The following is a 144,179-nucleotide window of genomic DNA, read 5'->3' on the forward strand; positions in this document are numbered from 1 at the left end:
TTCGGATTTTTTTAATAAATAAAATAGGTGGTGAGAGCAGTAAGACACCAATATTTAACAATATCAATTTTGGTAATAGCAATAAAAAAACGTGGAATCAAATTTTGGAATTTCATAATATTTTCGTGTCTAGTAACTCCAGTTTGATTGCCCATTTTTTATGAATCACCCTGAATACGGTACTGTCCATTACGAGAGGCTTATAACAGAAAATTGAACTTGTCAGAAAATTTTCCAGAAATTCTGAGAAAAAATTAACTAAAACCTATAATTCATTCAACGTGCGATCTTAGATGCGTTTCTTTATCAACAACAAAATTTTTCATTCTCTGCGACATTATAGACGTCGATCATTATTTCTTGAAACCTTTTTATAATTAAAAGGCGAATTTCTGGGTAGCTATAGATTTTCACTCGGCTCGGAAACGTTTATCCTCCTCATCTTTCTCCGCGACCATTGAACAATTCATGTGCAGGCAGGGTCTTCAAACTCTCCACGATCGATTAGTATTCGGTGGCGATCGCCGCCTTTGCTGCTCTTTTATTTCGTGATGAAGTTGTCCGCTGCATAACCAATTCGTTCTTTCCCAATTTTATCGACCGCCGCCCCGCGGACACCGCCGCGCAAGCTCATCGTCGACGTTTTATTATAGTAGTATAATAGTATATAGTAGTATATCTTCAGAAGCTATTAGAAAACAAACATTATATAAAAGTTATGGCTTGCTCTCACAAACATATTCAGTTAAATCATTTTCATCAACTATTCCGGAGCTAAATGAAGGGTATAAACACCGTCTCGGATGACTGATTCCCATATTGGTGGCAGGTAGAGACCTGAGACGCGGTTAAGATTGTTAGGTTGATTACATGCCAGAATTTTAGTTTTATCTAATAAAATTTTTAAGTCCGGTTTCGTCATTGTGTTTGGCAACTATTGATGAGTTTATTTGTTTTAGTCTTAGTGCTCTTTCATGTTCCTTGAGCCTAGATGATATTTTTCGCCCAGTCTCTCTGTATTCTTTGCCGCATATGCATAGTCTGTTGGGAGATTTTTGTGGTAAATCTGGTTTTGACGTTATATATCTTTAGAACTTTTGATATGTGGTCAGTAATGCTTTGAATATAAGGAAGCATAACAGTGGCAAGTGTGGGAACGCTTAATATCTTTAATGTGGAAGAAGAAAGCTCTCGACACCTTCCATCTAAAACCAAAATTATGGAAACGCTACATGTTCATGAATCCCTAGTAGATTTTATTAGATATTTAAACTCTATACATACGGTTTACCATTGAAATAGAAACTAATAACAACCTCCCATTCTTAGATATTCTTATAAATAGGAAATCAGACCTAACATTGGGTCATTGTGTTTACAGAAAACCTACGCACACAGACCGATACCTTAATGCATTGTCACATCACCATCCGGCCCAAAAATTATCGGTTATCAACTCTCTTGTTTACAGAACCATAAAACTATCTCAGCCCGAGTCATTGAACCCAGAAATAAAACACCTTACCTCTGCTCTTCTCTCTAATAATCGTCACATTAAAAATATTAAGCCTTGCATCTCAAAATACACTAAACCATAACCTTCCAATAGCAATGAAACCGAAAGCAATCCCACACTAGCCACTGTTATCCTTCCTTATATTCAAATCATCACTGACCACAAATCAAAAGTTCTAAAGAAGTATAACGTCAAAACCAGATTTACTACTTGTCCAAAAATTCCATTTGAGATGCCAAGAGTTTACAGCATTCCATTCATGCAAAGAATACATTGGAGAGACCGGACGAAAAATATCCACTAGGCTCAAAGAACATGCCTTAAGACTAAGACACATAAACTCATCAGCAGTTATCGAAAACAACCACGAAATTGGACATAAAATTTTAGTCGATAAAACTAAAATTCTTGCAAGTAATCAATTCTTCTACCAACGAAAAATCCGAGAGTCTATAGAAATCTATAAGCAACCTAACAATCTTAACCGCGACTCAGGTCTCTCTACCTATCACCAATTTGTAAATCAGTCATCCTAGACGGTATTTATGACCCTCATTTAGCTCCAGCCCCCTCAAACAATATATAAGCAGGTACAGAGTAAAATACGAGCCAGTTTCAGTCAAGCTCCGAAGAAGCCAACAGGATGATTGGCGAAACGTTAGCTAGTTCGACTCAACAAGGACCGACGCAAGAGGAATCCAGAAGTTTTATAAAAAGTGTTCAGTAGCTTTTTTGAAAAATCATAAATTAATAGTGTTACGTTCGTGTAACTCTTTACAATTAAAAATTATATAAACAGATGGGATATTTTTGATTCCCCAGTATCCAACAGGAGCGTCCTTATGACAAGTTGTCTAAAATCATTTTTCTTTTACCCTGATCAAAATGTTATATTGTGGTATGCCTATGTATAATCCAAATCTATTTCTTTCTTACTGTTATCGAACATCCGATCGTATTAAAACGATTAAATGTCACGCGTATATGTCGGGACGCGATGCTTAGGGGTTTGGAACGAGGCGCGGGGGAACGCGAGGGTGAATCCTTCTAAGTAACGGAAACCCGGCAGATACGGTGGACCTAACATCCTATTATCTACATCCTGGCTCATCCTCTTACCGTGTACGCCGATCTGAACAGCTTTAGAGGTCGCAGAGCTGCCAACTGCATAATACGGCCTTATTTGCCTATTATTTAGCTACAGAAAAAAGATCTGTAACACTGACGGCGAAATATTAGCAAGACGTGTTTAACTCCTTTCCCCTAATATATCCGATTGCTGACAAATATACAAGCATATACGGGGTGTTTGACAGATGATGGTACCTTAGACGTTGATGGTGAACATTGGATTGTTCTGAAAATTGGGTTTGATCCATAAGCGACGATGCTCTATCGATGTAAAATATTGCTAAAACTGGGACGTTGCGGCCTCTTCGAAAAAATAGCATCAATATTGAAATTTTAAATGGGAGACCATGTATATTACTGCATCTTCCGATCCGCTAATTCTTTATGATTTCTTTGAATAATCCGAGAAATTTTTAGATTTAGCTTAGGGAAGCTTCGAACAGAATTCTTTTGTATCGAAATTAATTGTACATTATACAGACTTATCTTATATTATCAAATATTATTAGAGCAAATAATGATAATCATTTCACAAGAACACTCTGTGTATTATGACATAATCTAAGAGAAAATGTAATTCCATTTAGATGATCTATCATAACTATATACCTAAATGGTTTTGTTAGATTTAAATAAATCGAGATTGTTTTAAAGACGACTTTTCCGATCTTGGCGTCAATGTCGAGCGGTGCATGCCAGAGCAGGGCATCCAACTGATGCCCGTCGCCACCCTCTGCGGCGTCCCGGCTCACGCGCGCGAATAGACCCGAAGATTTCCCGACGCGTCCGAAATCGATAGATCGCGCCAATATTTAAATATTCGAACGTAATCTAACACGGCCAAACTGACAACATTCCGCTCTCGGAATGCATGACTCATTTGAAGTGTCACAGACATGAACACACAGAAAAAAAACAAAGTTTTATTTCTTTACAGCAACGTTAAAATATATAGATGTGTACATCGGTAAAAATTCGTAAACCTTTCATTCTGCAGATTTATCATCAGCCGTCCCAGAGTTCCCTGTAATGAACAAAAAACGAGAATTCATCAATCAAATGAATTTCACAAACAATTGGGACTAGATTTACGTAATAACTCACAAGCTGACAGACACGATGGAAATTCTGTAGTAAGCACGCATTTACAAATACAGAGTTGACTTGAGTAGCACGATGGAAATACTGCAATAAGCACGTATTTGCGATGGGCTCTCAAACAACAAAATCAAAACACAGAGTTGACTTGAGCAGCACGATGGAAATACTGCAATAAGCACGTATTTGCGATGGGCTCTCAAACAACAAAATCAAAACACAGAGTTGACTTGAGCAGCGCGATGGAAATACTGCAATAAGCACGTATTTGCGATGGGCTCTCAAACAACAAAATCAAAACACAGAGTTGACTTGAGCAGCGCGATGGAAATACTGCAATAAGCACGTATTTGCGATGGGCTCTCAAACAACAAAATCAAAACACAGAGTTGACTTGAGCAGCGCGATGGAAATACTGCAATAAGCACGTATTTGCGATGGGCTCTCAAACAACAAAATCAAAACACAGAGTTGACTTGAGCAGCGCGATGGAAATACTGCAATAAGCACGTATTTGCGATGGGCTCTCAAACAACAAAATCAAAACACAAAATACTCCAAAGACTATTTAAATTAGTTTTATATACACAACTCAAATCAATCTAACACGGCACAACAAGTCAAATTATGTACTTACAATTGTCTAGTTGTAATAATCTTTGGAAATCGTCAGGCGTCCAATCAGTAGGCCAATGCCGCAACTGATCCTTAGAACATTTAAAAGTTTTCGGAGTACCTAATTTCTTAATCAAATACCGATTATTGGTAAGTGATCTCTTGATTATGTAAGGACCAACAAATTCACAAGAAAACTTTTCAGGTCTTTGACCTCGGCTTAACAAAACAGTATCACCTACTTTATACAGCTGATTGTCTCTTCGCTTCTTATTTAGATAATTCAACTGCCTTTCTGAATTTTGCCGTAGTTTCTTTATAACTGCGGAATAATCCACTGGAGATTTAGTTTCATCAGGGATTGGCAAATCGGTTAAGACTGTACGAATTTGAGGCGTTTGACCCTCTCGACCAAATACTAACTTAAAAGGTGAGCAACCAGTCGTCTTTTGTTTCGTAGTATTGATTACTAACTGGATCTTCCATACTTTGTTCGGCCAATCTGTTACTTTATTGGATTCAACTCTTAACAAATTGGTAATAGTTCGCATATAGCGTTCTATTTGTCCGTTGGAGCGATGAACACCGGGGGTTGTCACGTGTAATTCGATGCCAAAATATTCGGTAAATGATTTAAATATTTTTGCTATGAAATTAGTTCCAGCGTCGTGAATTAGTTTGGAGGGCGTGCCAAATATGCTGAGGAATTTAGCAAAATTTGTGTTGTTTCTTCTGTAGTAACGGTGGATTGAGGATATAGGAGACAGAATTTGGAGAAGGCGTCAATTATAACAAGGATATATTTATAGTTTTTTGGATTACCTGGTAAGGGGCCCAGACAGTCGACATGAACTGTATGGAATGGTTCATCGGGCTTTGGGATAGAAGTAAGGAAGCCTTGTTTAGGACCCGTCTGATTTTTTCGTACTGCACATATCAAACAGTGTTCAACATACTTTTTAACATACCTGGTCATATGGGGAAACCAAAAGTAAAGTCTGATTGAGGCAAGAGTTTTTTCCCAACCTATGTGACTTTGATCATCGTGAAATATTTTCAAAAGACTATAACGGTTATTAGATGGTACAAAAAGTAAAGACTGAGACGATTTGTTATTTTTATTGGTTGTAATACGAAATAAGGTCTCTTTTTCTAATTTATATTTTCGTTTGACATCATCTTTAGCATCGTTCAAAGATTGAATGATTTGTTTACATTCCTCATCTTGACTTTGTGATACGGTAAGCCAATTTTTATGAAAATTGGGTTGTGAATCGATATGAGCTACAGTTTCAATTGGGTTCCTGCTAAGGAAGTCAACATGAGATATTTCAGAGCCTTTACGATAAACAATTTCGAAGTCGAAATCCTGCATATAAGCCCACCAGCGGGCGGTCCGCGGCTTAAGTTCTTTTTTGCTTGCAGATAATTTTAAGGAATTGCAATCAGTTACTAAAGTGAATCTTAATCCAAGCAAATATACACGAAAATTTTTTAAAGCTTTCACAACGGCCAGAGTCTCTAGTTCAAACGAATGATACATAGCTTCATCTGGATTGGTTTTTTGACTGAAATATTCAACTGGACGAAAGGTATCACTGTGTTTCTGCAATAAAATAGCACCGAAACCAATACTGCTCGCATCAGTATGCAATTGAGTCTCTAAATTTGAATCGAAAATTGACAATAGCGGTTTTTGAGTAAGGACATCAATAACATACTGCCTCGCTTTTTCACATTCAGTCGTCCAAACAAAGGGAACATCATTACGAGTCAAGTGAGTTATACAAGCTACTTTGGAAGAAAAAGCGGGAATAAATTTACGGAAGTAGCTCGCCAAACCGATGAATTGGCGCACTTGTTTCACGTTAGTGGGTGACAGACTTTCCTTGACTGCTTTAACTTTATTCGGATCAGGTCGGATACCATCAGCCGATATTTGACGACCTAAATAGGTGATGTTTTGCATAAAAAATCGACATTTACGAAGGTTAATTGAAAATCCGGCTTTAGACAAAGCATCAAGAACTAATTTTAGTTTACAAAATCCATCCTCAAGTGTGATGGAGGGTATTACTATGTCATCCATGTAAACAACCGCGGTGTCATATTTTAGGTTACCTAAAGCCATATTAATTGCTCTCTGAAAGACCGCAGGACCATTGGCCAGTCCAAAAGGCATTTTTAAATACTCATACTGACCATCCGGTGTCACGAAAGCGGTTTTTGGAATCGACTCGGGATTAATCGGGATTTGGTGAAAGCCCGAAGCCATATCAAGTGACGTGAAAAATTTATTTTTGCCTAAACGATCGAGCTGATCGTCAATACGTGGCAATGGATACCGATCTCTTAAAGTTATTTTATTCAAATGACGATAATCGACACACAATCGAAATGTCCCATCTTTTTTCTTAACGAGTATAATCGGGCTCCCAAATGGAGAATTGCTCTCCCGGACGATTTCGTTTTTAATTAGATCAGCAACGATGCCACGTACTTTCTGACGCTCAAACTCCGACATACGGTAGGGATGGTGATAAACAGTTTTGTTTTCTGTCAATGTGATGGTTAATTCCCCGGTATTGACAGGTTTAATGGTAAAATCAGTAGCAGTTGACAAATTCTGATAATTCCCCAGCAGTTTGATTAGTTCAGCCATTTCTGCATGCTCCAGATCACTTGTTATTTCCGAGTTATGAATGGTTCGAGTAGAATTTGTAAGCGCAAGCATGGGCATAATTTTTTGAACGTTTTTATTTTTTATTAAAACTACATTATTTTCGTAAACATTTTCACCAACGATAACGTCATATTTGGAATGACTATGCGGCACAATAACAAGATCAAGCGTTATTTTTATTTCGGGAAACTCTACCAATGCTTTGGTAAAAGAAAAAGAATTATGTATGGTACCGTCGAACCATCGTAAAGGAGTAACACGCGGAATTTTCTTTAGATTTAATTTGTCTACCAACGTTTCTTTTATTAGCGAACACGTGGAGCCGGTATCAATTAAACAATTTGTAGTGTAACCCGAAATAACGATAGGCACAGTTTTTAACTTGTTTTCATTAAAATTATGTGAATTGAGCAAAACGTGATGAGATTTAAATTTCTTTACGGTTGGGTCCTGTCCGGACTCTGAAACTTCACTTCCTCGACTTTGTTTATTTTGCCGACGAAAACAATTTTCAATGCCGTGACCAGGTCTTTTACAATATCGGCAAACATCAAACCCTTTATTATCCGAGTTATTGGTATTCTTAGTTTTAGATTTACAATCGCGAGAAAAGTGTCCCGATTGACCGCAAGAATAACAATTTGCCTGCGTCGTTTTTTTGTGTGAAAATACATTATTTTTCTTATTCAATTCGGATGCCGATTTTTCGACTAGAGGAATTTTTATGTAATTAGAGAGAAATGCAATTAAATCACTAACAGAGGCGGCACTACAATTATAGGCCGCAGTTCTGACCGCAAGATCGTCTATTGAATGAGCAATTATTTCGATCAAATCCGAATCAGACCAACTTGCCCGCGTGCGCTTTAATTTTTCTAATTTAATTCTCGCGTATTCAACATAACTGCGCGCATCGGAACTACGATAATTTACAGCATCGCTTAACAGTTTACCCAAATTCTTTTGTTTGGGAAAAGATACAGAAAAGTCAAATTTAAAATTTTCCCACGTTTCTTCCGTGGGTTGCCATGCCGAAAACCATCTTAGTGCAGATTTTTGCAAAAATGGACCAATTCTACTCACGGTTTCCCGATCTGACCAAGCAAATTCGTTCTTATACCCTTCAATTTTTTGTAACCAAATACCACTATCCATATTGTCGGGGTCAAAACTCGGCAAGGCCAACGAAATGGGAGTGGTTTGGGTGGCTGGCGATGTGGTTGATGTCGGCGACGGCTCCTTTGTACCGACACGCTGTTGCAAATTCTCAAGGATCGACGCTATGGCGCCCAAAGATCGATTCAGTTCTTCTTCGGCCATTATAGCACACTCCAAATTACGTTAAACGATTACACGTGTACCCCACACCTGATGTTAGATTTAAATAAATCGAGATTGTTTTAAAGACGACTTTTCCGATCTTGGCGTCAATGTCGAGCGGTGCATGCCAGAGCAGGGCATCCAACTGATGCCCGTCGCCACCCTCTGCGGCGTCCCGGCTCACGCGCGCGAATAGACCCGAAGATTTCCCGACGCGTCCGAAATCGATAGATCGCGCCAATATTTAAATATTCGAACGTAATCTAACAGTTTGGTTTGCGAAATAAAAGCAAGTTTCTCTGAACACTGTTTTATTTATAACACAACACACATTTATAACACAGAAATCACTGGGATACATTAAAAAGACAATATTAAAACGTAGTTTGACAAAAGACAAGAATTTGGGGGCAGGTTTATGAATAATAGCAAATTCAGTCCACAGTCGTTTACTTTTTTTTTATTTAAGATCTTTTGGAAACATAATAAATTTCATTTCCTATTTTTTTAATCAAAATTATTCGACTCGGCTTCACTTAGTCCAAAAATTGACATTAAAAAATTAATAAATCATAAGTTTAACTTAAAAATGCATAGTGGCTAAAAGTTTTTATTCATAATAAAATAGTAGTCTTCTACTCGCCACTTCAGTGTACGAATTCTGAAAATACATTGAAGAATTTGCAAAATATCGAAGAAACAAGTACACAATTTTTATTTGCAATTTATACACCCCGTATCTGTTTTATTTCCGGCTTTTGAATTAAACTGTATATAATTCCGCTCGCTCCGTACTCTGTGGCGAGAAACAAATGGAAACCGCATTCGTCGAACTATATTTACGACTTAAATTAATATGCAGCCGATCTCCCTGACGTCGCCATAATCGTTTCCAGAGTGTCAGATGACGCGACGAAGTTCACCATATAGGCACGTAGACGCAAACAATGAACAAAAACCGCCAGTAACTGGCCGATAGGAATCCTATTGTGTGCGATTAAAACGTGAGTCGTCGAAGATGCTTTAAGGCTATGCAGTAAATTAAAATGGCCGCGTTAAAATTAAACGGCTGTTTTATTATTTACAGGTTGCAAATTTTAAACGTTTCGAATAATACCAGTTCAAACAAAACTTAGTATTTATGTACGAACGTCTTATTATAAATAGTAATCTAAATGCAGCTCCAAACAGCACTGGGGCTTACATCATGATTTTCAATGACAACTAAAAGGCTTCGGACAGAATGATGCCACTTCAAGTTCGAATGTGATCTGAGGATGTGAATGTGAGGTTAGAGTAGGATGCTTTATTATTATTATTTTATATAAAAATTATTTTAATTTATGTACTGATGATTTACGGAAATATTTTGAGGGTGTTTTGCCACCACATATATTAGATAATATAATGACCCTACTACGGTCGCAACCGGCATTGATATTTTCGTAGAAAAGCGGCATTTTATTGCTAAAGAGTGATTTTCACATACTTAGCTCGTTGCCGCATCATTGTCGGTCTGTCAGCGGCCATGTTGGTTGTTGAATGACGCATGGTCATTGGTCAAAAAAGAGACTTTAAATCTCACTCATGCATGAATAGACCTCAAAAAATTTTCTTCACTTCACACTCCCTGCACTATCTGAACTATGAACTATTCTTATGGCTTCTCGTATTTAATCGGATCATCGTAATAACATTTTTTTTCACCACACCATCATCAAGAACAACATATTATATCGTTATATATTTTTTTATTTTTTTCGATACTTTTTTCAAATTAGTCTCTGTACTATGAAAAACAAAGATTAACAACAATTCCGCTCAAAAGTGTCAATGGTGTATGAAAAATGCTATATTATTACTAGCCTTTGTTGATATATTTATTTTAATCTATCAATGTTAAAATGAATGAAAATGTTATGATAATAAGGTACGAGTAATATACACGTTGGGGCAATATGGCTCAAGCGACAATATTAGCCACCACTTCCAATCGCATTTCCGTAAAACCTTTATTCCAAAACTCAAAACATCTAAACAGAGACTGACTTTAAAGCAAAAAAATATTAGTCCTACGAAAAAAGCTCACAAGCAATGTTTACATAAAAATGGCTATTTTTTTCTACGTGTGAAGTAACCCCACCACTCCCTTCATGCGTATATTTTTTTCATGGCTATTTGTGCTACACTCTTATCTTTGAATATAAATTATCTTTTAGAACATGGACTAGGCTGTGTAACGTCGACAAATTATGAATCACAACAGCGTCGCCGGCGAGTGTTAAATACGGACTCGCGAGGCAACGTGCCATGAAATCTTCTCGTGACTCATTTCGATATTCTCTCTTCATACTTACGGTTAGGATCATTGTGTTATTGTTTGTTGATTCGAAGTGACAACACGCCGCCCGACTATCGAAATAAAAATGGTAATTCGCTTAATTGATTGCTGGATCGCCATGCCGGGGTAATACCCATACCAACTCGTTGTTCCCCTTGGATTTCACGAAATCACGTCGTTAATTCAAATTAGATTTGGCAAAATTGGAAAAAACAGTAGACGAAATGTTTGTGGTGCACGTCAGCGAAAACTTCTACCAAAAGTCGTTGTATTGCACTATTGCACTCATTCGTCTAACTTTGTTTGATAACATCCGATAGTGACAAACTGAGGGTTTGATTCATGAAAAAATAACGTTTGTGGAAATTTAGTCTACAAATCACTTGAAAATTATGGAAGTCGATATCTGCTAAATTTTTCATCAAAGTTTAGATAAAAATTTATAGGAAGTTATTGTTTCGCAAACTCATGGCTGAAAATCTAAAACCTTAACAGGTTTTAATGTTATGAAATATGGTTCCCCCATTGGTTTCGTTTCGATAAACGATAAAGATAATACTCCATTACGTGAAGATTGAGTACGATGACTTCCTGCAATGTAAAAACTTGTCCTGTATCAGCCAATTTGGCACATTGTTCCGTCACAATTTAGTCATATATGTAAATAGATGTAAGTAAATGTCAAATATATTAGTGCTGGAAGACCTGTTTTTGTACTTTTTTTATACCTACCGGTTATTTGTATCTCATACTTATAAGTAGATATAATAATATAAGTATAGTGATGTAGTAAATATAAAGATTTGATATGTATTAAATAATTATATTGCATTACTAGGGTTAATAATTTTGTATTGGAAAAAAAATGTTTTGCAAAGTTGGAAAACCTTTCTTTTAAATAATATAACATTAAAACCCGAAAGACTAATAAAACCTAAAATTTTTATTCAACACCAGGAGTCATATAAGATTGGATAATAAATAATATTTCAAAAAAGATTCAATCATTCAGCTTAATTTTTTTTTAAATGAAAAGAGCCACCATATCTCCCGCTACTTCATATCATTTTTTTCGCAGTATTTTGCCGCACAAGTCACATATTTTGGAATATCCTATTACTGGTTTATTATCGATAACTCATATAACAATCATTTCTTCTGTTCTTTTTCCTTCTTTCTTATCTTAAGTCTATCCCTAAAAATCTGGGACCCGCTTAATATCGCGACAGATCAGTCCAATTATGAAACTTTTGGTACTTCAGAGTATTCTCAAAAAAACGTAAAATAACGATTAGCACTAATTGGGCGACGACCAAAAATTTGAGTGGTGAATCAGAAGACATAAATATTTTTCATGCTCCTAAAATAATATTTTGAATATAATTTACTCAGAAATGCACAAAATCATTGAAAAAATTCTCAGATACTAGAACTACTAGTACCTTTTCTTTCAAATATGACAATGTCTAGTTAAGTCTTGAAGTTAATTCTTGAAGTCCAGAATTCTAAAAATTTTAAGCTTGCACTGAATTCACACAAAATAATCAATAGAATTACTAAATTATTAGTCTTAACTGAGTATGCACTGATATTAAGTCATGTACTTAATAAAAAAATATATTTCAATATTTGTCAAAGAAACTTCCATAGGCCACTGTAATACTATCGAAACTGTAGAGTCTAGTCATAGTGAGAGCAAGAGAAGCAACATATTCTTTGAGTCGCAGTGACACCAGGTGAAATGCAAATTTTCCATTGAATACGTAGTCAGTTCCAAAACATCTACAAAAATAATAGCTTTAAAGACTTTATTTAGTAATTTAAGTATATTGAAATAATACTATTTACAAAACTTCTGGATTCCTCGTCGATTGTTGTTGAGTCGGACTTGCTAACTTTTCTCCAATCATCCTGTTGGCACGTTTCCATTGGCAGCAGATAAAAACACACTCTTGACAGGCCTGCAATAGCCTTACCATTATTCTATCTGGCCTTGATTTCTCTCTTAGCAGTTCTACTGAAAATTATGCAGATGGAATACCTGTAACCTCAGTTGTTGCCCCTTTGAAACCAAAGCAACGAAAATGATAAATTACACAACTAGCTAAATTCAAAAACTACACATTCTATAGATTCTAAAAATACGATTTCGAAGCAATAGTATGGGCCTCGTCAATATTTTCATATTTTTCTCCATTAATTTTTTCAAACTTTTTCTAACTAATTGGATATCGGAACTTCGGTTGAAGCAATCCTGTGAAGAGATTGAACACTTGCAGAGGAATCATGACACCCTGGACCTCCACAAGAAACTAAAATCTAAGACAGGTATTTAAAAACCCAGACACGTTGAAACTAACATCTAAGACAGATATTTACACACCCCAACATGAAAAGATTCTAAAAACACCGAAGATCGCATGAATGAATGGGAAAACTACATCTTAAAGCTCTTCAAAGATGACACACAACTCCAAATTCTTAGATCAGAATTTGAAAGGATGATAAAACTGACGAAATAAAATAAGGACCAATGGACCTGACCAAATTCATCAATAATAATTCATCTAACGAAATTCTTGTACCAGATATATGATACAGGTAATATACCGGATGATTGAATTGAATTCGTCTTTATTTTAGAATATTTGAATTTTATTCTCATTATAATAAGACGCCACACTCTCAGCACACGATAAATGGTCATAACTTGCTTGGCCTATCATAAACCTTACCCTGAATAAACTAAAATATGTACAAAGCCGTTGATAGAAGAATTGATTGATTACATGCAAAAAATTTAGTTTTATCGAATAAAATTTGATGTCGGATTTCGTAGTCTAAATGCTCCTTCATGTTCTTAGAGCGTAGTTGATTTTTTTCACCCGGTCTATGTATTCTTTGCCACATATGCATGGATTTTTGTCTTTATGGGATTGAAGATATTGAGATATTTTTGGACAAGTGTTAAACCTGGGTTTCACGTTATATTTCTTAAGAACTTTTGACACGTGCTCAGTGACAAGTGAAAGTGCAAATTAACAATTCTTATTACCGCATGTGGCCTCTGAAAGATTAATAAGACTTTATGCAGACGAAATCAGAGAGTTAGAAGATCACCGACTGAAACTGGTAAGATTACTCTGTACACTGACTTTTTTGGGTCAATAAATTAAGCCGGTCCTGGGTAGCAGTAAGGAAATTGAAAGATAAAATATATGAATATATTCTGTTGCATTGCAAACTGTGTAATTGTAATTATAAAAAAAAATACATTTAAAATAAAATTAATCGTTAAAATAGTTTGAATATGTGCTATTTTATAATTATTTTCTCTCCAAACTGTTGCTCTCTGGTATTAATGTACACTGCGTCTTAATTACCTTAATTACATGGGTAGACATTTCTGGGTTTGTATTATTGCGTTTAGCTTTGTTTTTTAATTCGGCCCAAATTATTTGCATGGGTGGATAAAGTAGTGATCTCAGCGGTATATTACCGGATTTTTTAGGACCTCGCCTACGAAATAAGTTTTGTCATACGATTTGGTTCTTAAAACTTCAACCAGCTGTTTTTTATATAAAATAAAGGTCATGCTAACTATGATCAACGCATGACTTTGTCTCGCAAAGCACTGAGATCTTTTTCAAATTTAAACAACAGAAATCTCTCTATACAGCTTCTCAGAACTCAAATGGTATGTGCGGTTGGTGTTGCTTCTTGGTATAGTGAAACCTGGACCTCCTGAAGCTTGAAATATAAACAACTTAGATGCATCCGAATTATGGTGTTATTGCCGAATATTGGGTTACTAATACTTACAACGCGGACATGATAGTGACAATATACTTCAGGCATATTATCTTGAGATCTAAAACCATCCACTTCGCCTTATCATCCAAAGCAAAGTAGACGGCGTAGGATTGGAATTAAAAAACTGTGATGGTTGCAAAATTTGCAATATTGGACCGGAAAAATTAAAAACTTACAGATAAAAATCACAGTTAAATAGTCTAAGATACTTACTTATTTCGCATCCTCATAATGATAAAAAATTGCAAATTGCGAACGCGTAAGTAAAATCGACCAGTGGAATAATCAACCTGGGCCACACGAACGTGCTCACAGCGCTCTTTCGAATAGCGCAGCACACTTCAACCCTCGCGATGATCTCCAGCAGTTAGCCCAGCGCAGTGTGAAAAAGGGTTAATGGTGTAGAATTCTCTCTCGGTTTTGTGAGTTACTGTGGCGTGTTGAAGGAAAAAGCAATAATAATAGAATTAATGTGCTTCTGTTTTAGTGTATTTCTGACAATTTATATTTACTGTGAACTGTGGAAGTAGCCTTCAATTGAATTAATGTGCAGAGGTTTTATAAATATTCATGTCGATAAAAATCAGAATTAAAAGCAAAAGGTTACCAGATTACGACTGAATAGCCTGTGGAAGTAGAGAAAAAAGTTATACCTACATGGCAATTTAATAAAAAAATTAATTATTAATTAAATTAAAATTAAATAAAAAAAAGAATGGATTGGTGGATGTAACAAAAAAAATGCTCTATATGGATTTTTCTGCTTACTTTTTGATTTGTTGAGATTTATAAAGACTCATAAATTGAATTATTTGAGAATGGTCGTTTAACATTTTTTCCATTTAAGTGTTGCTGTTATGACTTTTTTGATTTATTGGTACTTCTGAATAATATAAGCCACACGCACTTTTTAGGACCGTTTGTAGGTAATTAGTTAACAACTCTCTCTTTATTTTGCTGTATTATATTTTTCACTAATTTTATTATTTATTATTTCGATATTTAAGAGCTCTTCCAAACAAATTCAGAATGATCTGTTAGAGTGCATGCTTGAAGTTTGCCATGTTTCTGGTTAAGGTCAATTTTTTTACAAGAATTGCAGAACACCTTAAAATTTTTCCCCCGAGCCGCCACTGACCTAAACCATTTTAAGAAATCGGAGACATTTCTGAAAAAAACTAAATAAATAAACTCAAAAATTGAAATTCCTTTTTTTTTTAAATAATTGCGCGATTGAGCAATTAATTCATCGACCGTGCTAGATAGCTTTCCGTATGCTGCCGACACCGTCATAGTATATGTGTCGGGGAATGTGGTTGCTGCATCTTATACAACTCTGATTGGCACATACTCGCGCCCAAGAGAACCGCCGCGACGAGGCCAGACTTCTTTACGTGACCCTTATGCGCCGTCTCTCTTTCTGCAACTGCTTAATCAATATGCACGGGCTCGAGGCGCAGATCGAGCAACCGCTTGCTCGACGTACGTGCCGGCATTTTGACCGTCGCCGCCGCTGCCGCAAGCCGAATTTACCGCCGAAACAATTCGATCAGATCACAATACGTTCATATAATTACATATAACGTTACATCAATACTATCAATAGGCATATTCTCTCTGAGGATTTGGACACAGTGGTCCATGCATACTTTTAAGGTGACACATTTTTTTTTTAATACGCGTCGAAGTTTGCGAATTTCTATGCGTGAGCTCCTATCATGACATCGTTGCGTTCGTTCCACTCATTTCCAAAAACACTACGATACGTGTTGCTGCAGCGCATAGACACCGAAAATATAGAATAAACTATTAAATATTTATTTGAAACTTTGAACAAAATTTGTTTCAATAAACTAATTCTTGCTTGTATCAAATAATTATTTATTTAATCCAAATAAAAGGATTTGCCTAGTTCATTATATCAAACAATGGCTTCTTTGAAATGAGTTTAAATACAAATAACTCAATCATTTATAGAGCAAGGACACCACACCAACGTGGCTTGCTTAACCCAATCATTGTGATTTTGTTTGCGGTTAGTGACTGCGGAGTCCTAAGATTTTTTAGGTGTTTGGAGGCAAACCCGTTACAATTATTATGAAAATGGAAATATTTTTAATCAAATGTAGCATGGATCAATTGTGACTTATATTTCGGGTAAGTATGGTCTGTTCATAGATATAAGAAAGTGACCAATTGCTTTTGAATGGGATTATCCAAGGGTGGTGATTAACATACAATGCAACAAGATTATTACCTAAAGTTTCGGAATTCAATTCAGGTAAAATTGTGGTACGTAATAGAAAATAATTTTATACCTACCTGTGTTTAATATTCTTTGGTTTGGTACACTACTTAGTTTAAGTTTATTAGTAATTATTCTTATTTCGTGTGTAATACAGCGAGTCTAGTGTATCTCAGGAGATGCTCCCGCCCAAATGTAGAAAACACTATTCTATTAAGACTAAGGAAGTTATAAACAATGTTTATTTGACTCTCATTGAACGTGGTACCAGCAAGCAAGCATCTTTAGAAGAAACGGCCACATTAACGAAAATTCCAACATCAACTGTATGGAAAATTGTGAATAATCCCATTTCAGAGAGGAAAAAAAGAAGCGATGCTGATATTTTCTCGGGTGTAAATGAAAGTGATTAAGATATAATACGGTGTAAAATTTACTAGTTATACGAGCAAGAAAGCTTGCCTACATTAGATATCTTAATTAGGGGGCTTGAAAAAGATGAAACCGATGTTAAATGTGACAACACATGGGTTTTAGATTTAAAAAAATTGACAAAAGGCAAGTTTTAATGGAATATTTTAGAATTCGGAAATGGTGACTGGAATATCTAGAAAAAAATAGGATTTACAGATAACAACAAAGGCCAATTTACTTGGATGAAACCTGGTTCGACACTTATGATACCCCGGAAAAGGGTTGGCTTGACTCAACTCATAAGTGTAAAATAAACGCGCCCTCAAAAATAGGTAAAAGAATAACTATTTTGCATGCTGGCTCTAAAGATGGTTGGATTCCAAATGGAATTTCTCTGCCTGCGAAAAATATTAAAGATTCTTCTCTGGATGACCATGAAGACACCACCGCTGATTTATTTGAAAATTGGTTTAAAAACAACATTCCTCCTAATAGCGTCATTATAATGGACAATGCAAGTTATCACAGTAGACAGTTTACTAAAACCCCTCCCTCATGTGACACAAAAGCAACAATCCAAAACGACATGTATAATAACGACATTATTTTGCACTAAGATTATACCAAAAAGCAATTAATTGAGATTCTACAAAGCTTGAACCTACAAAAGGAATACGTCTGTGATAATTATGCAAAAAATCTAGGGCATACACCTTACCACTGTATATTTAATCCCATTGAACATGTTTGGCACCAACGGAAATCTGTCATTCGTCGTAACAATGTTTTTTCCGTGTTAACTCCAATGTCAAACTTATAGAAACCGAAGTTTTTAACATCCCTTCACAAAGTTGGGCAAATTCTGTTAAACATATAGAAAAAGCAGAACAATCGTATATCCATAATGCAAATAATAATTAGAACAGGCGATGATAGCGATAGTGTTACTGATATATTTTGTGAATAATTTTAAGTAATTTAAGTGGGTATTAAAAATAATAGGTATGTAATTTTATTTTAGATTTAAACATAAATACATACATAAATAAATAAATATTCTTTAGTATCTTTCCTAACAAAACCCCAAATAATTAAATTCTAAGCAAAGTACGGACCTGTTTGGCCATATTTCATTCTTACAGCTTGCCCGGGTCTTTCGTATCAGTTAGTTACTTTCTTGTATCTATGAAAAGACTTTACTTATAAAATTTAAAACATTTAGTAGGCAGTTTAAATATAATTGATTAATAAATTTGCATAAAAGCTCCTAGTCTTGTCGTATCCCTTCATCTTTTTATATTCAGCACCAGTAATAAAATACAGATTAAATTTCTTAGGCATTAAAGATAATATTAACATAAGTCGTTTAAGCTAAAATAAATATTCACTTGGCTGAACTGCTTGTATATTTGATTCAACTCATATAACATTATAATAAATAGGATTTAATTTTCTTAAATTAAAGTATGCATATTTCTTTAAAAAATATATACTTATATAAATAAGCACGTGTTTAGTAAAACATACCTCTATAGTTCCTTTTGCCACCATACCACATCATAACTCCTAGCTTGCAATCAAGCAAGCAAGCAATCTTTCTGACATTTTAATCAATAAGTTGTTGCATTAAAAAGTTTCATTGTTGTAATTTTGGTTAGTTGACAATATCATTTTGTAGTTTAGAAGTATCTTAACGAAGACAAGCCCCTGTCTAAAAAAAAATTACATTTTAAAAATTGTTTTTAATGAAGAGTTATTTATTAAGAATTTACTAGTTTTTTTTTAAACTACAACTACATCAAATATTTAGTTGGTTAATATTAATATAATATTATATCGAAGTTATATATTCTTAAGTATTTAGAAGCAATAAACGTGTGAATAATAGATACTTGTTAGATTTCAAAAACCATATTTATTTGAATAAAACACACATTTATTGACTCTCCATCCAATAAATATTTATTGGATACAAAAATTTTTCCAAAATTTGAAATAAATATTTGTTTATATTATATTTTAAAATAACTTCATTTTTTTAGACCAAATAATTCTTTTTTTCAGCGTAATTGAAGATTTAACCAAACAAGCAAAACGTAGATGATTTTAGCAAATATTTCTATGTACAAAGATACAAATATGGTGGAAACATTATTAGATAATATTATTCTCAAAGAGGCCGGCAAATTCGAACTTCTCTTTTTACACTCGTCAGGGGAAGGTCTAAGTTGATGAGTAATTTTTGCTGAAACATACTGTGTCCATTCCATTTTTTTTATGGGAAACTTCTATTTAAGTGGCCAGTGCAACACCTATCGACGGCAATAATTTACACCTCGACCTGTTAGAAATCTCTCAGAGGTAAAATTCAACTTGACAGCGTAATCCGCCGATATATAACACGTTAGGAACAGATCTGTACTAATGTCCCTCGGAGTCACAATGTGGTTCAGAATAGAATCTTAAGCTTCAAAAACCTTATATTCTATACACCCTAAAGTGTTGAAAATGCCTACTAAGGAGAAAGCTGTTAAAAATAAATGGTCTGTGATAATTTTTTTTATGCACTTTTATATCTTTATTTTTGTATTTCCTGAAAGGCCCAAATGTGAATAAACTTCATTAGTGTTATTATTATTATTATTATTATTATTACATAGTTAGACTGATTCCGTATGCTAGCAGTAATATATTGTAATGTCTTTGGCTATAAACGTACAAGATATTCTGCATCATTCGATATCAAATCGTCCGTTTTCGGAGATATTCGTCTCGCAGCAGGAGACGCGATTTATTAGAGTACAGGAAGCCCTTCGTTGTGTCCCGTATTCGCAGGGAATTATGTTAGCAATAACATCAAAATCAAAACAAATAGTTCTAAGTATCTCCAAAGAGTAAATTTTAGAAAAATATTTTGAAAAATTGATTTTTGTTAGAAATTAAAAACTGGAGCAAAATATGGAATAGACTTATCATACACAAAAAATGTTTAGATGCTTACTACTCAAATCATTTGAATTTAGACCATCAGACAGGCAAAAAGCATATATCTAGTAATCGCAAATATGGCAAACAAAAACATATTTTTTTTAAACTGGACAAATTTGGTGAGCTCATATTTCTCTACTTTGTACAACTTTTCAGCTGCTTAATTGCACATCTTAATCAGATGAATCATCAACTACTGGTTCATTGAAAACTTTTCGGGTAAATTTTTGTATTGAAATTTGGTGTTGACATAATTATTTTAGACCTATATTCACTTCCCCTATTTCCCGGCTTCTTTATTAGTTCTGCCTATCGAAATAGCTCACCAGGATCAAAATTAGACGAGTGATTTTGCTCATCATAAGGACGTGCATTCGATAATTCTGCTTTTCTTATTGCGGCCTCAAATATTTCGACTGTGAAATTATTTCTTCTTAAAGAGTAGAGCCCAGTGGCACTAAACCCTTTATCAGTTCTTCCTGCTGATTGCACTTTAAGATAGGCCCTACCAAATAACTGTCAAATATCATAACTTAACTGCACGTTTTTCGGTTCTCATGAAAATTCTCACTTCGCCCTATGGTTTGGTAAGCATAAAATGGTAACATGATTGTCTATAGCTTTGATAATTAATAATATCAGCAGTATTAGATTGGTTGCTAAAGATTTGGATTGTTCTAGGAAGTGGTAAACCATTTTCTAAATAAACCTGTTTGAATACACCCGGATGGCTGAAAAGCACACGCTATCCTGGAAGTGCCCCCTTTTTCAGCTGGCCACTGGCTTTTTTGTTGGGAAAGATAATCATGGATGGCACAAAATCACTCCTATACACAATGGTTATAAGAGAGCCTCTTTCTGCTGACGAAATAGCACCAACTCATCGTTCTTGTGGATATCTAGGTTATACCTATATTTGCTAAGATCCATATTTTCGTTCCGCCATAGTATTCACTGACAAGTAAAAAAACTCAGTGACATTTTTCCTATTAAAACCAACGGCTCTTCTAGTGGGCTTTCATAAACTTAGTGGTGCTTATGCCTGTTCACAAATGAAGAAAACCACTCTTTTCACGCAGATTAAATAAAATATAGCCACAAAACGATTTTAACTGACACCGTGAACAAACTTCAAATACATGGAAAACATAACCTCAAATTTTTTGGCGTTGATGATATAGCGGCAATTTCATTTCATGCCAGCAGTATAAAATTTTGACAAGCGTTCTAATACTGCCATCACCTTAGAGATAAAGCCATAATGTACATGTTGTTACATAAAATTGATCAATCATCGTACATATCGCCTTCTTTCTGAAATAGCATTCCTTATGTTATTTTTGGTATAAAAATTATTTTATTTATTAATATTTCCGATTTATTTTGAAATGTATTTTTCTGGTGGTAGTGGTGCACACCACAACCTTATCTGTATAATTTTGAGCAGAAAGAATAGAAAAAGAAAACTGATCATGTAGGTAATGGAGTTTTTGAACAAATATCAGATTTATTAAAAAACATACCTTGCAATTAATCTAATCTTTATTGAAGTTAGTAAATATACTTTTTAAAAACTTAACTTTGTCATTCCAGTGATTATTACTTGTAATTTTTTTCAAGAACATTTTATATTAACCCCGAATTTGGGCAATGTACAGCTGACCCACAAAAAAGTTCTAGATATCTACGTCGTAACGTCTACAATTTGCAAATAATTATTAAAACTTATAAAAGTGTTTAAATTGATTTCGAACCTTGAAAATGCTAAATAAAATAAAATGTCTGCTAGGAATCTTATAAAACAATGTATAATACCGCCGAATAGTACTCAATATTATTCGGCTTTCGTAAATGTTGAAAATACCATATCCATTTACTAAACTTGCATCTGTTTTGAAGTACCTAATATATGCATGCGTTAAATAGGAACAAAATTTCAAGAAATAGGAGGGATTGAAAACTAGATGCTCGGGACAATCATTGGCGACGAGAAAGAAAGGCGTGGCGAAGAGATCGGATCCTGCAGCATCCTCGCTACTGGTCCGAAACGACGACGAATGCGACGCAAACTTTCGTCGCACCAATAAGAGTCTGGACCCTTAATGACGGGATGATGTCTTCACCTCTCTTTTCTTATTACAACGGCAATCCCACGCCTACAGAGGAGTTTGTTTCTCTATTTCCCTCGTTGTTTTTAAATAATAACGTATATGTGTGTAGTTTTACGATCAAATCTCAGGATTTCTTATAAGTAGAAACAACTAAAAACTGAACTTTTTTAAAATTTCTTTCAACACGATTTTGTGGTATCAACATTCAAATTAATATAAATTGATAAATTGATCTTAATTATAAGGGGACTTTATACTTAAAATATTGCGGTTAGAATATAAAGCAAACTGAGGAATGATCTTCAGGTATTAAACTCATCAATATTTGTGGAAATAATATGCTACAAAAATACTTGAAGAATTTGAGTACAATCGTCAAGTTGACTTTATCGCCTAAAAGGTAAAAAAGTTCGAAACTTCCTTTTGTAGATAGAAAACACCTTGTTGTGTCGACATCTCTGTATGAGCATCAAAACTATCGCCTGCATTCCGGAATGCAAATTTCACATACACACAATAGATGTCGCGTTCGAAAATTGGCTTTAAATCACGTATTCGGACAGGCTGGTTACTAAATGAAAGAAGAAGATTTCCATGTCAGTATTTGAAATGGTTCTTTTATCTAGGATGTTTTGGTCTTTTCCCGCTTTTTGCTTTTTTACAACTTGTATAACTGGCGTGACGAGTTGCTAGGTTTTTGAAAACATGAATAGAGCCGTTTTACAGAATGCTGCACTGAAATTAAATATCGTCGACGAAACAATTTTAAGGTCAGGCTACCCATTTTTTTATTAATGTTTTTAATTAATATTAGTCAAATGTAGATCTGCTGAAGAATGTCTTAGATCTTACCACAATAAGTGTTCCATAAAAGGCATAAATGATCAAGCTAAAACTGTCCTATGCTTGGATATAGCCACCCAAAATTGTGGAGCCCTAATTGACAAGGTTAAACCTGGAACTCCGGTATGTTTACTCTGTTGCCCACAACTTCAAACTTTAGGAAACTGCGTACAAACTATCTGGCCTTAAGAAGTCGGTATACGAGAAGAACTACAACTCGATCCAAACTCTGCTAGGATTGGAGACCGCCTTGACGGTTGCCAATGTATGTGTTTTCCTCGGATGTGCGGAAGTTAAAGACATTGCGGAGGAAATCCTGTCAAACTACTTAAAACACGACAAGAAGATTAAGGATCTAAACCATCCTCAATATGCAGTAGCGGCAACTTACTTAGCATGCAGGTAAGCTTGCGGGTGAGCTTAGGGTGTCCTCTTTTTTTAGGAAACTGATTTTTTTAGGTTAAGAAAAATAAACATCGATAAGCACCAGCTGCATTCTCTGAGTCGATTGAAGCCATCCCAGTTTAAAGCTTTGGTTACTGAGCTTGAACCTTTCATCCCTGAAAAGCACTCATTAAAAAAGAGAAGAAATACAAAGACTGTACAACAAGAGGATCCTATTATAGATTTAGGTTAGTTTCATTTAATACACTAGTTTTGTGATTAACCCGTTTGCTTGTAAAAGATGGTTCAGCTGTTAGTGAAATGTCTGAAGAGATTGAAGAGTATGAGGTGTGGAGGGATAGAATTTTGAGGGAAGCTTATGCCGCTTTAGAAGATGAACATGAGACAATGGAGCAATAGTTGCAGCCATTGTAAGTTTGAGATATTTTTGATATATCAATTACTACATTTTTAGGATTTCTGGGTTTGTTGTCTTTAATAGAAAGTGGTCAAAATAGTTTAAAAATATTTTATTATAATATACAGCAGGTGTAAAAATTAACTCGTAGTAGGAAAGACCTTTTATAGGTTATTTTGTAAAATATAAAACATTTATGCCTAAAACTAGTGAACGATTAATGTCTTTTCATGCTTATCACCTTTTACTATTTCGATATTCACATAGTGTCGACTCTCTTCTTCAGCGCTTTCAACTGTTGACGGATTTCTTCTGGTAGTTCCAATCCCACTTGCTCCTGAAAATATTTCTCAATAGCAAACACCTCTTCCCTCCAAAAATCTTTCGGTATGCTAAACAGCTCGTCTGTATTAACGTCTTCCTTGAGTCCTGTCAAATTTAAACTGCCCGGTTTGGGAATGTTCCCAATGGGAGTTTCCATTGCGCAGTCTTCATTATCCAATCGTCTGAGGATCCAGTCTAGTACTCTGCTGTTCTCTCCAAAACCGGGCCATAGGAATTTACCATTGGCCCCTTTTCTAAACCAATTGACGTGGTAGATTTTCGGCAACCTTTCGGATCGGTTTTTCATAGACAGCCAGTGCTTCAGGTAATGGCAGAAGTTGTAGCCAAAGAAAGGTCTCATAGCGAACGGATCATGCATTATCAATTTGCCCTGGAATAGAACAGTAGAAATATCGAGATTTTAATGCTTATATCATGTATAATACTATTCGACATTCAATTTTAAAGTAACGAACTACTTCATTTCCAATAACAGAGAAAAAGTTAAATTGTTTGTAGGGAACCTTTTTTTTTATTTTTAAATTTCGGAATTCCACGATAGGGGTTAACGTGCGAGTGGATTTAAAAAATATAACATCGGTTTTGATATATAGATATATGGTTTCTGCTTATATGAAGTGAAAAGTGAAAGAAGAAGAAACTAGACCCGGTTGTTAGCATAATATAAATAAAAAGTGGGGGACCGGGGATGACTTGATTGGCAAGGCGTTACACCTCGACTTGAAGGAGGTTGTGGGTTCCATTCCCACCGAGAAGCTTTGGGTGTGTGGAAATTGTTAAAAAAAAATGTTTTCTCGGGAGATGCCGGAAAATGCGTGGATATCCAGTTAGTTGATTAACCAATTAAATTAAATAAAAAAAAGTAATAACTAAAGTATTTTCCTATGATGTTCAGCAAGATAAAATGCATGCTCGTTAATGTTTGCTGTAAAATAATGGTTCGCTATTTATAATGAAAGTAAAATACACAGTTTACCCCACCTTGTGTTCGGCTGCTGCTGTGGACTCTGATCTCATGGTCGCCCCTATAAACACCCCGTGTTCCCAGTCGCGCGCCTCGTAAACCAAAGGTACACCCGCGGGGCGTCTGCCCCCAAACAAGATGGCCGATATCGGCACTCCGTTCGGATCCTCCCAGGCAGGGTCGATGATCGGACATTGCGCAGCTGGAGTACAAAATCTAAAGTGAAGCCAGAACATTAAAACTAACGGAAGTGCGTTGCGGGTTGCGGGAATTGCCTCGAGTTGGGGTGCGCGGCAGGGCTGCCAGATTCGCTGGTCCATTTGCGACCTTTCCAGTCCTTGATGGTCACTCCTTGGGGAATGTCATCTTCCATGCCCTCCCAGAAAACGCCGCCGTCACTGGTCGATGCCACGTTGGTGAAGACTGTGTTTTTAAATATCGTTTTCATCGCGATCGGATTGCTTTTGGTAGACGTTCCTGTTTTAGGGTAACAAAGCATGCATGAGCATTGAAAAAGGTGAGGAGGAGGAGCATACTGGCTGCAGTTTTGCGTGTCTGCTGGCAAAGTTGCTGAAAATCTTGCTTGCAATTTTTTATCTACTGAAATTATTTTCAATTTATTCTAAAATAGACGTTTTGAAGTCATAATCGCAAATTGAATTTTTGAATTAAAAAAAAGAACTCATGTGTCAATAATATATGTCAATAATTTAAGCAAAAATGCTAAAAAATAAAATAGTTACAAAAATAAACTTTTTGCTTCTAAAATTAATTTTATAATTTATGCTTAAAACCTATGTAAAAATACTGACAAAAATAAAGTATAGGCTATTAAAATTTAAACGGAAACGTTCAGTTTTAAAGTTATTGTTGTAATTCACAATACTGAAATTGCCAATGCTTCAATCTAATTGTTCTTTGATTTTTATTATCAGAGGAACAACTTACCTGGGGCCACGCCAAAGAAACCGTTCTCTGGATTAATAGCTCTGAGTTGTCCGCTACTATCAAACCGCATCCAGGCGATGTCGTCCCCAACACACTCGACCTTGTAACCAGGCAAGCTGGGGGTCATCATTGCCAGGTTAGTCTTCCCGCAAGCCGAGGGGAAGGCCGCTGCTATGTAACGCTTCTGACCTTTTGGATTGGTTATGCCTAAAATCTACAAACATTTTCAGTAATAATTTATAGCAGAAACATTCTATGAGAAAGAATTATTGCCCTGTGCTGACTAATTCACTAGCGGTCACTCCAGAATGTGGGGGGCAATAAAAAGAATATTTTATCAACCGAAAATCAAGTGCAGCAATAAAAAAATCAGGTCATTAGTACTGTTCTAAATTAAGAAAGTAGAACCACCTTCAGCATACCTTGATCATCTATAGGCCAATAACAATGTTGTTTGAGAATGCACTTGTACCATTGAGCAAATATGTCCTCAGCCACTCAAAAAAAATTTGGAAAATTCTTCCACACTTGCACTTACCAGCATATGCTCTGCTAACCATCCTTCCTTATGCGCGATCGTCGACCCTATTCTAAGGGCGAAGCACTTCTTTCCTAGGAGGGAATTGCCGCCATAGCCGCTACCATACGAGACAATCTCATTGTTTTTTGGTACATGCAAAATTATAGTGCGTTCAGGATCGCACGGCCAGCTGGGCATTTCGACGAATCCGTTGGCGGGAGCGCCCACTGAATGCAGGCACTTGACAAAGTCCGCGCCCTTGGCCAGTTGCTGAGTTACGGCTTGTCCCATTCGTGTCATGATTCTCATCGAGGCCACCACATAAGCGGAATCCGTCAGTTCGACTCCAATCTTAGATAAGGGCGAACCTACCGGTCCCATCGAGAACGGAATGACGTACATGGTGCGACCTCTCATGCAACCTGTGAACCTCTCTTTGACGGCGACCTCCATATTGGTCGGAGCGATCCAGTGACCGAGCGCTCCTTTAACCCCTTCCTTGGGAGTTGGGATCGTTTCCGATTGATTTTCGGTACAGATGAACGTTTTTGACTCTACGCGGGCGGTATCAGCAGGGTTGGTGCGCGCCAACCAACTGCATAAACAAACGTAAATGTTTGAATATTACCACGAAAGAGGGTAGAGCAGTTACCGAAAAAACCAAACAAGTACAGTGTAAATATCAACAAAAAGTTTAAAATACTAGTTTTATCGATGTCTTAAGTCACCACGAACAAGAACCGATGCGATGGGTCAAGGGTAGCAAAGACGGTGTGTGAAATAAATTAAATTGGTCAGTTGGGGAAGGCTTGTAAAGATGATTTTATTATTACTCTTTGGATCTAAAATAAAAACGTTTAATTTTTAAATAGGACTAAATTTTTTTATGTAAAATCAACATCTGCAGTGTGCATTCGCAGTGATGTGATATTACATACCATATATAACTTCTATTACGGTTATAAAGTACAATAAGTTCAGATGTAGATAAAGTTCTTATACGATGGTTTCAAGTTGGAAGATCCAAAAATATTGCAATGTAGTCCAGTTCTGAAATTGAAAGCCGAAGAATTAGACAGGACATTACTGGGTGAGAATTTTAGTTGTTCTACAGATTGACTCGGAACGTTTTAAAGTTCGGCACGACATAAACGTCGGAAAAATTTCTGGTGAAACAGGAGATGTTAACAAACAACCTGGTTAGAGGATAAATGGCACAGTATTGCACAAAATTGCAGCTCTGAGGATATTCATGATCAATGAGATGACTCCAGATCGTACCCTATATTCAGAGGAGAAAAGTTTTTGGGTAGGAAACAGTCGAAGTTGAGGTATATGACAGGAAGCAAAAAATGAAAACTTCTTGTTATTGGTACATGTGAAATGTGAAAAATCTACCTGTCATTTATAAATCAAACCAGCGAGCCTGGATGACTTGAGCAATTTTTTATAATTATTTAAATTTAATTTAATTATTTAAAGTTAGAATGAGTGAACAACACAAAATTGATGCTACGGAAATGTATTGTTGGAGGAAATTACTAAATATTTCATGAACACAACACCGGACTAATGACTCCATATTGAAACAAGTAAAAGTGAAACAAAGATTGTCCAGCCTGATACGATTGCGTGTCCTAAAATAGTTTGGACATGTAATGCGAAGAGGTCCAGAGTGCTTACAGAAAATAGTCATTCAGGGAAAAGTCGAAGGAAAAAGAAACCGTGGCCGCTCACCGACAAGATGGATCGATCAATTAACAAAACCTACGGGGATGACCATGCATACTCTCATCACCGAAGCCCAGGACTGTGAGAGATGGAAGACTCTAGTGAACCACGAAGGGGATACAGGCTGAAGAAAGAGATTTAAAGGACTGGGATGAAAAACTAAAACGTCAGAATAGCAAAATATTGCTTCTGACGACAATTGACAATTGTGCAGCTAATTCAAAAAATCTTAATTCTTTCAAATATCAGAACTTTTGATTCCAAATAACACCTCAGCCGTCCAACCAATGGATGAGGGCGTAATAAAATGCCTTAAGACATATTACCGCAGATATTTTTTGTATCGTTTGATCCGGTCATTGAAAATAAGGAACCTTTCAACATCACAATCCTAGACTCCATAAAATTACTTGCACAATGTTGGAATGATGTTACTGCAACCACTATTTCAAACTGCTTTCGACATGCAGGTCTGATAAAATCGAAAGATGAGTTTGATTTAGACCTCTGGTTCAGTGTACAGTGTACGAGAAGTACAAAAATAATGACGATGACTGGAAGGTTCTCCTAAGTATATGTTTGCGCAGTAGCGGCCAGGATCCAACCAACATTGAAATGTATCTTCCTAGATAGCTTCCCAACTGTTGATGATAATTTAATAACAACGGAGTTATTAAAAGGATAATGATATTAATACTGATCTGAACTCTGGTAACGAAAGCGACGATGATGTTCAATAGGACGAAGTACCAAGTTATTTTGAAGCGCTTTTTGCCGTTAAAATTGTTACAATTTTTTTGCACTACTGATAATGTAACTGATGATATTATGCAAGCGCCCTGGAAGGTTGAGAAGCACATCGAGAATATGAAATTTGTATTAAAAAGCTGTTGGTTTACTTTACTCCTAACGTACATGGTCCGTATTGGAGTATTTGAACAGGAAAAAAGATTACTAAATTTACTTTCACATAGACAAAAAATGCTTTATATATCCGACATTTTTGATGAATTTGAAAATTATAGGATAAATCTAAATTCTGTTTTTAGCCGAATCAAAAATTTCAATTTTCATATATTTAGGGTAGAAGTAGCGTAACCACATTTTGCGAAACCAAACTCACCAATTTTGATACTTGGGTAGGGCCGTGATGGTTCCCTGCTGAACCATTAGATTAACCAGCGAGTTGTTCTCCGTCTCGCTTCCATCACAAATGTGGACTGTTTCCGGTTGACAAAGGTCAATGTTTTCCTCTACATAAGCTTTGACCTGTACCGTAAACAAACGTTCGGTAAATTGAAAACTCGGAAAAACGTCTCACCGTCGGCGCCAAATCTTGAACGGATCCGTTCACGACGCTGACCCCTCGCAGTTGGCTGTAGAGCCGTCCGTTCGCGTGGCTCCATCTTTTGGCAATCCTCGTAAACTCGGCGGAGTATCTAAAAACGGAGAAAAGGAGATCAAGTGAAGCGAAATCAAATAATAATACCGGGAATTCTGCCCACAAAAATGGAGCCGAGGTAATTTTTTGCATAAAAGTATGGCGAGGGAACTGAAACATGAACCGATTTCCTGATATCAGTTAGTTGCTGCGATTATCCGAATGATCTCCCGATGCAAGTGCCAAAATACTACTCCCACTTTAAAATACCAAATTATGCAGAGTATCAGTTTAACACATTATGTTCGTTAGTCGCGGTGGCAAGCCAGTTCAGAAGTGTCTAGTACATCGAATATTTTCAGCCACGAAGGTACTCAAAAGCTAAGGATTGTAAATAAAGTATAGCATGCAACACTCACAACAATGACTTCGGTCACTAGTTTCTTAAACACTGGTTTCGCTTGTGCCAAACTTGTGCCTAAAGTAGCAATTATCAAACTTATTGCATAATATTACGTGTACTTCTATCACTTTTTAAAGCGGACTCGTATGTTAGCAGTCGGTAACTAGATCTTTATGCGTTTCCTGATTTTTATTCTTTCTCTGTTTACAGGTGTGCATATTAATTTAATATTAATGAGCTGCTAAATGTCAGGTGTCGAGACATTTTTCACCAACTGGGTTGGAAATATTAAGTGACACTGGTTTTTGATAATGTAAATTTTTGTTTATTGAATGCAATTGTTTCTGCTTGGTTTCCTAGTCTTGAATAAACAACGAATTTTACAACTTCTTTACGATCGCTATCAGTTTTTAAGTACAAAAATGCCTTACAACAACCAAGTGCAATTTTATGATACTACTACAAGACTGTAAATAAGAATTTTTTTCACCTAAATTGTAAATTTGAAAATGTAATTTAATTTTGAATGTTTTAAGTTAAAAAGAAAACGGTTACAAAAATATTTTATGTTCTCCCTAACAAATTCTTAATTAAATTTTGTAAAATATCACTCTTAAAAAAAAACAGCTTTTATACAGGGAGTTTCACTTTCAAGAGAGAATATTGAAAAATAATAACATTTTTAATCCATCCACTCACGTGAATGGTTAATCAAGTTCCTTCTTTGATAAAACAATACCTCAAATAATTCCATAACCAGTAATTTTTTGTGGTATGGTATTGAAAACTCTAGCGTGGTTCCTGTACAAGACATTAAAATTTGGTCAGCAGTAACTTTTATAACCTAAAACTGTCGTTTTGGGATCCAAATATATAAAAAATTTGTAATCCAAGTTTGGATTTTTCTTGGAACATACATTCACAATATTTTTGAAATCCAAAAAGCTTCTTTTAAGAAATAATGAAAACATGTTTTTGAACCGTACCAGTAATAATTAATTAATTCTTGCTACATGCTAAAACGTTAAAGTTTAACGAAAGCATATCAACTTTAGTTTTTGGTAAGTAACGATTCTTCTTATGTCGCATAATACTTGTTTTAAAAAAATATATACATAAAATATAGTGCCATTCCATGCCAACGTTACATATTGTGACTATATCGGCCTGACTTTCAGTTGTAAATTTTAACGTGATGATCGTCTTTAAATAGCATTACAAATAGTCCAACAAAAACATGTTCTTAGAAATTAGCATCACGCGTAAATTTTATATCATTTGATATTATATCCAACAGTGAAGAAAATTTAAAGGACATCCAAAAGAGATTCGCTACTGGATACCCACAAGTTGTACAAAAATGTTAGTCCATTGAACATCCGAAGAGTTTCCTGCACTACATGGATGGCTAGTATTTGTGGACTAAATTTCAGGTAAGTGGTATATATGTTACCCGAAAAGTCATGCCTAGATTTGCCTAGGCAAAGTCCAAAATTATTAGATATTTCGGACATTGCGTACACTGTGGTACAACAATCTTAGGTTTGCCAAATGTCTAGTAGGCAATCTCACAAATAACCTGCCGCATTATTATCATACTGTCAATAGTTTGCGATAGAAGTAAAAGAAATAAATTTGTAATAATAATTTATTGTTTAATTTATTATTAAAAAACCATGTCACAGTAGCAAACGTGTGTAGTAACGTTTAAGACGTCGGTATTGAACAGTTGTTTTTTTCGCAGCTTTTTTGCCTCCTTCAGCTTCTTTAATTAATGATTCGTACTTCTCTATCGTTGGAATGTAAAATGAACTTATTGGTTTTTGCATACTCTTTAATTTCTCCAAAAATCTCGCGTTCATTTCACTCATGTCACTCATGTCTTCTTAGTCACAACTCAGATAACGATTAAACTTAATTGAACGGAACAGCCGCCTAATTACCACTAAAAAGACTACAGAATGAGAATTCAGTGAAGTCTCACCTTGCCTCGATTATGTGAATACGTAGCGACCAGTTTCGAGCGTCTGCAATCCGGATATCAGCTTGGAGTTTGCCTGCTACACATTTTGCAAACCTAAGATTGTCGTACTTATAATTTCGGACTTTGCCTAAAGTGGCCCGGCAATGCGAACTTTGCCTAGGCCTTCATGACGGAGTTTTCAGCTAACATAAACAAAAAAATACAGAGTCGTATGTTTTACAGAAGGTATTTTCGGAAACATGTTTGTTAACCAAACTAACGCTATTTTTTGATAATAAGGATTTTTTGCACCTCTGGTTTTCGCGTTGTTTTACTTTTTCGCGTATTTCACATTAACTTGTAACGTTCAACGCTACCAACGGCGGAATAAGGCTTCCGCAGGCGGTGACGACAGTAGGTAATATAAGTATTTGACAAATCGAAATATTTTGATACAAAGAACATGCTGGTATTCTATGCCCCTTTCGTTTTGAAACACCCTATATGTATCGTATTCAATTCCTTTTTTCAATTGAATTTCTTTTTTCAATCGTGCACCTTTCACGTTGTTATTATTTTTAAAATGCCCGACTTCAAGGCGACGTTAAACGCGAGAACTTACGTGTCGAAAGTTTTACCGCTGTTGCTGACCGCCGCTAGGTCCGGCATTTTGAAATTTTCTCGCACTACCGTTTTTAAGTGTAACTCTTGTGGTACATGGAGTAGTACCCGAAGATGACCTTCAGATAAAATTCGCCGAATTTAGACACGAAACAGTCACGACGGTGGTACCTCGCGACAATTCGAATCTCGACGGTTTTAGTAGCCAGATTAAAAGAGGTAGTTTTTCTTCTCCCACGAAAAAAGCAGAAGAGCGGGAAGGGTTGACTTTTTCGCGATGTGTGTCGCCCCGAGGCGTTCCCCGACGCCTTTTATAAGGCGAGCGAGGGCTCCCCCCCTCCCGGGCCACACGTTCCACTGCCGAAACGTTTTAATAACGTTCGCGTTTGCCGAGCACGGGGATAAAATTGTTTATAAATATTCGGCGATTACGAAAGTGATTGTTGTAATTCCCTCGGCCGATTAGGTAGTTTGCTTATTGCTCACCGAAGGATCAACAATTTCGGATAAACACTCGAAATTGGTGACGGAAAATGTTTTTTTGTTTTTGTTAATTTTGGCTTTTTGGTAAGGAAGAAAGAATGTGCTTTCTCTATATTCCAATCAGTAACATTTTTATTTTAAAAAACAAGCGTTTAACATCCATATAGAAACCTAACGAAAAAATAATAATAAGAAAAAGTATAATAAAATATTTTATAAAAATGACAATATTTTTGAGGCACTCTTTAAATTTATAATAATAATAATAACGTTTACCATTACTGTTTACTGGAACGTATATATTTTTGGTTTAGTTTTTAGTCCAAATTTTACAAATTCGCGCGATTTTGAAATTCCCATTTTTATATCAACTTTGAGGTCGTGGAAAAAAAAAAACACTCTATGTAGTTTGTGATCACATTTTGCAGGTTTTTTGTCATTGTTATATAAAAAATCGCAGAACTCTGGATCTGTATTTTGATTAGTTTTAGCGATGTAAAGATAACAGGAAGCAGTTTTCGGAGAAAATTTTTGGTATTTGTAGACAGACGAGTATCTATTTTTTTAGATTGAAACCAAAAACTTTATATTAAAACGATACAAATATAATTTTATCTAAAATAAAGTTAAATTTACAAAAAACATTACATTGCGTGTAAATTCTAGTATTAAATTATAAAACCATTTTGAAATAAAAAGGTGACCCTTTTTATCTAATTTGTAGTTTTGTTTTCAAATCTTGTAATTTGTAATTTATAGTTTTATTTTATTACTTATGGATTGATATATTATGCTTAAGTTAGATATTTTCTTAATGTAGTTGCATGATTGCAAATATTTTGGAGAGCAGGACATTTTTGTTATTGTAATTTTCTGTATTTAGTTGTAAATAGTAGTTGCACGGAAATATCTGTTTTCTTTATTCGGGATTACATGTACATATAAAGGATGTTCAAGAAGTACGGTAAAATTTAAAAAAAGAAAAGATATTTCCAAAGCCGTAAGTTTCGAAAAAAAAGAAGCAAGCTCATCTTCAAGTACCAAAAAAATCGACTGCTTAAATATGTGTTACTTTAATTACCAACTAAGTAATCTTAACGAGATTTGCTATAGTCAAATTGTGTAAAGAGGGGAGAGTTTTCGGATATTTTCGGTCACTTCCGATTTAAAATCTTTAAATTTTTTTTTTAGATTTCCAAGGCAATTATGGATCAGTGTGCAGAATAATATACATCTTGGCTACCCTTGACAAAAGCAAATAAACAATCTCGGGCTAAAACTTAGTTTCGCTAGATTAGGCAAAACAATCGCGGTTGTTCAAAAAGGGTCGCCAATTTAAAAAAAAATAGCTTGAGACAGAAAAGTAATTTTGCTAACTTGTCTTATTCCTTATTCTATTATACCAATCACTAATACTTCATGAATGTAATTTTCTTGCATTATGTGTTGCTTAGATGAGTTTGCTAGCGATCGTGACCACCTATTTAAAGTGGTTCGTAAAAACTACGCCTAAAAATACTTAGAAATGCGACATTCTAATCTTTTATTATTTAAAAAATTTTAAACCGACGTCATTTCAATATTTTGTGAATCAAATCTAGTAAATAAATCAATTGATGAACAAAACATTTAAAAAATAGATCATTTTTGGAAATATAAAAAAAAATGGAAAATATTTCAGTTTTTTACAAATATGCTGATTTTCAAAAAAATCAGACAAACTTGATTTTTTCACGTTTTTCCAACTTAACTTTTTAATATAAAAAAAATTGGAAAATGTTTCAGTTTTTTATAAATATGCAGATTTTCCAACTTAACTTTTTAATATATCCTAATTTTAAAAAATGGAAACCAAACTAACTAGATAGACTGAATACTTTAATAAAGTATTTCCCTTCGATTCAGAGAAAATTTTAACTTAGAAATCGTCAAAGTTAATGTAAAGTTAATAAAGTTTTTCATTTTAAAACGAAATAACGTTTAGTCGATTTTATTGTAATTCAAATTTTAAAAATACATTAAAGAAGTAATTAAATTGCCTTTTTGAATTATAACGAAATAAACTAAAGTTTATTTGGTTTTAAAATGTTTAAATCATACTTATTAGACTTTGCATCAAGTTTGACGATTGCTCCAGGTTCATTTAAAATTTTCTTTAACAAAATTTAAAAGAAAACGCCTTTTAAAATATTGAATCTAGCTCACCTAAATAGTTTGATTCCTATTTGTTTGAATTGGGACGTACCAAAAAATATTTTTTGGGAAAAATGTAAAAAAAAAGCAAGCGTTCCCCGATTCTTTTGCAAATCGGCACATTTGTAGAACAATGAAAATGAAACAACTTTTTTCCAATAAAATTTTGCGATTATTTCAAAAATAATTTGTTTCTAAAAGTGTTTTTTATAAAAAGTTTATTTTCACCTGTTAAGGCAAATGTTTCCTTTCGTAAATCAATTTATTTATTTTTGCAAAAAAAGCTAAAACTCGTTGTTAAAAAATGATGATGCGGATTTTATAGCGGGACACTTAAGATATTTTTCTTGAAACACTTTAAGTGTTTCGTGGTACTAATGCGTAGAATCTACTTTGTACCTGGAGTTTCTAGAACGTGGTGCCAAAGGTCTCGCGATTGTTTACACTTGTCCCAAGCCGCGAGATAAATCCCAAGGATAGTAACGTCGATTTGCAATTCAATCTCTAGACCCGAACTAAAGTCCAGTCGATTTCCAGACGGCAATTTAGAAATATCCGGGTTAACATGAGACGCTGAACTGTCACCATCAGTTCGACCGGGATAACCCTTGGGTTACGGGTCACTCCCAACGAGCCATTAATTATTGATGCTCCCGGACATATTCAACGCCGAAACAGCAACCATAATTCCAATAATTGCTTATTAAAACTAAACAATACCGAGGTTGGATAAAGCCTGGATCATCAAAAGCGGACTCGGCAAGTCCTAATATAATGTACATGTATTCACGCATGGGCCGACATATAGATCATATTCTATTTTTATTGCTTTTTTTTCTGAACAAACCTAACTTCAATGTTCACCAATCAGGCGTTGGAAGCAATAATTATATTAGTCAAATTGACATATTTCCGTTTACTGTGATGTTAAGGCAAGTATAACATAACTGGATATATAATTAAACATTTTTAGAGCTTTTTGGGTTATAATTAAAAAAAAAATAAAATACAATATCGCGTGGGTTTTTTCGATTACATACCGTGATTAGCTACTCGACCATAAGTCAGCTGATGCAACTTCCGATCAAATTTTGTTACGCGCGGAAAAAGTGAGAGGGCAAAGTCCACCATTCGTTATCTGAATTTTTATTGGATCCGTTGGAGGTGTGTGACTCGCGGCTCAGCTGACGGGACATTTGAGCCAAGTCGTAGTCTAATATAATGTGAAGGTGGGTTCAAAGTCCACCTTGTAGACTATTGGATATCCGCGAAGGTGTGTCTTATCGATATAGAAAACAGCTGATGCAATCTTTGATACGCGAACCGATCAAAAAGTTAATTTGAAAATGAATATAGTCTAGATCAAATAAAATTAACCGTCGAGCTTGTCCTTTCCTAGTGTGATTTTATTTCTACAAAGGTTAACTTTGTCAAGCAGCAAAACTCGTGCGATACATAGACATACACTAAAGAGAGAATTGGATATAAAATTTAACACAAGAAACGTAAACGTATTAAAATTGTAGTTATTCGAACCGTACCTAACCTATTTTGTCGAAATAACAATTTCTTTTTAGTTCTCAGTCTAAAATTTAATTAGCTAGTTACTAAAATACTCGCACTTATGAACCAACTGTTAACTTTTTAAAAAGGTTCATTCAACATACGTAAGCAAAAAATATGTGCGCATCCATTAAATATTCAGGCAAAAAGAATTAAGTGTGTGGATATCGCTGCTTACAAAACAATTGGGCATTGCACAGGTTACTACGAAAATATAGCCACCTGAGTTGCATGAATTTTCATGAGTTAAATACCCGATCAATTTACATCAGTCCAGGTCGTTTATTTCGGAGTTTGCCTAAACATGTATAAATTTATTCAATGGATTAACGATTCAAAGTAAACAAAATACAAATTCCCGCCTTATTCCAGTACGCCATCTGTCAATGCCTGTCATAATTTAAATATTAAAATTATGCCGTCAACGTTAAAGGTGTAAATACTGATATTCGGACGCTGTTTGTGAATTTAACAGAAAAATATGTGTGAAATCTTTTTCTTTGTTTAACGTGTTTCAAATGTTGTTTCGACAGATGAATATAAGCGGAGACTTAAAAAATACCATTTTCGAAAAGATAGGAGTAGTTTTGACGTCAGACCAAGGGCGTTCGATGTGACATATGTGACGAAACTGCTTCTGTTTACCCCACACGAACATTTATCGCGTGTGGCAAACGCCGATAAGCGATTTATTTTTGACCAACGTTTTGATTTCGGCGTTTGCTGTTCGTACATTTTGTTGTAGTCAACACAACAAATTTGCATTAGGTAACGTAGACGAAGAGCATTTCTGTAATTACTGTTTTAAAATTCGGCAGTCACTTGCGTTGATCTGGCGAATGCGCAGGAAGAATGAGAATCTAATATTGCCGCGCCATATTCAACGAAAGGGCCGTTGCTTTTTAAAATAATTTTTTTTTTATAAACATGTTATATTGAAACAGTGAAAATAAAAACATTGCTCAACAAAAAGAGCAAATTTTATTTAAAGTAATGGATGGCGTCAAACGGCTTGCGACATTTTCTGTTGTCCGCGAACTGTCATCGATGAGGCGCAAGGCAACTAGATCGGCCAACTCGAAATCACTCGGTGATCAGAATAGTAGCGTAGGCAACCCGTAGGGCAATATGAAAACTGATGTGTACTCACGTTCGTAAAAATCTCGAAACGGTCATCGCAATTATACCTGCAACACGAAATAAAACGTAAAACCAAACAATTTACATCTGGAGCGGTAACTTAAGCGACAACGTTAAAGAGAACACATTAAATCTATTTATTGTATTTTTGTTGTATGTCTATTAATTCAGAGATAACGCGATCATGTTATGCAACAAAACAAACGTTTGACGCACGCTTCCACAGGTCGTCGAGTCGTTGCGATTGCGAGCCCGCGGATTTTGGAAAAACGACCGGTTTTGGCGGTTATTTGACTTACTTGTTTTTATTTTCGCTTGTGAAAAATTCCGAGAGAATCCGAGAATCCCGTCGTGGCACTCTCGCGTCTTATTTCGAACGTTTCGCAAGAACAATTCCACCCGGTTCGGTTATCGATTTTATAAAAGCGAATGTCTCTCAGTACGTAAACAAATACAAAAATAAAACTAATTACAGTTGTGTTTTTGATTCGGCAGAAGCAGATAACGGCTTCGCCTCTTATTGTTGCCGCATATATTGTTAGCTTTATAGAATTCCGTTTAATGCACTTAGTTTTGTTGGAAATTTACATTGCAACTTGTTGCTCGCACTCCGAAAACACTGATTGTTCGAAGTGTTTTCGGAGCGCGAGCATTGAAGATGCCAAGTGAGATTTTGGCGAAACGTCTACAGGATTCCAGTCGGAGTTCAACAAGCGAACGGATGATATCCCGGAATATAGTGTCATATATATATATATATATATATATATATATATATAGGATGGTCAATGTTATCTTAAGCGGCTTCATTTCAGAAAGAAAAAATACTTTGCAAAACATGGCCCGCACAAATAGTTGAAAATATGATATCCCGGAATATAGTGTCATATATATATATATATATATATATATATATATATATATATATATATATATATATATATATATATATATATATATATATATATATATATATATATATATATATATATATATATATATATATATATATAGGATGGTCAATGTTATCTTAAGCGGCTTCATTTCAGAAAGAAAAAATACTTTGCAAAACATGGCCCGCACAAATAGTTGAAAATATTAGTATTGTAATATATTGATTGCATCGTAGTGTAGAGAATAGATGAACGAAAGGAAAAAACAACCTTTTCTCGATTAATTAATGCATCAAGTTACGAAGAATATTTAATAACCTATTTTTTTCTTTATTTGGAGATAAGAACAAACTTGCAGTTTTACTTTATTTAGCGAGTCGAATGCGCCATCCTAGAAATTTATTTATTTATTATTATATACCATTTAGTTAAATATTTTCTGCTTTCAAAGTTATATTTTGACTATAACTTTGAGTTAGTCTGAAAAATCGGTATTTAATGCAATTGGAAAAATATCATTTATACTTACAAATAATTTCTAAATCCTATTTCTGTACAGAAACAAAATAAAGTAATGTCCATATTAAAATTAACACATGTTATTGCGATTACCCGCGTATCGCTTATGCGTTTTCGATGAAAAACAAGTCGGAACTTTCACTGTTTATGTGCTACAATTAATAACTGTTTACTTGAAGCCCAAAGTTCGAAAACTTGAATTATGGATTTATACGTGTTTGACAAAAACGCTAATCAGGTAGGTATAAAAATATCTGGGACATTGTGAGTTGATTTTGTATATTCGAGCATTTAAATACAATGTGCATTTCCCTACAAATCAATTCATTGTTTTTAAACTTTTTGTTGCCCGTCAAATTAATGAAGGTATTTAAATATGATTATTATTATCTTGGTCTATGACGACACAACTTTGGAAATAAAGGATTGTTTTACACCATCAATGAAAATTTAATTAAATAGCGAGGTATTATTTAAAGAATCTGTCAGTCTTTAGTTTTGTTTCTTCTTCTACGAAATTGCAAATTCCAAAATTAATATTCTATACCGTCTATGTCCCATTGGTAGAAAGTAAATTAAGCAAATGACACAAGAACTACAAAGAGGACATAACCATAAAAAATACAACAATTCTCACTATATTGTCTATTTTAATTGCGCTTCCTCAATTTAAATGACTACTATTATCCACAATGGGAAAAATCGCTAAAGTGATTGTCTGTGGCATGAAATCTGTTGGAAAAACTGCCATTTTGGAGCAAGTAATTTACGGAAACTTATCAGATAAGGTAAGGGCCTCTGCTCCAAACCTGTTTGTTGCATGTTATCTGATTGAAGGACCTGCATCCTACAATCGAGGATATTTATGTTGCGAAAATCGAATCCGATAGAGGTATAAAAGAAAAAATTAGGTTTTACGACACTGCCGGCATCGAAAATTGTCAAATTTCGACTGCACATGGAACTACGAATCAACAATTACCTCGGCATTACTTGGCCCTCGCGGACGGCTACATTTTGGTATACGACACGGAGAAAAACAACTCTGTGGATGTTTTGATGTCAATTAAAAGTGATATCGACCGGAATAAAGATAAGAAAGAGGTTTAATCCCTGATGTATGGTTGTCCTTTTACCAATTTGATTTACTATTCAGGTTTCCGTTGTGGTAATCGGCAACAAAACGAAAGAAGTTGCCCCTGATACAGATGCAGAGGAAACTATAAATAAAGCAATTGGGTGGTGCAATAGAGAAAAAATTAGACACTTCACCGTATCGGCGCTACATAGACAAACATTGTTTGAACCCTTTGTGTATATAACAAGCAAATTAAATCCACCACCAAGTAAAAGTACATTCACTCCTTTGTCTATGGGTCGGAAAGTATTGAAAGATTCCACTTAATGATTTTTGTTTGCGCGTATAAGTTAATTGTTTTTTTTTTAAACATTTTGGACAGAATTTATCCAAAATGGAAGTTGGAATATCAGCCAGCCAGTGATGAAAATGTAATCTTGAAATTGAAACTGTCATAATATACACGTTAACCTTAAAATGTGGACATTTTTTCATAACAAATTTTCAGGCATGTTTGGTTACGTTTGGGCATTTGGAAAATTTGACTAATGCGGAACTTTTCAAAAACTATTAAAAAAAAAAGAAAAAACTAAAATACGGAACCACCCAAGTGTTCTACATAGAGATTTTGCCGCATACTTTCATAATGTGACTAGTTCTGGATAGATGGCGCGAGCTGCACGGTGTCAAATTATTTGATATGTATCAAGTTTCAATGCATAAGGAATCTAAACTTGCCTGGGAAGAAAGAAATAATAGCTATAATACGTTGTTTTTCGAATATTTTTTTTTATGATTGTATAGTCAGTCTGTGATAACAAGTACATGTCAAATACTATCCATTAGAGCTTTAAAAACTTCTTGACGGTAAAATGTTCTTCTTTTATCCTATACTTATTAGTCCACATATTTACATACCCATATGGTACCCATTTCGGCGCAGTTTTTCAAATCGGAAAAATAATTTTGTGGTTATACTTTGTTCCTGAAATTTGCATCCGCCATGTTTATGTAGTAGTCGATAGCTTTATTTTCGTTACGATCCCTTTTTTAAATCGCAGTCTACCGGATTATCCCGAACGTTTCGATAAAACGGGAACGAAACAATGAAAACAAACGATGTTAAAGAAAGGGCATGCCAAGTGACAGGGCGCGCTCTTAAAACGCACGCTGTGGCTGCTGAGTCCCCGTGATCCAATTACCGCGTCAAATAAAATCAGGCGTAAATCGAATCAGCGTGATTGTCCTCCATTAGCATCGCTAGATGGTCGCGCTCGGAGCATTGCTAACTCGTTTGCCATTTCCAACTAACTGACGGATAATCTGATAAAAGAAAACAAAAGGGCGCCGCTGCTCTTTTCTTCCGTACACCGACGAAAGGCCCTTAAAAAAAACTGATTGCTTTTTGTCGAAGGGCGCAAAGCGAATATTTATTTAAATATTCGTGCCTTGCCACAATGCCACGTGTCACTTTTTTCTCTTAATAACGAGTACTGTGGTCACTATAATCAAGGAAGATGGCATTGTTTGTTTTCATTTTAGTATAGTGTAAATATCTTGCCAGTGCTGAACATCGCCGGGGTTTTTGACCGATACGTTATAGACAAAATAATATTTTTATGTAATCAAAAACTTAAGTAAACTATAAACTTAACCAATATCTGTTAAACCAAATGTCTCGCTAATATTCAGTTAAACATTACCCACCAATAGTTCCTTTTTAACAATAGCGATATCGTTTGTCTTTATTTAATGTGACATTACAAACGCCAAAATGTTGGCGATTTTAAGTACGTTTTCTACTGTTCTGTTAGACATGGCAACATAGCATGTTAATGTTCCTGCCGTAGAAACTTCTAGGATTTAGTCTATCCTTAGCACTCAGCATATATCGATGCGCGAGCGCCCTGTCCTCAGGCAACTGGCATTGTAATTATTTGAAGTCGTTACATAATAAATCTTTAGTTTCTGAACTAACATATTCATTTAACTGTCGCACGAACCCCCGACAGAACATCTACTACGTCTGGTTTTAGTTATTTGTAGTGAAAAAAGTGACTTGGATGTTTAAAAGACTGATAGTAAAACTACCAGAATATTGTGAGGTTTGCCTATATCTAATAGATAATATATTGGCACTACTACTACTAGACGGCATTGATGTTTTCGTAGAGAAGGTTATGATTTTCCGCGCATGCCCCACCATTTAACATCTAGACATATTTTTAAAAAATACTGCGGTAAATATGCTGCATGCAAATTTGTTGGCGATCTATCAGCGGCCATGTTGTTTGTTGGATGCCGCAATCTCATTGGTTTAAATCTTGCGCATGCGCCTGTTGAATGGGAATTCTCATTTTTTTTATAGTTGCTTCATAGGTTCCTCTATTCTCGGCATCGGCAGTGCGATAATACTAGTAGCTATATGGAAGTTTGCAAAGGACTTGGTGTCATTTCATTTGCTTCATTTGCAGGTGTACTTATTTTCTTGTTGTATGTATTTGGGCTTTCGTGCTATTACCTCTAAAAAAGTGTTAAATTTACCTAATTTAACTATGTATTCATAATATATTTAATATTGTTACATTACTATCTTACTCGTCAATGATTCTTTGATCTTGCCGGTAATATTTTGTTTGTAGTTCCTTCTGTAAACTACCTAATTATACACTAGCATGCGGAAAGTGTCATTTAACCACGTCAGTTTCATGTTCCCTCGTTTGCCACGGATTCGAGCAACTTGGGACATTTTAGGATAGACATTTAATAGGGTCTGGGAGCAATCGCATGTTGTGGGAGCTTTTACGGCACGGTTTGAATTTTGTCGTTTGTCAATTCTGCCGGTCATCTCGGTGAATGTATTCGTGTTGTTTTGCAAAAATGTACCCAAAATCTAACGGTCGTAGAAAAAGTACAGTATGCAACACGTTTGGTAAACTTTTTAAGTCAAATATTGTTTACCAAACTTGTTGCATAATATACTCTCACCGTGGTTACCATAAGATATGGTCTGTTCATAGATATAAGAAAGTGACCAATTGCTTTTGAATGGTATTATCCAAGGATGGTCATTAACATACAACGCAACAAGATTATTACCTAAAATTTCGACACTGGTTCGACACTTACCCCGGGGAAAGGTTGGGTTGACTCGACTTATGAGTGTAAAATAAACGCACTATCAAAAAGAGGTAAAAGAATAACTATTTTGCATGCTGGCTCTAAAGATATTTGGATTCCAAATGGACTTTCTCTGTCTGCGAAAAGTATTAACGATTCTCCTCTGGATTACCATGAAGACACCACCGCTGATTTATTTGAAAGTTGGTTTAAAAACAACATTCCTCCTAATAGCGTAATTGTAATGGACAATGCAAGTTATCACAGTAGACAGTTGACTAATACCTAATACTAAACTGCATGTATAATAACGACATTTATTTTCACGAAGATTATACCAAAAAGCAATTAATTGAGGTTCTACAAAGCTTGAACCTACAAAAGGAATATGTCTGTGATAATTATGCAAAAAATCTAGGGCATACAGTTTTAAGGCTTCCACCTTACCACCGTATATTTAATCCCATTGAACATGTTTGGGACCAACTGAAATCTGCCATTCGTCGTAACAATGTTTTTCCCCGTGTTAACTCCAATGTCCTTAAAGTTATAGAAACAGAAGTTTTTAACATCCCTCCACAAAGTTGGGCAAATTCTGTTAAACATATAGAAAAAGCAGAACAATCGTATATCCATATTGCAAATAATATAGAACAAATGATAATTAGAACAGGCGATGATAGCGATAGTGATACTGATATATTATGTGAATAATTTTAAGTAATTTAAGTAGGTAATAAAAATAATTTGTAATTTAATTTTAGATTTAAACATAAATACATACATAAATAAATAAATATTGTTTAGTATCTTTCCTAACAAAACCCCAAATAATTAAATTCTAAGCAAAGCCCGGACCTGTTCGGTCATATTTCATTCTTCCAACTTGCCCGGGTCTTTCCTTAATTCGTATCAGTTAGTCACTTCCTTATATCTATGAACAAACTCTACCTGCGGCGAACAAGGCCCGGCGACTAATAAGACCCACCAGCCAAAACTCGAAACCTACGCTTTTTTAAAATCCGGCAACGTTGCGTTGTTTCTACTAACTTATGTGAATTCCAAACCCCAAAGAAATACCGCGAAATTTGCACGTCTGTAAATAAATCAATTGTAGTCCGAACGACGCTCGGTAATGACGCGTAGTTATTGTTTGGGGTATCTTTTGCTATATAAACGATATTAAAAAGGTAAGATACACATTTTTTTTCTTTTTTTATGGTTAAGAAGAGTTTCCGTTAATAAGACCCATTAAATAGTGGGCCTTATTAGACGGTACTGTAAAATATTCTTTCTTTTATTTAGTTTTTCATCAACGATGCCACCGAAATTGAAACAGCGAGCGAATTGGAGTGCAGAACAACTTCAAGCTGCCATTAGCACGAGAACTCTTAGAAACCATCTGGCGTTCTAAATAAAAAAAAAATAGGACGATCCAGTGTATTATGTGCCTATCAAGAAAACATTTTCCTGAAAGGATACTTCGTCTCTGTGAAATCAGAATGCCGCTAACACCATTGTTAGTACGTCGCTCTGCATATAAATTCTGCATTGAAAATAATATCAGGCAACCATTTGATGTTTCCAAAGGAATCGCTGGTAAGGATTGGCTCTACGGGTTTTTGAAACGGAATCCTAATATGTCTAGGCGCAAGGCGCAACTAATGAACCCAGCCCGTGCCCAAAAATTAAATAAATTTATAGTGGGTGATCACTTTAATACACTAGCTAATTCAATGAAATGAATTTGCACCAAAATCCACAGAACTTTTTCGATATGGACGTGTTCACTTAGTTGCACCTGAGCACGCAGAAAATGTGACCATTGCTGGATGCTGTAATGCGTTGGGAAATAGTATTGCACCTATGGTCATATTAAAGGGAAAGCGATTAAAGCTTGAATGGGAAGAAAACCTACCACCAGGTGCCCTAGTTAAAATAGCCGAAAAGGGTAGCATGATTTCAATAATTGTAACGATAATATTATTGATATTAATATGCACGAGGAACTTCTTCCTACACCGGAACTATACAAATTGAAAGAAAATAAGAGTTTAAAAAGGAAAACCCTAAATTACAAGGCACAGCTGGTAACCAAAGACCTGTTTTTCCAAGTTCTAAATCCTGACCTTCAATATCCATAAAAAATAAAAAACAATTCGTAGCGTCATCATGATCGAGGGTGTCGTTAAGAAAGCGCACGAGTAGAGATATGTATAATAGAGGCTTCCCCCACTCCTCTCCCTTTTGTGGGCGTGTCCTCCTTCCCCACGACTCTTTAGCTCCTCCCCCTTTACCCATAATCCCTTGAAACTGGCCCCCATTGGATAAGCAAGCACCAATGGGGTTTAATCAATCTCCCCACCTCTAGTTTGCGATGGCGGCGAAGCCAATCAGAGCCCAGATATTTTCCCACCCCTAAGAAAAGCAATGGCGTCAATGAGACTTGATCATATTGTTCGCGTGACCATCTGCACCCTCTAGCGGTTCGAATGTAAACTAGTGTCCCCTCTTGGAATAAGATTTTCTTTAATAAGGTAACCCACCTAGTGAATATTGACCATAACATTTATTTTAAAAACATATAGTTCTGCGAATGTGTACCCAGGCGGGTACAAACTGTACTTTTATTGCGCACAAAGGACAGGGGAAATAAAGACGAAAAGTATTGGATTTCTTTTCTCGGAACTGGAAGCTGGCAGGCACCACCAATAATATCTGCAAAACAAAAACCTGGTTAAAATTTTCATTAATAAAGTAGGATATTAGAAACCATATACATTATTAATTTACTAAGCCATCTACCGTGCGTTAACTTCATACATATTTCCGCATGCTTCTGTTTTAAGGTATCGTGAGATATTTGACTATTTATCTGGGAAAAGTTCATATGTCGAAAATATTATGTGTATGTGGCCGTGGTAGGCTTTCTTTGCTATTATAATTTTATTTTTATTATTTAATATTTACAAAATTAATTTATCTATCTTATTGATAATTTTGATTTTCTTTGCTATTTTATTATTTGTTTTTATTATTTAATATTTTCAAAATTAATTTATCTATCTTATTGATGATTTTAAGATATCGCAGTCAGCTTTACTATTTCATCAATTTCTTTTATTTATTGCTGATCTTTGAGGATAGTGTACATACTTTTTTTTTTCGTAACTTATCTGTATCTACCCTTTAATTTCCTATCAAGCCATAAAGCAAACTCGAAAGGCATCTTAACTAAAAAGTCATATACTTTAAAGCTGCTGCTACTACTACATGAAAGTGTGTTTCTATGGCAATTTCAACAACAATGAAATCTGGACGCTTATACTAAATACTGTAATACTCTTCTCTGCTAACGCTCTAGGAGACGCTATTTGAACCCTGTTCAAAGAAAAACTTCTACAGCCCAAATAACCTCTCTGAACCACACTTCAGCACATCACTCTTTCACTGTCTTGCAGCCTTTAGATTAATATTCCGTACTAACTACGAATGCCATACACGAAACGTTCTCTTTCTAATTTTTTTCTATGCGCTACATTAACGAACAGGATCTAAACTTTTCTGTCCGTGTATTTTGTTAGCCACCTTAAAAAAAATAAAAAAAAAGGTATGCGAACCTAGAGGATATTTTCCATATTTTTCACAAATGGTGACAACAATTAATGCAAGTATTATTTTTAATAATAATCCATCTTTCGCTATGACACGAAAACATCGATTTTTTAATTCTAACTTTTCTCATAGAGCTTCCCTTTAGTCTCTATCTGTTCTTTAACTAAATCCCCGCCTTTTTGAAAAACCAACCTCTAAAAATAGTTAATTTTCTCTAATTTAAATTTGTACGTTTTACGCAATATGTGTGAATATTTTTGCTAGAGCATTTAGTTACTTAGTACATGTCCTAATCAATATTTTAAAAATATGATTCTAATGATACGTGTTTACGATTTGAAGATAACGAAACATTCCCCAGTTTTATAAATGAGAGCTCACCGCCAAACTACCAAACATCACAGTACAAGCTACCGTACTACGCCCCCCTGGACAAAATCAGGTTAGTCAGCGTCATTAATTCTACCTGCGTTAACGAATAGCGTATTTTTAATTAAGGTTTAATACGCAGAAAGTTTAGGTAACAAATAATTGCAATGAAACTCACTAACATCATAAATTATTAAAAAAAAATTAGAACAGTTGGAATTTACTGGAGTAACCAATTTGGCACTAAAAATGGAAATTTTCGATACTCTACTTGGTGCCTACAATAAATTTTACTATTATTTTTAATGCAGAGACACAACGATTTTCTAGTTCTGAATTTGATCAGGGGTATATGACCATAGTTTACGCCGACTCTAAAAGGCATGCAGTCTATTGTTTTTGAACGCCCCATTTTGTGTATTATGTTCAAAACAGAGACTCTCTGGGCTTACGACTACAGCTACCAGCTACTACTTTCAATAATATTAACACAAAAAAAGTAGGTGGCATTTCTATAATACGTGCAAAGTTTATGTGAAACTGACTGGAAGACAGAGTAATGCACCAATATGTTACTAAACATATTTCGATAGAATTCCGTAAGAGCTTACCTCCAAGTTTCCTCATTTAGTCAGTCAAAGCATCAAATGGGAAATTCCAATCCAACATATGTAGTGGTGGAAATATATCAATCGCCTACGTTACCGATGGTACCCGACTGAAGCTTCTGCGTCTTCTTTACCCCACATGCCTACTTAAAAAGATACTGGTCTAAGTCTCAATATTCCTGTTAAAAAAAAAAGAGAGGTTCTATATTGCCATAAATATGTGTTTTCAAAATTTTACCTGAATGGTTCGTGATTCCTTATATATGCAGTGTTGGCAGCAATGTGGCGACGGCTACGCTGAAACTTTGCATATCTCGTGTCCCCATGACTGGTCTGTTTCATATATCAAACCTCACCTCGCACGGGTTTGAACCTCCTTTAAAAAAAAAACAGGCAGACTTATACTTATCATATCAAAGTAATACGAGGAACTTATATTTTATGCCAAAACTTACTTCATCACCTCCAAAGGGGAGTAGGGGTTTCTAAAGTATGGTAGGTACATCTCTTTCATTTTTTAATTAAAAAAGTGACACAATTACGCGACGTAACTCGATCCGGATCGTTAACGCGTCTCAAGATGGGGGTTTAGGGATGCTGAGGTCATTAAATTGATTCACTAATACCAGTACACACTGAAACCCCTTATTTCCAAAATAAAAAATTGTTAACTGTTAACACAACAAAAAAACTATTTTCTCACCAATTATATTTCTGGGTCGTTTTCAGAATTTGTCCAACGTAGAATCCCAAGAGGATAGGGCCGCAATTTCGAAAAATGTTCATGTCTCCCCACTATGCATTTGTACAAGAAGCAGGGCCGGATTAACAGCAATTATATTCTTGTCAGTCAACATACAGCCGCCGATTGAATTCTCGGATTCTGCTTTACTAGTTGCCATGGTCTGTCAAATATGTTACTTAAAAATTGTATATTTTTTTTTACAAATAATATACCTTTCCTAAAATAATTCTGCCTTTGTCAAGTTGGACACGGGCACGTCTGTCCGCTTTGAAAAGCGCAGGCGTATGTATCTTCCAAAATGATCCAAGCAGGCTCGGATTGCCAGCAAATACACAACTCGCCGATTCAATTCTGAGATGTTGCTTCACGAGTTACCATGATCTGTCAAATATTTTAATTAAAAAAAAATCTATTATTTAGCAACAATATACCTTTTTAAAAATAATTTCGTTTTTTTCAAGTTCAACAGGACACGTGTGTTCGTTTCGAAAGGTTTCGTAGTCTGTAGCTCTGTCGAATTCTCCAAAATTCGTTAAACCTTCAGATATTTTCAAAATTTGTCCAACGCAGACTTCCACTCACGCAGTTTCGAAAACTTTCTGGTCTCCCCGCCATGCATATGTACACGAAGCCGTTCTGGACTATCAGCAAACAGCACATCCGTCATTTTTTCTTCTCGGATTCCGCTTGACGAGTTACATCGATCTGTCAAATATTTAATGTAAAACAATCTTATCTATTACTTTTACCCAATATTAAGTACCTATTCAAAATTAGTAGCGCCTTTTCGAGTTCGAAAGGTTTCGTAGCCTATAGCCCTGCCGAAATGGCATTGCATTTGTACACGAAGCAGGGTCGGATTGTAAGCAAACAGCACCCCCGGTCATTTTTCTTCTCGGATTCTGCTTCACGAGTTACCATGATCTGTGGAATATTTAGCGAAAAAAAAAAATTATCTATTACTTTTACCAAAAATGAAGTACCTTTTTTCTTTAAAACAGTTCGTCCTTTTCGAGTTTGAAAGGTTTCGTAGCCTATAGCCCTGCCGAAATGTCATTGCATTTGTACACGAAGCAGGGTCGGATTGTCAGCAAACACCACAAGCGTCACTTTTCTTCTCGGTTTCTGCTTGACGAATTACATCGATCGGTCAAATATTTAATATAAAAAATATCTATTTTACCAAAAATACGTACTCTTCTAAGATAAATTAGCTCTTTTCGAGTTTAAGAGGACACGTATGTCAACTGTAGGATGTTTTATTATTATATTTTCCAGTGTCTATAAATTAATAAACAACAGAAGCTTCCGAATACAAAAATTTCAACATGAGTTTTTTTTTCTTGAAACTTAAAAGTTCTAACCCCTAAAACCATATTTTTAATACGCTGGCGGACGTATAACAATCCCCAAAAATTACCATATTTAAATTGTTACTATTGATATATTTCTATTCCGAACTTAACTCAATACATGCAAAAAAAAACTAGCGAATGTTATTTATTATCTCCGATGGGTGGATGATTGAGAAACGTTTAAATAAATCTACCTTTCTGTCTCTCTTTTTCTATATAGGTCACTCATTCTCTCTATCTGTTACTTTCCACAATCCGAATTTACACTTGGCCCCCCAAAAATCTTGTAAAATTTTATCTGCTTAACTTCTTCGCGTTGTTCATATGACTGAATTTTTTGGGAGATATATCGTGCGTTATTTCTATTAAAATTCTGTTTCCTTTTTACATACTTCAAAAACGTAAGCGAGCATTTTTGGTTGTTTTATTAAACAAAAATTGATACTAACCAAGATCCGTATCTCCGACCTCAGCCTCCTTTGATCACTCCCCAATTTTTTTTAATTAAGTATAGAAACCTCGTCGAACATATACATAATACTAGGTCAAAATGTTACGCGGTTACTCATTAAAGTTGCAATTCCGAAAGCTTCTTACCTATCTTTTTCCAGTCTTTTTTGTTTTATTTATCCGTATATGAAACACACATTGAACACAAAACTTAAACTCGTTGGCGATATTGCATTAAGCAACAAACGCGTATAACAGAAACGAACCCTTAACACAAACGCTTCTTTAAACTTCGACTGACACGTGAAACAACCCGCATTCCTACGAAAGGCAGGTAAACCAAGCAGGTCAAATTTTAAGCTACCCTCCAGTGTCGTCGTAGGTTGGGGCATAGTAAATAGCGAATACAACAAAGCGGTAATTTATAATAATTTAATTTGCATTTTATTTAACTTAAGTTGTTTTGTAGAAAATGAGACATTTCTACAATTAATCAATATACTACGAGTACTTTTCCGCTTAATTACTATTTTTGAGAAACAAAAGGAAACGTTAGATTCCATTCAAACTTTTTCGGTTTTCATGATATCTCGCGTTTATTTAGAAGCTAATGGCCTGTGGCCTTAACCAGACGTTTCCAAAGCCTGGTTTGATATTATGTATATAAATCTTAACAAACACGAAAAATAGAGTTATATTGCCACCGAAAATCTGAATTTATGTTTAAAAATGTAACTTCCCGTATTTAAACTATTGCCTGCATTGGCGCCTATATTTTATAGTTTTTTTTTGTATCCTATTTTTTTTGTTTTGCTTGCAAATGTGTGTCCATTTTTCGGGTACTGAATTTTTTTTTCTCAAATTATTACAAATTACTCAAAACGGAGTTAAAAAGAGACGAGGAGAAAAGGGAAGAACCCTTATTTCTCCGACACTGACCTCCGATGTTTATAAAAATTGACGCCTTGACACCCTCCCCGTGAATATTTTACAAAGGATTTTTAAAATTTAACTTCCAAATAACGCATACTCTCGCCTAGTGTCACAGTTTTGGGCCCCATTTTGCTATGGTTAGACAGGTTTATTCTTGTACATTGTCGGGACAAAAGAAGCATCTCCTTCATCCAAATTGACTTTTTCATACCTAATATAACAGCTGCCGGGCATCATCTCGCCTTAATTGTTTCTATTGAATTAATTTTAGTTACAAAAAATTAGATGATCGTCAAAATTGGCATAAAAAGATAATCAAGATTTAATTAAAACAAGAATATGCACAAAAGAAAAGAGATAAATGGCGCATTATTTGATACGTACTTTTTTCTTGTCAGAGCTTGTCTAAAAAAAATCGGGATGGATGGAGGTTCTCCGTCAGGTTTTTTCCCTGTCGAAACAAGTATGTGCGGCGTTCGCTTTGGATCTGGGGAATGGGTGGGGTTATACATATATAAGCTATAAGAAATTTTAATTTTTTATTCAGTTTCCACTCATACAATTTCGTGATAAGTGCAGAGTGAGAAAAATGTCCGAAGTCGAAAATTATCCAACGCAAGCATTGGATTCGTGGGGAAGATTTGTGGTCAATGCGGAAATAATCCGCGAACAAAAATACATTTACGAGGCAGCAATTACGCTGCCGGAATTCGGACTAGAAATTACCTCCGGTCTTAGCCCAGCAAGAATCTTCACTCCTGCAGTGAAAGTGAGCTTTATCCCCTACGTTTTGGCGGAGAAAAGAAGCATTTCGTTCGACGAGATAGACTTCACAGAATTAATACAACAGCTTCCATTGTTATTGTTAGCAGGCCCGACTGGTAAAGTTATGTATTTAACCTGCTTCAAACTCAGCTCTCTACAATGTGATGGTGAAGTCTTGGTCAAGATTGAAAATAGCGAGGGTATACTCTATATTTCGAAAGACTGGGTACAGGAATTAATTACCATAAGCAAATTGGTATTTAAAAGAATACGAGTACTGTCTCGTTTGAACTTTTACGAGTAGTCGATCGACTATTTGGTAGTACGGTTTTTGTAATTCGACTTCATAAAACGAAGCTTTGATTTAACGCCCCTCCATATCTTCCAAAATATACGTAAGAGGGAAGGAACCACTTACTTTAACAATCTTGAAATTTTCGGGGTGTCCAATTAATTTCATAGCTTTTGTCAAAAACCGATTTTGTGCCACTTATGCTCACTGCATCGCCAGCTTTGAACTTTGACTCTTGCACTGCAAATTTTTTTTGGTAAATTATATGCGAGAATCTCCGTTGTTGGGGTAATTTCTGATGGTTTCATTCCGGTGGTACTATGTTTTGTTTGGTTATATTTTGTTGTTATTTTTTTTTTCTTTAATGAAGTTATTTTACGCAATTACTTGTTTTTTTTTTACTTTTTTTTATGGGGGTAAGGATAAAACATACACACACACTGAATTTTAAAAATACATTTATTATTATTAGTTTACAGGTAAATTTCTATTAAAACACAGGTATGTCCCATGCTATCCTTTTGTTGATATCTTGTTTTATCTGCATTTTTCCAAAACGCATGTAGTCCTCCATGCAGTAGCTCTGCTCACTCTCTTCTGTAGAACATAAATATTCTATATGCGGAAAGATTTTGGCGTCTTCCAGTAAATTTTCATGTATAGTCAAATACAATATTCTATCGTAGTACTCGTAAAAGTTCAAACGAGACAGTACTCGTATTCTTTTAAATACCAATTTGCTTATGGTAATTAATTCCTGTACCCAGTCTTTCGAAATATAGAGTATACCCTCGCTATTTTCAATCTTGACCAAGACTTCACCATCACATTGTAGAGAGCTGAGTTTGAAGCAGGTTAAATACATAACTTTACCAGTCGGGCCTGCTAACAATAACAATGGAAGCTGTTGTATTAATTCTGTGAAGTCTATCTCGTCGAACGAAATGCTTCTTTTCTCCGCCAAAACGTAGGGGATAAAGCTCACTTTCACTGCAGGAGTGAAGATTCTTGCTGGGCTAAGACCGGAGGTAATTTCTAGTCCGAATTCCGGCAGCGTAATTGCTGCCTCGTAAATGTATTTTTGTTCGCGGATTATTTCCGCATTGACCACAAATCTTCCCCACGAATCCAATGCTTGCGTTGGATAATTTTCGACTTCGGACATTTTTCTCACTCTGCACTTATCACGAAATTGTATGAGTGGAAACTGAATAAAAAATTAAAATTTCTTATAGCTTATATATGTATAACCCCACCCATTCCCCAGATCCAAAGCGAACGCCGCACATACTTGTTTCGACAGGGAAAAAACCTGACGGAGAACCTCCATCCATCCCGATTTTTTTTAGACAAGCTCTGACAAGAAAAAAGTACGTATCAAATAATGCGCCATTTATCTCTTTTCTTTTGTGCATATTCTTGTTTTAATTAAATCTTGATTATCTTTTTATGCCAATTTTGACGATCATCTAATTTTTTGTAACTAAAATTAATTCAATAGAAACAATTAAGGCGAGATGATGCCCGGCAGCTGTTATATTAGGTATGAAAAAGTCAATTTGGATGAAGGAGATGCTTCTTTTGTCCCGACAATGTACAAGAATAAACCTGTCTAACCATAGCAAAATGGGGCCCAAAACTGTGACACTAGGCGAGAGTATGCGTTATTTGGAAGTTAAATTTTAAAAATCCTTTGTAAAATATTCACGGGGAGGGTGTCAAGGCGTCAATTTTTATAAACATCGGAGGTCAGTGTCGGAGAAATAAGGGTTCTTCCCTTTTCTCCTCGTCTCTTTTTAACTCCGTTTTGAGTAATTTGTAATAATTTGAGAAAAAAAAATTCAGTACCCGAAAAATGGACACACATTTGCAAGCAAAACAAAAAAAATAGGATACAAAAAAAAACTATAAAATATAGGCGCCAATGCAGGCAATAGTTTAAATACGGGAAGTTACATTTTTAAACATAAATTCAGATTTTCGGTGGCAATATAACTCTATTTTTCGTGTTTGTTAAGATTTATATACATAATATCAAACCAGGCTTTGGAAACGTCTGGTTAAGGCCACAGGCCATTAGCTTCTAAATAAACGCGAGATATCATGAAAACCGAAAAAGTTTGAATGGAATCTAACGTTTCCTTTTGTTTCTCAAAAATAGTAATTAAGCGGAAAAGTACTCGTAGTATATTGATTAATTGTAGAAATGTCTCATTTTCTACAAAACAACTTAAGTTAAATAAAATGCAAATTAAATTATTATAAATTACCGCTTTGTTGTATTCGCTATTTACTATGCCCCAACCTACGACGACACTGGAGGGTAGCTTAAAATTTGACCTGCTTGGTTTACCTGCCTTTCGTAGGAATGCGGGTTGTTTCACGTGTCAGTCGAAGTTTAAAGAAGCGTTTGTGTTAAGGGTTCGTTTCTGTTATACGCGTTTGTTGCTTAATGCAATATCGCCAACGAGTTTAAGTTTTGTGTTCAATGTGTGTTTCATATACGGATAAATAAAACAAAAAAGACTGGAAAAAGATAGGTAAGAAGCTTTCGGAATTGCAACTTTAATGAGTAACCGCGTAACATTTTGACCTAGTATTATGTATATGTTCGACGAGGTTTCTATACTTAATTAAAAAAAATTGGGGAGTGATCAAAGGAGGCTGAGGTCGGAGATACGGATCTTGGTTAGTATCAATTTTTGTTTAATAAAACAACCAAAAATGCTCGCTTACGTTTTTGAAGTATGTAAAAAGGAAACAGAATTTTAATAGAAATAACGCACGATATATCTCCCAAAAAATTCAGTCATATGAACAACGCGAAGAAGTTAAGCAGATAAAATTTTACAAGATTTTTGGGGGGCCAAGTGTAAATTCGGATTGTGGAAAGTAACAGATAGAGAGAATGAGTGACCTATATAGAAAAAGAGAGACAGAAAGGTAGATTTATTTAAACGTTTCTCAATCATCCACCCATCGGAGATAATAAATAACATTCGCTAGTTTTTTTTTGCATGTATTGAGTTAAGTTCGGAATAGAAATATATCAATAGTAACAATTTAAATATGGTAATTTTTGGGGATTGTTATACGTCCGCCAGCGTATTAAAAATATGGTTTTAGGGGTTAGAACTTTTAAGTTTCAAGAAAAAAAAACTCATGTTGAAATTTTTGTATTCGGAAGCTTCTGTTGTTTATTAATTTATAGACACTGGAAAATATAATAATAAAACATCCTACAGTTGACATACGTGTCCTCTTAAACTCGAAAAGAGCTAATTTATCTTAGAAGAGTACGTATTTTTGGTAAAATAGATATTTTTTATATTAAATATTTGACCGATCGATGTAATTCGTCAAGCAGAAACCGAGAAGAAAAGTGACGCTTGTGGTGTTTGCTGACAATCCGACCCTGCTTCGTGTACAAATGCAATGACATTTCGGCAGGGCTATAGGCTACGAAACCTTTCAAACTCGAAAAGGACGAACTGTTTTAAAGAAAAAAGGTACTTCATTTTTGGTAAAAGTAATAGATAATTTTTTTTTTCGCTAAATATTCCACAGATCATGGTAACTCGTGAAGCAGAATCCGAGAAGAAAAATGACCGGGGGTGCTGTTTGCTTACAATCCGACCCTGCTTCGTGTACAAATGCAATGCCATTTCGGCAGGGCTATAGGCTACGAAACCTTTCGAACTCGAAAAGGCGCTACTAATTTTGAATAGGTACTTAATATTGGGTAAAAGTAATAGATAAGATTGTTTTACATTAAATATTTGACAGATCGATGTAACTCGTCAAGCGGAATCCGAGAAGAAAAAATGACGGATGTGCTGTTTGCTGATAGTCCAGAACGGCTTCGTGTACATATGCATGGCGGGGAGACCAGAAAGTTTTCGAAACTGCGTGAGTGGAAGTCTGCGTTGGACAAATTTTGAAAATATCTGAAGGTTTAACGAATTTTGGAGAATTCGACAGAGCTACAGACTACGAAACCTTTCGAAACGAACACACGTGTCCTGTTGAACTTGAAAAAAAAACGAAATTATTTTTAAAAAGGTATATTGTTGCTAAATAATAGATTTTTTTTTAATTAAAATATTTGACAGATCATGGTAACTCGTGAAGCAACATCTCAGAATTGAATCGGCGAGTTGTGTATTTGCTGGCAATCCGAGCCTGCTTGGATCATTTTGGAAGATACATACGCCTGCGCTTTTCAAAGCGGACAGACGTGCCCGTGTCCAACTTGACAAAGGCGGAATTATTTTAGGAAAGGTATATTATTTGTAAAAAAAAATATACAATTTTTAAGTAACATATTTGACAGACCATGGCAACTAGTAAAGCAGAATCCGAGAATTCAATCGGCGGCTGTATGTTGACTGACAAGAATATAATTGCTGTTAATCCGGCCCTGCTTCTTGTACAAATGCATAGTGGGGAGACATGAACATTTTTCGAAATTGCGGCCCTATCCTCTTGGGATTCTACGTTGGACAAATTCTGAAAACGACCCAGAAATATAATTGGTGAGAAAATAGTTTTTTTGTTGTGTTAACAGTTAACAATTTTTTATTTTGGAAATAAGGGGTTTCAGTGTGTACTGGTATTAGTGAATCAATTTAATGACCTCAGCATCTCTAAACCCCCATCTTGAGACGCGTTAACGATCCGGATCGAGTTACGTCGCGTAATTGTGTCACTTTTTTAATTAAAAAATGAAAGAGATGTACCTACCATACTTTAGAAACCCCTACTCCCCTTTGGAGGTGATGAAGTAAGTTTTGGCATAAAATATAAGTTCCTCGTATTACTTTGATATGATAAGTATAAGTCTGCCTGTTTTTTTTTTAAAGGAGGTTCAAACCCGTGCGAGGTGAGGTTTGATATATGAAACAGACCAGTCATGGGGACACGAGATATGCAAAGTTTCAGCGTAGTCGTCGCCACATTGCTGCCAACACTGCATATATAAGGAATCACGAACCATTCAGGTAAAATTTTGAAAACACATATTTATGGCAATATAGAACCTCTCTTTTTTTTTAACAGGAATATTGAGACTTAGACCAGTATCTTTTTAAGTAGGCATGTGGGGTAAAGAAGACGCAGAAGCTTCAGTCGGGTACCATCGGTAACGTAGGCGATTGATATATTTCCACCACTACATATGTTGGATTGGAATTTCCCATTTGATGCTTTGACTGACTAAATGAGGAAACTTGGAGGTAAGCTCTTACGGAATTCTATCGAAATATGTTTAGTAACATATTGGTGCATTACTCTGTCTTCCAGTCAGTTTCACATAAACTTTGCACGTATTATAGAAATGCCACCTACTTTTTTTGTGTTAATATTATTGAAAGTAGTAGCTGGTAGCTGTAGTCGTAAGCCCAGAGAGTCTCTGTTTTGAACATAATACACAAAATGGGGCGTTCAAAAACAATAGACTGCATGCCTTTTAGAGTCGGCGTAAACTATGGTCATATACCCCTGATCAAATTCAGAACTAGAAAATCGTTGTGTCTCTGCATTAAAAATAATAGTAAAATTTATTGTAGGCACCAAGTAGAGTATCGAAAATTTCCATTTTTAGTGCCAAATTGGTTACTCCAGTAAATTCCAACTGTTCTAATTTTTTTTTAATAATTTATGATGTTAGTGAGTTTCATTGCAATTATTTGTTACCTAAACTTTCTGCGTATTAAACCTTAATTAAAAATACGCTATTCGTTAACGCAGGTAGAATTAATGACGCTGACTAACCTGATTTTGTCCAGGGGGGCGTAGTACGGTAGCTTGTACTGTGATCTTTGGTAGTTTGGCGGTGAGCTCTCATTTATAAAACTGGGGAATGTTTCGTTATCTTCAAATCGTAAACACGTATCATTAGAATCATATTTTTAAAATATTGATTAGGACATGTACTAAGTAACTAAATGCTCTAGCAAAAATATTCACACATATTGCGTAAAACGTACAAATTTAAATTAGAGAAAATTAACTATTTTTAGAGGTTGGTTTTTCAAAAAGGCGGGGATTTAGTTAAAGAACAGATAGAGACTAAAGGGAAGCTCTATGAGAAAAGTTAGAATTAAAAAATCGATGTTTTCGTGTCATAGCGAAAGATGGATTATTATTAAAAATAATACTTGCATTAATTGTTGTCACCATTTGTGAAAAATATGGAAAATATCCTCTAGGTTCGCATACCTTTTTTTTTATTTTTTTTAAGGTGGCTAACAAAATACACGGACAGAAAAGTTTAGATCCTGTTCGTTAATGTAGCGCATAGAAAAAAATTAGAAAGAGAACGTTTCGTGTATGGCATTCGTAGTTAGTACGGAATATTAATCTAAAGGCTGCAAGACAGTGAAAGAGTGATGTGCTGAAGTGTGGTTCAGAGAGGTTATTTGGGCTGTAGAAGTTTTTCTTTGAACAGGGTTCAAATAGCGTCTCCTAGAGCGTTAGCAGAGAAGAGTATTACAGTATTTAGTATAAGCGTCCAGATTTCATTGTTGTTGAAATTGCCATAGAAACACACTTTCATGTAGTAGTAGCAGCAGCTTTAAAGTATATGACTTTTTAGTTAAGATGCCTTTCGAGTTTGCTTTATGGCTTGATAGGAAATTAAAGGGTAGATACAGATAAGTTACGAAAAAAAAAAGTATGTACACTATCCTCAAAGATCAGCAATAAATAAAAGAAATTGATGAAATAGTAAAGCTGACTGCGATATCTTAAAATCATCAATAAGATAGATAAATTAATTTTGAAAATATTAAATAATAAAAACAAATAATAAAATAGCAAAGAAAATCAAAATTATCAATAAGATAGATAAATTAATTTTGTAAATATTAAATAATAAAAATAAAATTATAATAGCAAAGAAAGCCTACCACGGCCACATACACATAATATTTTCGACATATGAACTTTTCCCAGATAAATAGTCAAATATCTCACGATACCTTAAAACAGAAGCATGCGGAAATATGTATGAAGTTAACGCACGGTAGATGGCTTAGTAAATTAATAATGTATATGGTTTCTAATATCCTACTTTATTAATGAAAATTTTAACCAGGTTTTTGTTTTGCAGATATTATTGGTGGTGCCTGCCAGCTTCCAGTTCCGAGAAAAGAAATCCAATACTTTTCGTCTTTATTTCCCCTGTCCTTTGTGCGCAATAAAAGTACAGTTTGTACCCGCCTGGGTACACATTCGCAGAACTATATGTTTTTAAAATAAATGTTATGGTCAATATTCACTAGGTGGGTTACCTTATTAAAGAAAATCTTATTCCAAGAGGGGACACTAGTTTACATTCGAACCGCTAGAGGGTGCAGATGGTCACGCGAACAATATGATCAAGTCTCATTGACGCCATTGCTTTTCTTAGGGGTGGGAAAATATCTGGGCTCTGATTGGCTTCGCCGCCATCGCAAACTAGAGGTGGGGAGATTGATTAAACCCCATTGGTGCTTGCTTATCCAATGGGGGCCAGTTTCAAGGGATTATGGGTAAAGGGGGAGGAGCTAAAGAGTCGTGGGGAAGGAGGACACGCCCACAAAAGGGAGAGGAGTGGGGGAAGCCTCTATTATACATATCTCTACTCGCACGGAAAATGATGTCTAAGAAAACGAGTCTTGGTATTGCTTTTTGTGTAGCAAATCAGAACAATTAGATATGCGAAGCTGTGTCTTGCGGCACCTGGTGCCACGAAGTATGAATTGGCTTCATAAAAGACGACAAGGCCGACTATATCTGCGTACGTTGTTATTAGATTGAGTTTTTTTTTCTTTCAAAGAGTTCAATTTGCGTTATTGTTATAAAAATGCGTTTATTTTGTTGGTTTATGTATATAAAATATGTTTTGTGCAAACCTGGCATTTTAGGATTTATAACTGTTTATGTAAAAAATAACTACATGCACATTACCTATTTTAGCCTTCTTTTAGGTGGGCCTTTATAACCGACCCCAATTTTTTTTGTGGGCTTTATTAACCGAATGTTCGGATAAGAAAGCCCAATGACAGTTTTTTTTTTATTGTGTTAAATATTTCACATACCTTTAAGGCTGAATGTGTACCTGTAGTTTCATTTATAAGAGTCTAAATTAAGATAATATTTTTATTTCGTTATTTGTTTTTGTCTGTGTTTGCCAAATGAAGCAATTTCTTATTAACTGGGTCTTATTTGCCGCAGGTACCTTAACAACCATTCATATTTAGGCAACACATCTCGCCCCCACTCGTCTATTGCCTAAATGTCCGTTTTAGTTGAACGTCTGTGACCGCGATCTTACCACGAAATTTCCGGTGTTTTATTAATATGGTGTAGTTCCGAAATAGCACAAGGACGTCCTTAAAGCGTCCTCAGGATATCTGACGCAAAAGTTATCCAGTTATACTAGTTGAGACGTCGTTAGTATATCCGACTGTGAGGATATAGGATCTTATATAGATATACCAGTGGACCTCACTTAATTATTAGTTTATCGTAGTCTAATTACCACAAAAAAATAACTGAAACGAAAGCACTGAAAGCAGTAAGCACAACACACAAAGACTCAAAATAGACGCCAAGTCCGCTGTATCCCTTCTACCACCAACAAAAACAAGGTTGAAAAGGTGGCGGACGACGAGACTCGAGCGAGTCCGGCACGGCACGACCGCGAGTAGTTGCGTCATTGGTTTCACCTGAACAGTGTTGTCAAATGGGATCTTATGAACAATTATATTATTTTTACGTTTTTGTATTTTTTTTTTCTTAGATAAATGCGTATTTTCTGTGATATTTTTATTAAAATAGCGTTTCTTGTCTCGTTCGTGTCCAAAAATAATAAAAAACAAGTTGATTTTAACGGTTTAATTCCGTTTTTTTAGGACTTGCCAACACTGACGTCGATGTAGATGTGCACAAAAACGTTATCGTGTACAGTAAATCCGCAAACTATCCGTTCAGAGGATATCGCTGGGATGTATTTTACAGTATATTCTTAATATATCCTCCACATATCCCAGGACATGCGACTTATATTGCATTGACTGCATACTGGGGATATTGTGTGCTATATGGGTTACTGAAATGAGTGCGATAACTGAATATCAGTGTGACTGACATATAGACAAAAATATTCGCAAAATACCCTTGATGTTTGGTCCAATTAGCAAATAGCAACTATAAAAAACATTGACGTTCTATGGAAGGAAAATTGTTATCGACTAGTTTTCATCTGCGGACGCATAGAACAAACTAATAAAAAGAGAATAATTTATGCTCTGCTTATAGATAAGGATCCAAATTTGAATAAATTCCGTTAAATGTTCTGGAAAAAGCGAATTAAGTATGTGGAAATCCCTGTTAAAAAAAATGAATCAAAGTGCAGGTTAGTATGCGAAATTGAGGGAAAATATCATCAGCCCGAGGCGCATGAATTTTTACCGTCCTTACAGCCACTAATAGTTATACGATTGACATACAAAGCCGGAAAACTGCCCAATCTTAAAGCAAAGTACCTATTTTATTTATTATATGTATGTGTATGTGCGTACATGGATTTTATTCTTTTAGAATTTGTTTTCCCCTAGTTTACGACTATTTTTTGAATAATTCAAATCAATTTTTTTTTTCTCATTATGTTTGTAGATTGCGTATGTGGTAGGTATTTATTTGTGTTATTTCATTAATTATTATTATTATGAAAGACAAGTTATAATAGTCGTATAACTACTTATAAACAAGGAATAATTTTTTTATTGCATTCTTATTTTGCTTTTTTGTTGCGTATTATATTTGCAACTACGTAACAACGTAAAACATGAAACTATACATGATCGTATTTTATGATCTACTTAATAGAACTATTTCGACAAAGATGTTTTATTTACCTACCTAAAATCTCATTTTATTTATTTTTTTGACACTTGCACCTTTGTGAAATATCTATTTTTCCATTAAATTATTTAACGTTCCTAGCTAGGATGTTGGACAATTTGAATTATACGAGAGTTCGAAGAAAGAAGACTAAATTCTCCAAAGAATAAATGACTTAATTAGGATACAATAAACTAATTTTACATGTGATGTATACGGAGTGTTAACAACACAAATTTTATTTTGTGGTCTCTGCTTTTAATTCATCCGGCATTTGGATAATAATAAAAATATAAAGATAATTCGTATCTGGTGTTCCGCCAAATCATTCCGAATAATAATAAGCACGTGCCTCGAACAAAACAAACGAACATCTCGTATTCCCGGCAACCTTCATTGTTTGCGAAGGTATGATGAGACGTCAACTGCAAGCGCCGCCACCTGGTGAGCTGATGGGAACATCCGAACGGGCGTCATTTTATTACGACGTCCAGTACCGCACCCATGAAGAATTTCAATATTTATTTAGCGCTATACGTTTCTCAACCTTGTCTTTGAAATTACAAACATACTAAAAATGCAGAATATACTTTATTAGATTAGCGGCAACACTAGACTCAAAAATGATAGCCATACCCATGAAATAATGGACGCATGGAATCTTTATGATACAACGCAAAAAAATAAAATATAAGGATAGATAGATATAACGTTAAGGTAAGATTCCAAAGTAATATAGAGATTACATCTACTTACAAATGTTCCCGCCCATGAAAACTGCAATTGAAAATGAAAAAATGTCAAAGTTCCTTTAAAACAATAACACTTTTTTTGCAAATATTCAATCTTGTAAAATGATTGGGATAATTAATAAAGAATTGATCTAGCATCGCGCATAATTTATGGAAATTAATTTGTCAGGCATTTATTGTGAGACCCAAGTAACGCGGTGTATTCGGTGTCGGTCCGGATCTGTATCATTTTCCGTTACAGGGCAAAACCAAAACGCCTGCTCGCAAGGACTAGTTATTTTTCACGCGCTGATGATTTCGATTTCGTTAATGGGACGGGACGGGCCTGCCCACGTAGAAGCGCGTTTTATTGACTCTGAAAAGACTGTTTTGACTGCTTGTCTTTCGCAGGCCTCGCACCGATGCCAACGCAGAGATTTGATATTCAACGTTACCTAACGATATTTTTCAGATAAATGGAAAGTCCAATCGGACTTTATTTTTTGACGTTTTAAACAATAACTCGAAATTTGAGGCGTGTTGGGACCAATTAATAAAAAAGATTTTGTTTAGAGGGAGACTGGTAGCCATGTTTTTTTCTTTGATACACACAGGTTAACACTAATGGCAGATAAGGAGACTAAGAGATTGTTTTATATTATATCTAAATTTCTCTACAGTGGTTGTGGTTTTGACTATTTTTGACGGCGGCAATCTGGTGCATGTGGAATACTTACTAATAAGGTCTTAACAAATAAACAATAAATTTTTGTGTTGTGTGTAAAAATAATGGTATACTTTACCTACTTATATGATCTGATGCATAATTCATCGAGCTATTATGTAAATAAAATGGATAAATATTTAGACCTGGTTAGAATTATTGATAGAATTCAAATGCGTAGAATTATAATCGGGTTTTCATACGAAAAAAAACAGCTTTACTCTCTTGAATATATATTTGTCTATCAGCAACGGTTATAAGAATATCAACCCTCGACGCGATGAGAATACCCAGACAAACAAAGACAAGAATTCACATTACTAGCCGTCCTTTTCTATTATAAAATTTGCGTTACTTTTTCAAATGTTCTTTATTCGTATTCTTTTAGCGGCTTCATCGAAAATCATTCGAAGATATATATTACTTAAGTACTACTACTGTGATATAGGCAGACAATGAACACTAATTTCTTGAGTAAGTTCCAAGCAATTTATTTTTGAGTATACCACTGATGCCTTGAATTTTAGAACAAAAACATTTTTTAACGCCATTCATAATGGCAATTATGCAACATTTAATAAACATGCAAACCCTTCTTTCCATTTTATTCATTTTGCAATTAAAATTGAAATAAGTTTCTCCCTAATTATAAAAATGCATTCTTTGTTATTATTATTTGTTAATGTAAATGCACAGAGTTATACAGTATATTATATGATTTGCATATATATAAATAATAAGTTTTAATAAACTTATTCTTAGACGTATATTGACTAATATTTGAAAATTACAAAAGAACTCTTAACAGAAATTGAAGTGGCGTAGGAAATGGACTTCAATAACCCTTAAAATGAGGTAGGTATCCATACCACTCGATTCCTCAATAGGGGTTTTAAATAAGGGGTTGGGAAACATTCATATACAATGTGGGGGCTAATTCAGAAAATTTTGATTGTATAATAATAAAAATTTTAAACTTATTGGGATCTTGGTCCCAGAGGGCGCTAGTTTCACTGTACTATAAATAGAATCATATTATCATATTATATCTGTGGAATGATGGTTAAAACATGACGAAAATCTGAAAGAATATTCAATTTTTCATAGAAATCGTGATCTTGTCTAACTCCTGCGTTAAGTCTGTCGGTTTGTGAGTTATTCGCATATAAAAAAATCAAATTATCTTTTATAATTTCTTTTACCTATAAATACTTATCTAATCAGAGAATTTTTAGGTTGAATTCAAATAAATACTTATTTTCACAATTATCTATTTAGGTTCTTTATTCAAAATTTTTATTTAAATAATATTTCGCCCGGAATCGGAAACACAATTTGGCTTATAAAATAAGTTTTAAAATATATGTAGGGACTTAGGTAAACAAGATTTAAGTGAATTAGTATAAAGTTATCATTGAATAATAATATAGGGTTATTTATGAATTTCCCAAATATGCAAAAAGCTCGGGCACAATACCAACCGCACCGACCAAAAAAAGTGCTATATTTGATTTGAAACAACACTACCAAACAATACTCGATGTAAGCCTATGTAGCTTTCACTGTTGGAGAGATCAGCCTTTTTGGATCAGCTGGTAGAATCACATAATTAATTATTCTTTTTCCTGTCAATTATAGAATGGCTCGGAGGAAGTACTGCAGAACATTGAAATTTTAGACAATAACTGTGGCTATTTTAGAGAATATTTTTTTATTGTTTCTTTGCCATTTTGATTACCGGTTTGATACCTCTAGATGTTTTCAAAAGTCTAAGCATCCGTGATTTCATTTTTCTGATATCAAAAAACCCTGAAATTTTTGGTTTTGGTTTTAATTTATAAAATGTGACTTATGACCAGTTTCCATTCCATAAGCACAGACGTGCAAAAAAAAAGCAAAATAAAAAGCACCGTATTATTTTTTAAAGAATTTTTAACACACAAATTATAATTTTTCAACATTTAATGGTTTTGTTACACTTTAAAATTGATAAAAAAATGTCTACAGTATATATATTTTAAATTATTCTAATTTAATTTAAATAAAAACAAGTTATCTGTAATGTCCCATCTGTAAGATTTTTTTTTTGTTTCCTCTTTACCTCAGGAGAACCTGCCTGACCTGCCTGACCATATCCGCAAAATTTTTAAAATGTAATTTTAAAAACAATGTAAATTTTTACATGGCGCAAAACGTGTCCTGTCTAATACAGATTCAAACATATTTGCTTCTAAACTAATTAGTACTTGTTTTTAAATTATGCAAGAATTTAGTTTATGTGTTAATCGGGTGTCATCATGAATAATATGGTTATAATGTTCGTATTCTTATATGCCTGTAGTAATGAGAGAGAAAAGCTTTATCAATTAATGAAAAAATTAGAAATATAATTAAACCAACAAAAGCGATATTTGTTTGGAACATGTTGACTCAATATTAATATTTTCCTATTTAGGATCTGTAGTTAGGAGATTGTCCTTTCCTTGTATATATATATATATATATAAAGCGATTAAAATTTTTTGTCCATATATTTAAATAAAACAACGATGAAAGATACAACATGGGAATATATTAGTATAAAATTATAAAATATAAAAATAATTTAAAATAAATAAAAGAAAAAAATCATAAATTAACAAAAACACTCTGTATATCCTTTGAACCTTGCACCAAAACAATCGTGCATTGTACGATGTTTTTACAGTAACGTCAACGCGAGCAAACCTCGCGTATCGGTATTATTTTTTTTAAACCCTTATATATATTTTACCTGTTTCGTTAACTTTGTGTGTATTATATGTGTGAGTGCCGTATACAAATCACTTTTTGTTGGACTTTTATCTTTTATCAAGGGTATGACTTTTTTATTCTCATTGTTGGAAAAAACCAAAACATTAATAATATTTCTAGGCACTATGACAAAACCAAACGCTTTTAAAGTATAGAACTTCCATATGATGCTACCTCTTCAATTTTAAGATTTGTGTTTGTCTCTTTTTGGTAAGGTTCTTTGTAATTCCGTTTATGTATATATATAAAAAAAAGACCTGGACTATAACATAATTTTAGACTGTATCCCTTTCTGAAGAAGGTCATAGAAGACCGAAACGTAAATATATGGACAAAAAGTTTTAATCGCTTTTAATATAAAGACCTATAACCCAAGAACCATAAGCTAAACATAAATATATAGAAGGTCTAAGAAAAAACAAAATATAAACAATGCATATATATATATATATATATATATATATATATATATATATATATATATATATATATATATATATATATATATATATATATATATATATATATATATATATATATATATATATATATATATATATATATATATATATATATATATATATATATATATATATGTATATATATATATACTCTGTATATTGTGTATATTTCCCCATCGAAAACAAACACAGTGCTATAGCCCTTATGTCAGTATAAAACAAAAAAAGGCCGTTACACAATTTTGTTTTCTCTGGGACATACTGTATATGCACATGCACACATTGTACCAAATTAGATTTAATGCGTTTTTGCATTAACGAGCGAGTACAAGTATATTATATATACACATATAGCGACAAACTGACAAAGCCGTCGCAGAGCGTATTAATATTCGTCGAAATGCACCCTTAATTTCCTTGTGTACGTGTCCAAACATTTCATTTACCCGTGAACAGTTCGCGAACCACACGCATGCACGAATTCCATTTGCCTGTCCTCCGCATTTACACGGCACTGTCCCCCCGTCGCCCCGCGGGCGCGGTATATTTAATATAATTGAACGTTGACCACGTATTGCTGTAACTAAATTCCCGTCGGATTATATTAAACTGACATTTGGACGGATTTGGGAATAACGCGAAATTGAAAATATTCCCGATTCAAATTTAATTCCGCGCCTCGTTATATTGGACGCGCTATTGGGGGTTATGGGGGTCCGGGTTGTTTAATTTACTTTTTAACCGCGAAAAAGCATTAACAAACGAGGGACGTATATGCAAAAAAAGAAAAAACAATCCGACGTTGTTCTCGTCGGCAGCCTATAAATTAACAGCGCGCCCATTTTGTCTATACCTGTGGTCTCTAATTGAATGACAACGTTTATACGGATTAATTTTTGAGATACAGGGAGTGGTCCATTTTTTATAAATAATTCGTTTTATAATACCTGGAATGCTATAGCCTGTTTCGGAAATGTATAGAGTAATAAAACGGAAAATTCCGTCCAGTTGCCCTCAATTTCGGTGTTGATCACAGGCGTAGGTGTGCATTGAAATTATTAAATCCGATACATTTTTGTCCACTTATCTGATGTTATTGTTAAATGACCCTTTAATGACAGAAAAATGAAAACATACTTACGGTGCCGTCTTTCCCAACATATTGAGCAATAAAATAGATACCTTCAAAGCAACGAAAAGATGTTGCAATAATTATCCGTTATGAGTAAGTGAAAAAATTATTATTTTAAATATACATGATTTCAATGAGTATTAAGGTGCCTTCGGAAAAACGGAAGAGAACAATCTTTTTCTTCTTCTTTTTCTAGTGCCATCTGTTGACGTTGGCGATTATATTGTCCCATCTGTATTTGTCTACTGCCGCCCTGAAAGGTTGGACCTGCTAGTTTTCCCTGTGTTATAAGTTGGAGTTCCTCATAATGTACCCGAAGTATGCAAGTGTCCTCCCTTTGGCCGTCTTTAAGAGTTGTTTATTTTTATTCATTCTTTGCAAGATGGTGTCGTTAGTTACATGTGTCCATGAGACTTGTATCCTTCTACGATAACAGTCCTCCATAGCATATAGCATTACAAAGAACACGTAACATTTGAGGAATCGAGTCGTGTTTGGAGATTAAGGTTTTGATTACAGAGAATGTTTCTGAAGCGGTTGAATGCTGAGCGTGCTTTTTCTATTCGAGCAATAATTTCTTGAGAACGATCCCATATTTTGTTCAAGCTGCAACCAAGATACTACTTTTTCGAGCTTAGTGTTTTTCAGTTACAGATTAGCTTTGGTCTTTGGATTTTTGCTAATAACAATAATCTTGGTCTTCTTTGTCTTTAAGCTCATGCCGTATTCTCGCGATTCTGTTGATTAATTTCTGTAATCCTTCTGCGCTGTTTGGTATTAGGACTGTATCATCCGCAGATCTGAGATTATTTAACCTCTCTTAGTATTCCATCTTTACATTCAGTCAAAGCTTCATTGAAGAGATGCTCCGAGTAGACATTAAATAATTAAGGCGATGCTGCTCGGATTATGGTTTTTTGTTGACTATATAGGTTTGATAGGTTGGCAATAATACGTATATCTGCATTTGTTATTTCTGATGACTGTAGTATTTCGAGGAGCTTCTCATGTAGGACTTTGTCAAACGCCTTTTCAAAATCAAATAAACAAAGAAACACGTCGCAGTTAATGTCGCGAGCTCTTTAGATTAGATACTTGAATTCCAGACAATGATACTCTGGTACCTAGGCCATTTCCACATCCTATTTGTGTTTCCCCGGTACGTTCTTCTAGTTGAGGGTATTATTCTATTCTCTTATATTCATATTTTCATCTTATTAACCACCAAAAATATTGAATTTGAAGATAATTGATGATTTGGTAAAGAAGGAATTATGACTAGAGCAAGTATCGTTTTGTGAAATCCGCCGTGGAAGATATAGCATAAAAAACATACCTTGCGATCAGACCAACATCGTGCACGCTGTTGTGAAGACCATTTTGACTTAAGTTTTTCATTCCGAAAATTGATCAATTTACTAAATTTAAGTTGGCCAGAGTACTTTACTAATCATATTGTTATTTACCTAGGTATTAAAGAATATATATAATTTTGAGGATTCCCAAGTGCTTTTTTGGTTAGATAATATAAATTATAGATATTATAAATTTCTAGAGTAAAAGGTATTAATTAACAATGGACTTCAACTAATTTGCGAAGAATCGAGTTTTTTACAAAAAGGCCCTTCCTTAACGGACGGCGAATAAAGATAAGCAGTCCGTTTCATGGTTGCGTTTTCTCTACCTTGATATTTTAATAATCAAGTGATAGTGGCTACCTTTAATTTGTTACATGGTACCTATATTTATTAAACCGCTGTTAGCAATAGTTTTGATATAACCTATAAAGTCTTTATTTTGCTAAGATAACTGTGTCAACTACTGGTAAATTTGAGGAATCTGAATTTATATATCCCATTTCATTTCAACGATTTTCTGAAGAAGTTAATAAAGATGTCAGCTTCATTAATTACAGTGGCGATCAACATCGGCCGTTTAGGTATTTTAGTTAAGGATTTGAGAACGATCGGATCGTATCTTCGTCATATTTATTTAAAACTTTTTTATCATTGTGCCCATCGCCCCTTTAATGTAAAAATGGCACAGTTTATTTTATATCCCAAAACATCGCACGATTTCGTTTCAAAGATTCATTAGTTATTCGTCGGTATCTAAATACAACACACTTCCAAAAACAAGAAAAAAAGTAAAACAAATTTAAATATCACGTAAAAAAGCAAGTCTCACGTAACTCAAATAAATTAAAATAATCACGTTCACAATAAATTAAATTTAATGATAATGTATTTTATTGTGTAGTTGAGTATATTATTTATTTTGTCTTATTATTAATTTTTCTATTATTTAGATTCCAGCTCTTTTTTCTTTAAGTGCCTTTGAATAAAAGGCGATTTATTATTATTATTCTTATAATTATTTTAAATACATTTGTCATTTCAGATCATCACATGACAATTAACTCAGTGAATGTACAAGGACGTAATAAAAGTATAATATGCAAATGTAAATACAGGTTAATAAACTTAAACTTGAAAAATCTTTATCTGACCGCAGTTTAATTTTTGTGACACTGGGTGGTTCAGTATGGTTTAATAAAATAATCGGTACAAGATTTATATATACGATACTTATAATTTGAACTTGAGTTACAAATAGGAATATTATATCGCGTCGCCCTCGCAAAACTTCACTATTAATTAGATCGTTTTAACATCAGGATTATTTAAATTTTAGTAGGATTTCTCTTACCTCCCATAACTTTTAGGTAGGTTGCTTGTAAATGACCTAGTGGTTAAACTGATATTGCTGAATATGAATAGTTTTTTCTTTTTCTTTTGTATTGCATTCCTTCTTATATGTATTGTGTTATGTATTTATTCTATGGTACTGTGTTAACTGTTGAGTATTATATTAATAGCAAAGACCAACAAAAATTTCGTGATTTGGTTTTTTTCCTATTTTTGGAGTTATAGGGATTAAACTAATAGAATAACAAGGTTTGTTTGTTTATGTCACGCAAAGAGGAACATTACATTCTACAAATTGAAATTACTACGCCACTGGCATACATTTTGCATAAATTAACAGAATTTGAGCGGGGAATCCCCGAAAGTAAAATGTAGTTTCTGGGGTTCTCAAATGCGTACTCTTGAAGAAAGCCCGTCTCCCGTGTCATAGCTTCCGGTGTAGCAAGTCGTTTCATGAGGTTAGTGTTAGTTAGGTTTCTTTATGAAATGCCGAGTCTTTGGAAAAATGTTCCAAATACGTTTTGATATGTGTATGGTTCTTTTGTAGTCAAGAAATTTTGTTTGTAATTTATGTAAGCTTGAAATAAAGATGGAGCCTATGTGGACAATTTTCAGCTCTCTCAGATATAAAATTAATGGAAGGAATTTTTGTAGGTCCCGAAGTAAGACGATGAAAAGATTGTGTGGGTTTCATTTACTGATATTACGAAGGGTTTTCTAGGAAACAACAAACATCCAAATTATAAAGACATTATACAAAACATGAAATTTAGGGAAACGGGATGAAATATGATAATCAAACTACACTTTTTACACTCACATCTGGAGTACTTTCCCGAAAATCTTGGTGCCGTGAGTGAGGAGAAAGATGAAAGTTTCCACCAAGTATAAAAAATTGGAACCTAGATATCAAGGTCGATAGAACGTTGCAATGATGGCAGATTACTGCTGGTTATTGAAAAGGAATATACAAGAAGATCCACTAAACGAAGTTTTTCAACCAAGAGGGAGACATCTTCCAAAAATAAATGTACGTAACCATTGTTGGATGCTTTGTCGTTTCATTTAAATTTTTTAATTTGGTTTTTGTTCTTGTACTAATAAAAATACTGACATTTTCATTTGTTAATTCTTTTAATGCTGATAAAAACCCTTACGTGATAGAGGAAAATGCTTATCAGATTTAAATTTAGGAGGGCTAAATTATACAGAATCAAATCGGATCGAAATAAATTTTCACATTTTGGAAAATGTTGTTCTCAATGAAGTCGGTTTATTATAATCTATGTATTTTAATCTATTTTTCTCGCAATGTCAAACAGAGGGGGATGGGGGCGAAACGGCAATTACGCCAAAAGTAACGGTCGTTTAGGTCGAGAAAAAAACGCCACACGAGCCAATCACGCGTAGTGCAAATCCGTGTTGAGTGACCGTAGTCGTCGCCGTCGCGACGCAAACGTTTGTCTCCCGGTTTCGTAATTTATCGCGTCGGAACCCCCTCCTCACGCGTCCCGCCCCAAAATTTACATAATACCAGGTTCGGTACTCAATTCCCGTTGATGAATGAGATTTGCTGTGCTGGTCGGGCCACACTTTCCGGATTAAATTTGCATCGTTTCGTTCGAAATCCCGACGTAATCCAAAACGCGTCCAATATAGTGCGTCTCCGAATGGTAGTTGATAGAGGTTCTGCGCAGCAACTAACTTTGATATTTTTCAGTCGAATACGAAAGAAATTCACCCAAGTTTATTTGGTGGTCTTATATCGAAAATTTTGGCTTTTGATGCAGTATTTTTTGAGTATTCCGTCATCTTTATAATGGGTGTTTTTTTTTTCGATGTATAGAACTTTAAGTTGGCATTACTGTTTAAGACGGCGACCGATTTAACAGCTGTCAAGTGATTTATTCTCAGTTTGATTTGGCAATTCATCACGAATAGACTCGCGCCGGAACAACGCTTGCAAATAGTGCCATTTTATTTCGGAATACGTATCGCGCACTACGTCCATTTTATCGTCGACAAAATCGTCCATCAGAGCAGTTAATTCGATTAACCATGGAACGTTTTCGTACCACGTTTACTCTTATTGATAACTCGCATCCCCAGAGACGCCGTACCGTGCGTACAGAAGCTGTAGAGTGTAGCATTGAGGAAGACCCGAATGAGCCCATCCGCCATCGAGCACATGAATTGGATCTGTGTCCATACACTTTATGGAATATTTTGCCGAAGGATCTTGGTTTACGTGCTTACAAAATTCAACTCGTGCAAGAATTGTAGCCAAACGATCGTCAAGTAAGGCGTAGATTCGTCGAATGGGCCCAAAACGAGATTGCCGTTGTTCCCGATTTTCATAAGCGAATTTTGTTTAGCAAGTGTATGTCGAAACACCGTTACATCCAGAAAAACTGACTGTTTGGTGCGCTTTATGGGCTGGTGGAATCATTGGTCCGTACTTCTTCAAAAACGATTATGGCCAGAACGTTACAGTCAATGGTGATCGGTATAGAGCTATGATTACTAACTCTTTTATTCCTGAATTGAATAACCATGATATCCAGGAGATGTGGTTTCAACAAGACAGCTTAACATGTCACACAGATCGTGCCACAATCGATTTATTGAAAGACACGTTTGGTGACCGCCTAATTTCACGTTTCGGACCTGTGAATTGGCCTCCAAGATCTTGTGATTTAACAACGCTAGACTACTTTCTGTGGGGCTATGTAAAGTCCATGTGGATAAGCCACAAACGCTTGACCATTTGGAAGACAACATTCGTCGTGTTATTGCCGATATACCGCCACAAATGTTGGAAAAAGTCATCGAAAAATGGACGTCCAGGTTGGACTACATCCGCGCCAGCCGTGGCCTTCATATTTAAAATGTAATGAAACAAGATTATCTTTCAGATAAATAAAATTCATGTCAATCGAATAATCCATCGTTGTTTTATTGCAACTTAAAGTTCTATAGCATAATCTTTGGAATAATAATTAAATTATCGGAATTAATTTTCGGCATGCAAGTTCAATATGGATCTTTTATGTCATCCAATTCGCTACATGTAATAATATTTCAAAAGTATTTTTTTCTTTTTCACAATATAATAATAATAATAACCGTAATAATAATAAAAATAATGATGAGGCATTTTTAAAAATTCCCTAGCTCTAGTACAGAAATGTCTTCTACGAGACTCCAACCTAAGCCTCCCAATCTGTTTATAAAAATTAGAAATATGATCGCATTTTCTTAAGCCATACACAAATCGCACACATTGGTTTTGAATTTATTCAATTTTACACTCACTTTTATTATCTAAAAAAAAACCATATACAAAATTACCATAATTAATATTTGATAAGATAAGGGACTCGCACAGCTTTTTCCTTAACTTATTGTGTAGTATTTTTAATGCGGATATGCCCTTTGAAATATGTTTTTTAAATGTTCTTTAAATCTTAGCTCGCTATCTAAATAAATGCCCAAGTTCTTAGCATCAATTAAAATATTTAAAGAATTTTTGATCCAGTTCATCTTATTTTTATTACCAAAAAGTAATAACGAAGATTTTGTAAGGTTTAATTTAAGATTATGACTTTTGGAGAGTTCACTCAAAGTTCGTAAATTTTGATTTATGTTTTGTTCTACCTGCAAAGGATCTCCATCATCAATAATAAATTTGTGTATCGTTGGCAAAGGTAATGATATTAGAATGTCGGAAGTATACACAATAAATAATAGAGGACCTAAAATGGACTCCTGTGGCACCCCCGGAAGTATTGGTGCCAGATCCAAAAATTTGTCACTTGAGAATATTCTTTGATTTCTATTATTCAAATTTGACAACAGTGACTAAGAGATTCATTAGAAAATACTTTAGCTTTGATATTAGAAGTTGACGATTGATTGATTATATCATAGGCCTTCGACAAATCTACAAGAACGGTACTAATTTTACATAATACATTAAGCAATGCTACTTGTGTCTTAGGCTTCTTTTTAAAACCACATTGCGTAAGTGGAACAATTGCCGGAAGAATGATTATCAAACGAATTTTATTATACGTAATTGGATTAAAAACTTCCGGAAAGTAGCTTATTTCGATACAATAGTTGATTATATGCGTAATATATTTATCATACTACAGTATTTTAGCATTAACTGTTATACAATCATTGACTTTCTATTATATATCCAAATTGACACTATTTAGAGATTTTTAAAGACGTTCTTTTAAATATGAATGAATAGGGTATTAGGCAAGTCCGGAGGAGTAGAGCCACCTTTTTTTGAACAATATAGAAAATTAAAGCCAATGAGCTTTTGAGGTCTGTATGTATGGGTCTGTTGAGGTCTGAGGTATGAGTATCATTTACTCTTGCTCATTAGGAGTTACAGTCAATATTTGTTATGTTGATTATTTTATATGCATGGATTGAAAATTTCGACTACAGAATTGAAGAAAGTAACGAACCAAAAAGAAAGTGTCATTTGTATATGTGTTGCAAGAGAATCGTTTTACGAGTATGTGAAGGTAAAGTCTGTTCATAGATATAAGAAAGTGACTAACTGATACGAATCAAGGAAAGACCCGGGCAAGCTGTAAGAATGAAATATGGCCAGACAGGTCCGTACTTTGCTTAGAGTTTGTTCATAGATATAAGGAAGTGACTAACTGATACGAATTAAGGAAAGACCCGGGCAAGTTGTAAGAATGAAATATGACCGAACAGGTCCGGGCTTTGCTTAGAATTTAATTATTTGGGGTTTTGTTATTAAAGATACTAAACAATATTTATTTATTTATAATAAAATTACAAATTATTTTTATTACCTACTTAAATTACTTAAAATTATTCACATAATATATCAGTATAACTGTCGCTATCATCGCCTGTTCTAATTATTATTTGTTCTATTTTTTTTGCAATATGGATATACGATTGATCTGCTTTTTCTATATGTTTCACAGAATTTGTCCAACTTTGTGGAGGGATGTTAAAAACTTCGGTTTCTATAAGTTTGGGGACATTGGAGTTAACACGGGGGAAAAATTTCAATTCAATGAGAGTTAAACAAACATTGTTTATAACTTCCTTAGTCTCAATAGAATACTGTTTTTTACATTTGAGCGGGAACATTTCATGAGATACACTAGACTCGCACATATTTTGCATAATTCGCACACGATTCAACACACGCTGTGTTACACACGAAATAAGAATGATTACTAATAAACTTAAACAAAGTAGTATACCAAACCAAAGAATATTAAATACAGGTAGGTACAAAATTATTTTCTATTACGGACCACAATTTTACCTGAATTGAAATAAAACCCTTGGATAATCCCATTCAAAAGCAATTTTTCACTTTCTTATATCTATGAACAGACCATACAATTTATATAATACTTATAATTTATATAATCTCATAATCTGTTTCTATGAATTTAAATTAAAAAAAAATGTTTGAAAAGATATCAGTTTAGGTTTACTATAACACTCCTGAAACTTTTCAATTGCAAGTAAAAAATTCCGCCAATAATTTACGTACATTATCAGGCAAAATTTGCCTGCAGATCTTCTGAAAACGTCAGAGGGCATGGAAGCTACCAATGGAAGAATAGGGGAGTTAATTGGCATTCCAAGGTCAACTTTCGCGTTAGTTTCTTGATAGTGATTCACTGGAACGGAAGAAAGGATGCGACAAAGGCATATTGAAAGTGTTTGGGAATGGTGATGCAAAGTGTTGGGAAGTTTAAGCATTGTCTGAGAGTAATCAGATTCCGTCACCTGAACCATCAGAAGTTAAAACTAAAAAGTCAAAAAATCGAATTTCGAGTTTAAAATATTAACAAGCGTAGTTGCATTAACGAGAAACAGCGATTGGTGGAATGGAGACAAAAATAGTTTACTCAAATTCATCAATTTTGAGTAGCAAAACTTATATATTTAGTTTTTCTACTCAAAATTTTACTTAAGCGAGACTTGGTTCGACACCCATGACACTATAAAGAAAGGGTGGCAAAATTCTTAATCGAATTTAATTTTGAATGTACCTGTATCTAGTGCAGAAAGAATATCCATTTTGCACTGTTGCTCTAGAGAAAGTTATGTGCCAAACGCGTTGCTACATTCAACAAAAAAACGTTTATATCCCACCAGGTAGCATAATAGTTTATGATCATGCTTGTTACTTTCGAAAATCGATGAAATCGAATTCTTCGAAAGTATCTGCGGTGGTATAAAAAGTTTATATCTCGGTCGAAAATCACCGTCGAAAAAATTTTTTTTTTGTCTGCTTGTCCGTTATCCGTTCTCGTCTTTTGGTTTTTCCTGAATAACTTTCGAACCGTTGGAGCAACAAAATTAAAATTTGCCTCCTTTTTAACGCTCCACGAGGCATATAAGCTTATAAGAAATGTTGTATTTAAAGTTTTCACTTATTGTACAGGGTGTTCCCGATATTCCGTTCTAAATATGATATGTGTTAAGTGTCCTAAATTTGCAGATATCAACGTCAAATTTAGCAGAGAAAAAAAAGTCCGTGTCCACATTTAAGCTTCTAAGAAATGGCCCTGATCCGACGCCGGTGTCCATCTTTTTTTCGCGATTTTCGACTGTTTTTTGGACATTGCTATAAGTGTCCGAAATTTGAAGTAATCGACTTCATATTTGGCACATATATGCAGCTTTGCCTGGTGACGAAACCTGCACAAAATGGGTGGGCTGGGGGGTCAGGAAGTAGTCTAAAAAAATAAAAATTCGCTTGTGCAAGGGTCTACAAAAAACATTATTTTTCAAAAACCGTTTACGAGACCAAAAAAATTTTTGAACCGGAAGACGTAGACAAACTTTTATCCTTGACAATTTTTCAAAAATATACTGGGTGCACTGCAAATTCAAAAAAAACTGAAGAATGGGTCCCCCTATTATTGAAAATTGGTCATAATTGAAAGACTATGATTCAGATCTCGCTTTCTTTTATATTGCGATATAGCCCGCATAGACAGCAAAAACATTTGTATTTAAGGTTTTCACCTATCGCACAGGGTGTTCCCGATATTCCGTGCTAAATGAGAAATGTGTTAAATGTCCTAAATTTGCAGATATCAGCTTCAAATTTAGCAGATAAGTAAAAGTCCGTGTCCATATTTAAACGGTAAAATTTGGGCCAATCAAATTTTACCAAGTATTTTTTACAAATGTTTGAAATTTTTTTGTTGCTAATTTTAGCTTCCAGAAAAATACATTTTCCGCCATAATCGTTGATCCGATCGGCAAGATACTATAACCAGCAGACGCAGAAGATCCTGTGCAATAATATTTATTTTAGGCATTTTTTCGATTACATACAGGGTTTTCAAATTATAGAAAAAAATCTAAAAGACCTAGAAAATTGTTCTTTTACAGAGTAAATTATTAGCCACAAATCAAAAACATAAAAAATATGGCTAATTGGTTCAAACAGTGTCATAGGTCGCACCAAGACTTACAATTTTTGTATTTGCGGTTTCCGTCTATCACACACGCTGCTCGGGATATTTAAAAAAATCTATATTGAAATCATTATTTCGGGCGCCGTCATTAATTATTACGGCGCACTGCATTGTTTCAGGAAAAACTTATTTTCTCGAAAACCATTTAGTATTTTTAAAAAACAAGGAAACGTTGAAGATCGAGGGCTATAACCTCTACTTCGAACATTGTTTGATACTTATACAGGGTGTGTCGTTTATGGGCAAAAAAGCTCCTAAAAATTTCCGTTTTCGTGGGTAAATTATTGGCGATAAATGAAAAACCGTTAAAGATGGGATTTTATTTGAACAGTATCGTAAACTATGTCGAGAGAGAGTTTCAGGTTTCGTCAATTATACAGGGCGCGAGATATTTGAAAAAATACCATTCGACAACTCTATGATTTATGCAAATTTTAATATTTACCGATGTTACAATTAAATTACATCGATTTTGCGAAAGTTCCATAGTGGTCCGCAGGACACGATAGAAAAACAATGCGTCCCTTTACCACACGAAACCGCGAAGCTCCTTCCTTTTATAATAAGAAGCTGCTTCGCGCTATGCGCTACGAACTTGCCACGCCCAGTGACGATTTGTCGAAAGCAATCTTGTTATTACAGCACATTGACTAAAAAAGTACCAGCAATCAGCAACAAAAAAGAGGTATTGTAGGAGTTCCCTAGTCTACTACAAAAAAAAAACAACTCGTTGAAGTTTTAACAACTAAATCGTATGATTAAGCTTATTTCGTAGACGAGGTCATAAAAAACTCCGGTAATATACTTCTTAGATTACCACTTTATTACTGCAATTTGAATCTTCCTTCCTTCCTTCTTCTTGATTATAAGCTCTGGTTGGACGTTCGCCTAAGTAATTTTTTTAAATTAAAAAATTAAAATATTTAAAACCGGCATTCAGCCGCTGGGTTATGTCTATAAATCGGAATTACCTTATTAATCAGTCCAGCTAATTTGTAATCCTTAGCTGTCTTCATCCCATAAGCAAGCAAAAATTTTTTGTTTCAAGGTTAATTACAAAATTATTTTATCGTTATTATGAACGAACCAGAATAATCTAGTATTAAGAAAATTTTCCAGGAAATAAGAACTGTTACCAAAAATGCATAAATTGAAATAATCACAAGTAATCATTAATGTAACTGGTTTAGTAACTTTGCTTAAGTAAGCAAGCTAACTGATATATGCAGTTTTGACGTGGTTTTAGATACGATATGTGTCGGAAAAGCCGATTTTCACTGAAATCTGTTTGAAATGGAGAAGGAAAATCTACTCAATCCAAGAAAGTCGGGTTTTAAGAAGTTATCTGCTGCCTTAATGTATTTTAGTTCGACAAGTTGTGAAAATGCTGATTTTGACTATAATCTGCTCGAAATCAAGCTACCTTTCGTCAGGTTTAAAATAAAGGCATTCTATTCTATTCTATCTTGATTAAGCAAACATCTATATGCTACCCTTCATCAAGTTTAAAATATTCTAAAATTAAAAAATTCTGTTCTACTCTATTCTATATAAAATCTGATTTATTTAAGTGGGCATAATTTTGATAATTGATGGGCGGACAGGCGCTAAGAATCTTGTGTAAACTACAAAATGCGTCTATTGGGAGACGGAGTATAGCGACTTTAATTCCGGATCCCGTCGGAATATAGAGTCGAATAGCCGGAAGAACCGGAGTCTGGATGTACTTTGCATAATGGGAAATGTTTATTTGGGCGACAGCGGTGAACGGACGTGTCTCCGCATAAGTGCAATTCGAAAGACGGCGAAAAACGGGGTTGCATAATTCGCAGAAAAATAATGGGTCAGAGCCGCCCAGGATTTTAAAATACGGGTCATGCTTGTCATTTTCTTATGGTTACGCAAAACCCATGTAGCTACTATGCCTATGCTAATAGTACCGGAACTTGTGAAGCAACTATGTAAAAAAAATTGGTCGATGTGCGCATGCGCGAGATTTGAAATTTCGTTTTTAACCAATGGCAACTCTAATTGCATTTTCTGACGTTCGACCCATAAGGCCTTGCGGCTTTTTGGTTCTTTAAGCGCTATAGACAGGATACCAGCTAATTTTTCCCGAGTTTGTGGCCATAAATCGGCTGAAACAGTTTGTTTTTAAAAAATTGTTGTTTAACTTCTATTGCAAATGCTATTGAAATAAAGTCTAATTCATGAAATGTGAATATAGAAACCACTTTTAAATCTTTTAAATTACATAAGGCAACACTTACCCGTATATAGGCACATTCTTTTCCTTACAGTTTTGACCACAAACACAACAAGTTTTTCGCAAAAACCCGAAAAAGAGAGAATTATAACCTCCAAAACTGTAAACAACAATGGTACATACTTTTTGTATTCTCTGGCGATAGCAATTCCTAGCTCGGCGTTGTCAGTTATATTCGAATTTCAGAGACTGATTTTGCGTTCTTATGAAAATTAGTCAATTTCTTCGGAAAAATTACGGCAATGTGGCAACTCCACGCCTTCTCTACAGAAATATCATAGCCACCTGCGGCGCATCACGTTTTACCGTAGTAGGGCCACTATATTATCTTATAGCAAAATCTAATATTGACGCACTAATAATAATTCACAAAATGATAGTAAAAATCATTTAAAATATCAAAACTAGGCGTCCAAAAATCAAAATCCATTGTCACTGTTCTGAAAGAGAATGAGATAGTATGATACGGACCTGATCATCTCAAGGCGTATAGAAGCAGTATGTCAAGTAGTCAGTAAGACAAAGAGGCAAATGCTATTGTGCTGTAACTTTTCATTTAGATGCTGACTGCACAAACTCATCCAATTTGAATTTAAAAGTTACGCTGGTACTGTGACTTTACTCTATTAGAATCTATTAGAAGAAATAAAAAACATACGACCAACAAACTTTAGTTATTTACTAATTTAAAAATGATATTAAAAAAAAATCAATTTCAAGGATTACCTATTGAAATTTGGACCTTTTTAATTTCTGAAGGTAATATATTGAAAGAATTAGAATTCCTATAAGCAATTTAATTTCTTGCTAATCGTGTTTAGCGTTTGCACTGCATGTTCATTGCTAACTAACCAAAACGAACCAAATAATGTTTTTTTCAGGTGCAAGCGTCTACCAAATGTGCTCAACTATATACCGGGTGACACAAGAACGTGGGAACACTCTATAACTTTTAAACGGCTTGAGATAGCGATTTGAAATTTGGAAGGGTTAATATATGCTAAATGGCCAATTTTTTGACAATATGTAGTCAACGGTTGCACTTCCGGTTTGAGCCGAAACAACAGTAACTTTCGAACAACCTATATTTTTTTGCATTTTTGAATTCAGGGGGGTGCGTAGGATAGGACGGGCTTTCTCTTTTTTTTTTTTAATTTTTATTTAATTTTTGAAAATTGTGTGTAGGAGGCTATGACCATTATAAATACTATTTACCAGGTCACCTGATCATGGGAAAAATTGTAAATGAAATTTTTATTTACTTGTCTAATGGCATTTAATGTAATGTATTATTGTTTAGGAGAACCCAGTTTTTTCAAATAGCACCCTAGTGGGAAAAAAAACTTTTTAAAACCGGTACTTTTTTTGTAACATTTTAAAACTAAAATTTTCAAAATCCGTTAAAAAATAAGCTCACAGGAACGAAAAAACTAGATAAGTAATAGTATATTATCCAACAAGTGCTGTAAACGGCATTTGACTCACGAGTTTATTTGACATAAGCGGAGCGAGTTTTTAATAAGCGAGTGAGTTAAAAAGTTTACCGAACGTGTTGCATACTATACTTTTTCTACCACCGTTAGTTTTTGTTTACATTTTTGAAAAACAACATGAATACATTCACTGACATGACTGTCAGAAATGACAAACGTCAAAATTCAAAGCGCGGGAAATATATCCGACAACATCCGATTGCTCCCAAATCCGTGCGGTAAAATCCCGGAGATGTCCGAAGTGGCTCGGATTCGTGGGAAACGAAACTGACGTGGTAAAGTGACGCTTCCCGCACGCTAGATCGGTGAGTAATTAGGTATTTTAGAGACGGGAATAGCAAAATACATTTTTATAAAAGCAAAATATTACTTTGGTGGCTTTGCTTCTATTTGTTATTAATTGTCAAGTTGGTATTAATTGTGCAGTGGAAGGAAATAAAGAGATTAGTATTTAAAAAAAAATTAAGGGAGAGTTTCTTCTGAGATTCAACGATTAGATTTTTTTGTTGAAAGTGTTTTATTATGGTAAAAAGTTGATATGCTTTTGGAAGATAAGGATAAAACCAAAAACTAACGTAAGTATTGTATGTATACGTACGTCATAAGCTACAAGCACCTTTAACCGGAAACTCAGAAGAACAAGACAATAGAAATATATTTTTTTCTTTTCAAATCTTTTTGGGATAATTAAACACAATATTTTCGATTTGAAAGTGGTATATCAACGTGTGTTACTGTAAGACGTGTTTTACATTGACACAAAATATCACATTCATTTATTTTAGAACTGGAGTTTTGTATTTATTTGAATTAAATAAGTGCGATAGAAATTTACTTAATAACCAATTTATTTTAAGATGAAACTTTAATGGAACGTTTTCAAAATGTATACGACACTCCTTGGCTCTAGAAATTACATTCGCTGTAATCCCTCCTAACATTTCTGGAGTTATACTATTAAATGTAGCCGACATTCTCCGCTGTAATTCTTCTAGGTGGAACACCGGAGTTACATAAACACGGTCTTTTACGTACCCCCAAACAAAAAAATTTAACGGTGTCAAGCGCGGTGACCGTAGGGGCCAATTGACTGAACCGTGTGTTGCGATTAGTCTATCGTTCTGCTGGAAATACATATTTAATGTCACGCAAGAGGTAAATCATCTAACGAGTCTTCAATTTAATTTCTTAGAAATTGTAAATATCGTGCACCAGTGAAGGCACCATGAAAAAAAAAACAGGTCCAAACATTGATTCCCAACTGTTCTTGAAACTGTCCGGGACGAATAATTCTTTGATTATTTAAGACCAGTATCTGTTGTTCTGTCAGTTAAACATAGCAATATTTGAGAACCGTGACTCATCAGTGAACATAATTAGGCTAACGAAATTATTATTCTCGTCATGTTTATCTAACAGCCAAGTACAATATCGAAGTCTTCTTACAAAGTCAGCTTCATAGAAGTGCTGATGAAGGTTATACTTAAAAGAATGATAGCCTTGTTTTTTTTTTAATTCTCCTCACAGATTGTCTTGAGAAGTCTAATTTTAATGCTACTTGTTTTAGCGACGCAGCTGGATTTATGTTGACGTATCCCAATCATTGATTTCCATTTCTTCACTTGTGCAGGAAGGCGACGTCGGATAGCGGGCTGCATACAGTGAATGGGCCTGTCGAGACTTGTTTCTGCATTCCCCGTATATCACTTTTTCTCTATTGTTTTCTTTATTGTTTTCCATGATAATCCAAATCGATAACACGACAAAATCGATAATTAGAGAAAAATGTACAAACTGTCAGAATTTTCAATCATGCCGGGCTTTGATTGAAGCAAAACCACCTAAGTAATCTTTTGTTTCTATAAAAATGTTTTTACTTATATGGTTTTTTCCTTGTACTATTTTTTAACGGATTTTGAAAATTTTGGTGTGAAAATGTTGGGAAAAAAATACTGGTTTTAAAAAGTTTTTTTCCGCTAGTGTGTTATTTGAAAAAATTAGGTTATACTAAAAAAATAATAGTTCATTACATAATAGTAAATAAAAGTTTCATTCACAATTGTTCACATGATCAGGTGACCTGGTCAATATTATTTTTGATGGTCACAGCCTCCTAAACACAATTTTCAAAATTAAATAAAAATTTTAAAAAACAAAAAAAGTGAGAAAAACCATCCTATCCTAGGTAAAATGGTCTAAATCCAAAAATATGGTGTGCCATTTAAAATTTGAAACTTACTGTCGTTTCCGCTCAAACCGGAAAAATTGGAAATTCAGCCTATATTAACCCTTACAAATTTCAAATCGCTATCTCAAGCCGTTTAAAAGTTATAGTGTTCCCACTTTTTTGTGACACCCGGTATATCCATAAACAGATAAACGGAAACGGTCTCGACGCGGAACCTCGAGGGACACTAACACGGTCCTCTGTGGCAACCACCTATACACTAGCGTATACCTACGTCGCTGGACGTATGGAGCGACGAAATAAATACATCGACGTCGGTCTCGGCGGCGGCGGGCGCGTCCCCGCATCCCTAGCAGAGCTTTTCTCCGGCCTTGGTCCGTCTCAGCAGGAGATTAAAACGGTGCGACATGGTTTCGACATTACGGTGATTGCAGGGGACGGCGCTGACGTCCGTTCGGTTGCCCGCATATCCGTTGCAGGAATCTAGACGCGGACAGAACAAGCACGACGTGAGGTGCTTAACTGTCTTCTTCGTCTTTCTCTCGCGTCGCCTGCTCGAAATTGAACGTTGGGATTGATTGGAAGGAGATTTGTCAAGACTATAATAGACGATTGTAGTATTGCAGTTACCGAAAGCACGCTGGTGGCATGCCTATACGACGAGAGTCTATGTTAACCTTGGAACTGCAATTTCTGAAGTGCTGGAGCCTATTAAAATGGATCATTCAATAAGTTGCACACTATTTGCACTAAATATATTCTAACAAAAAAAAGATACAAAATTGTTTTTGTTATTAATGGAGCCGTTATGTTATAAGAGTTGTCCATGGCCAGTTAAAAAGAACACCCAGCATTCTATTTTGGATATCAATTCTTGATAAAAATAAAAATAATTTGCTAAAACATCTTTGATAATGATAGCAGAAAATAATATAGGTGTATAGTTAATATTTTGTTCAACAGCCATTTTTATTTTAGAGATAATAATTAGTTTTTCTGTACAACTATGGAGTAAGGTTTATTATCTGACGAATAAAACATACATTTTATAAAATGAAAGATCCTATTTTTATATTTTGTTTTGATTTTTTTTTAAATTCTTCATTTTTTTTTATTAATATTAATAATACATATCTAAACTTAACAGTGTTTCAAATATGTTAATTTTTCTAAAAAAAAAAACAGTTTTCACACTTGCAACAAAAATACGACAGCGCCATTATTTTTTAATGTAGATCACTCGTCTGATATTAGCGTTATTCGAAGATAAGGAAAAAAATGTATTCGGAGCTCTAATTAGGTACTACAGGGTGTTCGAAGTAAATGAATATATTTGAATCATTTAAAATTGAAATTGATTTGATTGAATTGATTTTCTTAAATAGCACACCATATCTTATTATTTTTTCTGAAAGATCTTATTTATTTTTTTATTTTATTATTTTAACTTTTCCAATATTTTTTTCTGTAGAGGGCTATTGCTATAGCATTAGTTCGCCATGACAAAATAAAATTTACGTTTACAAATGAGTAAATAAATTCATAAAATGTATTGTGATGTCAGTTAAATAAAAAGAAAAAACTAAGTATGGATTTTCCTAAACCTGGACTAACTGATATGATTTCCATACTGGGTGAGGCGGCAGTAAGACTTTACAAGGCGAAGTAACCTGAAAGTCGTATACCAACTAGACAGCTTTAATGAATCGGCTTGATGCTAGTAGTAGTATTTAGAGAACGTTACACCACTTTGCTCACAAACTATTCCTATTGATTCCACAGTTATTTTCTATTTTGCCGGTGATTCGGGGCACATAACCTATAGAAGCGCCGTGGATCTTCAATAATACATCACTTTACTTGGGCGATCTACTATTTCGTCACATTTCCGATTTATATTCCACTGTTTTTCTCGCCAACTAGGTTAAACAAGCTAAACAGAACTAAATGTTATTACCTAAGAATACTATAATACTCGCCCGCAATTCTGTAAATATAATATAAACAATATAAAGATTACCTTTTAAAATGAAAATAACTTTGTGCAGAAAAACAACAGGATTATGCTAATTTTTCGACAAAGTTAAAACAATTTTTGATATACTTGCATTTGGGATTTTACAAAGCTTCCCTTGGTACATAATGCAAAATAATCTTTTCCTGTTCAACGCGTTCCCGTAAAACATGGTGCCTTACGTCAATGTGTTTGGTTCTTTTTGTTTTCATCGCTGAAGCTATTTTTATACAGGATCGGTTGTCCTCAAATACATTTATTGGATATAAATTAGTATTCAAAATTTCTGTTAACATTTTTCCTAGAAAAAGACACTTACTTAAACATAGCGATCAAGATATATATTCGGATTCAGCACAGCACATTTTGTTTACGAGTTTTCCATTCTACAATATTGTTATTAATTTTGCTTAGAAATTCAGTAATACTTCTTCTGTCCAAAATGTTGCAAAATCAGAATCAGCATAAGCAATAATATTTTTGATTTTTCAAAGAAACTTCCACAGGCTACTGTAAGGCTTTTTACAAAACTTCTGGATTCCTCCTGCGTCGAACTTGCTGACGTTTCGCCAATCATCCTGTTGGCTTCTTCAGAGCTTGACTGAAACTGGCTCGCATCTTACTCTGTACCTGCTTATATATTGTTTGAGGGGGGCGGAGCTAAATGAGGGACATAAACACCGTCTCGGATGACTGATTCCCAAATTGGTGACAGGAAGAGACCTGAATCGCGATTAAGACCGTTAGGTTGTTTGTAGATTTCTATAGACTCTCGGATTTTTCGTTGGTAGAAGAATTGATTACATGCAAGAATTTTAGTTTTATCAAATAAAATTGTATGCCCGGTTTCATGAGTGTGTTCGGCAACAGCTGATGAGTTTATTTGTCTTAGTCGTAAAACTCTTTCGTGTTCTTTGAGCCTAGTTGATGTTTTTCGTCCGGTCTCTCCAATGTATTCCTTGCCGCATATGCCTGGAATGCTGTAAACTCCTGGCGTCTCAAATGGAATTTTGTCTTTGACGGACCGCAGATTTTGAGAGATTTTTGGACAAGTGGTAAATCTGGTTTTGACGTTATACTTTTGTGGTGAAGTGTATTTTTTGATGGGACGCTTTATATTCTTAATGTGGAAATTATTCGGTCGGTTTAGATAGCCAGTTTGGTCCATTGAACTCTAGATAGAAGATCAGCTGGGTTTTCTTGAGTATGGAAGTACTGCCATGAATTAGTTTCAGTCAAGTTTTGAATTTGGGTCACTCTGTTTTAGACGAATATTTTCCACTGATGTGGCGAGCCTGTAATCCAAGCAAGGGTGATTGTTGAATCACACCAGTAGTAGCATTTGTCAAAATTTATGTTCAGAGCCCGTTTTGCCTTGTTAACGAGTTCTGCTAACAGTAAAGCTCCACATAATTCGAGACGAGGAATGGTAATAGTTTTTAAGGGCGCAACTTTGGATTTTGCACAAAGCAACTAGGTGCAATAATTATCAAAATTGTGTAGACATCTTATGTAAATTCAGTCTCCATACGTGATCTCACTGGCATCAGAAAAACCGTGAATTTCAATGGAAACTGTATGGGCCGAAAAAACTAGTCTTTGAACCTTAAGTTCATTTAAAAGGTGAAGTTGATCTTGAAGCTGTTTCCATTTTGTAAATAAATCAAGTGGTATGGTCTCATCCCAGTCGATTTTGTATTGCCACAATTTTTGAATAATGACTTTAGTGACTATAACAACAGGTGCTAGAAGACCAAGTGGGTCATAGATGCGTGCAATACAAGATAAAATTCCACGTTTAGTTGAAGGATGATGTGTGAATGTGTTAATGGAAAAACGTAAAATATCTTGTCGTGAATCCCACAATAGACCGAGAGTTTTTTTTTGTGAGTCTCCAATTGAAAGAAATTCCATTGGAGCAGAATTTTCGATTACTTCTATTTTGTTTGACATACGTTTTCTAAGTTCGAAGCCACCTTGTTTGAGTATGTCAATTATTTGATTTTTGAGTTCAATGACTTCTTCAATAGAATCTCCGCCGGTAAAAAGGTCATCAACATAGAAATCTGAGGAAATGATCGAGCTTGCCTTTGGATGTAATTGGGAATTGAGTTTTGACAATTCGTTTAGGCATCGAGTTGATATAAAGCCTGCTGGTGTGGTACCATAAGTTAATGTATTGAGCTTAAAATACTCGATATCAGATGATGGATTTGATCTCCAAAGAATGAGTTGTAAATATTGTTGATGATCAGAGACTAAGATTTGTCTATACATTTTGGCTATGTCGCCGGCCAGTATAACAGCGTGCTTACGTGACCTCAAAAGAATCGAAAATAAGTCATCCTGGACATTTGGACCCGACATAAGAATGTCATTAAGAGAATAGCCACTGGATGTTTTGCAAGAGCCGTCGAAAAAAACTCTGAGTTTCGTGGTAGTGCTAGATTCCTTGTAAACGCAGTGATGCGGTAGGAAAAAGTCTCCGAAAAATTGATTTTCTCGGGATTGATCTTCGTCATATGTTGTAAATGTTCGTATTCATCGAGAAATTTGGTGTATTCTGATTTGAGATTCGAGTCTTGTTGGAATTTCCTTTCAAGAGATAAAAATCGTTTCAGAGCATTCTCTTTGGATTCACCAAGAAAAGAAACTGGATGTTTAAGTGGTAATGTAACCACAAATCTACCTTCAAAATTTCGAGTAGTGGTGGTTCGATATAAATCTTCACAAAATTGTTGTTCGGGTGATAGAATCCTTTGATCATTATTAATCTCTTCTAGTTGTCAAAACCTTGTCAATTGAGAATCTAGATCATGTGCAATACTAAGATTGCAAGAAATTTCATTGTGAGTAGTAGAATATTTTCGAGGAAACACTGTTCCAGAAACTATCCAACCTAAAGATGTTTTTTTGTAATGTTGCTAGTTTTTTCCCAAGCTTAATTTGTCCTACACATATAATTTCCCAAAAATGATCAGCCCCTATTAATAGGTCAATTTCATTAGACCTGTTGTAGGTAGGATCAGCTAATACAAGATTTGGAGGAATCTGTAGGAAAGATGTGTCAATAGTGACAGCTGCCAAGTTGCCTGTGATTTTGGGTATTACAAGACAGTTCAGTTGTACATTGAATAAATTTTGACGTGACTGAATCTTGAGTGATGTTGATTCTAAAGCCTTGAAATTTTGTTGACTAATACCAGCAACGGTAAAATTTACTGATTTGGTAATGAGTTGCAATTTCTTGCACAATGATTGTGTTACAAAGCTTGATTCACTTACATTGTCTAGAAGTACTCGAATTTGATGTGAGTTTCCAAGTTTGTCAAATGTATTCACTAACGCAGTAGAAAGTAATACTGTACCTAAACTAACATTGCTAAAATGGCTTGATTTAATGTTGTCATTTTGATTGCTTTCTGAATTTTTTGAGTGATCAACTATCGGCAATGGTTTAGTTAGTGTGTTTTGATCTTTATTATTTTCAAAATATAGTAAAGTGTTGTGTCTCTTTTCGCAGTTTTTGCAAAGCACAGATCTACATTTATCAGATGTATGATTGTTACGCAAACAATTCAGACATAGCTTTAGTCGTTTAGCTTTAGTGTATCTCGCATTTGGATTTAGCGCGATAAAACCAGGACAATTAAAAATTAAATGATTCTTGCTGCGAAAGTTACAAATTGGTGTTTGCGATGCCACATAAGCCGTTACTAATTTCTGAGGTTTTGATTTAATTTGATGATTGTTCCTTCCAAAATCTAAATTTTCAAGGACGTTACATTTTTGTTCAAGAAAATTTGTAAAAATGTCTTTAGTTACCTTGTCATATTTTATGCATTCATTTTCCCACTGACGCCGAGTTGATGAGTCAAGTTTCAAGGACATGATTTGTAAAATCAAAGCATCCCAAGTATTTATTTGTTGGCCTAGTGCCTCTAACGCAGTTAAATGCCGTGTAATACCATCAAGTAATTTTCTTAAATTTGTATGATTTTCCTTAGTTAGAGTTTCAAGTTCAAGAATTGCATTAATGTGGTTTCCGGCTAAAATTTGTTTATTTTCATATCTGTCACACAAAAGTTTCCACGCTACTGTGTAATTTTGTGAAGATGTTTCGAGAGATCTTAAAAGTGAAGCCGCTTGGCCTTTAAGCGATAAACGTAAATAATGAAATTTTTGTATGTTCGGTATTGAGTCATTATCACATATAAGTGAAGAAAATGTATCTCTGAAAAATGGCCATTGTTCATATTCTCCCTCGAAACAGGGAAGAGGTATGGGCGGTAATTTTATATTAGCATTGTAGCCGACTTGAGAATTTGGTGCATTGTTACTGTGTACCCCCCCTGAGAGATCTTCCATCTCTGGATAGTTAACTTGCTGTTTACTTGATAAAAATGCCTTAGCCTGACTTATTATACTATAATAAGAGTCCTCGAAATTTGCTCTTTCCTGATTATGTACTTCAAAACCTGTTTCATGGTCACAATTTTCAATTTGGGTTTGAATTTGACAAAAATTATCCAGAATGCCTTGAATGTCTGTAAAGCGAACTTCAAATTCAACTAAATCTGGAGGTACCTGGATTTTTATCCTTTCGAAAAATGTATTGAATCTTGTTAACTGCGATTTGATGTTTCGACGTTTGTTTTTCAATGTTTGAAGATTTGTTTGACTTTCATTCGACATGCTTGCTCAATGGTAATCGACTAAAACGTTTGGATTGGTAGGAACACCTTGAAGGAACGCACTAACCTGAATGGATTAAGCTTTGTATCCCCTCGGATGTGCATACGAGATCTTCGGAATCGCCTGTTTGTTGGCTTCGCTTCTTGATTGTTTTTGATGAATTTCTTGCTTCACTGATTGATATCCGTAATCGAAATGTTGAGTCGTTTAATGTTACAACTCTAAATTCGTAGCTTAATTTCTTGTGATTTTTTGAGTAGAAATCAAACACACACGTGTTGACATTGCGAGATTTTATTCTTGACCATATATGGGCATGGACCCGGGTCGAACACAGAACACACAATTAGACAGTTCATCTCAGCTGTGATGCTGCGGTGTCGGTTGTATGCGACGTTGCCGGAACGTGAGATTTGTCCCTAACAGCTAGGTTATATATGGAACCCTTTGAGAAGAAAGCCGACTTAGGAGGAATCCAGAAGTTTTGTAAAAAGCAATAATATTTTTGATTTATACTTTTAATAAATTTTAAACCAACATTTTGTGTGATGCTCAGATACCTTAGCTCAAGTCTAGTGGTGTGTCCAGCATTATGTACATTAATAAACCAATCATTTCCCTGTAAGGTAAATTTTTGACACATGTAGATAATTTATCATTACAGTCAATTTGAAATTTTACTTGCATGAGTAAATCAAAGAGTTTACAGTTTAACATATCAAAATTTTCCAATATCTTTTTAATTAGATTACTTTGATTTATGTAAACTACGTCACCGAATTTTGAAATTTTTAAACCCAGAAATTTTACGATCTTACTTTTAATTTCTGTTATTTCAAATTTCTGTAACAAAGAACTCTTTATAAACTTTAAATTCTCCTGATATTTAGCAAACAGAATAATGTCATCTACATGTATTAAGAGATATGTTGTATCAGTGAAATCCAAGCATAGATCCTTTTTAGATCGCTGAAAACCCAAATTGAACAAGATATTATTAAAAAGTGAACTCCAACATCTTGGTCCTTGTCGTAGACCATAAAGTCCTTTCAGTAATTTACAAATTAGATTTACATTTTTGACACCAAGTCCCTCTCAAGGATACATAAAAACAAGGTCTTCCAGCATACAAAGACAAAAGCAACCTTATACTTGACATTTTTGCTACAGGTGCATACACGTCACATTTTGTTTAAAATCTCTTGCCATTAGTCTAGCTTTTTTTTCACTTGTCCTTCCGCAACCTTTTCACTAAACACCCACTTTGAGTCAATAATTTCTGCCCCTCTTGGCAAATTAACTTCCACGTTTCATTTTCTTTTAACGCATTTAATTCTTCTTTTATGGCAATTTTTCCATTCACAACCTTGCACAACGGTTTCCGAATCTGATTTTGGCACATCTGCAAATAAATTTCCCGTTGAGAGTGCTGCAAAGAAATTCATATCACCTTCTACTTCATAGTTTTGTAAGTACTTTGGTGTATTTATTTTTTTTGTGCTTTTTTTTTCTTGAACTCTCTTCCATTGCTTGTTCTTTTTCGGGTAATTTCTTGTCATTTTCGAATTTTTCATCGTCGCTCTCACATATAATTTGAATTATTTGGTTTTCTAATTCCTTGCTCTGTTCATCAAAAATGATATTCCTTCCATGTACAACCTTGCGTTCCTTCTCGTACCACAATCGATATAAATTATCTGCATATCCAACCATAATCATTTTCTCTGATTTTGTCGTATTAAGTTGTATACGTTACTTCCAAACTATTTTATTTTTTTCATATTAAGTTTTTCTATGCTTCATATTTGGGATATTATGATTTTTCTAGTGCTCTTGTTTCTACTCGATTTATCAAATACGCACTTGTTCTGACAGCTTCTCACCACATTTCTTTTCCTAGTTTTGCATCGAAAATTAAGCATCTCGCCTTTTCCATAATGGTACGGTTAAATCGTTCAGCAGTTCCGTTATGTTCTGGATTATATGCTACTGTACATTGAATTTTGATTCCTTTCTGATCACAAAATAATTTGAAATCTCTTGAAACATACTCTCCCTCGTTATTGCACCTCAGTTTTTCAATTTTTGCACCGATTCTACCATTGCCACATAACTTTTAAACTTTTCCAAAGCTTCGCTGTTGTTGCTAAACAAATAGGTAACACAAAAATGTGAAAAGTGATCAGTGAATGTCATGAAATATGACTTACCATCATGAGTGGTTGGTTCTATTGACCCACAAAAATCCGTTGACACTGTTTCCAAAATTCTTTTTGCTTTTCTTTCTTGGTGAAGGTCTTCTTATTTATGTTGTTTTGCTTTTATACACACTTCGCATAAACTTGGAGATGGGAACTTTGAGGAATGCCTCATTTTTCAGTGTCTTATACATATTCTTAAATAGAAGTTAACAAAATAATTTTCCCTCTATCACACATGCTTTGTTTTTTACTATGCTTACTTTTCCTTTTCTAAAATTCACTTCCAGTCCACTTTCTTCTAGTTTCCTCACTGACAATAAATTGTAAAGTAAATTTTAACAAACCCACACATTCTTAATTGTAATTTCCCTTCCGAACTCTGTTTCTACTACTGGATTTCCCTGTTTTGTTGCTTTTATTGTCTGTCCCTGTTTTACCACACTAATCTTATGCTTAATTTCCTTGCAGTCTCCTAAAAACTTGGATAAATTTCCTCTGATTAAATGATTTGTTGCCCCACCGTCAAGCACAAAACTTATGGTGTTTTGATTCGATACGGATCATGAAATTTCTGTGGTCAAAAATGAAATGTGTTCTTCTTCCACTTCAGTAGTTTCCTTTGTATTATTAGCGGTATTCCTCTGATTAGAGCATCCTCTTCTAAAACCTCCTCTTCCACCACGGTTATTGCATAAATGGCACCGAAATGGAAAGTTTTCCCCACTGCTATACCCTGTGCTTGAAGTTGCATTATGTCTCTCAATGTATTCGCCGCTACTTTGGCTAGAACTGACACTACATGTTCCACTAGGCCTCCTCCAGTTTTCTCTTCCCCTATGGTTTCTTGAGATAAATCCCGTGTTCGTATTTTCTTCTTTTAACTTTGCTTGTCTGGATTTTTCCATAAGCAATTTGTTTTTCACAAAATGGATATCAATTGCCTTGTGATTTTGGCAAAATATAATATCGCTGTTGTAACATGAAACGATTCTGGCATTGTTGATAATACCAATTGTACCTAAGAATACAGATTCCTACAATAGTATTTAATATGAAAAACGGAAAGTTGCAGACCGCAACGCAGACAATGAAGAAAAATAATTTTTTCAGCATTTTTTTTTGCGAACCACTTTAACGGCCCTAGATATTTTAACTTGTAACAGAATGATTTACCTCAATTTCTTAAAGAACTTGATAACATTGAGAATTAACAAATGTGGTTTCAACAAGGCGGAGCTGAGCGATAGAGAGAGATAGAAATTATCCATCTAATCTGCAAATAAGGAGCTAGTTCTCAATTTATTTAACGAATTGCTCCCACACACGAAAAACAGTAATAGGGATTTAAGAATTACTTACTTTATTTTTATGCCAACCTATGTATTTCGAGGTATATTTTAATTATATTTGTTTCCTTCATTCGAGCTCAAAGGAATATATTGGTTGTTAGGCGATTCAGGATATGCATTCCAACCCTGGGTCATGACTTGTGACTGCGGAAAGATGCATTGGTGCTTTTAAAATCGATTTAGATGCATAATGAGAAAGTTGGCAGGATTATTTATGCATCTGCGGTTTTAGGGTCAGAAATTGTTAATCGATATTTCAGACAATAAAATAATCGGAAATCGTAGTACGTTGTAGCATTTTTATTATTATTTTTTAATTGTACACCAAAAATAATCACAAAAAAGGAAAGGAAGCTATTTACAAAAAACAATAATTAAAACAAAAATAAAACTACAATATTGCAGAAACAGAAACTAATTTAACGTTTTACATGGAATATGCAGACGCTTTTCAATTTAAAAAAATATTTTGGCTCGAACCTCTTGTGAAAACAAATCATTGTGTCTTTCTTAATTTTGACATATTCGAATAAACTAGTAAAATAGTTGACGGTCAAAACAAACCAAGTATATAAAAATGTGCAACGGACGGGTTTTTTAGAGGGAACCTCTTAGCGATCTTTTGCCTTGAAGTTCGGAAATACGTTCGGCTCCACCGTACGTAGCCGAAAACGCAGTTGCTTTTTTGTACAATTATCAAAAACTTCAAACAATCGGACACAAACATTCCAACATTTCATTGGTTACAAATTCGTTTATTAAAGATATTTCGTCAAGTAGTTCATCTTCATTAATTAATGTTTCATTATAGAATAAAATAGTTGTTATTGCGAGTTGAATTTCTGAGTAACGTGGTGGGTTATATAGTAATACCCATATAAATGTATCCAACATTGGAGAAGATGGAGTTTCCCATTGTGAGAGGTATTCCTCGCCTGTCAAGTAAAACTGAACTATAGTTGGTCTGGATAATATTTTTTAAAATGAGAGGAATGAAGCACTATTCTTTTTGCACTTGAGCCTCTATAAATTTTTAGACATTCTACTACTACTTGTTTTATGGAAAAGTTAGACACAAAGAGCCAGCATTCTGTTTCTGGATTGTTGAAAAAGTTTTTAATTATTATGGGGCATTTCGGTATTGACAAAAAGTATGACTTAAGGGATATTGTAAAATCCAGGACAATCCAGGACGAGTAGATTTTCCATTACGTTGTCGGAATAATCTGAACCTGTACCAGCCAATCCTGTATGGTTGGTCAGCCTGACCTCGTGTTTATAGGTCAAATTTAAACACACTATGATTATCCTAAAAAATGTTTTATTGAAACGTTTTCAGTCAAACAAAATTTTATCCCCCACGCTGCGCTAGAAAAAAAAAATAAAAAACGGTCCGGTCGATAGGGAAACCTCTCTCCGCTCCCGGAATACAGTGTCACCGGCCGATGACGGCGGCGGCAGCGGCGGCGGCTGTCCTGCGCCTCGCGAATAACGAGCGTTGACTTGTGAAGTGGTGGATGCCGGAGCATGGCCGTCATTGGCCGCTACGAGCTAATCCCATTGGCTTGTCGTGCTCTTTCACGGCGCCCGCGCTCCGCCCAAAAGGAACCATTCTCTCCGACCCCCCACCACCCGTGGTTTGGGTCGGCGGCGGGGGAACGCGAAGATGTAGGGAGTCGCGTCTGGCGATATAGACGATGTTTTTGGCCTCGATTTGATGTTGACGGTGGTCTGAGAACGATCTGGCGTTCGCTGACTGGTTTTTTTATGGACCTTAAGGATTTTCATCGAAAACGTAAAAAAGGATTTAGAGAATGTCATATTTTGGCGGTTTTATCTTTCAAAGAAAGTTATTGCGTCGGTTGCTCACAAATCGTTTCGCCAATCATCAGCTGCAAAAGTTTCAGTTATATAGAGCCATGTTTTTTTTTTTTGGAAAAATTCATTTAAAATAGAATTGCTCAATTACCTTTGATATTAATTAATTCTCGTGAATATTCGTGACAATTGTGCTAGTTTTTAAAAATTAATACCGATAATTGCAAAAATGTAAAATGTGCGTAAAAATCTTAGAATCTATTGACAAGTTCTATTTGCGGGGTGGCCTATATGCTCGAAGCTAATTATCAGATTCAAAATACCTATTGAAGATGAGGTACCGCACTAAAGAAGAATCTGTTTCTGAGCAGATGACACTATTTGATGCAGAAACATTTTGTTAGTTAGTGAACAGTACATTGAATTGTTCTGAAAATCTGGTTAGTTCCGTAAGCGCCGATGCTCTATCGATCTATTTTTAACGGTGTGACGTTGCCGCTTCTTCGAAAAAGTAGCATCAACATTGAAATTTTAAATGGGACGCCATGTATATTATTGATTAAATAATACGTTCCTGTGTTCAGCGGTTTTTGAGAAAATAATTATTTTCTTCATTTTTCCGATCAAAACATAGCTTCAATCTTAGGGAAGAATCAAACAGAATTCCTTAATGTTGAAATTAATTCTATATTATACAGGGTTAGTCAAAACTAATGATTTTCCAAATACATACAAAAATAGTAAAAATTCATTTTTTTTTAAATAGAACACCGTATATTATCATATAATTTAACGGTAAATAAAATTTCCTTCGAATAATGTATCACGTACCCATACCTAATTTGTTTGGTTTTTGAAATAAAAGCAAGTTTCTCTGCAAACTAGATTACTTTGCATAATTCATCTATTTTGGCCATGAAATGTCCTTCTTATGTTAAATAATTCATTTTCCGTTTGACAGTTCTATAACAATTTACTCATCATTGATTGTGAAAATGGAAGAAAACCAGAATTCTAATGTTGTTTTGGTTAGTTTTACATTATTGCAAGAACATGCAGAACGTTTAATGAAACGAATCCTGAACAAAAGAAAATTTGCAAGAATTAAGAAAAAAAGTCGAACAAAATCTATATTATATGTGCCAAACAGATGATTAGAGGTTAGGTAAAAATCTTTATAAAAACTTTAATATCTGCAAATTGTCAAACTAACCAAAACACATCGGTGAAAATACAGAGGGAATTTTTAGAAGGTGCCTCTCAATAATATATTCCTTCGAATATGACGTCATCGTTTCCATAAATAAAAATCTAAGTTCGTTCAAAAAAATATATAAACGACGTCGTCGCCCGGCGTCGAGGCAGAAGGGCTGTTGGGGGGAAAAGAACCGAGCGAACCGCGCCGCACGAGAAAGCAAACCAGGACCTTTAGGGGGAGGGGGGAAACGCGCACGCCACAACAGAAGTTAAACACAGGGCAGCGAGATCTGATCCCGCCCCTTCTGATGTCCCGCCGTCTGTTACAGCGTCCCGGTCCAAAATCTCCCCGCGATTATTTCTGTGCGACGAGCGCGCCCATCAACATCACCCGCCCCACCAGCACACCCCATCTTCCCCCCTCCCTCCTCCACCATCGTCGCCCGTTTGATTTATTTGCGTCGAGACGGCGATCTAGGAATTAAATTAATTTTCGATCAGGCGGTGACGTCGTCGTCGCGAAACGTACAGTGGTGCTTCTTGCACTGGTGTTGTCGGTATATTGTTGTGACAGTGGTCGAGGATCATGGATAAGGTGACCCAGTCGTCGCTTCTGCCGATCCACCAACCGTGTTCGCCAGATAATCACATTCATCCGACCGGTACGTTGATTTTGCACACGTTTGTTTCGGTATCAAAAAGAGCAACTTCAGTGTACGCAAAAAACTGTTTTTTTTTGTTGCTTCTTTTTCAAGTATATGTCAGGGTCCTACCTAATCTAAATCAAAGCTAGTCATTATTCAAAATTTGAAATATCAAGCAATGACTTGATAAGAGGCAACAGCGGTCATTTTACTAAGTGATTTTTTTAATCCTTGATAAGGTGGCATAAGAGGCGAAAAAAATTATTAAATCCTGAAAAAAATAATTATATAGTACTAAAAAGACATTCGTTGGTCTGCTAGGGCCGACACGTGTAGGAAATCATTATTCTAAAAAAGTTTTAAGTTTAATGCGCAAAATTTAACAGTTAAATTAAAAGCTCTAAGCTTGCACAAAGAAATAGCCCTTTGAACATTTTTCTGGAATGCCATTCTGTGGTAAAATGAACCAAATAATACTTATAAAAGTTTAATTGATTACATAAACCGGTAAAGAGATGATTTTGATTATTATTACGAAAGGAGTAAAAATGCCTCAGAGTTTGGTGAATTTCAACAAGATCCAAAACGATCTAAATTGAAGAAGATTAATAATGATAATGGTACTTCCGGCACAAAATTCGATGGGTTAAATTATTTCAAAGTAAATAAATATTTTGTTATTATAGATACTAATAAGATATTAATAACGAAATACAAAAAAGGTTAGAAAATTATAGTTTGTTGTTGATTTGTTCGAATACATTCATTCCAATAATTTAATAACAACGTCTCGTAATATTTACACAGCCGTTCAAATAATTCTCACAATTTCTGTGAGTTTCACTACCGGAGAAAGATCATTTTCTTTATTAAAATTAGTTAAAACTTACCTGAGAAACTCTTTGGGTGACCAATCACTTAATGTTTCTTGATATACTAGATTTATTTAAAAATACACAGATTTGTTTATTGACGTCATGAATTGAACATGAATTTCTTAATAAAAAAATAATTATTTGTGTATATTTTTATTTTATTGAGTTTTGGTATTGAATAAAACATTTAGATACCTGCTTTTCAGTTTAATTTTTGAAATAGATATACGTTATATTTTAAAAAAATAAAATATCCTGTACTTTTTTTATTGTATACCATAGGGCACCCAAGTCATGAATTTTAGAGTCGAACTGGAGAACACAGACAGCCTGGCGATATAATAACAATAACTCTAATATTAATAATAGTGTCTTGATTTTTACTAATACAATAAGATTCGTTTCAGTATAACATGTAAATTTGCTAGCAATACCATATAAACATCTTAATAACTAATAATAAATAATTATCAAATTGAGCATTTTATATTGAAAATATGTTGAATAATTTAACTTAAAAAAAAATTGCTTTGTTTTCTCTAAAAATCCTCAATTCTTCGTAAATTTCAAGATAAAGTAAATTCCTCCTTGTCTTTTCACCTAAATAAACTTCAATCATTACTATAGTAAAGAATAATATTGATTGTAATCATTCTCGTTCCTTCTATTTTTTATTTAGTTCATATTTTCTGTTAATTAACTTGATACTTCAAATATTTTGTTTGAAAATATATTTTTGGTTTGGGTTTATAGCCGGCTTTTTCTAAGAAATACTGTTGTCAAATGGACACAAAGAAGAATGTTCTAGGTGTAATCGAACATTAGAATTTGAAATCAGGAAAAACTTTGGAAGCGTCATGGAATTTGCAAATGGATATTTAGTCGGTTATATGAAACTAAGCTAAGCAAAATTGGAGATTTACTTAGGGGTGAGTTTAAGGCATTAGTGCTTATGTGCATTTTCACTTTTATATACCAGGGTGTCAAACTTATCAAATAAGCTCTTGTAGTATTTCGCTGTGGATTCGAAATAAAAAATTAAACAGCAATAATTCCAGCTTATTTATTGTTATTTTGATTTAATTTTCGCAAAAATGTTACTTATTACGTCAGTAATTTGGTTCTTTTTTTCTTAGCGCTTATCGATAACCTGAGAAATGTGTGACTTTAGTAACAGTAAAAAAAAACAATAGAAAAGTCGGTAAAAGTGTTGCTTAAATAAAGAAGCCAATAGCGGTTAATTTTTAATACCGTATTGTTTACTCTATATGTATTTTTTGAATAATACAAGCGTTTGCTCTATAACTTAATATTTCTTGAAATTAAACTACATTATGTCTTGAAGGTCTAGATCGTAACGTGAAAATTGTTACTCGATTGACGTTAATTTTCTAACGGTTCCGACCTATGAGAATGAGGTGGTTAGTCCTGACCATGGCGCCAAATTTAACTTTAATCGGATAAATACGTGATTAAGGGCATTCGCACAGGGCTGTTTAGGTTCTTTCTTGGCATATTAATTTGGAGAACTTAATTATTTTTCACGAATAAATTTAATTTATTATAAATTGTATTTATAGGATTTCAAAGAAATGGTGACAATGTGCGTGATTCGCGATACATATTAAGGATATCTACATCTTATGTTTAAAACCCTAAAAATTATAATAACAAATTCTACTTCTTATTTAGATAATAGGTTTGCTTTTTAATTTTCTTTTTTTTAAGAAATTTCTTCACCGTTTCTATGTTCTGCGTTATTCATTTAAAATAATCTGTATGCAAACCTAAAAGTCTACTTAATTGTAACAATTGCAGCATCACAACCTGAGGCCTGGACTCCGCAAACTGCTATAGTTAATTTTTAAAGAACTGTCGTTTGTTCGGCTTGAGATAATCTCTTGGTCCTTCGTTCATCAGTGGGCCCTACATGAGTTTTAATAAACAACCAGATCAAAAACAAAGATAATTTTCACTCTATATGACAACCACTAAAAATATAGACAATATAAGAGTTATACTTTCTAACACTTACTACACATGCAACTTTTTTTCTTCATCGTATAAGTATTTTCTTCTTTTTTTCTAATCGGCTGGGTCATCCAAGCTGAAAACCCTTCAAAATTCCTAAAATACATAAGTCTTAGGCAGATAATATCGATAGTTATTTTTTATATTTGAAACTTATATCATGATCTGAGTGTTTTGTTTTTATATGTCGATTTTTAGTTGAGATACTTGAAAATTCCAAATAAAAAAAAGAGATAATAAAAAGAAGCAAAAAGAAAATAAAGAAAAGAAAGTAAAAGAAAAAATGAATAAAATAAAACAGAATTATAACCTAAAAATAACAAATATCGCCTTAAATAAATAAATCAAACAAATAACAAATTGCTTCAACAACTAGATAATTCGCTGCTTAAATAATTTCTGCTTAATTTCGAATGACAACCAAAAAAAAAAAATGAAGAGAAAATATATGCGGCTTCTATCAATAACAATTAATATCGGTACTCGTGTCAAAACAAAAATTTCCGTTTTAAAAGGACACGATTATATTGAATGTCATTCGAAGCACCCTTCGATTCAGATTGATAAAATGAAAATTTTCAATGACAAGGATAATTAAACAGGTTGTACATTGTTAGGATCAGATGAACTATAGTCGTCGGATCCCACAAAAATGATAACGGGTCTACATTGTTTTCTAGAATGTTATCAGCTTGCAATATTCTTCCACTTATTCCATTTGTCATAATCCACTGTTTTTATTCAAGGGTTTTTTCAACTATCGTTGTGGAATTGATACGTCAATTTTTTTTAGTGTGTCAGTTGGCCAATCGATTGTTCAAAATAATTAAAAAAAAACGATTAAATTTATATTTATTTACATTTTGCGATACGTCGCCGTCGCGTCGTTCTGAGGACTAAAAGGAGTGGATTTTTATTGGGATTCCCCGAATCGCTAAGTACCGTATTCGAGTATTCTTTAAAAAGGGTTATACGTAAAATAGACATCACGAACGCACAATAATTAATTGTAAAATGCAAGATGTTATTTAAAAAAAATTGACTATATAATTAACAAGTGGTTACCACTAGTTTCATCGTACCTCATTTTAAAAATTATGGGTTTCTACACAATATTTTACATGCACCCATATGGGATTTAATTCACAGTGATATGGCGGAAGGGAACTACTGTTTATTTATTATAGGTTACTTACAGCAATCAGACGTGGATATTTTTTCGGATTTTCTTGATTGACTATAACAGACACAGGAGAAATAAGATCCAGTTATATTCGGACACCCTTCAACTATTTTTGAGATTTCAAATGTAGGGTTTCTGTGGAGACGATTTTTGAACTCATCGAGAATAATAATTTTCTCATTTTTAGAAAGCGCAGTTTTACTAATCCGTTGTTCGGCAACAAATTCAGGACCACAAGACATTTTCATGAGTGAACTTTAAAAACAATAGCTGGAGAGTAACTAAAATTCTAATTTTAATAACTAAGATAGGTCAACTACCTGTCCGTCTACCTGCCACTCTTGGGGCTCTTGACAATCATCACAGGTTAATGTCCGACTAAAACAGACCGCATAAGTCATGCATAAAATTGCCATTGTTGTGATGACAATATACGAATTTAGGCACAGGACTAGCGCGGTGAGGGGTGTTGCCGTCCTATTCATATTTATGAATGGTTGCTATGGTAACCATGTTAGGTGGGAGAAAATAGTTCCTATGGGGAGCAATGATTCTTTGGAGTGCGAGATTAAAATGGTCATAGTAGTATTATAGTTGCCCTATTACCTTTCTGGAATGACGTCACGCTATTTCCAAATAACGTATTTCTTATATTATTTATATTTTAGCAATGATCCCAAAACCAAACGTATACAGTGATATTTAGGGTTATTGTATGGTTAAGTTGCTCAAGGATTTCGTTTTTAGCTTGATGTTTTTCCAATTAAAAAAAAAAACAAAAATATTCAAAACTATTAACGGTGATTGTTGATTATATCTTCGTAGCATCTTGCAACGGGTCACAATAAATCAATGTTAGTTTTGTCGAATTTATTATCAGAGACAAAACCAAAACAACAAAAATAACCAAAAATGACATCATTCCAGAAAGGTAATGCGCCAATTAAACAAACAGAAAATTTGAAATATTAAATAACATAATTTCTGTGAATTAATAAAAAAATATTTGTATAGTGCTATCGGGGAATTCAAAACACAAATATCAAGTTTATAATTAATTAAATTTCATATGAAGTATCTTTAAGCTAATTATAAACATATTTTTGAAGAATGCTGGTTAGGACTACACCGAGCCGCCCATGGTAATGTATATTTTATATTAATGACGAACAACTTGGATCGGCTCAATGACAATCTTCCCAAATTCTTTAAAATGACATACGTACGCGTTCCATCGAAAATTGAAGTCAGAAGTTTCGAAGTGATCGCTACAAATGGTAGCTTTTTTCTAGCAAATTTTCTGCAAACCCTAGTAACTTACACCACGCCTGACGTAAGGGAAATAAGTAATACTATGCACACGACATAAGATAATAATTGCACCCGCCTATAAATACACGCGTGGACATCGTACAGACCCACGAACGAGGTGTGATCAAAAATAAGGTGACTTTTGTAATTGGGCGGGTTACCTACATTCGATCTTCGATATTTTTTTCTTGTTGATACACATGTTGCTAACATTTGATCCCATTTTAAGCCAGTTTGCGCGTTTACTTTTTTTTACACGTGTTTTGTGTGCTCGGATATTTCTTGCTGTCGAAAAAACAAAGAATTTGCCTACAATTTTGTGTAAAAAATTGAATATAGTGCTGCAAAACACTTGAAATATGGTGAATCTAATTTGAGCAAAAAAAAGTTTATAAGTGGTACATGGTGTTCCAAGATGGCCGAGAAGACGCCGATGATCAGCCTCGTTTTGTTCGGAAACTGCTTAATTTTGAACAAAAGCACCGTCGAAGGAGCATCAAGAGCTCTTAAACGACGTCAATGATGATCCTGATATGCTCAAAAAGATCATAACTGGTGAGGAATCATGGGTATACGGTTATGACGTCAAAACCAATGCCCCGTCATCCCATTTTAAGAACCCAGAATTGCCAAGATCGAAGGAAGCACGTCAAGTTCAATCAAATGTCAATATTTTGCTTACTGTTTTCTTTGATTATCGTACCATAGAACATCAAGAGTTCTTATCACAAGGTCGTAAGGTCAATAAAGAGAAAGTAGTACCTTGAACTTACTCGCCGTTTGCGAGAAGCAATAAGAACAAAACGCGCGGAAAACAATTCATGGATTTTGCATCACGAATGCACCTGCTCACTCATCGTTGCTTGTATCTAACCTTTCGACCAAAAACAAAACCCCGATCATGCCTTAGCCACTATATTCACCGGATGTGGCCCCTTGTAACTTTTTCCTGTTCCCAAAACTCCAAAACTCAAGAAACCCATGAAAGGAAGGAGGTTTGGAACTATATCTAAGGACTCTAGGCGACACCAAAGTGCTTCGAGAATTGGAAAAAACGTTAGCACGAGTGTATTATATCTTGGGGGGAGGGGGGGAATTACTTTGAAGGAGACAACATTAACTTTGATAAATAACAATACTTTTTGATCAAACTTAAAAGTCACATTACTTTTTGAAGGCACTTCGTATTGGAACACATACCGCCAAATTTAGTAAAAACTTCACACCGTTGCGGCATTTTCACATTGATTTACTATTTATTATAATATTATTGATCTAAAACAGTTTTGCACTTTTAAAAACTCGCTATTCGTAGAAAAACAAAGCAAACTGAGACGTAGTACAATACGCACGTAAAAAGAACGTTTCCTACCACAGTGCTAGCTAGTGTTGGTTAATTGACCACTTCTTAATTGACTAGTCAGTCAACTTCAATAAAATATTGCTATTGTATAGTGTTATCCATCATTATTTCTACAAGGAATACCCGAATACGATACTTGGCGATTAGGGGAATCCCAATAAAAATATGGACTCCATTTAGTTCTCAGAACGACGCAAGGCCGACGTAACGCACAATATAAATAAATATAAATCTTATTGTATTTTTAAAATTATTTTTGTCAATTGACACACAAAAAATTGACCGCTCAATTCCACAACCCCTAGTGCTAGCGTTTGTTAATTTCGACGTTGTCACATAATAAAAGTTCGTTTATTACTAACTATATTGCTACTAGGATCAAAAATGTGCTTCTAATATTATGGATTGTGCTCAATGAAATAGTAGCACCACATATTTCTAATTTACACCGAATTAAATTACTAATTTGTCAATACTTTTTTCAATCTAAAAATCTTATTGTGTATGTATTAATCAGCACTGACATTATTTCAGCCCGTCATATACCTCGATCATATATCTATTGCTCAGAGCATTAAGTGGTAGAATTTGATAATGATAAAGAAATTTTTTCAAAGAAACTTCCACAGGCTACTATAATACTTTTTACAAAACTTCTGGATTCCTCCTGCGTCGGTTTTTGCTGAGTCGAACTTGGTCACGTTTCGCCAATCATCCTGTTGGCTTCTTCAGAGCTTGACTGAAACTAGCAATGCATTTTACTCTGTACCTGCTTATATATAAACATTGTCTCGGATGACTGATTCCCATATTGTGACAGGTAAAGGATTGAGTCGTGGTTAAGATTGTTAGGTTTTTTATAGATTTCTCCAATTTTCTCTCCAAAATTTTATCGAGTAAAATTTTATATCCGGTTTCGTGATTGTGTTCGCCAACAGCTGATGAGTTTATTTGTCTTAGTCGTAAGGCTCTTTCGTGTTCTTTGGGCCTAGCCTATTTTTTGTCTCTCCAATGTATTCTTTGCCGCATATGCATGGAATGCTGTAAACTTCAGGCATCTCAAATCGAATTTTGTCTTTGACGGACCGAAGATGTTGAGAGATTTTTGGACAAGTGGTAAATCTGATTTTGACGTTATATATGTAAGGAAGGATCACAGTGGTAACTGTAGGATTGCTTTCGGCCTCATTGTTATTGGAAGATTGCAGTGAAGTATATGAGAAGAGCAGAGGTGTGTTTTAATTCTGGGTTCAGAGACTCGGTCTGTAAATAAGAGAGTTGATAACCGATGATTTTTATGTGTGCGTAGAGTTTCTGTAAATACAATGACCCAATGTTAGGTCGGATTTTCTATTGATAAGAATACACTGGTCTGCAAAAAAAAAATTTTTCTCTCCTTCTTGTTTTCATGCATGAATTCATCTTATTTTATGCTCTAAACACGGAATCTGATATACAAATAAGTACCACAAGTAGGTTTTTAATTTAATATTTATTTCATCAAAAAACAATATTATTAAAGTATATATTATTATAAGGAAATAAAAAAATGTGGCGGCTTGAGTTTTACAGTAAAAAATCCTAAATTATATTAACGAAAATAGTAGAAAGATCGTCAGTTATTTCATTATGGAGTGATAGAATTCAAATTATTTAGTAGTTTTCTTCCTCTTCATAGATTCCATTGGAGTTTCTCGGTGAATTGACCAACATAAATCAGCAAGCATTGCTGCTGACCATTTTCCATTGTAGCGTTTTTCAATTTGCATTATATCCCGATGAAACCTTTCACCATGCTCATCTGATACAGCTCCAAGATTTTCAAAAAAGAAATCTAAATGCGAGTCTAACAAATGGATCTTGAGTGACATATTGCATCCTAAAGCTTTATAAACAGAAAGTAGCTCCCGAATGATTTGTTGATAGTTGTCACTTTTTGCGTTCCCAAGAAAATTATGACACACCTCCACAAACGCTACCCCAGCTCTTTTTTCTGCTTTGCTCAACTTCGAATCAAAAACCTTATCCTTCATGAGCTCACGTATCTGCGGACCTACAAAAATTCCTTCCTTCAATTTCGCGTCACTGATTCGAAAAAATTTTGTTTTTAAGTATTGAAAACCTGCACCATCTTTATTCATAGCTTTCACAAAGTTATTTATGAGTCCCAACTTTATGTGAAGGGGTGGCCGAAGAATTTTCTCGCATGGCACTAACGGTCCAGGAGTCAAACTTTTTCTCGATAGCCAGGTTTTTACTTTGTAATGTTTGTCTCTTGCGCGGCTATCCCACTCACAAAGAAAACGGCAAAATTTTGTGTATCCTCCTTGTAGTCCAGTCAGTAGAGCGACAACTTTTAAATCAGCACAAATATTCCATAGGAATTGAGAATATTTAATTTTCTCAAGTAATACCTCAAGGTTTGCATAATTTTCTTTCATGCTTGTAGCATGTGCAATGGTTATAGATGGGTATTTATTACCATTATGAAGTAGAACGGCTTTCAAGCTTATTTTCGAAGCATCAATAAAAAGTCTCCATTCACTAGAATCTTCTGAAGAATTTAGTTCTTGAAGAAGCCCTGCAGCATCATTACAATATACCAAATCATCTTCTTTGGAGAAGTAACTTGTAAAACTTTCTTGCCTCGTACGAAAATATGAAACTCTGGTACTTTTAGCCAATAGATTTCGCTGTTTTAACCTTGATCTGAGTAACTGTGCCTTAGATTTTGAAAGTCCCAAGTCTCTAACAAGATCATTTAAGTCGCCTTGTGAGGTTCTGTAGATGGACATAAAGATCCAGTTAAAGTGTATGAAGATGAAGATGTACTATCAAAAAGAAAACTCGATTGAGATTGTAGACCTGAAATATTTTTATTTTCAGCGTTCTCATTAACTGGTGGAACTGGAGGTGGAGTGTCTTTATCACGAGGAATTGGTCTCTTTGCAGATAGGACGTTCGGATAAACAATCTTATCTCTATTTTTTTTCGAGAATCCTCGTGTAAATGTCATGCAGAAATCACAATCATTCTCATGATTTTGAGTCTCACTCCAAATCATTGGCATTGAAAATGGCATGGATTTGTGACTTTCTTCAAGCCAACCTCTCAACGTTCTTGAGCAGCTATTGCAGCATACTTTTGGCAACCAACTTTTATCTCGCTCATCGATAGAAAATCCAAAATATAGCTTATAAGCTGTTTTAACCAGATCGGTCATGACATGCTATGGTGTTAGTATGTATTTCCCACAAATGTAGCAAAAACAATCTGAGGAAATTTTACAAGTCCGTGGCATTTTGTAACCTAAAATCACATAAAATTAATTTTAAAGCAACTTTCAAACTTATATTTTATATTTATTGGCTTTACTTTAAAAAAAATACTCAAACTACACATCAAATACTTAAATCCAATGTAGAGAACATGAACTTTATGCAAAAATTATCAAAATATTAAACGACAAGTTTTCACTGAACTGTTGTAGTGTCACAATGAATACTGCGCATGCGCGTATTTACTACCATAAAAATCACCTTCGGCACTTTCCTCCTTTCTCTTACAACTCTCTGAAACTCATTTTGTATGTATATTTACTTTTTGTAACGTCGACGAATGAAAAAATTAAAAAAAAAACAAAATTTTGAAATATAAAAAAAATCATATCGCAAAATCTAGACGTGATAGAAAAAATCGGCCAACGGGGATAGATTCAAAACGTTTGAATCATTATATTTATCATAAAGTTTTTTAAAGGAGGATTTCATTGCCAACCAGTGATATCTAAGAATTGAAGGTTATTATTAGTTTCCAACTCAATGGTAAAACGTATGCTAATGTGTATAGAGTTTAAATGTCTAAAGAAATCTACTAGGGTTTCTTGACCATGAGGCCAAATAACAAAAGTATTATCGAGGTAGCGTTTCCATAATTTTGGTTTTTAATGAAAGGTGTTGAGAGCTTTCTCCTTAAAGGTTTCCATAAATATATTCTCTATGACTGGTGATAGTGGAGAACCCATAGCTGTTCCCGAAATTTGACCGTTAAATATGTTCAAGCTCTGAAGAAGTCAACAGGATAATTGGAGAACCGTCAGCAAGTTTAACACAGCAAAAACCGACGCAGGAGGAATAAAGAAGTTTTATAAAAAGGATTAAGAAAATTAGCAGCCATCATCAATTATTTTGAACGTAGCAATATGGTAAAAAACACTGTAAAAGCACCTACCGTAAAATTCGCAACCCTGCCTGGGAAACGTTCAGCTACTAAACCCAATGAGCCGGACACGTAAAAAACTAGTCGCCCCATCGGATAATTAATATCTTCCCGCGGGAGCTGTTGCTTTTCGCGTCGCGGTCCGTGAGGAGACAACGACGGCGGGCGCCCCCGCCCTTCGCCCCCCGAACGCACGTATCCTCGCAAGTGGTCCCCGTTGCACTCACTCGATACAAAACGCATATTCGTATAGAAAACGAACGGGGAGGGGGCAGCGTCGCTTTTCCATCCCCGGGCTTTATAAAATCAGTTACAGTCAAATTGACATAAGAGTATTAATCAAGTGTGCGCGGGATTAACGGGCGAACGAGACGAGCACCGCACGGACCCATATGTCAATCGGTGACAGGCGGGACCTGCTGTTTACAGATGTGCCCCGGCGGTAATTAGGGTGGCGGAGGCGTTAAATGGAATTACGGGGCGCCGCTGGTGGTGGTGTGCGTTTTGGCGGGATTTCGCGGCAAAAATTTATTACGGCCGGAACGGTCGGTGGCTGCATCCCCACCGCGGGGGCGGAAAGGCGGGGGATGCTGGGATAAGTGCCGTTTAACATCTCCGGTGATTTTTTTAGGTGAAAGCCACCTTCTTTCCGTTATATCGGGTTAGTAAAAAGTACCGGAACGTTTAAATATATCCCAAACTGGAACGATAAAATTGTTTTAATTGTTTAAATCAATGTTGTCAGATTTACCATTTTTACGTTAGAGTTCTCAAAACGATATACCGTTTATAGGACATAACTTTGATAAATTTTTATGAAGATCTAACCTTTGTAACCTTCAATAAATAGATTCGCAATTCTACAATGACCTTCCAGAAACGTACTTCGGTACTTCGTGCATACCAACGCTGAAAGCGGACGGATTTGTGAATAGTTTCATCGATGACACTCCTTGATTATTATTAATTAGTCCATGCAGTGAAAAAGCCATTCTTACTATAAAATGTTTATTATAAATATAAATGAACGAGTAAATTGAGCTATGAAACAATGTTAGAATATTTATAAAAAAAAGTTATTGCACATCAAAATAATCAGTATGGTCACTGGACTCGCCCCCACATTAATAGTTAATTCTGGCACTAGTCGACTTCTGTTAACATTTTGCTTCTTCCATGATATATTCTACACTTTTTTTCCAACTAGAAGTAGATATTTTTTCTACTTCATTTCGAATGAAATCTATTGCCCCCAGTTTCAGCTGTCCCACATATATGGTAGAAGACGGACAACTTTGAATCCCCGCTCCATGGCCAGCTTGTCTACATTATACTTCTTATCCAACATTCCAATAACTGCTGCTTTGTGTAGGAATTTTCAAAATACAAAACAAATCAGTTTAAGCTTTCTAATGTGTTTTTAATATAGGAGGTCAATCTAATTAATGGCAAATTCAACTTGAAATTAAGCTACCTTAGGTTGGGATTGTTTTAGGAAGATTTCTAAAAAGCACACTAATAGGAATTAATATAATACTAATAATAATAATTAATTAATATAACGCACGGCACAGTTCTTGTCGGCTAACATCTTAAATAAGGCTTGTGGTCCGTTCTGCTTTACAACAGGCGGGTCTTAAACTCATTCCGAAGTCAAAACCACAAAAAGTTGTAAAAATGGTATATCGTTTGGAGAACTTCACCCTTCATAATTTTGTTACTTTAATTAGAATGCCCTATTTATTTTTGTTGCAACAAATTGCGCATGTCGAATTTGGTAATGTCTCATATTTTATAAATTTTGTTTCTATTTATTACTGAGCTACGGCAACAGCGCTTTTTGAGTACAAAGAACCGGTACACTTAAATATTTCTAAACCCATCAATACTGAAACGACATAATTCAATACCTAAGGGTTTTTGAATACAGCAGTTTTGTGGGATTTTCCACTGTTAATAAAAAAAATTACGTCTCAGAGTTTTGGCGGTTTTTGAACTTAGGAAACTTTAGAAGTTTATCAGTAAACAGTTACAATAACGTTGCTGTCAGCATTTTTGAATTCTGCGTTTCCAAAAACCACCAGGTATTAAATTTTTCGTTCCAACTTTGGAATTTTTTGAGATATAGGTCCTTTTTACAGTGTGCAGTAGATCAGTAATGAATCGAAACAAAATTTTGAAGAAATTGTTAGACCGTACTCAGTTCGACATGCGCAATTCATTGCTACAAAAATAAATGGAGAATTCCATTTAAAATGGTAAGTTGGTAAATCTGATAACAATGCTGTTGGCATTTTTGAATTCTGCGTATTCAAAAACCCCATTAAATTTTATCGTTCCAGTTTTGGCAGTTTTGACATGTACATGTAAATAATAAAATTGGCAACGTGTTTGATTAACATCATTTTAGTCACAAGTTTGATTTGGCACGGGCGCAGACTGGAACGAGCTTATAAGGGAGCTTGGACGCTTTTTGTAAATGCGATGTGTTAAAACGCAGGAGAAATTAAATGGACTATTTTTGTTAAGATAGTTTAAAAATCTTGCGCGTCAGCACTTAAATCACATAGGGGTTTATCGAAAACCACGCAAAAATACACCACCTAATTACAACTCAGGTTTTAAGCTGGGATAATTTTGAGTATAAATCTTCCATACCACTTGATTCTGTTTCTCTTATATCACATGTCATGCAGGTATAGCTTTTAAAATCTCATAATTTTAATCTTTCATTGAATAAAGATGATAAAGTGTTTTATTCAATTGACATGTGATTCTGTGGCGGGAAAAGATGGATCATTCTGCAAACATATTTATGCTGTTGAAAATCAATACAATTTTGCCTTCAAAAACTCACAAAAGATCGACACAAAGGATCGCATTATATTCGCACTTCGAACAAAAATGAGACTGATTCTACTGATTTCAACATGTATGATAACAATTTCCACGTTTATCAACAAAATTCCCATGGGGTTCAAGTTCAGTACCAAGCATCACTCTCAAATGAAAAACAAGAACTTTGGTGGGAACGTTAGAGCAAAATCCCGGTTATGGAAGTTTTAAAGTTACATTACACTCATCAGTCACTTGAAACTAATCAAGTTATCGGTTCAATACACAATGAAATCACTTTTAAAGGAGGCAAAATATTAAAAGTGCAGTTATTGTATAAATAGATATATAATAATAATAATTCCCCAGTTGTATTTTGCAACCAAATTCTTAATAATTTGGCATTTGTAGCACATTATTCGATGGAATTCCAATACCATGCATCTAATTTACATTCTAATCGGAATTTAAAACTGACAACTTAACTACAATAGAATAGAATACACGCAGATAAAAGTTGGATTTGCAATTAAAATTAAAGGATACCGGTTTCAAATCCAAACACAATGTAAAAATGGCGATCTTTATTACCACAATCACAGTTTAGAACTCAAGCAATATATTTGCAACTTCTCGACGAACCAGCTTTATAGCTTTAAGTAACGCGATTTGTTTATACCTGACCTTTTACAATATTAAAGTGACCCTTAATTTCATAGTGAGTGCTTTTAAACTTGTCAGTTTGAAGGCACACTACAAAAATGTCCTTTAATTTATCAGTTCCTGTACTCGACCCAGTTGAAATAACATATTTGGCATTAATTAATGCAATCGACAATGGAGCTATCGTCAAATATTCAAAGATAACCTGTGAACGGTCACTGTCAACTGTCAACAGCACCGCCATCGGATAATAAATTCGCGAATAAAAATGTGACTGTTTATCAGCGTGTTGCATACTAAAATTTTTGTACTTCCATTAGTTATTAGATGAATTTTTGCAAAACAGCACGAATACATTCATGTGTGACGTTGACAAAAGCTAAGTTACCATCCGTGACTAACTTACCAGAATTGTCCGGAAATGCTCGCGACCATGAGTATTGAAAATGACTTCTTAAAGTTACACTTTTCGGACTTGAGCGGTACATAATTAATTTTTTTAGGCATGACGAGAGCGCAAAAATAGTATATTATGCAACAAGTGCGGTAAACGACATTTGACTTATGAGTTTTTTTGATACGAGCGGAGCTCAGCGGAGCGAGTTTTTAATAAACGAGTGAGTTAATAATTTTACCGAACGTGTTGCATACTATACTTTTTCTACGATCGTTAGTTTTTGGGTATATTTGCGCAAAACAACACATATACATTCACTGATATGGCCGTCAGAATTGACAAACCTCAAAATTCAAAGCGTGGGAAATATCTCCGAAAACATCCGATTGCTCCCAAACCCGTGCGGTACAATCCCGGAAATGTCCGTAGTGCTTCGGATTCGTGGGAAACGAATCTGACGTGGTAAAGTGATGCTTCTCGCACGCTAGTGCGGTGTGTAATTAGATATTTTACAGGCGGGAGTAGAAAAATAAATTTGCCTGCTTTACGTGCTTTTGCATATCGATGATTATTCCCGCATGCATGTCAATTATATTAATTCGATTGCCAATAACTTTGACATAAAAAGTTATAGTTGGCGTATTACCTTTCTGGACAGACGTCATGCTGGTTTCAAATAACGTAAATCTTATATTATTGATATTTTGTCAAAAATTTTGTTTTGGAGGTGTTCAAAAGCGCCACCAGAGTTAGTCTAAAAAGTTTTTATAACTTCAAAAACTAAAATTTTCTTCCAAATAAGGTCACATGGCTTTACTAATATAAATTCCTTAATCTATGCTCTAATTTAGCAATGCAAAAAATTGACGCCGTTTATCTACCCATTTTTATCAAAATTGTTTTAATTCTCAATTACAGACAATACTGAATATAAAATAAAAAATAATAAAATAAAAAAATACTCCCATTCATTGTCTTCAGGATCAGAACTAAATTCTAAGAGGTTTTCTTTGTCATTTTTGTCGTCTTCGTCGGTCCCAATTACAAGCATCACATATCTGTATTGTCTTCTTAGTTTTTTGGATTACCCTTTCTGCGCGGTTTTTCCAATGTTCTGAAGAAACTTCATTTATTGTTTTTACCCACATCGCCAAAACTTTCGATGGTGTGTGCTTGAGACCAGCAATAGATTGGTCGTATTTCCTTTTACACTCAGACCATACCATTTTAATAGCATTAAACTTACAATGCTATTGAGGAAGTCTTAGAATTTTGTGGCCGTGACCAGGTAGAATTTCCTTAATTTTTCAATTTTTTTCATCTTTACAATTTTTTTCTACAATGCTTCGTATTTCACCCCTCATGATCGTCTCTGGGAAGTCAATGTTCTTTTAATTTAACTACCGAATTAACCCCTGCTTTGCCCACGAGTTTCTTGGGATATTTTCCGAAAGGCCGAAATGATATCTTGCGTTTCCCATTACTATCAAACTTTTTGGAGGAAGCAGTGTCGTTTTCGTTTTTAAACCAATTTCCAAAATTTTGCCCGTTCATATTGTCATGATAGTCTCCGCTTTTTAGTCCTCTTTTAAATATTAAATTGGCCTCCTTTGATCCAACGTCAACCACAATATATCGATGACCTTCACTAGCCTTTTTTTAGAACTTATATGTAAAATGTTATTCTTCCAGCTGTTTCTAAACAACCCTAAACTAAAACCTTAACTCTCTGCAATAAATACGGTAGAATAAGCACCTTGTCCTAAACTTTAAGTAAATCCATCAGGTATTTTCTATTATTTGATTTTATTCACTTAAAACCAATACTTTTTCTATTCAAGTCCCGGTGGTAGAAAAAGCATAGTATGAAACACCTTCGGTAAACTTTTTAAGTCACTCGTTTATTAAACACTCGCTCCGCTCGTGTCAAATAAACTCGTGAGACAGATGCCGTTTACCGCACTTGTTGCATAAAATACTATTTTTCTACTCCTTTCCGTAAAATAGCTAATTATATACAGATGCAGCATACGGAAAGTGTTAGCTTACCATGTCAGTTTCGTTTCCCGCGGATCCAAGCTACTTCGAACATTTCCGTTATATTACCCCACGGATTTGGGGGCAATCGGATATGTTCCGAGATTTTAGCGGACGGCTTGAATTCAGGTCGGTGAATGTATTTGTATTGTTTTGAAAAAATGTAACACTGTTGGTAAGCTTTTTAAGTCACTTGTTTTTTAAAAACTCGCTTCGTGCGCTCCACTCGTGTCAAATAAATTCGTCACTCAAATGCCCTTTACCACACTTGTAACACATTAATTAATTTTTCGCATACATGCTGTAGATCATATCTCTTATTGTGTTCTTTAAGTAATCTGTAATTTTTGTCTTTACCTCTGTATTTACATTTTTTGTTACTAAACTGTGGCGAAACCGTGGCAACAACTACTATAGCTTGAAAAAATTAAATTTTTGATATTTTTTAGGAAGGTAATAAACAATATCACGGACTCAATATAAGGTCTTACCGATTTTAACATTTCTTGCCATTCTATACAAAAAATTAAGAAATTTCAAACGTTCTTTTTCCTTATAGTTTGAAGTTATATTTAATTATTTGTCGCAAATACAAAAGTAAATTTTCCATTGAAGTTTTGCAACAATCCGGTTCTATAGTTACCCCATTTTACCAACTGAATTTCGTTGTCATATCAACCTAGACCCATCCGCCCTTCAAAATAGCAATGCCCGTAAAACCCGCGTTAAATATCCTTTTATCGTAATAGATTTTTAATTTGCCTGACCACATGTTCCCGTCGACTACGAAACGGACCCCAAAGCTCGTGGGGATCTCTCCATATATACGCGCACCCTCTGCGTCGGGGGGCAACTTTCTATCATAATGCCACCACTTTATCCTCGTATAATACAAATTAATACACCGGAATTAAATAGAGACACACTTAATCCCCTGCCCTCGAGGGCGTCCTTTTCTAACCCGCTACGTCGTCCCGGCGTTCTTCTCTATCGTTCAAAGCTCAAGGGACCTGGGGTGATATTCAATCTGAAAATATTTTGCAGCACTTTACATATGGCTCAAGTTTGGTGCGTTAAAAAGGAGACGGTGCGCGATTGTCATGGAAATCCGGCCCTCTTAGTGTAATTTAATTTATGTATCGAATTGGTGGCGGGCGATTAAATAATGAGATGAATGCCACGTTTTCTTTGCCGCAGGAGCTCGTTAGTACCCAACAAATTACATATTTATAATGAGGTGATGTTTATGTTTCTAGATAAATCTCAGAAAGCAGCAAATTTCGGATTGATATGAAAGTTTGTTGCTTGGAAATTTTCGCTAACGAAATTTTGACGTTTAGTCAAAAATTTTATGAGCGAAGAAGAAAAAGAAAAAGAAACAGAAACTTTATTTACCTTTTATAATACTTGAGATACAAAGGCCCTGCCTCTAGTACAGGAACATTTGAAGTAACTATGAAAAAAAAAAGAAGGTCCATTCGACATTTTCGTTTTCAACCAATGATACTGCTGCCTTCAATCACCAACATGACCGCTGACAGATCGTCAATAAGTTTAGATGCGGCATTTTTACGGCAATGTTGCCTAGATCTAGGAATCGTTGTTATCAGTGCCGCCTCGGGTGCATCAATTTTTGCCGTAGTTGGGTCACTGTATTATCTGATATTTATATAAGTAAATTTCATTATCTCATTGGTTTAAAAAGTTATGAGAAAATTGTAAATACCAAAGTTGTAAAATTTGTTAGCATGCACAACATTAAATTATTTTAAAGTTACGGGGTGGCTCAAAAAATCGTGACGAGTATAACATATATTTTTTTAATTGAACACAATACTTTTAAATTTTGTTTTGAATTCCTTTTGAAATTAATCAGTTATCAGACAATAGTTTATTTAAAAAAATATCATAATTTTTTCATGTAGGTTGACGTACTTATATATTCGCACATCATTAAGGAACACCCTGATCTATTATTACCTAGAAACTACGTGAATGCATCTCTGAGTATGGCAGTAATAGTTAAATTAATAAATGTCAAGTACAACTGATTCTGTCTCTCTTACTTCCAAGTATATAATCGTGATAATGATAGACATTGAGGGCAGAACAACATCTGTTGAAGTATAAGTGGAAGCAAGTAGAACAATCTATTTTATTCTGTCTGGAATTTTATTGCCGACTATGCCATCACAAATGGTACCCGCTATAGATAACCTCTTCGGTGTTTAATGGAACGGTTGTTAATGCTCGCGGTAGTATTGGATATGTAAAACGGAAAATGGAAAACCGGAATGTTAACAATTAGGAAAAAGAGTTGGAAATTTTACTTCAAGTTCGAGATAATATCCAGGTTGTTAAGTAGTTAGCTGATGTGATACATCCCAATCTACCGTTAATCGCACCATTAGAAAATACATACATCATCCCTTCCATATAGAACTACACCCAGAACTTTTAGACGTGATTTTGAGGGTAAACTTCTGCACCATTATAAATGGAGCAGTAGAGGCGGATCCAAATTTTTGGTGCAGTTAATCTCCATAAAATGCATTATTATTTAACATTCTGGGTGCAACACCAAAACCATTGGCCCAAATGTGTGATGTGGAATAAAACACTTTTAAGTTATTGGACTATAGTTCATTCTTTTTATTATTTAAACTTTTTGCGGAATGATTTACCTCAACTTCTTCAAGAAGTTGATGACATTGATATCGAACAAATGTCGTTTCAGCAAGATTCGGATTACTATCGAGAAGTTTGAGAATTTTTAAATAATCATTTCCGACAGGAATAGGCTGGTAGAGGATCCATTGAGTGGCTCCCTCGATCATGTGACTTAACATCATTAGATTTTTGTTTGTGGGGATATGTACAATACCATAAGATATGAAAAATAGAATTCGGGAAGCGTGCAGGATTATAAATACTGTTTATGCTAAGGAACGCCCAATAAAATATATGAAAAAGACTAAACGATAGTAATAATTAAAATAATAAATTAATTTCTAGTAATGGGTATTTAATTATTATTTGGTCGTTATTTTCACCAAAATTGCTAATAACTGTTTATTGTTTTATCTACGGCTTCAACATGGTTTTTGCTCCTGTTCATTTTTTAATCTTAACAGAGTCCAAATATATGAGAGAGTGCCAAACATCCCAGACCCTTCAAGTATTCATTAACAGTGTTTTTGACAGACAGGCGTTGAACAGATCTACGTCCCTACCAATATACATCCCAAGGTCCTTAACCATTTTACAGTCTACCATGATGACAGTGCAGTTATGTCTTTCTGCAGAGCCTTGCAGTCATCCAGTGTACTTATACACCTATATATTTTTAAGTCGTCTGTGAATAGCAGAATGTGACAGAGCCAATATCACTAATAAAGATAGAAAAGGAAAGTGGCGCTAGAACGCTCTGATAACTATGATCGGAGAAACCCAATCAGATAAGGTCAAAGGCCTTTGAGAAATTCGTGTAGATTGTATCGACTTGTAATTTGTTATTTAGGCTATTTTGAAAAAAGCAGGCAGATTTGTAACTATCGATCATACACGGTCATCTCAAAGACCTTAGCGAAATTAGGTAGAGATGGGCATATAATTAGTTAGAAAGGATTTGTCGTCTGATTTAAAAACAGGACAAAGTCTGGAAGTTTTCCAGAGTTTTCGAAACTGTTTGTTGATAATGAAGGATTGAAAAGAAAGGCAAGAGGTTGCACTAACACACTTTTAATTTTGTTAAACATTGTAGAATAGTGTTTTCTTCTATGCTGTTTATAGCAGGAATCACCGTGTCCTCCCTGGTCGAGAAGCCCGGGTAACCCGCTGAACCTCCTTCGTGCTAGGGATTGGGACTTGAATTGATAGTTACTATAGTGAATAATTGTGCCCCTAGTAGAGCAGGGAGCATATATGCTCGAGAAGAACGCGACAAAGCGGTCAATAGTGTCTCGAGGGCAGTTGAGCTCCCTACCGTTATAAGACATAATATTAGGAATTCTGTGCCTAATTAGAAAGAATAAGCTACGTTTTGTGGATTTCGTTCATCCGATCACTTTTTAAACGCTCAAAACTTCCAGGAACTGACCCAACAAGCAACAACTAACAAGCACTAGTTGAGTCATTCTGTTATCAACTTTCTTCTTCAAATCCAATCAAATCCAAAAAAATGTACATCTGGACCTCTCTCAAATAATATCCATTTTAGAGGTATTAAGCGTTCCATCACAAAATACATTTCACTACAACCTTTCAAAGACCATGGGTCCGAGAGCAACCCCACACTTGCCACTGTTGTCCTTCCTTTCATTCAAAACATCTCTCAACACATATCAAAAAATTATTAAGAATACTAGAAAACCAAAAAACCAAAAATCTTTTAATATCTTCGATCCCTCAAAGACAAACTTTCTCTTGAGATACCAGGAGTTTACAGAATTCCATGCATATGTGGCAAACAAGAATACAAGAATACAGAAGAACATGAAGGAGTCAAAAATAAACCTGTCAGCAGTTGTCACCACCATGAAACCGGATATCAGATCTTATTCAATTCTTCTGCCAAAGAAAAATCCGAGAATCCATGGAAATCTATCAGCAATCTAACCTAAGAATTTTAACCGCGATTCAGGCTTTACCTTTCACCAATGTGGGAATGAGTCGTCCGAGACAATGTTCACTCCACTCCTTTAGCTCCACCACCCTATATATAAGCAGGTACAGAATAGAGTTTGGACGGAGGAGGAATCCAGAAGATTTGTAAATAGTATTACAGTAGCTTGTGGAACTTTCTTTGAAAACTAAACAGCATTTGGTACCATTTTCACACACTTCCTTTTTCACAAAACACTATCGAATAATGCCATATTCAAACGGAAAGCATCAGTCAAATTGACGAATTTTGAACGGCCATGTTGAATGTTGTACTCTGCGAGGTCTTTGTTGAAAAGGAGTAGTAGTGACTGGCCCATGCGCATTTTGATTGTAAATCTTGCACAGTGAGGTATGTAAATTTACAAAAAATAGATTTAAATCCTATTAATGTAGCAAGTGAAAGCAATTTTATATTAGTAATTTGATTTCTTTGATTATCGTTGATGAGGGGAGTCTTCGTTTATGACCATGAAAATTTATTCAAAACTTGTAAATTCTGTAGTAACTAATTAATTAAATTTGTTTTCGATTGTTACAGGGGGGTGGAATAAAACACATTCCTTTTACTTTGTTCTTTGTTTCTTCGAAAGGGTTTTTATTTTATCTTCGGGCGTGTATCAAGTTTTTCATAATTTCTTGAATGACTATAGACAGATAATGATGTTTAATCCTTTCATTTCCAGACCTACGCACGTCACCTGGTAACGTCGACTGTTACGCTTCTGAAAACGACCATCCGCTCGCGCTGTGTTTGCCCAACTCGCAGACGTTGGTGCAGGCCTCCAGGACTCCGCCTCCACCTTGGAGCGTGCCTACGAAGAAGGGCACCCCCGGCCTAATATGCGTCGTATGTGGCGACACCAGTTCCGGTAAACATTACGGCATACTGGCCTGTAACGGGTGCTCCGGATTTTTCAAGAGATCGGTCAGAAGAAAATTGATCTATCGGTAAGTCTCTCCACTTGGAAATTGTTTTAGCCCTAATTTGCCATAACAGTTCTCGCAGGTTGCTTTAGATAGAATATTTCCGAAACTCCATTGCAACTTATAGATTCTGACAGTCAATGAGATTACTGACCAATTTATGAATGAAACATAACAGAAAATTGTTTCTCCTAATAGCATCCTCCTTATACCACGGGAAACAATTCTAGTATCATTTGTTAATTGCGATTAGACAGGTTCTTTCTATATACATGGACAACAACAAGTTCAATATGTCAGCCCATAAAGTATGAACTCTTCAGGATCAGTTGGCACTTTCGCAAGTTTAATAAGTACAGTTTTCGTCACACCACAGCGCGACATCATATGTTAATATATGTTAAGTTTGAGAGAAGCATTATACATGGAAAATTCTGTGAAACAGAAAACCTCGCCAGTATTATAACGATAACAAAACTGGTCCAACGAATCCCCTTTGGGGCCCACCGGGCGAGATTACAATCGCTGTTGATGTCTAACCACAGATTGCATCACAAACTTCTGCAACAACCACTGTCAAACGCTTTGGAGATGGATTTACTAGATAAGGCTGAGCGTATGGATATAAAATGAATAGCTCCCTGATTTTTATGGAAGGTATTTTTGGATATTTATATATTATCGATCGCCTCGTATATACTTCACTTAACGTCAACACCACAGGTTCCTCGGTATCCTTAATTGCGTCTGTCTTATGGTGCGTTCCCCGCACTCGCCGCCCCCCGTCGGATACGTTTTTCGATTTCGCTTTTCCCCCAGAGGGGGAGAAAAAGAAAATCAGACCGGTTTAAGTGGTTTTACTTTTTTTATTGTACTCTGACTGGGACTAATCATTTTCCGAGACCTTTTCCGAGTGACAGTATATCTCCAATTTAATAGCAGCTCAGTTTCTCTCGCGGGAGTGGGAGCGAGACCGATTCAGGAGCGTCGGCTTTGTCGGACTCAAAGGACGTATTTTTATAAATCCCTTTAGGTCGGGGGCGGCGGCGGCGGCACTCTTTCCATTTTTCCCATCTGCTTTCGGAACGTTCATTTTGTGAGCCCCGGGTAAGCTATAGTTCATCAAGCGGGCGTTCGATGCTGCAGGGCGACGGAGGCGGGTGGCGGCGGCGGCATCAGGAGCAGCGGATGGAGGTATAGCCCTCGGACCACTTGTTAGGCAACTAGACAGGCGCTTTGACTGCGGGCGGATTTTATTGGCGATATCGCAGGTGTCTACAAAAACTAGGCGTAATTTTTAATTTTTACAGGAAGAAATATTTTTATGAAATTACCTTAATTATGATTGGTAATATATTGCCTTGGTAACATGTCACTACATCAAAGTAGTAATGTAATCATCTTTGAATTTCCATCAAATTTAATTAACTGATAATGTAATGTTATGCGGTCATATTAATGTTAAAAACATACGTGAATGGTCATGTACTTCTACGTATTATTTTGTGTAAAACCATTGTTTGTTCATGGAAAATATCCGTGGCTTACTTGGAACTGACTTTAAACACTCGCGTTAAACATTAACACATACAGATTGGTAAATAATATGTAAAACCATGTAAATTTGGACGTTCCAAAAAATTATATAAAGAGCTACGAAAATTTCACATAGCCAGGCTTGTAAAATTACATCATTATGTAAAATCCTTTTTTTAGAGGATATTTATTTCATTTTCTATGTAAATAAGATCATTTTCTAAGTGTTCAATGGCCGCCGATGATTATGAAATATTGTATACTTTGCTACTTTATGCAGGATTGGGCACTTAGCTACACAAAAAATAAGAAAAATATCCGGTTAAAGCCTTTTTATTCAAAGAATAGAATTTTAAATATATCGAAATTTAATCTTTTTTATTTAATTACTATATACAAGGATGATTTTTTATTGTGGCCATATTGTGGTTAGAAAATTTAATTAACCAAGACTATTTATAATACACTTTGAAACAAATTAGTAAATTAGCAAACACATTTTTTTATTTTAACATGATTCTGAGCATATAAATACCAACTACTTCCAGAGCAATAGAGAAATAAAAAAATAAATAAAAAACATTCCTATTCTTTAACAAAAATAGACTCAAAAGTGGTATTATACTTGGCAAATCAAGCAAAAATATTTCGTATTTAAACACGAACTGAATATTAATATATATAAATTATAACAACACCCTAAAATTGTATAAAAATATCGTACCTATTATCAAAGAGTGCATTTGGAAACTCGAATCCATTTCTCATTTGATGTGTTTCGGCGATTTTTTCATAAAGTTTTTATAGTGCCTTTTTGTAACCATTAAAAAACCTGAAAAAAGTCATAATTATATCCCTCCTGACAATTTCATAACAGTTGAATAATGGATAGGCTAGGTATAAAATTTTAAAAGTGCAAGAACTATGAAGTTTTTCACGATTTTTACAAAAAGAGCCTATTTTTGACAAATTTAACATTATACATCTAGACGATCCTTTGTGCAATGTTCGGTTAATTTTTAATATTATGAAAAATATCGGTGGAACACAACTGAGAACTGAGTTCTTTGATAATTGGTACCCTCAGTATTATTATTTTTTTACCATTTTAGGGAGTTGCTATTATTTGTAAGTACTACTCGTACTTACAAAAATTAAAAAAAAAATTAGTTTGGTAATAATAAAAAAATAAATCATTGGATTTGGATTTTACTGTTTATTATATGTAAAAAAAACGGTTATTTCTTCTCCTTTTTCAATTTAATATATCCGCATACGTATATGTTGGAGGGGATCCTCAAAATTTGTTTTTACACATAACGACTCTTCTGGGATAATCTTTTAAAATATCAGGCTTCAGCACATTTTTCGAATGTGCTCTGAAAAAATATACCCTTAGTGTATTCTTCTGTGCAAAAATTGTCTTCTTCTTAAAGGCTTTAATAAAAGTTGTTTTAAAAATGCTCTTAACTAAAGTGCAAGGAAAAAAATATTTTAGTTTATTTTAGTTAAAATTTGAAATAATATTACAGTTATGATAGACAAGATCCACCCTGTATATTGAGTGTCTCGAAGCTTGTTTCAGAGTGTCGCAAACGTCACAGTCGAACGCGATGGCGGCATCATAAAAATCGATGGACGAGTCTCGAGACTACTCGGGATTGAAAAACTTTTAACGATCGGGATTTGTGTTGGAATGACGTCATTTATAGTTCAGAGGCTGAATCTTTTTCCTTTTGCATAACGAAATAGTTATTGTTTAATAAAGGCTGATGGCGACCACCTGAGCGGCTAGTATAGGGAATAAGCCAAAAAATATATTCAGCAAAGAGTTCATTACAATTGTGTTACTTAACGTATAAGACTAGCCATAGAAAATACGGAGTAGTTAACATGAGTATAGCCCGATTTATTTATTTAAAGAAAAAAGAACTAAAAGTTCAGATTTTCACATGACAATTGTTTTGACAACACCGTGTCTTTATCAAATTTGATATTTCAGTTCTTATTTATATTGTTAAATGGATTTTCATCATTTTTGAAAGAAGCAGAAATTGGTTTCTTGACTATTTGGTATTTCAAACTGCTTCTACCTTGCCGAATATTTATTTATTTCATTAAGAAAAATAACAAGACCTGCATAAGCCATACATTTATGGTTATAATATCTCTAAGGAAACAATTAATACTTCAAGCTAAACACTACAATAATTATAAAAGATTTCAATAGGCACATTAGGGCTTGGAAAAGCACGACCTTTCCAAATTGAAACTCAGTATATTAATAGTGATAAGTATAGAGTGATGGAAGTTTATTACTTTTTACTTTGAGACAGTAAGTTCCACAATACTTTCGTTACACCACAGAGTCAACCTATGAAGGCAATTATCAAGAGTGACAATTTTCACGAATAAATTTAATTTCCGTAAAAGCTGATGTTAGCTTTGCTACCTTGCTAAATGAACTGTAATTTATTTTAAAAATTGGGGGTGGGGTGCAGTAAAAAGTCTTTTATGATGTTTCGCCTGCCTTTCAAATCAGTTTTATTATTACTATGGCCACCATATCGCCATATAGCCACATCGCCAATCACGCACATCTAAATGATATTTTCGTAACTTGTGGTTCCTCTGTTGTCCTAAATGTACTTTCTAAATGAATATTATTGTTTCTAAATCACTACAACTGATTTGGTAGACTCCACGTAAAATTTAACTGATCTGACAATGTATTTCGTCCAAAATAACTAACTTTTCACATACTTCTACCCACTATTCTAATAAAAATTTATATTTCCACGCTGAACGGTTTTAGTTTTCGACTGACTTACTGACGGCGGCGGTATGCGCTTTTATCACAATGGAGCTCGAGTATTTCGTCGTCTCCTTGACAGGGGGCATCTGTAATCTCGCTCCGATCCCCGCAGAGACAACATTCTTGAAATGCAGACAGGTTAGGCCTCAGCCTATTCAGCTTACTACAAACAATAGTACGGGACCAGCCTTTCGAGAGACAACTCAAAACTTCAATACTCATCGCAAGAGAGCTCGGAAGCCATAAGAATATAAATCTCGTATAATAGTGAATGCATAGTGCATAAAACTTAACTCCTCTGAGAATTACAGTTTATATGCGAGATGCTAAAATATTGAGGAACTTCGACTTAATAATCGATTTCGACTAGAGATGTTCCGATGATTAGTAGTTTCCGCCATTTCTGAAAATACCAAAGATAAGTGCGATTTTTTTAACGGAATATATAGTCAACTTCGTTTGTTGCTTGTTGTGTTAAGTTTTGCGGCCAAAATGCAAATTAAAAAGTTACTACATAGAAACATTTATTTTTACTTACTGTTTCTAACTACGAGAAGACTGATATTTGCCTAACCTTTCAGCCAGCAATGATCTTGCTACTAGTGTGTGTGGCGATCAGAGTTTGTGATGTGTCAAAAAGATTAGAATCTTGAAAATTTCAGAGATTCGCCGTCCTTGGCATCTTTAGAAAGAAAATGGTAGTTTATGCGCCTTAGCCCTAATGTGAGCCAACCTTTCCAAGATTTTAATGTTAAGAGTGGAATTTGAAACAACCGGTATATCACGTTCGTTATAGCGTGGCGGAATTATTGAACGTATCGTCCGAATTAGCGACCGAGTCGATATCTCTAACCCGATTAGGGCGGCACAAAGGGCTGGAACACGCATTACGTGCAGACACAACACAAATTGATTTCCCTTCGCGCGCTGCCGCGTGTGACGATTCATTCGTCCCGCAGTCACCCTTAATTCGGAAAGGATGCGACCTCCTCGTCTGGTAATAATTGTTTAACGTATATCATTCTAAGTGCATGTTTCCTCCAATAATTTTCAAATTTGAAACGACGTTTTTCGATGGAATTTTCAAGAGGCGGCGGAAATATCAACTGAAAATAGCGTTAGGCTATTAAAAGATGCGTAAACAATTTCGCATTAGCGCTTGAAATTATATTTAATAAGTTAGTTCTGGCAGATTTCCTCGATGTTGGAAAGTGAGCGAAATTCCGCCAATTTTTAAAGGCGACGATAGAAATCCTAGAAAAACTCAGAAGTTTCTCTAAATTTGTCAATAGGGAATTCAACAAGATAAACCATCAAAATTGTCGATTAGGGTTGCAGAGATCCCAGTGGATTCCAGTAGATAGAATGTCCAGCTCTTATTTTAATGATAGAAAAAGAAGAGTGACAGCTAACGGATATAAATAAGAATTTTTTGAAATCACATCCGATGTTCCACAGGGCATACATCTTAATTCGATACAAAATTTTTTCAAATGTTACGCCGATGACTTGAAAATATACACCAAGATTGAAATCTCTATCTAATCTCTCTCTCTAAATCTCCATCTTCTGGGCTTGGAACAATACTGTCAAAATAACCACATGTTCTTGAATTTCGCCAAATGCTTTAGCATTTCTTTCTTACAATATTAATGACAACTTATAGCAAGTGGCGAACACAGAAGTATGGGTACTTCTTGACGAAAAGTGGACTTTTAAGGCTCATTTGGAGAGAGTAATAAGCGAATCGAATAAAATGACTTTATAAAAAGAAACTCAATAGATTTTCAAAAACCTCAAATCTCTTGTTGAATTGTACTATGCGTTTGTTCGGAGTAAACTTTGTCTAGCTTCAGTCATTTAGAAATACAAAACAGATTTTTAAGATATCTTGCATATAAAACTATCAGTAACATTGAAACACATGATTACATCCATATTCGATCAACATTCTAACTCTTCAGAGAACAGAACAACGCTGACAGACTTCTTGATGGTCCTCAAAGTTTGCAACGTTCAAGTTGACTCTTCTTATCTCTTATCAAACATTAACCCAAGGCAGAACTTTATAATCTAGTACTACAAGATGGGCTAGCAAATTAAAAATTTTCTAATCTTATTCACTTCATGGTATCTGGCCTTCATTTTCACCGCATGAAATTGAAACAGTTACAACCGGGACTGTTGAATCAACAGTATAGTACTAATAGTCAAGTTAAAAACAACTAGCTTGACCAAAATTAGTTTTTATTATTATTATTTTTATTTAGTGCTAAATAATACAATCTCCGTTGCAGCTGCAGTACTCTCTGCTTTAACTAATTGTCGGAGTTATTTTTCTGAGCCCGAATATAGTCACAGTAAAAAGGCAAAAATTAGAACTTGAGGGCATTAAACAGACAATAACTGAAACATAGTTTACTAATTTTGAGGAAGTCCTTGAAAAAATAAGTAGTTTACACAACCTAACAACCGGTGACACAAACATATGTTTATTTTATTTTCAATCAATGAATACAATAAATTTAACATGTTGCATCTTTGTGTCCCAAGATTTTTATCTGTCAATCTGCTTGGAAAAAACTATTACTAGAGTGATTAGATTTTTAAATTCAAAGTTGAAAACAGTATAGATAACGTATCGACTATTTTAAGTGCAGTTTCAGAACAACTACCACTTGGTTCTTAACGAAACTCAGTTACGATAATGATAGGAAACTCTCATGTTTACAAATTTTATCATAGCCTGGCCCGAACCATGATTCATTAACAAAAAATTCAAATAAGATTTTAGAAATACCTATGTCCCCATCAAGATGAATTTCAGAACCATTTTTGGTCATTCAACATATTTATACTATATTGTCATCCATATATTATATATATTAACTAACCAAATAATAATAAGACCCTTCGTTTTAAACCAACCAGTAACATCTAGCCGCGATTAACAACCACAATGACCGCTGATAGTTCGCGCTGAAAACGATTCACAGGTCTAAGGCGCATCAATTTTTACCACCCTTAGGCCGGTATACTATTAGTAGCCATATGTGTATAACTACAGGTAGATTGCCAAAAAAGGTATATATCAGTACTCCGAGACGAAGAGTAAGCGCAAAGGACACAAATGAACTATATCAATTGCTAAATACTCTTAAAAGCATATTAAAAATTGTATTAGTAATATGGTAAGAACATCTACAAACAATCAACATCTACAAATAAACTAATAATCCAAAAATTTTAGACTGACTTACCAGTAAAGATTTTCGATTTCAAGAGTACATGATAAACCAAGAACTATTAGTTATTTTGAAAAACAAAATATTATTGACCCAATATCACTATAGTTCCACCTCCATGTCCATGTCAAAGGATCTATCGCTATAGGAGAAACACGCCATGTTACCCTCTTACAGGCTGAGTTATAGAACCCAAAAAACGGTAAATGCGATAGTTGTAGGGATTATTTCGTTATTTTGTTTATTTAATCTATCAGAAGATTCCCTGGCTCTTCGAAATAAACTCTATAACTTAGCTCAACAAAAACTATGTAAAGTGTGTCAAATTATGACCGGACATCTTGTACGTAGGTGTATTTGTAATATTAATTTATCAAGTAATATCAATTCAATGCAATATATAGTTCTTTATTTATGACCATGACTTTTGAACGGATATCAATGAACAAAGTACCTAAATTGATCTAATTCCGTGTGGTCCTGCCTGCATTTGATAAAAAAGGGATAAATTTCAATGGCAAACTATCGCATTCGCATAAATGATTGCGCATATCAATTGGATTTTCCCGAATTTAGATTTATTGAAAACGTGAAAAAATGTTCCTGCTTAACAGTTTAGACACTTTTCCTGCGGAAGAATATCAGTTTCGTTTTCAAGAACTGCGGCGATCAGCTTGTTTTGGGTATAGCATTTTTTAATTTAACAAAAGCACAGCGTATAGGTAAATGAAAATTCCTTTAGGAAAAAATAAAAAGAAAAACAGTCATTAAAACGGGTATTGATAAAAAAAAGAACTCTTATTCTTATCTATTAAATAGAAATCAGACGATCGAATTTTGGAGGGGACGGTGTCGAGGACCAGCATCCCGCATCGACGCTGTCTCCACCAGCGGGTAGCAGGTGCCGTAAGGAAGCTCGAAGACGACACTTTTGCTGTTATGGTATATTGAACTGCCTCGTGCGGCTTTGCCGAGAATATAAGTTTGCTCCGTCGAAATTGCACGGACGTAATTTTCATCGGAGGTGGTATCGATCACACTGGCGACGTGAATGGTATACAGGGCGTTTTCCAATTGAATGTCAATAATTAGGGGGCCCATTTGAAAAAGAAAACCTCATATGAACATATGCCCCATACGACTTAACTTTTGAGATATGGAGTGGTAAATTAAAAAAATATATATATTTTCGGTAATTCCACTTTTTTAATAAACATATTTTAATGAAATTTAGCACACAAGTACTATATATCAAGAGCCATTATTTAATGTACTAAGTTTTTTTTAAATACAGCAGTGGCGGGCGTACGGAATTTCACATGTCTACTTTGACAGAAATCGATGGTATGAAGTCAGAGTCGAATATTTTCAAATGCACATAGAAGGTTGACTGTAACAAATACTTTGAGGACAAATAATCATTTAAAAAGGGGCCATCGGACTGTAAGAACTCCAGAAATTGAGGAAGCAGTTTTAAATTCTATTGATGAAAATCCTGAACTTAGTATTTTTACTATTTTTTTTTTTACTATTCTTCCCATATCAAATTCAACGAGTCCGAGCGTTACTTCCTAGAGATTTTCCCTTGCGTGTTAATTTTTGTCAATGGGTTTTGCACAAAGTTGCGCATTATTCCTTGTTTGACCAAGAAATTCGATTTACAGGTGAAGCTAACTTTCCTAGAAATTCAATCAGAAATTTTTTCACGATAACCATATTTGAGCCCATGAAAACCTCCATGCAGTTGTAAAACTTAAACATCAAGAACAATTTTCGGTAAATATTGGAATTGTTGGAAATTACTTAACTGGACCCTTTTTCTTGCCAGAAAGGCAAAATGGCCATAATTATCGCCCAATAAAAGTAATTTATTATTTATCTTGTTGTTAGAATGTTATGGTATTTCATTAAAACTGTAAAAATAAAAATAACAGTCTACTAATATGGTTTTCCTGAAGGACACTAAAAACTATTTTTCACACTAAAAATTTCTCGATTTAACCAGTGCAGTGGCGACCTAATTAAACAAAATATTAATTGTTCATAGAGCCGATTTTTTTTAGTTCCTCACACGATTTTCACTTAAAAATAAAAATTAGTTTCTGTGCATACTGTCATATTAACGATATCGTTATGACCAAGAAGAGGTTTTTATTTTTTAAAGCGAAAACCGTACAGCGGACTGAATTGATTTTAAGAGAAATCAGTGGCGTACCATCAATGTCTGCCAAAATAGACAGGTGAAATTGCCGACGAACGCCACTAGTGTATTTTTAAAAAAATGTGTTGCACTAAATAATGCTTCTTGATATTTACTACGGTACTGTGTGCCAAATTCCATTAAAATATGTGAAGTATTACAGATATTAAAAAAGTATATTTTATTTTTCCAAACTTTACCACCCTGTATCTCAAAAGTTAAGCGTTTAGGACATATGACGTTTTATTTTTAAAATAGAGCAGATTTTTTTTAGTTCCTCACACGATTTTTACTTAAAAATAAAAACTAGTTTCTATGCATACTGCCATATTAACGATATTGTTATGACCATGAAGAGGTTAAAATATGTGAAGTATTACAGATATTAAAAAAGCACATTTTATTTTTCAAAGCTTTACCATCCTGTACCTCAAAAGTCAAGCGTTTAGGACATATGACGTTTTCTTTTTAATATTATTGACATTCAATTAGGAAACAAAAATTTCACTTGATTTCGTATGTGAAATAAAACTTAAATCTTTTTATAATAAGTATCTTTGCATTGCATTGCATTTGCATCTTCAATTAGTCATCAATATTAACAGATTTTAATGTTGTTTTTATTTTTCCAACTTAAATGTTAACCAAAGTCATAATCAAATAATTTAAAACGGGTTTGTTATAATTTAGTAATGTCAGGTTATAAAATAATAAATTCGCTATTTATTTGGTAAATTAGAGACATCTATACATTAATAACAACCGAAAATTTTTCTTTTGTTTGAGATTTACGTGCTTTTATTCATATTTTAGATTCTGATTGAAATACGGGTTTCAATTGGTTATTAGGCTCTTGTCTGACTATACACTGAGTTAAAAAAAGTCATATCTTATTGGTGGCAAGCTAAGCAATCTTAGCAGAAAGTATACAGCAAGTTTTGCAGCAAATGGGTTTAAAATTTTAAGATGACAATTATTATTATTACATACTTTATTATTATTATATTTTTATATACTTATACGATATATATATACGTAATTTTGGGTGGCTTACTATATGTATAAAACAGACTGAAACGACATTAAGCTTGTTTTTCAGTCACACACTTATATTGCGTTCTCCCGATCATTACCCAAATAGCACAAGGACGTCCGTAATACATCCTCGGGATATCTGACGGGACGTCGCCTATATCCTGTTTCAGCTAAGGGACATCCTTAAGACGTCTCAAGGTTATACTGTGTTACTAATCGGAACGTCCACAGTATATCAGATACGTATGTCCGTAGGGTGTTTGTTAGGTCATACTAAGGATATCCAGTTATACTAGTTGAGACCTTGTTTCTATATCCGACTGTGAGGGTATATAGGATCTTATCTAGATATACCAGTGGACCTTACATAATTATTAGGTTATTTCCAACAGTCTATGAGAATAACTGGAAAGGTAATGTCCAGTAGTCCAGTTGGTTGTACGACTACAAAAATTCTATCCCATTATTTGGTACGCGCTTGTGATGGAATTAACCTATTGGGTATGGTTGGTCAAGTCATCACTGGAATAGCAGGCAATATTTGAAATGCATAAGTTTTTTCCTATTAATATTTAATCTTTAATTTTGCTTTTGATGGTAAAAGTCAAGGACTGCCGATTAATACCATTAATAAAACACGTTTTATACACATCTGCTTTTTTTCTATTGTAGATATGAAAAAATTATAGGTATAAATTATAAAAATATCTAAAATATCTTAAAAATAAAGCAAGATACTATCTTGAACTAAGCTCTAAAAGAATAACTAATATTTGACAGGTTTTCTGTCATTATTTGATGACAGTAGCTCTTTTCAGCCAAGCAGCTATTGAATTGTCACATTTTTTTGATGTTTGTGATGTGTTTGCCTTCTTATCCGCATCTGAAAATATTTTAGTATATTTTATATTTTTAAATATGACTTTTCAATTTGACAGTAAAGGCCTATTTTAAAGCAATATTTTTTGTCAAAAATTTTCCTAGTTTTTTTTGCTCGTGATGGTATCTACTCTCACCATGAAAAATAGCCTTAAAAAATAGGAAAAACGTTTTCAAGAATTAACCAAAGAACTATTTTAATGTGAAAATTGTACTTTATGAAGGGTGATTCCTAAAATTAATACTTTGTTTTTTTTTGAGGGGGGGGGGTGATTCTTGCATCCATTTTAAGAAAAAAATATACTAACTGTAGTATATAATTAAAAATATAATTTTGTTCTGGGTGATTTTCTCTAACATTGCTTGCTTAGTTAAAAAAATAGTTTAGTTTTGTATGCCTAAATTAAACTGCTCAAAAAACATAAAGAGAAAGTGGATTTTATTTTTGTTTTCAAAAACTAAGCATTAAGATACGATTAGAAGTCTAGAATCAAAAAAAGTATAATATAGGTATATACGTTACAAAAAAGCCAGTTTTATGTTGACTCGGTCCAGCAATCACTCCTCAAAAAAGTATTAACTAAGCAATCACCTTATATATCTTTAATTAAATTATAATCCTTACACTATATTTATAATACATTTACGTCTTTTTTTTCAATTTTAATTTTAATTTTTTTCCTTTTTCTTCATGCCCAACCAATTAAATTTCATTGCAAGTTCCTTTGACATCAGCGGGGTCATAACTTATTTTGCAAACTCATAACTGCTGCCACCGCCTGATCTTGCTATCTCATTGACCTAGCAAAATAATAAATAACAAAGCATGATGTTCGTTCAGCTTAGAATTTATGAAATCTTATATTGTATATTACCATAAAGCTTTACTTACATTAATTATTCGTTCTTCAGTAAAAATGATACTACAAAAAAATAACTGAAATGAAAGCACTGAAAACAGTAACCATAGCATACAAAATACTCGAAATAGATGCCAAGTCGCCGTATACCTTACACCGCCAACAAAAACAAGGCTGAAAAGATGGCGGACGACGAGACGGAGGAGAAGCGGACGAGACTCGAGCGAGTCCGGCCCGGCACGACCGCGAGTAGTTGCGTCATTGGTTGCAGCCGAACAGTGTTGTCAAATAGGATCTTATATAAACAAATATATTATTTTTAAGTTTTTGTAATTTTTTTACTTAGGTGAATCCGTATTTTCTGTGGTATTTATATTAAAATAGCATTTCTTGTCTCGTTCGTGTCCAAAAATAATAAAAACAAGTTGATTGTAACGATTTGATTTCACACTACAAAAATAAAAAAACTAAGTATTTTCCTTTTCAGGTGTTCAAAATATAACATTTTAGGTTTCATTTTGTTTTACCCTTTTTCACCTTTTTCCCTTATTTCTATTCTAATGTTCCCATTAAGCCGCAAGGGGAAATCCTCAGGCTGTCTATTTAGAAGATACCCGTGGTATATCGTGTACAGTAAATCCGCAAGCTATCCATTCAGAGGCTATCCCTGGGGTGTATTTTACAGTATATCCTTAGTATAAATGCTAACGCATATCCTAAGAGTATCCTCCACATATCCCGGGACATGCGACTTAAATGGGACATTGACCGGATAGACTGGGGATATTGTGTGCTATCTGGGTACCGGGTCACAAAACGACTCTTTTTCAACGCTCTTTCTCATATGTGACTCCCAAAAATTCAGTTCTGAGGTATACAGATTCAATCCTCCACGAAAAAAGTTATTTTTCATTCAGATATAAATTTAAGAATTATATATAGAGTGTATGTTATTATATTATATTATGTTTCAGTATGCGTAAATTATCTATTCCATTGTTGTTATGCAAAAAAATATTTTCTATCACTTTCATCACTTGCCCGATTTTATTCTTTTTTAATTGCTCATTGGAATAATCCATAAATTCATATGAAATATAGGTGAAATAGGTTTGTTTCCACAGCAAAATCCTTTCTTGGAACTTTCAAAGTGTTCTTGTGCACACGTCGACTTTAAGAGAAATCCGAAACCTATTTCTGATGGATGTAAAAACAGTAGACATAAATGTAGAATGGGTTACATTGCAGCGGGGCACATTCTTTTCAAATTTTCAAATCGGAGTCGTTAATTTACCATAATAAGACCTCAAAACGCAAAAAAAAAAAACTGAAACTGCTCTGACACTTGCCAAATTGTTAGGAACAACCCAAACCTCCCAAATAAGTTTGAGCAGTAAATAAATAAAACTCTTAACTTTATTTTCAGATGTCAGGCGGGCACCGGACGTTGCATAGTCGACAAAGCACACCGAAACCAGTGCCAGGCGTGCAGGCTTAAAAAATGCCTGGCCATGGGCATGAACAAAGACGGTAAGCCACCCCCCTTCTCCCTCATTATAAACCGCAAATTTCGGCGGGTGACAAAGGATTTATCTCGTGGGTTTTCGTTGATTGGCTTCGTTTGACTAGCGCGCGGAAATGAAATAGCCCCGAGGTGGCGCTGCTCTGACGATACCGGGCCGTTAACGTAATGAACGATAATAATTGAACGTTTCGACGGTTTGTGTCGTGGTGCCTTTGAGATTTGCAACTCGCCGTGTCATCGTTCCTGCTTGTGCCCCGATTTGCATCCGTTTATTGTTATTTTACGCCTTCGTAGACGCGACGCGATTTCTATTTTCTATTTTTGAAATTATAGTTACAGGGGCGTCTGTTTTCGTAAACATAACATTTCTATGAGCGAGCCTATGAAAATTAATTAATTCCAGATTAGACACGTTTAATTTATATTGTTATCCTTATTTGAGGAGTGCGCGTATATACCAGCTATGAAAAAAATATTTGCCTACTAACCCATGAAGTTAATGCTATCTATCACTCAAAGTCATGTCAAAACTGTGGTAAATATAAAAATTTGTATCAGCAATAGCGATTTTCAACTTATAGGCGAAAACGGTAAATATCAAAATTGTAGCTAAATTGGTCTATTTTTGGTTTTGCATTTAGGGCTAATAATTTACCTTCAGAAAAGGCACCGACATACATGATGATGACATATACATGATCGAAAAATGCTTGACATAAAAATAAGTTCCAGAGATTCCGCATTTCCTGGTTCAAGAATTTTTCCCAGCGGGTTTTCGAGAAAACATTTCCTCTCAAATTCTCAACAAATTTTGCTCTAGATAATAAATATTATATGACTTTTTCGACCCGATCAACTTTCTAGTAGATAAATAAACTGATAATTGAAAAGCAGTGTTTCATTTATCCGTGATTTTCATTCCAAAAGGGAGTCAATTTTCAATTTATTGCAAATAAATGTCACGCCCTGTACAACATGGAAAAAATGCTTTTCATACCATCCTGCTTCAATTATAGATCTAGCGATTTTTCAAAAATAGGTCGTATTTGGAATAGATATCTACGCCTGTATCAAATAACAATTTGGTTAGTCAATCTTTATCGTGTTGGCTTTCGACGGACCCTCCCCAATAAAACTTTAACGATTCTATTACCTATTGTTATTGAGTAAAGCCGTTAACAAAAAAATTATTCTTACTTGAGTGACTAGGCAGGGGTGGGCCAAATAAATTTCTTTTTTTCTGATATAGGTGAGTGTGAGAGATAGAGTGAGAGAGATGGAGTGAGTGAGATATAGCGATTTGACAATTATACTTGCAATATACGATACAATATCAAGAATTTTCATTAACAAAACAAGTGACTTTTATTTAGTTTTAAATGCTTAATAGTAACGGATCAAAAGTAGAGCAACAATCATATAATTTGTCCACAAGAAGGGTTTTAGCGAAAGAAATGGCCAAAGTAATTGTGTGAAGTTTATTGTATGTTTTTTTTTACATTTCTGTGCTGGATTAGCCATGCTAAGAGGAATTCCAATTTCAAAAGTCTTCAGAACAGAACAAATAAGCTGATTTTTTCAATACAGTTTGTATTACCTCGGTACAGTGTATCTAAAATAATGTCATCGTATAATGACAGGTAACATTTAGAGAAGTTGCCAAAATCGGTAAGGCCAAAGAAAGCAACAGTAATGAGCAACAGACACATCGAAAGAATTGCTCAAAATGATCCTCCGAATTTCGAACACAAATTCCTGAAATTCCAAAAAATTACGAATAGTACAAAGAAGTTTAGTAGATGCAAAGTTATTTAGTAGACGTCCATCTAAAAAGTAATTAGTTTCAGGAAGAAAAAGAGCAGCAAGATTGGCATTTGCACGTCGGCATTTAAGCTGTGCTGGTTAAAAAGTGATGAAACGCGCTACAAAATAGAATGAGACGTCTGAGGCAACCATACAAGGTTTAATGCTAAATACTTAACACCTACAATTCAGATGGTAAAGGTAGTGTATGGGGTTGTTTCTCTCTCTACACATTATTAATGATAAACATTGGAGTTTTGCAGTGGCAAGTACAATCCCATTAACCTCATTGAAAATCTCTGAGAGAAATACGAGGTGTGTTCAAAAAGTATCGCGAATTTTGAATTTTCGCGGGTTACGTATATTCGAATTTGATTTTTTTGTGGCGTTATGTTGGTACTCATGTCTCTCATTTATGCCGACAAGCTCGGTCATTTTGAATGTTCATTTAATTGTTGACAGCTGCTTTGCTTGCACGTGTTTTGGATCGTCTTCGATTTTTACCTATTCAAAAAAATGGATCAAAGAACCTGTATCAAATTTTGTGTGAAAAACGAAATTAAGTGCGCGGAAGCATTCCGAATGTTCACTGTGACATACGGAGAAGCTACCTTGAACCGAAGCAACGTTTATCGGTGGTACAAAATGTTCTCAGAAGGCCGAGAAGATGTGAACGACAAAGAGCGTGCCGGACGCCCGAGCACTTCAACAACAGACGAAAAAATTAATGAAGTGGAGAAAATGGTATTGGCCAATCGTCGAATCACCGTTAGAGAAGTTGCTGAGGACCTAAACATATCGATTCGCTCGTGCCATTCGATTTGACGGGTCGCCGCGAAATTCGTACCAAAATTGCTCAATTGTGACCAAAAACGGCATCGCATGAACATTGCTAATGAGATGTTAAACTCTGTCCGCGACGACCCAAATTTGCTCCAGAGGGTCATAACTGGTGACGAATCGTGGGTTTATGGTTATGACGTGGAAACCAAAGCTCAATCATCTCAATGGAAGCTGCCGCACGAACCAAGACCGAAAAAAGCGCTCCAAGTTCGGTCGAATGTGAAAGTTTTGCTGACAGTTTTTTTCGATTGCAGGGGCGTGGTTCTTGCCACAGGGAATAACGGTCAATAAGGAATATTACCTGCAAGTTATGCGCAATTTGAGCGAAGCAATCCGCCAGAAACGGCCGGATTTGTGGAAGAACAAAAATTGGCTTTTGCACCACGATAACGCCCCTGCTCACACATCGTTGCTTGTGCGCGACTTTTTGGCCAAAAACAACACACTAATGATGCCGCAGCCACCGTATTCCCCAGATCTGGCCCCCTGTGACTTCTTCTTGTTCCCTAAACTGAAGAGGCCCATGAAAGGACGACGTTACGCTTCTCTTGACGAGATAAAGACGGCATCGAAGGAGGAGCTGAAGAAGATAAAAAAAAATGATTTTTTGAAGTGCTTCGAAGATTGGAAAAACCGTTGGCACAAGTGTATAATATCTCATGGGGATTACTTTGAAGGGGACAAAATAGATATTCATGAATAAATAAATAATTTTTGAAAAAACACGGAATTCGCGATACTTTTTGAACACACCTCGTAGATTGGACAAGTCTTCTCGAAAATGTCATTCAGATGTTGATCAATTACTAATGTCAATTACAATTGTTAATGTTCTTAAATGTGTAAAATATTTTTTGTTGACAGAAAATAAAAAATAAAATAAAATACTGTTGCATACAATTTGTTGCTCTACTCTTGTCGCCCCATTCTTGTCAATTTTTATAATCATCATTATTTGCTATTCTTAAACTGATTAAAACTACACCAAAACTTTGTGAAATATCACTTTCAGTGTATGGAGAGTCTTTTATTAAACTTTGCCAAAAATCACAACCCAATATTTCATTCAATCATAGATAAAAATGAACTTTGTTGCTCTACTCCGATAGGTGTAGTTACTAGATATAAACGCCCTGGCTATGCCGCTAATGCAGGAAGTAATGAAGCAATTATGAAAAACATTTCAAGAAGGTTTATTCAATATGCGCATGCGCGAGATTTAAAATCTCGTTTTTAAAGCATTCAACAACTAATATGACCGCTGACAGATTGATAATAATTTTGGATACGGCATTTTTACTGCAGGATGTTCTCAAAATATACTTCGACCTTGTTAAATGTTCTGGGAAAACGAGTTAACTTTTAGAAGGAAAATAGCGCAAAGTGCAGGTTAGTAATTGAAATGTAGAGGCATGCGCGAAAAATCATTACCTTCACTATGAATCGCAATTTCGTCGCCCCTAAAATTGGGGATACAAATGGAACCTGCCGGAGGAAGAAAAAAAAAGCTCCGGATTAATCCGGCGCGTAATCCCCCACCCGCGCGCGAACAAAACGCTGAAGAAGAGAGCATCAAAAACGATTCCCGCCACTCCATGACCGTTCCACGACCATCTATTCAAGATTGTAAATTACAGGCGAGCAGTACGCATGCGATTTTAACCTTTTCCAGGGCAGACTGGGACCGTGACTCCGCGTTCCCCTAAGCGTCGCGTCACGTCCTAACCGCCTTATCCCGGGAGTTTTGGCAGAGCGTTTGGTGGGAATTAACCGGCTTTGAATCCCATTAATCAGCGTCTCTTAAATCCCCGGCTATAGCTGTTTGTTACAACAAACGCCTGCTCCGCGGATTTCGTCCGTCCTTCTCTCTCTATCGCGCGCGCGCGACCTCTCTGTCTTTCTTTATATACACTGTGCCTCTCGTTCCCCCTGTTGCCAAGTTTGATTGCTGCGGAAACGGACGGATGTGTAACACCGCCGCCGCCGCCGTATTGCCTTTTTAGCTTTAAGTGCCCGCCAGCAGGTGACGTTGATTGACGTCGTAATACGACAGCCCTGAAATTTATTATGATTACACGGGGTGGCGTGGTGAGGGAAGATGGCGCTCTCTCGTTTGTGTGAATTTAACTTTAAATGACGACACGTGCTTCTTCGCGGCTTTCGTCGCGAAGTGGTGGTCGCGCCGCTGGATAAAAATGAAATATATGCGTTTTTAAATTTGTTAGAAAAAAAACACATAATGTCTTTGTGTACAAAAAAAACTTTTTTCTACTCCCGTCTGTAAAATGCCTATTTACCGATCTAGAGTGCTAAAACCAGTCAGTTTCGTTTTCCACGGATTCCAGTCACTTCGGAAATTTCTAGGATTTTACCGCGGGTTTGTAAGCAATCGGTTATTTTCGCAGATTTTATCGGCAGTTTGAATTTTGAAGTTTGTCAATTCGGACTGTCATGTCAGTGAATGTTGTTTTTCAAAAATTAAAAATTAAAAAAAAATAAATAAATAAAATCTAGTAGACTAGTCGGTTAAGTAAAGTGACATTTATAATTTAAGTTTCCCACAGAAATTTTACGGTCTCATGAACTTTAGGGGTTTTTACAGTTTTTATATTATCTTGCCAAGACCATGTCTCATCAGTACAAACAAAACCAAATTGAAGGTTAGGACCTGCTTGTTCGTGTTTATACGATCTTAAAAATGTAATCCTCGTAAAAGCTGTATTCCTTGGATGATTGTTCTTCCAATTACAGCCTTTTTCTTTAAATAAACTATTCCGTTGTTTATATGACATCTAATAATACATCTCTCTCCGTCTAACGTACATAGTTAAAAAGAAACAACAATAGCAGGACCGATCCGAACGATAAACGAATAGGCTTAATCCGATAATCTGATATTAATTTTTCGTGATGGTCGTAGAAAAATTATAGTATGCAACACATTTGGTAAACTCTTTATCAAATGCCGTTTACAACACTTGTTGCATAATATACTAATTATCTTATAGATATTGAAAATATATACGATCTAAAATTTAATGAATTTAAAAGAATACTTATACTGATACCTATTTTGATCACCTTTTAGAGCAATATGATTTTTTTAAAAGCAATTTGTAAAACTCCAATGAACTTAAATTTTGATTTCAAAGTTCTCATGTGAAGTTGACTTTTCGCTGCTCCAAAGGTTGTTTATAATTGAAAACACTCTTCCTTTCACTGCATTAGTACCGGGTAGGCACAATATGCAGCACGTTCGGTAAACTTTTAAAGTTACTCGTTTAATAAACGCTCGCTTCGCTGCGCTCTGCTCGTGAGTCAAATTGAGTTTACCGCACTCGTTGCATAACATCCTATTGAACCACAGTTGCTTTTTTGTACAATTATCAAAAACTTCAACCCATCGGACACAAACACTCCAAAAGATATTTCGTCAAGTACTTCATCTTCATTATACAATAAAATAGTTTTTATTGCGGGTTGAATTTCTGAGTAATGTGGCGGGTTATGAAGTAAAACCCATTTAAATGTATCCAATATTTGAGAAGGTGGAGTTCCCCATTGTAGGAGGTATTTCTCGATTGTCAAGTAAAACTCGACTATAGTTGTTTCTATGGAATTACGATTTGTACTTAATTCATCTGTCTGGAGCATATTTTTTAGAATGAGTGGAATGAAGCATTCTACTGCTGATATTTTCTTACCTTGCATAAATAAACTTGTGTTATGGATAAGTGCGGCAGCAATATACAAAATAATAGCCAATCTTCTGTTTCCGAATTTTTGAAAAGGTTTTAATTATTATGCAGCAGCTAAAAGTAGAACTTAAAAGCGGGAAACAGTTGATAGATAAAATTGAAAAAAATTAAAATATTGAAAAATCCAGGACAATCCAGGACTAGTAGATTTTCCAGGAAGTTGGCGGAAAAACCTGAACCTGCAAGGGCCAATCCTCTAAGGTTGGTCCGCCTGTTTTATATTGGGTAATGAATAACACCACAAACAAAAGACTGATCAAATTGAAAATAGAAGAAACACGATTTCTTTAGCTTACAAAAGAATATCAAGGAGCTTACCGGTAAGCGGCAGAGCGGTAAGCAACGAAAGAGTTATATTACTTGGTGAGAAACTAAAACGATGGAAAGGATACACCGAAAATCTTTTTAATGACATGAGACCAGACTCGCCCCCAGATCAAGACGCATTAAACAGGTCCTGCAATTACCATTCAAGAGTTTAATCATTCAATTAAACTTCAAAGAAAGTCCCGACAACGTGCACGCGGAAACCTTTAAACTCTCAGCTGCCCAATATTCAACCGAATGTACGGAATCGGAAAAATTCCATCGGACTGAGATCCACTTTTGTCAATCTGCAAAAGAAAAAAAATGCATCACAATATGACGAATAACGCGTGATTAGTTTCATGTCTCACGGCTTGAAGATATTCCTGCGAATCATTCATTCACGTATATGAATAAAGTGTGAGCATCTGGTTGACAGTTCGTAATTTGGCTTTGGAAAGGGAACTAGAGAGGCTGTTTTCCCTCCGAATGTGCTTTTGACTGTGTGTCACATCAAAAAAATAATCAGCGTCCCAAAATCAACCGGGATCGGCGCACAAGATCTAAAGATCATAACTGGACTTTACTGGCACCAAACATTAACATTCAAAATCGAAAGGCACAGACAACATGTGTATTTTCGCCCCTACTGTTTACCTGTCTTACCTACTGTTGCCTACTCTGAGGCAATATTCAACGAAGCTCATAAGTACATAACTGCAGGCATTAAGATCAATGGAAACATTATAAATAATCTTCGCTACGCAGATGATACGGTGGTAATAGCCAGTAGTCTGCCAGAACTTCCATCTCGTAAGGACCATATTATGGAATATAGTGAGCAGCAAATTAATACTTTCAAAACCAAACTATTGATATTCTCAAAGCCCAAAGAACCGCCACCCTTAGGCCCCATGCAGAGATCATGGAACAAGATACAAGATATCTGGGTCCGTTCGTGAACCAATGATGCAACCCAAAACTCGAAATCATGTCAAGAATTGAGCAAGCGCGGAAAACTCTGAACAGCATCAGGACACTTCTGGCAAACCGAAACCTCAGCCTAAAACTCCGGACTAGAATACTTCGCTGTTATATCATAAGACAAACCTAGAGGCCCTGCAGCAAATACATAAACATAAAGAACTCCTCGCGATTAAGTAAGTAGAGAAAGTTGCAGTACCTGGGACATCATGAACGGCGAGCGATATGAGATTCTCCACCTGATAATACAAGAGAAGATCGAAGGTCGGCCGCAAACAAAATCCATGGCCGAGAGACTTGCGCAGATGACTCGAATAGACGTCTATACAGATTTTCAGAGCTGCGGTGCCAAAATAGGCATTTTCATCGTCAACCTTAGTAGGGAGACGGCGTCGTAAGAATAAGAATGAGTAAACCCGAACTAGCCGGTCAAGGAAATAATTCTCATTGTCAAATAGACAACACAAGTGCACGCTCTATCCATGGGATCACCATTGTCTTCCGTCATCGCCAATATTTTCATCAACGGGCTTAAAGAAGAAACTATCAAAACAGCCACGAGATAACCCAATAACACTGGACAATACATTAAATTTGCTTTTAATCATTCATACAAGGTGTACTTAGGAAAGGGTCCGAAGGCTATACAGCACAACACAAGTTACCAGAAAGAACTCAAACATATCAAGATTGATCGAAACACCTCATTCAAAAGGAGCTAAAAGAGAGAAAAAATCTCAGCATCCCATAGGCCAGAGGATTATCAGAAAAGCTCAAACGCATCGCCAGCCAATAATTAAAACAGTTTCCAGAGTTAACGTTACACTCTGCTGCGCACTCACTAACACAAAACCATCTGAGCCGAAAGCCAACTACGTATATGCATGTCAAACTTGATTTAAAGAATACTGAATCCTCTGGTGAGAATCAACAATAATTAACTGGGGCAAGAAGAAATTCAAGGAAGCAGTTTTTATCTAGGGAAGGAAAAAGGTCTTCAGCAATTCATCAATTGAGATGAACTGGCTATGGATATCACAAGTTACAGGCAACCAGGTTTTAAGAATTTTATCATTATTCTCTTGATAACGACTTGAGATACATACCAACCGAAAAGTTGAGAAATAATTTAAAATAAAACATTGGAAATCCTATCAG

The 144,179-nt window shown here is 34.9% G+C and overlaps 4 protein-coding genes and 2 long non-coding RNA genes across 9 annotated transcripts in view; 4 read left to right on the plus strand and 2 right to left on the minus strand.

Moving 5' to 3' along the window:
• Positions 1–15,683: 15,683 nt before the first annotated feature.
• On the minus strand, positions 15,684–21,304 carry LOC132707726 (uncharacterized). Its single transcript, XR_009619769.1, has 3 exons — positions 20,491–21,304; positions 18,704–18,887; positions 15,684–18,038 (listed from the first exon to the last, which is right to left on the minus strand). It is a non-coding gene; the product is annotated as an uncharacterized LOC132707726 (long non-coding RNA).
• Positions 21,305–22,411: 1,107 nt separating this feature from the next.
• On the plus strand, positions 22,412–26,299 carry LOC132702384 (origin recognition complex subunit 6). Its single transcript, XM_060671005.1, has 6 exons — positions 22,412–23,045; positions 23,100–23,223; positions 23,279–23,520; positions 23,578–23,750; positions 23,804–23,933; positions 26,165–26,299. The coding sequence occupies exons 1-5, from the start codon at positions 22,981–22,983 to the stop codon at positions 23,920–23,922; spliced, it is 723 nt and encodes a 240-aa protein (XP_060526988.1). The 5' UTR covers positions 22,412–22,980; the 3' UTR covers positions 23,923–23,933; positions 26,165–26,299.
• LOC132702163 (phosphoenolpyruvate carboxykinase [GTP]-like) lies at positions 24,018–39,737 on the minus strand. Of its 4 annotated transcripts, none has more exons than XM_060670752.1 (9): positions 39,598–39,737; positions 38,186–38,222; positions 29,750–29,867; positions 29,552–29,697; positions 26,716–27,292; positions 26,178–26,391; positions 25,505–25,706; positions 25,247–25,445; positions 24,018–24,635 (listed from the first exon to the last, which is right to left on the minus strand). In XM_060670752.1, exons 2-9 carry the CDS (start codon positions 38,209–38,211, stop codon positions 24,180–24,182), a joined length of 1,938 nt encoding a protein of 645 aa, XP_060526735.1. In that variant the 5' UTR covers positions 38,212–38,222; positions 39,598–39,737; the 3' UTR covers positions 24,018–24,179. The 4 variants fall into 4 exon arrangements, with proteins under 4 accessions (XP_060526735.1, XP_060526812.1, XP_060526891.1 ...); XM_060670829.1 differs by lacking the exon at positions 39,598–39,737 and adding an exon at positions 38,475–38,588; XM_060670908.1 differs by lacking the exons at positions 38,186–38,222; positions 39,598–39,737 and adding an exon at positions 35,872–36,358.
• Positions 39,738–40,270: 533 nt separating this feature from the next.
• Positions 40,271–42,593, plus strand: LOC132702804 (NF-kappa-B inhibitor-interacting Ras-like protein). The gene is made up of 3 exons (XM_060671600.1): positions 40,271–40,375; positions 40,425–40,691; positions 40,744–42,593. Exons 1-3 carry the CDS (start codon positions 40,280–40,282, stop codon positions 40,990–40,992), a joined length of 612 nt encoding a protein of 203 aa, XP_060527583.1. The 5' UTR covers positions 40,271–40,279; the 3' UTR covers positions 40,993–42,593.
• Positions 42,594–57,106: 14,513 nt separating this feature from the next.
• On the plus strand, positions 57,107–60,108 carry LOC132708109 (uncharacterized). Its single transcript, XR_009619832.1, has 4 exons — positions 57,107–57,452; positions 57,780–57,917; positions 57,976–58,151; positions 60,029–60,108. It is a non-coding gene; the product is annotated as an uncharacterized LOC132708109 (long non-coding RNA).
• A 38,564-nt stretch (positions 60,109–98,672) lies between these two features.
• The window catches only part of LOC132706161 (photoreceptor-specific nuclear receptor-like), a 73,113-nt gene continuing 27,606 nt past the window's right edge, over positions 98,673–144,179 (plus strand). The window contains exons 1-4 of the mRNA XM_060677334.1: positions 98,673–98,748; positions 120,992–121,256; positions 135,229–135,332; positions 142,083–142,094. Coding sequence (XP_060533317.1) covers positions 98,673–98,748; positions 120,992–121,256; positions 135,229–135,332; positions 142,083–142,094 — 457 coding nt within the window. The remainder of the gene's footprint in view (positions 98,749–120,991; positions 121,257–135,228; positions 135,333–142,082; positions 142,095–144,179) is intronic.

Source organism: Cylas formicarius, unplaced genomic scaffold (assembly GCF_029955315.1).
Source record: "Cylas formicarius isolate icCylForm1 unplaced genomic scaffold, icCylForm1.1 PGA_scaffold_10__41_contigs__length_53128322, whole genome shotgun sequence".
In the NCBI taxonomy this organism is placed as follows: Eukaryota; Metazoa; Arthropoda; class Insecta; order Coleoptera; family Brentidae; genus Cylas; species Cylas formicarius.

What these genes read in the sequence shown, in the direction of transcription:
- LOC132702804 (XM_060671600.1), top strand. Translation starts at nt 40,280, where the DNA reads ATGGGAAAAATCGCTAAAGTGATTGTCTGTGGCATGAAATCTGTTGGA. An exon ending in ACGGAAACTTATCAGATAAG is followed by an intron (nt 40,376 to 40,424) that starts GTAAGGGCCTCT and finishes ATCTGATTGAAG; the next exon opens with GACCTGCATCCTACAATCGA. An exon ending in GGAATAAAGATAAGAAAGAG is followed by an intron (nt 40,692 to 40,743) that starts GTTTAATCCCTG and finishes TTTACTATTCAG; the next exon opens with GTTTCCGTTGTGGTAATCGG.
- LOC132702384 (XM_060671005.1), top strand. Translation starts at nt 22,981, where the DNA reads ATGAATAGAGCCGTTTTACAGAATGCTGCACTGAAATTAAATATCGTC. An exon ending in GTCGACGAAACAATTTTAAG is followed by an intron (nt 23,046 to 23,099) that starts GTCAGGCTACCC and finishes AGTCAAATGTAG; the next exon opens with ATCTGCTGAAGAATGTCTTA. An exon ending in GCAACTTACTTAGCATGCAG is followed by an intron (nt 23,521 to 23,577) that starts GTAAGCTTGCGG and finishes TGATTTTTTTAG; the next exon opens with GTTAAGAAAAATAAACATCG.
- LOC132702163 (XM_060670674.1), bottom strand. Translation starts at nt 32,844, where the DNA reads ATGCCGGACCTAGCGGCGGTCAGCAACAGCGGTAAAACTTTCGACAC. An exon ending in CTACCCAAGTATCAAAATTG is followed by an intron (nt 27,293 to 29,551) that starts GTGAGTTTGGTT and finishes TTGTTTATGCAG; the next exon opens with TTGGTTGGCGCGCACCAACC. An exon ending in CAGCAGCAGCCGAACACAAG is followed by an intron (nt 24,636 to 25,246) that starts GTGGGGTAAACT and finishes GTTCTATTCCAG; the next exon opens with GGCAAATTGATAATGCATGA.